This window comes from Anopheles coustani, chromosome 2, assembly GCF_943734705.1.
Source record: "Anopheles coustani chromosome 2, idAnoCousDA_361_x.2, whole genome shotgun sequence".
Taxonomy (NCBI): Eukaryota; Metazoa; Arthropoda; class Insecta; order Diptera; family Culicidae; genus Anopheles; species Anopheles coustani.
Window position 1 is genome coordinate 5,562,179 of NC_071289.1, and position 108,796 is coordinate 5,670,974.

Sequence of the window (108,796 nt, forward strand, 5' to 3'; positions counted from 1 at the left end):
TTGTTCACCGTGCGTTTGCAACTGATGTGTTCGATAAGCAATAGCGTGTGCCATTTGTCAAAAGCAATGTCTGGACGCAGAAGAAGGAGTGTTTTGTACGCCACACCGTAAATAAAATAGACCAATACTAGAGCACTCTGGTTTCCATGAAACAACTTCTGAAATGCAACTCTGAACATAAAGGAAAACTAATTCCCTACTTGAGGTGGATTTCTCCAAACTCGCCGAGTTTTTGATAACTATGCAGTAGTAAGACTACTTTGATGTACACAGCATCTTTATGCTTAATGAATAGACGCGATAAGGGCTGCACACTTTACTTGACTACTTGGGTCGCCGAAGGGGCAAGCGGGCTGATCCACCCGACAGCCTTACCCCTTGGCGTGCCCCTAGTGATAGTCCATCCGGGGGGCATCGAGCCCGGTGTGCAGCGTCAAGGTAACACCCCGATTGACACTGACGGCCGGATAAAAGACGCCGTACAGATCGCGGAACGCCACCGAACCCTGCGGCATCTCGTTGACGATGAAGTGCAGCGTGTGGCGCTCCAGGTCCAGCAGCACGCCGACGGTGCTGCCCGTCGAAATACCACCCTCGACGCGCCGCTCGTGGACACTGTTGTGCTGGAACCAGGACCGCTGCCGATCGATGTACATCGCGAACCCTTTGTCGTCTTTGCCTGGAGCGAAGGGAGCGAGAAGTTGAAATTGCAGGCTCAAGGAAAGGTTGGAAAGAAAAGAAAGCAAAGGCCTGGGGGGAAAACGAGACTTACCGAGCATCTTATCGCGGGCCACATCTAGACGCGCGACCCCGAACGCCGGGTCCGTGTCGGCGGTGTACTTATCGATGGTGAACTCCCAGTAGTGGACGCCACGCGAAAACCCGACCGAACCGAGCGCCACCCGATGCTCCCAGCCGTCCGCCGATACGGTCTGGTTATCGTTGGAGAAGTTCAGCCCGGAGCACGGTCCGCCGCTGAGGACCGAGTCAAACATGAACCACGCCACTGGAAGGAAACGAAAGTGGAAGAGCATTAGCAATGTAGTTAGTTTATATAATTTGTTTCACGCAGAAGTTTATAGATCCGTGTTGGAAGATACTTGCAAAAATGTATTCCACTGCGATTTAAATAAAATCTAATATTTTGCTTTCAACCAAGGATCCTTAAAACCTCCCACTAAATTACGAAAAGTTCCACACGCTTCCTGGATTCAACGCGAACAGTAAGCAAATTTCATCCTGCTGCCATTAACGAAATGAAATTTTCCCAGCCGCAGGGCTTTTCCCGACCCCCTGATTTACTGCGACGCGAATCCGCCTCTTCGCAGGTGTATTTGGCTCGACCACATTTCGCCAAACTTCAGGCGCAGCCAAACGTTTCGCAATTTAATTTAAATCCACTCGAATCCTTAAGCCAACGAATGCCCTTCTGAAGGGGGGGCTGCTATCTGCTATCGACAGCACAAGCAAAGACTTCGCGTCGCGGTTGGCGTACGCGACTCACCATGGAAAGGGTTACCCGTTTGAAAATAGCGCCATCATAGCCACACGGTCAGCGAGACGGAAAGAAGTTACATTAACCGAAACGGTGAGACACGTATGTTCCGACGGTTCAACACCTAGCGCGCAACGTCCGAATAAAAGTTCGTTCCTGTGTCCGTCCCTTCGCCGGAAGCGCGTTTGCGGTGGTGGAAACGTTTTGCGCCAGCGAGCAGCCGTACCGGTGCGAGCAATTTTCCGGTTCGTTTTACGCATCGTCACATTCGGTAAATACATCATCGATTGCGGTGAGGAACGGGAATGGAGAGTGGAGTGCGCTCGGATGTGGACGTACCGCGAGCTTCTGATCTAAGCAACGAACTCATGAAGGACGGGGTTCTAGAACATCCGATCTTTATGTCCGGATGATTTTATGTAGGTTGTTACAATCTACCAAAGTCATACAATTCTTACGAACAGATACAGGATGTGAATGTTTTATTCGAGCACAATCCAATCAACCATAATTTCGCCAAACATTTTTTTTTTAAATCAACATCTAGTCTAAAAATAGTAAAACGTTAAACGACTATTTCAAACGGTATCTTCAATGACTATCGACTTGGTTTCTTCACATTATCCATCCATCTAATTGACCGGTGTCTGAAAGAAGTGCAACAAAGTAGAAACCGAACGTGACAATGTTTTCCCAACGGATGCAATCGATGTCGACCCACCGCCCTCCCTTTTTACCTTTGCCCAGCCGAACTTGGCGCCATCTGCCGATTATCATCGGGACATACCGAGCGGGTTCTGTGCAACGACACAGGAGGTTGCTTTAGATGGCCGATGTCATAGGAAAGGCGATTGTCATCTTCTTCGTCGAGATCGGCAATGATGCCGGCATGCTGGACCAGCTGCTGGCGGTGGTTGGAGCGATCCATCAGCTCCATGTTCATCATGACCCGAGCATCGGTAATGACCTGCCAGCACTTGGTCATGCTGTTGGCGAGCACGGTCACGTTACGGCCGAGGATAGCGTTCCGTCTCGTGATGGCGCCGCATATCTCCTGCAGCAACACGTACAACTCCGCCACGAGCAGTCCCTCGAGGCCCTCTTCTGCAATCTTGAGCGCTATCCGCTGGATGCACTCGCAGTCCCGAGAGGGACCCCGCATCCCTGGCGAGCATTTGCCACCCACAAGCGAGCTTCTCCTGGCCGAATTTTGCTCGAAGCTCGCTGCCTGCTTCATGTCGTATGCCAAGCCTTCCAGCTTCTCCATGGATTCGCTCATCCTGGCCTGTGGATTCGAATCGTTTTTCTCCGACTCGTCGTCCACCGGATCGTGCTTGATTTCGGCCGTTTCCTTTTCTTCCTCATTGTCCCCAAGCTGCTCTTTCGGTGACAGTGGTTCCAAGTGATCCGAACTGACGATGGTGGACCTAACCGACACTTCTCGAGAGCGCCTACCATCGCCGCCGGATTCAAACGCCTCCAAACGAGCACGCAGCTCGACGAGTTCCTCGCGACACGCACGTTCGTCTGGAGCTGATGTTGCGACAACGTCCTCCAACGCATCGAGCTTCTGGAGGAGCTGTTCAATCGTTTTGTCCTTCTTCGTCAACACCTCCCTCAGCGAGCTCAATTGGTCGTCTGGGACAGTTTTGCTGGCTTCTAGCTCCCGTTGCAGGGAAGCAATCGTCTGCTGCAACGATGCATTTTCCTCCCTTAATCCAACTAGCCCACCGAGGATAGACGATTTCCGGTCGGCTGCCGGGACATCCTGCAGCTCGGAAATAACCAGTTCCAGCTCGGTAATTTTGTTTTCCTTTTGTACACAACAATCTGCCGGTTCGACCGGAACCGATGTTGCTACATTTTGTAAGCTTTCCTCGAGCTGTTTGATTCGATTCTGTGCATTTGCTAATTCGGTTTGGAGATTTTCCTTTTCGCTCTGTAACGCTTGTACTTTTTCGTTTGATTCTATCAACTCCACTTGATCAACTGCTCCGACCACTTGGGCACCGTTAGTCATTTGCTCGAGTTGTAGCTTCAGTCGACCGAGCTCCTGACAATCTGCCAAAGAAGTTTCCCGAAGAGCGGTGTACTTTTCTGTTGCTTCCTCCAGTTGCCGTCTGCAATCGACAAGATCTCTTCGAAGGTCCTCAATTTGTTGATGAAGAACGGTTTCGTTCGAACCACTCCGATCCAAAGTAGCTTCCCTTGCCTCATAGTTGGTTAATTCCTGCTGCAAGAAATCTACCTGCTCCTTCAGTTCTTCCATGTGCCGGAGGTTATCCGAACAGTTTTGACAAGTTGTCGGTTCCATCGAGTCGCGGGCATGTTCATTAGCCTCTGTTTGCGAACTACTCTCACTGAGTGTAATTTTGGATTCATTACTAGCATCCGTGGACTCAAAACGACGTCCTTCAGGTCCTCGAGTGTAAACCCTCAGTTGATTCTTCAAGTGATGTAATTCTGCCGCTTGCTGGTCGTACATAGTCTAAAACCGGACTCCAAGAAAGATGTTACCTTCGTGTTCGACTATCCAATCGAATGACAAACCTACCACCAACATCTCGATCTGCTCCTCCAACAACTCCCGACGGCGTTCCTCCTCCTGAAGGCCCTTTTCCAACTCAACCGCGCGGGCCCGATATGGATGGGTTCGCTTTATCTCCAGCGCCAACTCACGCTTTTGTTGCGTGAGACTCTCGCACTCGGCCTTGAAAAGAATTAACTCATTCTCCAACCGATCGTAGTCTTGTGCTTTAAATTTGAGAAAGCTATTTTCCGCCTCCAAGTCCAACCGGCCGACATGATCTACTCCGGTTGAGAATTCGGTTGCCTCCGCTTCTAGCGCCTCGTTCCGCGCTCGTAGGTCGATTATCATCTGACTTATTTCGGCCAGCTCTTGTTCATCGAACTGGATAGCTTCCCTTTGACGTTCCTGTTGTTTGATGATGCCGTCGATTTCTTCCTCAAGCTGCCGGTTTGTTTCGTCTAGTGAGCGTAGGTTTTCGTTAAGCAGCTTCGTTTCATCCGCGAGTTTCTTCTTTTCCTCTTGTAGCTCATCGATGGTGACATTCTTTTGCCTTACCTCCTCCCGCAAACTGAGCGTATAGTCGGCCAAATTGCCCGCATCAAGGCGTACGAGCATATCTTTCGTTAGTTCAGCTCCGGAAAAAGACTTTAAAACCAGTAAGTGTCTATTGAATTAATGAAAAACTAACTTCATACATGAAGGGGAACTTTTCTCGCTTCAGTCCAGCGCCGAATCGCCACATCGCCGAGAAACTGTGATTGCTTCACCGCATCCAACGACCAGGCTCGCGTGTCGGTACATGATTCGTATGACTTAAGAACCGCGTCGCTGCGTTTTTTATCAGGAAGTTTTCTTGTCTCGTTTGCAAATGCAATGTTCAGGAACTGACGCTGAGTAGCGAACGCCATTGCTTACGTTTGAAGGACGTTGAGCACTACTTTTGATGCAGATGTTTTTTGCAAGGAGCAAACGTTGTGCGCTCGAGTAGCTCCGTTTCACAGACTACTGTGTTGTCCATAGCAAACTTTAAGAACCAAACTCAAGAATTGATCGAAAGAAAAATGTTTTCACCGCCTACTACTGTTAGATGCTTCGTGCCTACTTTACTCATTGAGGAATGGCCACTAGCTACAAAAAGTATGCATCTGTATTACACACTGTTTCTCGTGCAACCTCAGAAGAGCCAAACAGACAGCAAGATGACGAAAAGTGACGCTAATGCAGAACAACATCATTATGTCCTTGTGACAAAATCCTTCTTGTGCGGTTTGTACGTATTCCGTCATTATATCGTCCTCCTTCACCATTCACTTATTCATTGCACGGGGAAAAATAAAACCACCACTCCAACCTCCCATCCTTCGTCCGAGAGCCCAACATTGCTGACAAAACACACAGTGACACGTGTTGTTGAGGGTTTGCATGCTCCAATCCAGAAGAAGTGCTTAATCCTTGTTTGCAAAACACGCTCACCGATACACGACTGTTTGCGGGATATTGTGTTTTTTTACTACCCGTCGTCCCACTACCGGTAAAAGTACCCAAAGTATGTACTTCGCTAGTGGCATCCATTTTCTTCACCAAGTCCTGGGCGAAGGAGACAAAACAAAAAAAACGGGAAAGGAAAGGAACATCCCCGTACATCCTTTCTCGCGCAGTGGATTTTATCCTTCTAGTTCTCGGTCCCCCTTTCTGCGATTCACTTTATTTCAATCAACCACCGTCACGGGATGAAAACCAAATACATTTTGCCGGAGCCAGACTTACCTTCTGCCGTCTGTAATCCAATAAGCTCGGAGTATTCGCCCTCGCCGGTATTGTTGAAGGCTTTAACACGTGCGTTGTACATCGAGTTGAAGTGCAGTCCATCGACGGTGCAGATTGTCTCCTTGCCGCAGTACACCTCCTGAGGGAGCGAATAAAAACCAGAAGGAAATGAATAAGATGTACTAAGATTGTTTTATGTCCATCAACCGTTAAATAAAATGCAAACATACAACTCTGTTATATTTATGTACTTTGTAATGTCAATACATATAAATAAAGTTAAAGAATCAATTCATTAATAACAATCGAATTTATCCAACAAATCTCATGTTCAAAGCAGATAAAATTGTTAACTGAAATAAACCGCAGGCGGGTCGGTCAACACGTTTTCCATGGAATGAATATTTATGTACTTGTCGGTAACACTGAAGGACTTCAGCTCTGCGATACCAGAAGGTCCTGAATCGACCGGTAGCAGACGAAGATGCAGTCCCGGTAGGGCAAACACAACGCGCTGTGAATTTTTAATTTTCACCACTCTTTCACAGTCCGTAGTGAACCCGTCGGTAGTCACCTTTTTGGTCGACATTCTCTGATGTGTTCCTTGCAATTGACTTTCCGCGCGTTGGGACATATTTATTTATCCAACAGTATAAAAAAGGAAGCCGCTTTCATAAGGATACCTACAGACACATCTACAGGCTTTAGAAAGCGTGGGGCGTATAAAAATAACAACCCCAGACACAACGCCCATCCAATGCAATGACTCATGTAAATTTTATCGAATCGAAAAACTGCACGTCCTCCCGACGGGGGAATTACGAACGGTTTTTTGAGTGTACACCTTAAGCCCTCGCTGGAGGCAACGTCAGCGACAAGGATACTTTTGCTTTTTTGAGTTTTAATGATATGACATTCAATGGTGCATTCAATGGAATGTGGAATGAGTTTGAAGGAAAGTTTCGGTAGCTCTGAAGTACACAAGGGATACGAGAAAGTTAAACAACCCAGTACCATCCTCGAGATGTTGCAATAACGTTCATATTTCTCTGTGCGACAAGGGTTCTTATTTAGTAAAACCTTCATATGTGAAGCCTTCTTCAGTACTCGTGAACCAACATTTATGTAACATTTTTAATTGTATGGTATTGAGAAATTGTTTTAGATGGAAACCAATAACTTTTCTCTTCTTTGACTAGGTGAGATTAAATTCCAGAAATTCCCTGTATCTACATGAGTACAGTTTGCAAATTTATATGCGCATATAAGTTTAAGATTACATTAACAATGCTAGAACAATATCAACTCCGAATACAGCGAATAAGACTTCAGGCGAAAGGCATTCAGACCAGTACGGACATGCGTTGCAAAATTTCAATGAAGTGCTGGCGTCAAAAAACCCGTACATGAAACATGTATCAAACATGCACCAGAGCACCTGCAACCAGGGAAAAAGGATAAGTTCCTGAAAAAATACCCCGTCACATGATGTGATACGGTGCACAGCCCGAAGCAGTTCATGGGAAAGTTCTAGTTCCTATCGCACAAAATATTACACCGTGAGTCTAATGCTTCCATCACCGAGGATAAAAGGGGGTGAAGAGAAGGAACGGGGTGGGATACAATCATAGGGAAAGTGGCATGGCATTCCAGAAGATATGAATATCGCTTCTTTGCGGTCTGCCATGACGAGTTTTGTGTAGGAGGGGAAAGGCCGAACGGCTGCCGACTGAAGCCGAGGGTGTGACGTGTGATATGACACGATATCAGACAATGCTGCCGTTTTCTTTTTGCCTCTCCAACAGCTTCCACTGTGCCGGAGTGTATTAGAAGCACCCAACACGCCAGCGGTTATGTGCAACACTTTTTTGTCGACGTTCCTCTTCTGCTGGCCACAATTGTGAAGACGGAAGAGCAGACTAGCGCCAGAACAAAGCGAAAGCTGGCACCACCATCGGACCGGACACCATGAAAAAGCTACAGGATATTCCCACCCCCGAGACCAGGGCAAAGTCTCTTCATACGCCACGGAAGAATGTGATATTATTCACGCAAAATAAAGTCACTCTAGTTGGTGACAAAACGAGGACAGGAAGCGCCTTTTCCGGTGGAGGCACAATGGATGGTACACATGGAAAAAAACCTAGTTTATACTCCAATATCTACGGTGATAAGTTCATCGTTTGACCGGTGATATATAAACCTTAAGTTTTAAAGCTGCGTTTCAATCTTTTGCTCGAGGATATATTTAAATTAAGCTTTAAAAATATTCCACATTGTGTCCTGATATTTTTTTAGGGAAAAATAAAACTACCCAACGTACATATAACGTTAGACATCCTTCACAAAACTACAGCGCAAAACAAGAACATACTTTTCGTGGTGATATTACGTGGCCCTCTAGTATGATGGCGACAATTGACCGTAGAGTAGTAAATCCCTTTCCCTTACGGTGGCTAGAACACTCCCAAGGGAGCTCGACCATATCTAACACTATTGCAGCGCAGCACACACATTACCACCCAGCATAATAATCCACCGGAAGTGGCTACGGCTACTTACGAAATAGGGGGCTTTTTGTGACGTTGATGGAGCTGTAGCATGAGGAGCGTAGGAAAGGGGTGAGAGTAATTCAAATAGTGACCAACGCGGAGTAGAAAAACGAAAACAAGGAGTGCTGCTAATTTGCCACCGTACAAACCCGGGGGCATGCCATGGAAAGCCATTACCGAAAGCACAACTATGTAACGAAGAAGGGACCACATTTGCCTCGCTGTGCTCTGTAATCCCTTTGCACAGGAGTTGGGCCCTCGCAACACGGAAGCAGCTATCTTCCTAGACTATTTTACCTCCCACGGAATTGTTCGGTCCCAAAAAAAATAAAACACCACCCCGGGTGACATGCGACTAGACGATGATGGTGCACCATTAGTTTCCACCACCAAAGGCTTGTGGCTCGGTGGAATAAGGGGCGTTTTCCCGAGAGACCACTCCCGCAGCACTCACAGTTTCGACCCATTGCTGTGGGTTCCGGAGAAGTAAGCGGGACAATTTATGTACATTTTCCTCCGCTTAATGATACGCACACCACGGCGGAGCTGCGTCGACGGCCGGCAAAAGGTCAATCCTCCGACCGACGGTTGTGTCCTCCTTCGTGGGTGGACAGAGGAGCGCTCCCGGGAGAACGTCGATGATGTAGTTAACGGCGGGATGCCTTACATGCAGGAAGGCTTCGGCATGTTCCCTGGGCTGCAACGAAAACACGCCGGGAATGTCCACCGAGCGCCTCAACCGGATCCACCTGACGTCACTTTCAAGCTGGAACGGAGCGAAAGGATTCCAACGTATGCCCCCTCAGGCGCCCATCTATCGTCCTTGTCGTCGAGACAATCTCGGGAAGCCCACAACCCCCATTGGCTCCCGGATGACCGAATGGTTTCAAAGGGCATTTCAAACTTTACGACGCGCACCATAATGGAATTCATTCCGGGGGTCTTGGAAAATGTTGTGCGGGGGGGAATATTTCGCCCACCCAGTGTCAACGGTTTTATGGGTCACAGGGAGGGGGGAAGGAGAGAACGTCGCAACCGGACGGCGGAAGAACTTAAAGGTTTTAGGGCACACATTTTATTACGCAACGGGCAGCCATTGAGGCTTTCCAGTGATTTAAGGAATCCTCTATGCTGATGCTCCACATAATTGAGCGATTGCGGATGTTTGGATTTCTTGGACAAGAGAGAGAGAGAGAGAGAAGAAAGGCTCATCTCTCTCTGTTTCGTACGAGTTTTGATGGTTGCCCTTAAGGCAGTCCTAGGAAGCCCAAAGATTAGAGTGCATTATTTGAGATCTATCGTAATCTTATAATTTGCCGCTTGACTACAACGCAATAAATGTTGCCTAGAGCTTTGCTTTGGTATTTATTCCGATACGCTGCGGACTTTAACGAGTCATTTGGATTGTTCTAGTTTCTAGAATTCCATTTCAAGTCAATTTGAGGTTGTTCTCTTTTGAATGATACAACGAAAACGATTGAATTGAGCTTGCCATTGATTTGCTTTACAATTCTCAAATTTATGTTGAGCGAAATACTATTTAATTCCGTCGATCCTTCTTTTACTATAAATAGACATATTTTCGTTTTCTAAAGGATTCAAATTCAAAGAATTGTAATTTCATCCAAATTCCGCACAGGATTAGAAACTTCTTTGAAGTATTTTCTGTATAGGAGAATTCATGATTCTCGGTATTCAATAAAGTGTTTCGTGCTAGCAAGCAGCATTTCCCGGAAACGGAATAAAACATGCTAAATCCGGAAGACACCACACGTGTCTACCACATACTCAGATCCTGCTGCTTCCTCGACAGCCCAACCAAAAGCTCCCGCTGCTACATTGTGATGTGGTTTTGGCACTTTGTTTCACGCGCCCCCCACTGCTGTGGGAATGGTGGGAAAACTTACCCGAAACTCGCCACCGCTGCCGTCGTCCAGCTCGAGCACGTATCCCTGCACGAACGAATGGCTCGGCGCCTGCCACGCAACAGTTACGGAATTGTTCTCCGCCGAGCAGTCCTCCGGAATGATGACGGGCGCCAGGGGCACTGAAAGGAGGCCGGGGCCGGGGCCAGGGATGAGCAAAGAGGAAACAATGGAAGAACATTAGCATCACATGAGCGAGTGAGAAAATCGGGGTGCGTAGGAAAAGGAAAGAGAGAAAGAACGAAATGAATTATTTAAATTATTAATGGTATTGAGCATATTTCCACCGCTGCCGTCGGTGCAGCTGAGGAAGAGGAGATAATGGGAAATGGGTGCGCCTGGAACGAAAATGAAAATGCACTGTGGTATGTGCAAGCTCGGAAAATCCGATGGGAAAACGTCGGGGAACAACAAAACGAAAACGAGACAAGGCATGAAGGAAGTAAATGAGACAATTAAAATTTAACGTAATCATAAATACTTTGAAACTACGTCCAGGGTCAGAAAATACGACGACGGACTGCTTTCATCTCGGGAGCGAATCACGACGAAGATGATGCAGTTTCTATTTGCTGTTTTAGAAAAAGAAATGGGAAACTGAAGCAAAACACAAAAATCAAGTGAAATAATACCACGAACTAAACACAAGTTTATTTTTTTCTTTTAAAAAGACAAATTATTTGATCGTGATTTTAATGAACCATTTATAAGAAATATAAAATGGAACTATAGGCATGAACTTAAGGGTACTTTATTTAACTTCGTTTAGCAGAAAACATATTCTTATGCAAATCCTTTCAACATACGACCGGTATTACCGCATCAAAGTCCTACGTTGTGACTACATTTTAAACCTCCGCATTGCAACATAGTTCTCCATATTCAAACCCGACTCTAATTTTCCACCAACCTCCTCGGACCTTGGAGGAAAAACAAAAAATCAAATTCATTTTTCCTGTCCCAACAAACAAAAGAAAAAGGTCATAAACGAGCGTACGATACGATTCAATAATGACCGAGTCCCATAAATCACTGCAACTAGGCACCGAAACGTGCGAAACGGATAACACCCCACATACGGGAGGAAAAAAGATTGAAAGGAAGAAGTGAAAATACCGTCGTAATGTAGCACTGGCAAAAAAGTAACACTTTTACATGAAATACAGTTTCCGTCGATGGCGCTTGCTGTACAACATCATCCACTGCAGCCGAGTGCAGTTGATGGCTCATAATACGCACCCGTGTTACCGGACCAGTGTGTGTGTGTCGAGTGTGGAACGGAACGCAACAATGTCGTGTAGTTTCACACTTTATCACACCGGTGGTCAACAGCCCGCGTGGCAACGGGATAGGGGCTATCTAGGGGCTGAGGTCGAAGCATAAAGCATTGCTTCACCTTTCGGGCCATTTTGCGAACGGGACGATGTGCACGCTGTTATCGGTCGATGGGCGCTGCACCAACCACCCCGTTTAAGCCCGAACTTTAGCCCGAAGCTGCGCAGGATGCAATTTAGTTACGAAACGCCGCTGGGCAGCACTCGGTTTTGGTCGGTCACAAAAAAAAAAGGCGTGAGATTCGGTCACGGTACCCGGCTCGTATCCGGGTGTGGGCTCGTTAAAGCGATACAGATTAGAACCTACGACCACTGTGCGGCACACGCGTGAGTAGCGAGGAGACTGATCCTGCTTTTCCGATTTTCCGAAACACGCAACAAACTAACAACAAATCGCCCAAAAAGAGGCCACCCCGATGTTTCCACCCTTGATGGAAAAAAAGGCTATATGTTGAAGGATTTATGTGGTGGGACTCTTTTTTGTTACTAAGTTCCCAAAACTGCACCGGCCAGATAGGACGACCGGTTAATCGAACACCTCACGTTGTTCAGCTAACGAATCTTTCATTGCGTTGTGGGTTGGAAAAAGTTGCAAAAAAAAGCTGGCAGAATTTTCCGGCTTCCCAGAAATGGGTCTGGCCACAATCTCGGTGGTCGCTCAGGGTTACTTTGTGGGCTTTGTTTGGGGGGTAGTTTTGCTTGTTAGTTATACGACGGGGATCTGCCGATAGGCGCTACCGGAGAAAAACTGGTTGTTCAGTAACTAACGGAATACAAAACATTACACTGTGTGTGTGTTTTTTTTTTCAAAAGCACACTAGGAATGGATTCTGAGAATAAAACTGCTGTGCATCAAAGCTAATTGGAATATTGGAAACGAAAAACATTCTCCGTTCTTTTTCTCGATTAGACAAGCCCGTAAATGACGAACCCTGAAAAAGAAATACAATGCGCTTAAAATACCTCCGCGTACGAACCGGATTTTTGCAAACAAAATCCAATTTAAATCGATCTAATTTTCTTTTCCGGTCCACCCAACCGGGCAGCATCAACCGGGAGGCCCCCGAACCTCGTTGTGTTTGCACACTGGGTTGTGCTAATGTTGACACTGATCGAACGTTGACGAGACAAGTGGCACTGGATTGGATGGGCGGGCCACTCTCGACGCCGACGAGGTCCCCGGGTGTCAAGTGGGTGTTTATGTACACACGGTGACATTCTCGACAAGCCTGCGCCTCATCAGCGGCGTCTGCTGCGCTCGAGTGGTCCACCGTCCACCATCCAAGGGGGAGGGGAGGGTAGTCACGTACAAGTGGACGGGAGCTACGCGGGCGTTGTGTAAAAGAACACGTTTTCCAACCACCCAATCATATACACTGGCGCGGCACAAAAACAACGAGGCTGGGAAAACCGACTATGCACACAATGTACCGAAAAAACACTCACATGAAGGATGTTTTTGCGTACACCACTTCTTAAGTGGAGCGCCTATGGATGAGGATACCCCGGGGACTCACATCGGCGTCGTTGATTTAGTGCATCCGATAATACCGCTCTCCAAGGGGCCAGAAAGGGTTTTAGATGTTTTTGTCCCCACGAATAACTAATTTTAACGAAGTTTCAATGATGTTCGCTATGTGTTGCGGAACACATTCACGAAAGGAAACCTTAATTAAATGAACATAAACTTGAGAGCCTCTAGCGTACTTGTTTCGATTTAGTTCATCTATTAGATTCGTTCCCAATCACGTTCCATTGGAAAATGCGAAAGAAAGTATCAAAAATATACTCGTTATTATAAGAAATGTTTTCAAAAATGTATAAAAATTAACATGAATTAGAAAATGTCATCCCAAATAAAGTAACATCCAACACACATAACACCCAAACGTGTAACCATTCGTAGAAAATTAAAAAAAAAACGAACAGTATCATTAAAAACAAAATGAAAAGAATTATAATCAAGGCTAACTTTTTAAACTAACAAAGAACAAGTAACAATTTCAGTCTGCACTGAAAACAAATCCATCAAAAATGAAATAAAACACTGGTTCTTAAGAACACAACACCGGGAAAAAACCGGAGGGTAAAACCGAAAAGACGATTGCAAATGATGATGAGTTTCGTATTTGTTTCTCACCTGCCGGTAGCCGTTCCTCGCCCTCCTTGGCGGCTGCATTTGCGCGTGTGTGTGTGTGTTTGGAAAAGGGATGAGAAAAACGTTAACTTTCTTATTACCATATACACTTGGACGAAAGGGCGGCGTTTAGTGTTAGAGGCGCGAAAAAGCATTAAAACATCGTTTGGCTAGCGCCCGGAAGGCTCTTCACCCAAGGCTTTCGCTTCCAATCGGCATAAGCGGCACACGACGGTGTGCAATTAACGCATTGGGGTTTGGTTGTTGTTGTTTCAAGCCTTTTTTTCCCGCACCCTTTTCACCACAATGCGTGGGGCTTGTGGCAAAAGAGGGAGAGAGAATCGACAACATGTCGTCCGCTGTAGAAGTCGCGTTTCGCGGGTCACGAATGTTTCACGAGTTAATTAAAATTCAACTGCCGTTGGCATTACCACAAATTACCGGCTAGTGGCCACGTACCGGGGCCGGTCGACGAGTGCGAAACAAGTTACTTCGCTTTTGGATCCCGGGCGGTACACAGGCGGACAGTACATTATTAATAGTACATTTCACGAACGGGTCGGGAATAATTAATGCCACACATTTCTCACCTTCTCGCTACCGGGGTTTTCGTTGACGAAGGTTCCAATTGTTACAATTTACCAACGAGCCCTTTCGGTGAATTGCTAGTTCTTGGGGCCCGGGCCCTTTTGCATTCTCCAAACCAACCGCCGTGAGAACCTGCGCCATCTTTAATTGAGCACGAAGCAACCGCGCGCCGTCGTGCATCGATTCTGGCGCCGGTAGAGACTTGCATAAATTAATGCCACCCTTCGACGGTGAAAGTCATCCCCGGCGCATTAACATACACCCTCCGCAGCCACCCACAACCCCAGCACACCCCGGCGACACTTACGTTTCATCTGGATGAAGTTGAGATTATCGATGGCGCGAATCACTGACGAGTCGTCGAGCGTGAGATCGATAATTGGCGATACGCGAGGTGCCGCATTCGTGACCTCCTGGTGCCAGGTCATGTCCGTGTTGGCGACGCGGTTAATTAACATCGAACCAACCTGTGAAAGATAGGATAAAGAGAGAGAGAGAGAGAGAGTGAGTAAGTGGAAAGATAAACAGATGAAAATCATTAACATTTCGCACGAACTGCATCGGTAAAATGCATCGTAGACGCTCGACGCCCGAGATGCAGGTTGATTGGCGCGAGTCGGTTTTATTTTCTACGCGAGTCGGGTTTTTAATGAGCTCATAGAGGCCTCCAAACGAACCCAACTCCGGCCAGCATGTCTAACATCACGATTACGGGCGCGTGTTACGCAAACGAAGGCTTGACCTGTCGGGTCTGTCTCCCAGATACTGGAGGATTGAGGTTTGTTGCTGAAATGTACGAAAGTCAAAAGGTGCCGTTCTGTTTCACTTGAACATTTGACACGAATTTTAACGCTACAACACCGGGGCTTAAAGGGCTTTTGCTGGTTTGGTTCGGTTGTTTTCTATTTTGTTCCGTCTTTGTTTGATTTATTTCTTGACCTTTTCAACCAATAACCTTCCCCGCACTTAAGACGTTTGGATGACCGAATACCGTGGTTTTGCCCCCCGTCACCCTCGGTCTTGGATATGGATCTAGGTAATCTACTAACGGTCCGGCGAGGGAATGGCAGGGTAAATGAAGTGGACCATCGTGAAGTCGTCGTTGCGGCAAGTCCATATTTGGATGAGGCGTTGAAAAATACCTGTCAAACTTTGGACTGGGGCTTGGAAGGGGTGGCGTTGGAACGGTACACGTTTGTTCAGATATCACGAAGAAGGTTTTTCGTCGTCTTCTAACGAAACGCCACCTAACCGCACGTGCTTTGTGGGTCAGACCAACCTCAAAAATGTTACCCCCTTGGTACTCCCAAATGCCGCGCGGGAGAGACAACGACAATAGAATATTTAAACACGTTTAAAATATGCGAACGTTGCTTTGGGAGGTCAAAATAAATAATAATGAACTCTTGTTGAATGCACGAATTTAGGAGAAAAACATTCCACTTTATCGCTTTTTACATTCATGTTGACCTAAAACTATGACTTTCACATACAATGGCTCTGTGAAGGAAATTTATTTATAAATTTTCCCATTTTGTCTTTCTTTTCATGTTTGTTTTCCCAGAACCATGCTTTCCAACAGCACATTTTTAAATTAATTTTCCATCAATAGCCATTCAATTTCAGCGATGGTAAACACATAAATACGTGGGGGGACCCAAAAGTAACGGGAATCGGGTTATAGGGAGAAGAGGGGAAAAAGGGGATCGGGTACAATATTTTTTTTAAAAAGCTTAACATGTTCTTGATCAGTATGCAAAGTTTAGTTTCTGTAAGTGCATCCGCTAGTCTTTGAGAATTTTTTCAGTTTAATGGTTTTAGTGTTTTCGGCGATTTTGTGAGATGGGCAAGTGAAACTGAGGTCAACCTCGTTCTGGGCTCCCCACAGCTTCAAAAGCGGACGAAAATGTTTCAAAAATGAACAACCTTGTTCAGAATGTGTTCTTCCAGGATGGAAAAATCGGTATCATGCCATTTTCGGTCAAAAACTGCCTCACGGACAGCGCTTTGTGGGCAGGTGCGTTGTCGTGGGCTCAGTTCCGTGGAAGAACCAGTCTCGCCACGGATCCGTCGTTTTCTTCCAGCTGTTTCCCCTAAACATCTTCAAATCTGCCTGGTGGATTTTTTAGTTTATCCTCCATCCTGGATAAACAATTGCTAAACAGGATTGTTGATTTTTGAAACATTTTCGTCCGTTTTTTAAGCTGTGGGGAGCCCAGAACGAGGTTGACCTCAGTTTCACTTGCCCATCTCACAAAATCGCCGAAAACACTAAAACCGTTACACTGAAAAAATTCTCAAAGACTAGCGGATGCACTTACAGAAACTAAAGTTTGCATACTGATCAAGAACATGTTAAGCTTTTTAAAAAAAATATTGTATCCGATCCCCTTTTTCCCCTCTTCTCCCTACAACCCGATTCCCGTTACTTTTGGGTCCCCCCACGTAGCTTTCCACAGTTCGAGGAATTGGCGGCGTAATGAAAGCTTTGTTCAAAGTTGGCCTAACCTGGTTAGCGTTTGTGGGCGCTTTTCTAGGTTCCCCGGAAGGCATTGAACTCTACTTGTGGCTTGGCAAATAGAGCGCGTCCATGCGACTCTCGGGATCTCGATGTGCGAGTCAATTGTTGCTGATTGCATCATGCTTTCCCACAAATCAATGGCTTCGACGGGGACTGATCACGGGGGGGATTGAAGGGTCAACACCGCAATGCAAAGGATATTGAAAGCGGCATAATCAGTTGAACTAAATTCGCTGAATTGATCAATCGATCTGCCGGGAAGGGGATTGAAAGTGAATAAATTAATTTGATTTGCAATATCATGGCCGATGTTTGTTTGCTGATGTTTGTTATCGCTTATCAAAACATAGATAGTCAACATGGATGGCATTCATGTTAGAGTTCCTTTTTTAATTTTCATTTTGTTACACGCATGTGCAACGTAAGCCAATGTCTAAAATTCTTATGAAAACAAACCGCTCGGATAAAAGAAAATAAGTTCCATTTGACCAACACATGTATTGGAATCCTTTCACACCCGCAGACGCAACCAACATCAAATGCCCATAGGCAGGCGATTCATTTTTGTACAATGTTTGGTTCAGATGTTTATGGGCACGTTTATGGCCACCTGACCCCACTGCATCCCCCCCTCATCCACCGAAAACGACAGGTTTTTGGCCAATGCTCCAAGCGGAAAGCGAGGCCGCAGATGGAATGGAGGAAAGCTGCTTTGCGGTCGACCACGAAAATCGATTGGCAGTTCAAAGGGCGGCACTCCAAACACCCGATGCCCATTAGCCATTCGGGTGACTGATTAGGCGACCGTGACTTGCGGTGGCCGATGCCAAACGGGGCCAAACATAAACGCCTCCGGCACGAAAATGGTCACTTTGAGCGGGGTGGCAAAAAGGGGGGAGGAGGGTTTACTCCCGTGAATTAACTCTAATGGGAAAACTGCCCCGTTTTGTTGCCAGCTCCTGTGACAGCCCTTCGGAGCACCTTCATATGAAACGAACCAGCAATTTCCCTGACCATCCCAAAGGGAACATAAAATGGCATGTGCATTATTGGAGTCCCGTTTCGTACGAACGACTGTCTTCTCTTTCACTTTCATTTCCTGCCATCGTATTGATTCGTACGTTTTATTGAAACAGCTATAATAATTTAACATTTATGGACATTTATATGTTTCCTCTAATAAATCTAACATGCCTTGCATGTAAATATTTTAACTTGCACCAAAAATACGTTCACTATCATTGACAAAACAAAAACCACCAACACCCATTGTTTAGAAACCCACGGTTGTGGTTTTCACACCTCATAAATCTTCCTATCACATCATTATTGCACTCGTTTACGCTTCTTTTCACCCTTTCAGCCTTAGTGCAACGTGCATCGGGTTGTGCGTTCGTGTGAAATGATCCGTTCACAAATCGAAAGTGAACAGCAAAAACGGGTCCCCTACCGTATCCTCAATCTGTTTCCAGCTGAACGCATCGAGCGGTACGATAAGGGATTAAAAAACGCATTTTAATTAGTCGCGTTGAGCTCCGTACTTTACCGATCAATATTTTGGCTGGGGGTAGAGTGTGAAAAGAACGAGTAATGATGTGTGGTTGAGAACGTACATTCGAGACCGGGGGATCAAAATACAGCTGATGATGTAATTCATTACCAAATCCACCACAAACGCGGATTTATCATACCGTTAATTTGTAAACCGTAACTGGGTTGGGTTGCGGCAGTTTATGCTGATTGTTGTAATAAACTTTCTCCTCAATCGATTTCAATTGGTTAATGATCGATGGAAAAAATGTATTTGATACAAAGAAAAAATTGCCAATAGACAATGCACAACCAATACTGTAAATAAACTTACGCAATGTTTTGTAACAACCTCAGTGGTTCGTTACGAATCCGTTCAATTCAGGAAGCAATTATTAAACCCCGTTCCTCAGTTCAGTTATTGAAAGCATTCCTTTTTTTATCTACAAAGCCCACGCGTAATGGACACAACAGTCATAGTCCCCGGGGGCAGAGTGTTTTCCGAAACGAAAAGTACATCCCCTCGGTCGATTTTTCACCACCAATAAATGGCCATAGCGGATCGGAATGGAAACCGGGGCAGGTTAAAAACGAACATCGAGAGCTTGAAATGTGTTTCACTTGAATATCGTTCAATATCCACACGACGGTTTGTATGGAGATTTAGCAGTTCAAACTGACCATAACACTGGTTTACCATCTTCCTTCTCGTCCCCCAAAAGCCAACTTAATGGTCGCCAGCCACAGTGCTTCCACGGGAAGTATAACCGTATTTAACCGGATAAATTTCCCGAGCGAATTCACATTTCCGCCGAATGTTTTATCTGCTTGGACCGTTTTTCCACCATCCGAGGTATCGCGAGCCGGTGGAAATGGCCGCTAGTCGACGGGTTCGCTTTGATGTTTGCTAGATGGCATCGAATTCAGATTCAGTAGCGAACACAAAGAAACCCATGTGGGATCATATCCTTTTTTCCCGGGGTGCAACGGAACCGAAGCGAAACCGTGGCGTAGTTCTGCCTTCTGTGGTCAAGCGAAGGTCTTGTTTTTATTTCACGTAACCATATGGACCGGGGGCCAGTTTGGTTTGGCAAATGTTCCGCTACATATATACCGAATGAAACACTTGCGCAACGGGCGGATCTCGGTAGCATTCCGGGATGGGTTTCCGGGTGTTTTTCACGTTTCTTTTTCTGCTCCCGCCGTCACGGGAAACCTTTTTGTCCCGCATTCACACCACAGCATACGCGCTACGCAAAACTTTGGCTTTTTTTCCATCCCACTCCGGGAAACCCATCAGTTGTTTTAACTTATTTTCGCGCGGGTGGAAAAACAAAACTAAACTGCCCACGAGCGTATAGTACCTACGGAAAGTACCACTGGAAAGAGCGGTCCAACAATCCGATCGGAAACTTTTATTTTTTGGAACTGCTTTGCGGATACAAACGGACAAAAAAGGGAAAACAAACCATTCAATTGGGAGCAGCAAAAAATACATTTCCCCCAAACTTTACAAACTTTTCTTAATGCTTAGTTTCCTTTGAGTTCAGCCTAACACAAATTTTATAACGAAAAGACCTACCAGTGAAACAATAGTTACTCTTTTCGTAACATTATCAAACAAACATACAATTCTCTTTGATCTTTAACATACTTAATGTAAAAAATATAACAGAAGAAACAAATTAAAACCCAAGGATATACAAGATAATTACATACTTTTAACATTAAATAAAATGCGTTGATAATTGACAGCAAGTTGAGTATTTATCGTTTTAATTTGATCCTTTTTTCGTTTCTTAAAGTCTATAAACATACGCTGCTCTCTACCGAAACTCACCTGCAGGAAAGCTGCGCTGTCCGTCTCTTTGAGTGCTTCAATGCAGAACTGGATCAGGCCTGTGGTTTGCTGGAGTTTCCCCGTACAGCTGGCCTGCTGGTCCTGTCGGGAAGCAAAAGTCGTGTAGTAGTAGCAAGGAAATTCGCTCGAGAGATCGTTAGACGATAATTTTACGGCGGTATAATTTTATACCACTCCCGATAAGCTCGAAAACTTTGAGTACACATACGATATGGCACGGAGGCAACCTAACCTCAATGTTAATCGAACCGTGCTTGTCCCCGGATGGGTGACGCGAGAAGCACCCAAATCGAGCAATCGGGATCGCGATAGCACGCAGCCACAAATCAAGTACTTGCGGCTCCAACTCGTACCGGGCCCCGATCGATAACCAAATCAATCCTTACCTTTAGCGTGCGTATTTTGGCTTCCTTATCGCTTCGTATTACATCGAGCAGGACGTCCCTTCGGGCGTTAATGGCCGCTATCAGCGCTTCGCACTGAGCCGTAACGAGGCGCTCGAACTCGATACATGAATCCTGCGGGAGACGGGACGAGATAATGGCGTTGAGATTAGACGGGAGTACAAGCTAAACTCTGGGTCCATTGGAATAGCGAATCATTTTAAGTAAAAATCCATTAACGCATCAAAGAACAAAGGCCCGGATGGGTCGGACGGTGGGCCCTGGTATCAGCGTGTGCAATCGGATATCCTTTTGGAAGCTGCAGCAAATAAACGACCACCGAATAGTGTGCCCTTTTTCCCGTCGGACACAATAAAGCTAAATTACAATCGACGCCACAAGTTCGCTCGTTTTCCGACGGGAAGTCCTTGCCGCAAATCCAGTCTTTTTCGATGGCTGACTTCTGGCATTCGTATAAACAAACATATATAATGCTTACCGTCACTTTGTCGCTCATTCCCTTCAGTCTTTGGATGAATTCCGTTGTGGAACGCGCCTTTTCCGAGAGCTGCTGCAGGTTGTGGGAGAGTTCAGTCTGTGGAAAGGAAGCCAGAACAGAAAAGGTAAACACGAATTAGTGAACTGTTTGGAGAAATTATTCAAAATTTCATGGGTTGATTAGCATTTGGGATGTTTAAATTTAAGGTTAGAAAATCGAAGTCAAGCCGAATTGTCGGTTATTCGAGGAGAAACCCTTGCCGAGGCTCGTGTCATGCTCGCATATGCTTGTCATATGCACACTTTGGGGAGACAGATTTCCCGCTCCAGAAAACATTTCCCTTTTTGAGACGCTGTTGATGGAACGACAAGAGAGTCGAGTAATTAAGGTGCCAGACAGCATCAATAAAATAAAGCCGGGCACAACAACGACCCCACAGAACTCCCCACGGGCTTTGATGGGAGGGAAAAGTGAGCTCCTTGCGCTCCACATTTCCCCCAGCGAACGGAACTCAACCGGGCCGCCGTTACAGTCTGCATACATTTGCAGACATTAATTTGAAATTACACATGCAACACCGGTCCCTGTTGAGGGGCAGTTTTCCGGGACCCAAGAGAAACTTCAATACACGACTACAGCGGTGCCATCAACATCAGAACAAGCTGTTGCAAGTGGGAGACACACCGCTCGAGTCAAACTGTTGGCAACAAACAGTTCCCGCTCTTGTTCAAACCGATGCTACGACAATGCGTTCATGTTGGTTTTCACTGATTTTGGAAAATTTGCATCCCTTAACGATTCACGGCGAAACACATACGGATTCACCTTCGACCGCAGACGTCTGATGGAAAACACTGGCACATTCCTCGAACGGCTCGGCGGTTCGTAAACAACACATCCCAAAGCAGACGATTGTGGACTAAACAGAGTGAAAAAAAAATGCTCAAGGAAAAACCAACACAGGATCCATCGAACCATGATGAAGTAGACGGATATAGTACGCAGTACGCAGAAATAAGTACGCGCCACCGGTTTAAAAAAAAAAGTCAAATGACATTTTAACGGTCTAGATTTGTTCCACTGGTTACGCCACTCACCTCTCGCCCTCGTCAACCCTGCATCGACGTAGTACACAGCTTCCAAAACGGCTGTCTATATATGCGGAGATTTATTTTTCGCTCTCCTTGACACTGTTCTTTGCCTCAAACGCCCGCCGTAAACATATCGCGGGCGAAGGAAGGAAAAAACATTTGGTCACGGTCGCTGGCTGGCGCTGGCGGAAAAGTCACAAACAAAAATGTCGCTTTAGGACCATGTGGACCTATAGTATATACGTATTATTTGGGATCATCTATTAGAAGTTAGATGGTTACTATGGTTACTAACCAGCATACTACAAGCAGCAAACATCATTATGCCAATACAACCGTTCACTACCTTTATCAAAATGCAACGCTTATGACCAACTGTCAACAGGTCTTTGTTTTAAACGAGCCCGAATATTTCCACGCAAAATCAAGGGGGTAGCCATTTTTGAGGTACCGTTGTTCACCAAACGTTGGGAATTGGAGCAAAATTTGAAACGAATAGGCTCCCTTATCTCGTGGGAAACCATAAACACACCAACGGCTTAAGCTAGTAAATGTTCCAGATGGAATCTAGTTTTAAACGGGCCATTAAATAATGTTGTGTTAAGAAGGAAGAGAAATTAGCAACTTTAAAAATGTAGCACAAAGAAAACTAGCGCATTAATTATCCCATCGTAGACGAACTAGGTGAAATAGTCAACTGCACTGGAATTGATAAAGCAAGCATGAAACAATGGTACCATAAATACGTGTCAGTGTTTAGCTTCATTAGCAATGTTTGCAAGGTTGACCCAAACTGTTAACATCGTTTCGCGTTTTGCATGGTAATTTTGGATGCTGCGAAAGTGGAACATTATGTAGATTTACGAGTCTTCAAAGATGTTTTTCATCCCATGTATCAGCAAGCAAGTATGTCCGGGAACATCTGTGTCGATGCTGTAGTTTACCCAACTGGTGCCATTTTTGTACATTTGATCACATGTCTGAAACTTTTAGCATAGCACGGGGAGGCAGGAAAACAACCCGAAAACACCGGTTGAGAGTGTCATCGAGAGATTGTTAACCAATTTTACTCGTTTGACTAATACAATAGTGGAGAATGATGAATTCTACATGACGAGTTTTGAATCCCGACCAATTCGTTAACATTGTGGAATTCAGAGTAGTAAATGTGTGTTATGCAAAACAAAAACAAGAACAAATTCCCACCAATCTCGGCACCAACCATTTTGGTGTACACCGCACCGTCGACGCCACCACGCACGCGAGCCATATTTTAGCTAAGTTCTGTTTGCGCAGATGTTAAGCCGTCTGATAGCTACCCTGAGACTTATAAAATTCTACCCCACGCGTTTGTGGGGCACGAAGCGTATTCGCTCAGTTACGTTTCAGCCTTCATCATGGCAAGGATATCGCTGTCCCTACTTCTACTTGGCTGCACGCTGCTGCAGGTAAGTCAACGTGGCACTCACTAGTAGCTGATCCGAGATGTAGAAGTTAACGACGGCCTGCCTATTGTTTTAGTATACACTGGCCGAGTTCGGTTCGACCGGCACCGTCCAATCAAGCCAAACGATTAGAGATGCGGCCATCTCTGCCACGGGCAAGTTCGATTTACTGGACGCTAAGAACGGGTACGTGGTAGTTACCATGTACACCCTGTTCACCACGGTGCTACCGAAAATGGAGTCACTCGGTACGCACTTCAAGACTAGGGGCAAGGCGCTTACCGAGAGCATCAGCAACGCGGTGCCAAACACTAGCCGCGACTACAACGCCGTCTTCGACCCAATTCTGAACGCAGCGACGGCGTTGATTGCGTTGATCGACGGTGAGCAAGCCACGACACGGAGCGAGCTTACCACCCTCCTAGGCACGGACGACATCGACCACCTTTTTGGGGATGTGTTTGGCAACATGCGTCTCGCCACCGAACGCGTCCATACTGCCTTCACGCAGCTTAAGAACGGTGTTAGAACGGCCCCTGTTGTAGGTGGCCGGTCGCGCGTATCATTCAGTGTCGTCACGTCAGCTGTGCTCTCGGTAAATCTGCTGATGGCGACGATTCCTGCGGTGGAGTATACCATTCAGGTTACGATTGAGCATATCGAATATGGCGACCAGTTCCTGAACAGCTTGGAACTGATGAACACAGATATGATCAATAATCTGCAGACTTATTTGAGTGACTTCCGAGAAGCTCTGCTAGAGGTAGGTGGGGCAATAGCGGACGCAAAAGACTTTGACGAAAGCGATTGGTCGGCGATAGTAGCTGGAGTTGATCCGGTCACCTCCAACCTAGCAACGCTTCCCGGGTATGCCACATTCAGCGGTGCTCTGACATCGTTAAGCACGAGCTACGATTCGCTGCTCGGCATCGATGACAACGTGGTGTCAGTGTTTACCACGTACCTCAGCGCTGCAAGCGAATATCTGGACCAGTTCCAGGAGATTCTAGTTCCGCGCGACTACCTTGCTATTACCTACTTACTGGAAGTGGTTGTTGCCGGCGGAGCACATGGCGAATTTTGCTTCTTCAAGTTTGGTCCCCGTCTAGTCAACTATTACCTGAGGTTGACAAGCGATGTTGAGAACTGCTTTGGTAGCGAAATACAAAAACTAACTAATCTGTACGACATAGCTTTAGCAATTCTCGACATGATAATGTTCGATCTAGAGGACCTCCTTGATAATCTGGAAGTCTGCGACTCAAGTGCAACTCCCGGAGCCTGCATTGATGCGGTAAAGTGCCACAACTTAGTAGCATTAAATTATTTCTCAACTAACATTTCTCTCTCCGTTCCACAGATTGGACCGCTCTATGTGGCGCTGTTTGCCGAAACGGACTTCAAGGTTAACTATTTCCTGGATTTGACCACCGCTGAGGCGTCGGCTAGCATCAGCCGATTGGGCGCCTGCATGTACGCAAAGAAGATTGCCAACATGCAGAAACTGTTATCCGCCAAAACTGACATTGAACATTGCCGTGCCGATGGTCCTGATGCTCCGGATCTGGGAGAGTAAAAAAATACCATACGCTCGCCTTGCTGCAGAAGTGAAGTGATGTTCAGTATGGCTAACGGATAAGAAACCACGACTAAACTTTGGTGGAAAAAACAACGTTTGTTTCATACGTTACAAAAGCAAAAGACAAAGATGTTTTGTTGCAAATAAAAAGCAAATCAACCATGTCCATTCGTCAGTATGAATGCATAAGAAAAGTGAACCCACAGGATGTACTATGACTTCGTTCATGTTTTAAATATATTTCTGAGGCTTCACTCTTTTTTTTTAATTGGATGAAGCGAAAATGATCCAAAATAGGTATTCGCCCTTGAAATTGCTCTAAATCTGACAAACCCGTCAAGACCAGCTGTGTCATTATTTGGCAATTGTTGTACTCTGTCGTATACTGGAGCGTTTAACATGACACATCCCTACATAATCTAAGATAGTCTTTGTTTCTACTCTAGTTGTATCATGCAAAAGAAGGGAACATATTCAAACAGTTACTTCATCTATACATTCAAATACAGAAGAATAAAATGAACAATTGTGATGTTCTCGTAGGCAGTTCCATCAGTAACTAGGTCACATCCTCGACGGGCAGAAGCGTTTCGAGCATGCGCTTTGCAAAACACCCAAGGCCCAGAAAGGACGGATACTTTCCCATCGACCCCTTGCAGGACTAATAAATACTTGCGAATGGAGTGGGAAATATATGGCCGTAATGGGATAAATGGCTCATTCTCGTTACGAAAATGTGTGCCCTAGGAGTATCATTAGCGTAAGAGCATATGGTTTATGGAACCGATATTCATCGAACCCAAAGTGATCATTGGTATCGAATTCTAAGCATAATCTTTACTCTCTTTGTAGGTCACCCCGAAGACAACCCGACACTGATTATTTTGGAACTTTGTCCTTAGGCATATCGAAGGTTTCTTATTCACGCTGTAAAGTTACCAAAGATTCATGTCACATGATATTTATTATTAGACCAGTGGAGGTTACCTACATGTGCTAAATCAAGGTTCAAGGCATCGTTCAACTTCGTAAATGACAGTCTTTAAATTACAACAAAAAAAGGATGAGCACAATATTCCGGATCACGGTTAGCTTCAACTACGCGAAAGCATAAGTATTTACGTAAGAAAAGGTTTTCGTTCGCGTCGCTCATTCATCGCATGAATGAATCCCGTCATGCTTCGCCTAACCTTGCTTTATGATGCGCTTACGGAATGTATGCGTTGACGTATTATGAGGCGTATAATTCACGGGTTGTCTGTCGAGAAAAGATGAGTGAGCAAAGATCATTGACCTTTACTAGGTTTTTAAACATGGTTCTATGGTTTTGTGCTGAGAAAATAATATTCACCATGTATACAGAGTTATCATAACTAGAGGTTGAATATTGGTAAAGAAAAGTTTGCACACATAAAACAGTGCTAAAAAGTATCATAAAGCATCATTATATATTCTGAAGACCCTTTTTCCACGATCGATGTCAGCTGTCCGAACACGGGAGCGGCTCATGTTAACTGCTCGAACTTTACCCATTTGGCAAATTTGACCCGCAAAAGCGTTACGCTAAATCTCGACATCGAATATAAAGGTTAAACATTACGGTCAACCCGCCGGAAGGGCAGCGAGAAAAGAGAGTTTGACCATTAAAAACTTTGCCTACCACGACGTCAACGGGTGGGATGGATGTTGTTCCGATGGTCCATTTGGGGGAAAGTTTGGAGTGATCGTTAGGATATGTTTTACACGAAAAAGGGTGAAAATGCTGAACGACGACAACAGGTTGTTGGAATCAGAAATAAGGGAAATTAATTGTGAATGCGTTGCGCTTCACACAAATACAAAGTACACTTACGAATTGTGCTATAAAATTTATCGTAACTATTTTTCCCAAGTTATCAGCAGTGAAAATCGCACAAATGGTAACATATGTCTGTGAAGGTAGAATTTGTTTGAACGACCGTCTCGACATTTCCTTTCTGGCACAGGTTCTGCATTTTGGTCAGCATTATAGGCGAAATGAATTGAAATAGCCGTTTCCGTTTCCCCCCCAGAGCAAATGGCCATAAAAAACAGGACCAGTGGACCAATAAAACGTCCTCCAAAACATACAAAACATTCTCCAGTGGCCACCCAGCGGTACGGACTCATATTTTTGACATCTCTTTCACTCTTTCTCTAACTCCTTCTCCAACGCCTCAAAGGTAAACATTCAAAGGTCATAAAATCGACGCGTCACTTTACGGCTGACTAGCAGCTTTTTTTTTCCTCCGTTTATGTGTCTTGAGTGTTTAGGTTTGCGTATTATTTCTTTGTTTTTATCCAATCCCACCAGCCAAAAAAGGGAAGAGGGAAAAATAAACTTACCCACCATAAAGAATAATTCTGCACACATTTTTTTTTCTTTTATGTGAAACACCTTCCGATCACCACCCTCGCGGGGAGTGGGGCTTGTCGGGAGCTGAGCGCGGGAGGATTCCCATGTTTTATGCTCACTTCGCCGAACCGAACCGAACCGAATCTCTTGTGGATCGTCTCTTTGTTTCACCTCAACCAGGCAAAGGAAGGGACAAGGGCGTGTTATGCAGTTCGTATTGGAATCGTAAATTAAATTTTCATATTTTATTTCTCAATTTCCCCCGAGGAAAAGTACCACACACCCTCGAGAGCCGGCTCGAAAGCTTAGAGGCTCGAACATGCGACGCCTTTCTCAAACGCTGTCGTTTCGGAAGTTTCTGAAAGCACACACCCACAAAATACAAATCGCAAGATCTTGTGGAACGCATTCCGATTTTATCATAAAAGGCCGAAGCCACAAACGGGCACCAAAAAACAGGTAAGAACGCCGAAGGCCAACGGAGCTTTTCCTGGCGCTGCGAGCAAGTTTTCCCTCCAGCGAAGCTACAAAACCAAAAACCACAAACAACACACACAGTTGATGCGATAAGCTAGAATGTTGGAAAATTTCCATTTCCATGCTCCATGATATTTACAAAGCCATGGTGCTGCGACTGCTTTTCAGAATCGCAAATATTACGAACATCGTTGCGCGCGAGGGAAAAACTTTCCACCGGGAACGCACTTTCCGGACGTGACGCGGGGCTCAAGTGCGACCAACAAAAACGTTATGTCGTTCACATTTTGCCTGTTTTTGTTTCTTTAGGGAGTTTTTTTTATGTCCATGATAAAATTATGCTACCGATGACGGCGCTGTAACGTGCTGCCGCGCGCTTCGTGACAGCCAGTCATAAACGTTAAAAGGTGTATAATTTTTCTTTCGGAACATTATTTCTGTTCAACTCCCCCCCAGCAGCAGAACTTATCAAATGGACTTGCGTAGATGACTGATAATTTTTTGTCTTGTGCTTCCATTCAGTTAATGTATCCCAGGGTTTTGTTTTTCGTTGCACTTTTTGGATTAAAAGATGTATTTAAACTAATGGAAGGCAATTTCTTCGTAAAGGAAAAAAACAACAGCCTTCTCCTGGTCATCATCATTTACAATCGACAAACATCAACGGCGACGATTCAAATCAACGAGACACAACGATCGAGACCCAATTGAAATCGTGAGCATCAATCAGCATAATTAAAATTACATAAATCGAGCAGCAATAATAAAACCGGGACCAATCGGAATCGGAAGGGACTCGCTGCATCGAACCCCGCGCTCCAAAAGAAGGCAACCACCCGAAGCAATCATAATTCATATCACGGTTTTTGCCCATGCCTTGGGAACGAGAAGGGAGGGCGTAGAGGAAATACAAGGGCGGCTCGAATGAAAACGAATTGACGCTGCATGTAGATTACACACGGACGGGCCCTTCGATCGAGCCTTCCGTTGACCGGTGGTGGTGGTGGTGGTGGTGAAAAACCCTGCCAGAAGCTCGGGAGAGAAGGAAAAAACCAATCGATTCCGTTCCCGGAGGGAGCCGGGAAGACCGTTTGTCTTGGGAGTGGCATGGTTTCTCGATTGTGGTCGTATTCATTTTATTACCTTACCCTCCGCCCCCCTTCCAGTCAGCCTACCAAGAACGTTGATCGGACAGCTTTTTTCCCTTTTTTTGTTTTCTCAGTCGTTCACCCGAAAAGTAAATCACGCGACAAACGCCAATCGGAACGGTATGGAGAATAATATCGCCTCCTTTTTTTCCTTCGCTTCTTTATCGTAAGAAACAAGCGAAGGGCCTCCTCCATCCTCGCGCTCGTTTCGTGACGGGAAGCACGAACTGTGCGGCGGGGCTTTACGGCCGAAACCACGATCGAACGCGATTACTCGCCCCGTCCCGAAAAAAGAGCAGAAGAAAAGGCACAAGGCGCCATCAGCGTTCCAAGCGACGAAAACAAATTCCACGGCAAGGAATGGGCCTTCGTTTTTCCCTGTGAGGACTCAGCGTGCAGGACCACGTGCGACCAGGGACCCCGAATGTAATAATGTAAATCAAATAAAGCATAATCGATCCCGTGTGATATTGTTACGGAAAAGTAGCGTGGCGCTTATCGGCGCTCGTTTCCGTCTTCCTCCTTCTCCGTTCTGCTGTTCGTTCTGCCCTTTGGCGGGATTCCGAAAACGTCACCATCGGCATTGGGGAACCCCCCTCCCCCCCTCCCACCCTTTCCACTTCCAGGCCGAAACATATATAGCTCGCCCGTGTTTCGTGGGACGATGGAATAAATTGGAATCGTGAGCAAATTTATGCCCTTAACCGTCACCCGCGCCGAATGCATTCCGCTTGGCGTCCATCACGCCGCTTTCCCGCTTCTTATCCATTCCCTCGCGCTTCTACCCTTAATAAAAACTCGACATATTTTCTTCCACCGCTCCCAGCATAATATATCTTCTAGTTCGCCGGACCTCGCGCGATAGCGTGCGCTGGTGTGATTTGAAGGCATTTTTCGATAAGTTCTGTTTTTCCATTCGTTTCTATACGTGTTTTATTGTGGTTAGGCCTTTTGCCTCGCCATTCGATGGAATTGTTAGAATTAAAGAAAACTTTCCTTCGGTGTGCTAATCTTTTTACCACTTTGTCGAATAGGTTTCGGTATCAAAACGCGTTCGCCCTCGTGTGTTCGTTTGTTGTAGGGAGAAATGTTACAGTTCAGAAGGTTTTTTTTTTCTGATAGTACAAGTGACTAAAAGATTCTATTAAGGAAATAATGTTGATAACTGATGATGGTTAGAGAATTGTTGTATAAATGATTGTTGGTAACTAAATTGTTTTCCTTTTGTGTTCTCATGAACGCTTCATAGCTAAATTTAGTATTTTTATAAGCCAAGATTAACGTTCTATTCGTACAATTTACAGACTTGTCACCTTCAATTTCGTCAAAATAAATCGCTACATTTTCTTATCATCTCCACCTTGTTCTTCGTCATGCAAGTGCCAACGTTTTATGTGCGATGAATATTCAATCCATTTTTGTTAGTTATTTTTATGAAGGATTGGCTCCACACCATTCCGGTGTTATGACACTCTGGGGCGACAAATCAAACGTACCCGGGCATACAGCACCGAATTTAAATAAATTTAACTCCCGACAAACTCAAATTGCTCGAATACCGCGCCAAACGGAACGAAACACTGTAGGCTACAATAATAAAAAGGTCCACCGATCATAAAAGAAGTTTATGGCGTTCGGTCGTAAAAACCTTCGGGCTCAGTAGCAGCAGCACCTTCGGCTCACTTTGCAATTTGCCCGTGGACGAAAGTGACCGAGAACGGGACAAGTAATGCTGGTTTTGGTGATACCTTCCAAACCTGGGAGGACATTAGACACAGTTCGTTTCAAGCCGTCCTTCGCGCTGAATCGGCTCAAAATGATGTGTAAATACGTCGTGATGCTTTTATGAGCGATGGAAATTATGCCTCGCGGGGAATTGCCATAAAAAAACCCTATAACCATATTTACGTCATTAACTTCCTTTCGGTTAGGCATTGTACACACAGCGTCGAACTTGTCGCTTATTGAATCAAATATTAAATTGACCTGCCCATTTCTAGGCTCGGACGGGCCCGTGGGAAAACCGATGGATTATTTCCAACGGATAAAAGGGCTCCACTCAACACTCACTACAATTGCACTAACGTCCGATTAGGCGCGGTTCGTTTGCGGTTCTGAAGCGTTGGCCTCGCCGGATCGGTCATCGTTCGTTAGGGATCGTTACGATCGAACAAAAATCATCCTCGACTCACCAAAAGAAGTCCATGTGTTTCGTTTGAGTAGAGAAAACGTTAAACTCCCCCTTCAGAATCCGGATTCCATCACTTCCCGGCTTGTCGCTTAAGATTTAGAATATTATTCATTTAAACCCAGCCGCTCGTAAACCTTCAACCTGTGACAGTTATGAAAAACTCCAGCGACTCTTGAGGATTTTTTCGGCTTGGGGTTGTATGGAAGGAGAAGAGCGCAACCGAAATTCTCTCCCAGCGTTATTAATCCCTTCGTCGCGTCGTGGTTTTTCAAAGTGGAACGCAACGTTAATGACTCGACCGAAAGTAAAACACAAACCAGACCAACCAGAGCCGGTGGCGAAGGAGGCGCACACGGTTGGAGAAAATGATGGCCTACCGTTCCCTCACCCCCATTCCCCACTTCACCCTACCACCGCGACATGCCCGACGAGTCGCGTGCCGTTCCTTCGGGCGCACGAGCGTTATTATTATTCATGGTTCGCCTGACATCTTCATCGACTTCAGCCAACTGACAGACCGACTGCGTGCCGGAGATCTCTACTCCTTTCGGAACCAACCGTGTTTTTTCTTCTTTTTGTTTGCGACCCGCGACGGCCGTGGAACAAATGTACGACAACGCTCCTGATAAATCTTCCCGCGCGGTATTAACACGCCACGACCTGTCGGTTTGGGAAATGCGCGCTGGGAAAAACAGCTCCGTTAAGCTGTTAAAAGCCCTCCCCCGTGGCATGGTCGCGGAGGTCGCGTAGGTTACCTTTTTTTTGTCGGTATCGTTCAGTTCCGGTCGTTTAGATATGTATTTTCTGCTCTTTAAATATTTTCCACCGAGAAGAGCCGTGAGTAGTCCTTACCACAAGAAGAAAAAAAAACCCTCCGACACTAATCTTTACGTCTGTTTTCCTTTGCCCTAAAACCACCATGTGATAGCAATTAGGCACCGAATGTACTTTACGGCCCTACCAGAAAACACACACCCCATCGAAGCGCCATCGATCGCGCCGTGAAAATGTGGTTCGTTCTTGGGTTGGAAATTGGGTTTACGGAGAATTACTTTAACCCGGATGGAGTCGCAGATCATTTACTTGGGAGAGTTGTGATGGAAAAACATTCCCCCCGGACTTTGGGGTCCGAATTTCAATCGTTATCAAGCAAATTGGCGTGCTGATGCGACGACCTGCTTGATATATCCAGCTTAATCACGCGAAGGTAATAAAAAAGGTGGAAAGGGAAAACCACGCAAAAGGTCATTCACACGTGTTTTATGAAACTATTTTATCCGCCTTGGTTATTTTTGTGACTGTTTTAACGCATTTAAAATCATTTAGTGCAGATATACTTTTAACAAAAGTTCGTCAAAGACAACAACACACACACACACACACACAAATACAAACTCGAAAGTATTTCGTTTCGTTTGAAGCTCATTAAATCGGGGGAAACAAATCTCTCGGTATCGCGTCGACTTTATTAAGAAATTACGCCTGGCTCAATGGCTCTATTTTCCACTCGTGTTTTACGAGCACCGAAACGACACACGGAGCCTGAAGTATCACATTTCCCATCTGAATGCCCCGACCCCGTTCCGCTCTCTGCCCCATACCAATACCGACCGGCTTTTCATTTCATAACCTGTCCGGTTGGTGCTTCGGTGAAAGAGTTACACAACAAGGTCCCACGGGGAAATCGATCCCCTTCGGTTTTGCTCGCCACCGCCGAACGGCGGCGGGATGGACGGGCAGCTTAAAAAGAGCTAAAATCCGGCAACGGCCAGCCTGAAGAGATGCCGCACAAGCGGTGGAAAGGGGGGAACGGGCCAAAACATAAGGGGTGCAGTGGACGCGTCGCAAGAAACAAACGACCGAGGGTTTTAGCCGTGCCGTCATCGCGCTCCAGAAAGTGGGAACGCGTTCGGTGCATGGTGGTGGCCATAAATATGAAAAATATGTAATAAGATGTAAACAGTCGGCGCGGACACAAGAGGCCGATGGGTGGATGGAGGCGTTCTCCGGCGACCATGTTCTTTCTCCTCCCGACACCATCTTCTTTCCAGCCGTAACCTCTGATACCGACCGGTGCTGGAGTGAAAGGCGTTCGGATAGCTTCCACGTGCGACCACGGCACGTGCTGTCGAAGATGCTCTGAGGCGGCCAGCATCGAGTAGCATAATAATTGGCGGCGGTGGCGATGGTGGCGACGCAAGCGGTTTCCTCAGGCGACGTCGGGTCACCCCGAGCCAAGCGGGAAGGTATTTCTAGATGAAACTTCACATTGCTTTCCTTTTTTCTTCACATCTTTCTCTTGTTTCGCTCGTGGATATGATTTTTCATATCCCTCCCATCAGGCTACGCCGTGGAGTGGGTGGAAGTATCCCACACACGTCATAAGGCACTTGATCGCGACGCTTCTGCTTGATTGAAGCAAACTCCACGCGAGATAGGCTGGGACGTTTGTGCCGGCCAGTATTTACATTGAGGGTGAAATGATGCTTACTTGTTTCAATCCACGATTCCGGCCTATAAATAGGAGAATTCATAACGTGCGTTGACAGCAATATGTAAATAGAATGGGAAAAAAACTCCCTAGACACTTTGCACAGTTCTAGAAACAAGCGGTGACTGGCAGACAAAGACTGTTTGCAAAAGTGCCACTCAACGACATTGCAAATATTAAACGAAACATGTAAGTCTCATGTTTAAACAATTTGTAAAAATAGCGACAACGTGCATTAATCGATCGAATCGCCATTACTGCAGATAAACAAACAACAGCAAAAAGGGAAAAGCAAACCACCGCAAACCAAAGCCGCACTTAATTTGTGTTGACGGTTGAGTGACCTTATCGGAACGAACTATCAGACAAGCGTTTGTCATTAAAGCTATAAAATCATTTGCACCGCGTTGGAACAGGTTTGAGGCAAAATCAACACTTGGCAAATCGTCACTTTGGACAACACTGCGGGAGGCCGGTCCATCGACACACGGCCTTGAGATCCCGTGTTTAAGCGTTGTTTACCGTAAGATGATGGCTTCCGATCAGATCGACACCGATAACGTCAGTCGCAACATTTAAGTGCTTCAGTTGACAGTTCGAGTTGCCATTAATGGTTGATTAAGTTGATATCGTTCACCACTTTTCGTTGATTCATGCAGAGATTACGATTCAAATGGATGTGGTCTGTTCGTTTATGAAAAGTCCTAGTTTGTACTAATAAATCAATTAGATGAGAATTACTTGAACAACCATGAAAGGGTTTTGTGTGATGTTTGGATACATTAACTACTGCTGCCTTCGGTACCGTACCTGAGGAAAAAAAGAGAACAACAAATATCTGATTAGTAATTCTGTTTAATTTGCGTACTTGCTACATCGTCTACAAGCACACTGGAAATACAATTATCCAAATGGTTACAAGCGAGTTCCATCTTAGATCCCCGAGACTGTGGCGCACCAAGAAAATCCCTCCACAGCAGCGAAATGTGTATCAATAAATGTAATTAACAAACAGGATTGGCGTAACTCGTGCAACAGCTACGCTACACGTCGCTGAAGTGCATAATTGACTGCTTGACTCCTGGGAAAAAGTAAACCAATCGGGTCGTCCTTTGATGCAGAATTGGGTGGCAAGAAAAAGGAAGCAACGTTCACACGAATAAGAAATCTTGAGAAAAGCAGAAACTCTCCATCGGGCGGCAACAAAAGAAAAGTCCATTAGGGTAATTAAATTCCATGCAAATATTACAACCATTGGCAATGTTTTTCCCAACCCTCAGCCCCCTCGCTGTATCCACCCCCCATGAGTGCTCTCCGATGTTGATTGCCATGTTTGGGAGTAGGACTTCGGAGAAGGGTTTTTCCATTCGCTTATGCTTGAGTGTTGTAAGTGCTGCCGCCATTCCGATAGTTCATGCTGATGATGATGATGATGATGATGATGATGTTGGTGATCATTGCTGCTGCTGCTGCTGCGGCACAATCAGGCCATAACTCACTTTATTCGCCCGGACTTAGTGCTGCTCACTACGCCGAAGCGGGCAGACAGAAGCACTCTTCTTGGGACTCTCCGGCACTGGCCATTCAAATATGAACCCTTCTGCTTCCACACCACTTTTGCTGCGGGCTGACTGAGTTTTCGGTCGCCAAGTGCGCTTAGCGAGCCATTTGCTAACTAGCTACCAAGCATCGGGCGGCCACAGCGGACGATCGGCCATCCTCTCTAGTAGGTCGATAGTTAGCCAGCAAGCTCGGTTTGATTTATGGAGCTCTCTCAGGAGGCCAGGCGGCCATGAACTGAATTTCAACACACACTTTCAATACACATCGCGCAGAGATCGTGCCATCGCGCGGTGGGTCCCTCTGTTATTGTCATTAAGCTTGCCCCCTTTGCCGACTTATGCCGTGAACCTTTGCGGTAAGAAGTCATGAAAAATATGTTTCTTAGAGCGCAACATTGCTTTGCGGCTTCTATATGCCTAGCATAGGGTTCTTGGGAGGCACTCGGTCGACACAAGAGTGTCTTAACTTTCCACCGAAACCAAACAAAACGATTCCCCGCCAGCTAATTGCTTCCTCAAAAATGAGTTTCTTTAGATTGCGAAACATTTTCGCAAAAGAAAAACCAACCCCAAGGGAACCATAATATGCACCCTCCCCCCACCTCCCACCTCCCAGAGAAATGCACGCCTAGAAAACCAACAGAGCAGATCTAATCATACAGTATGAAAAATAAAACTTTGCCAAGAAGCAGCATCTTTCAGGCGAAACTTTGCCACTTTTGATTTTTCGACGGTTGGCCATAAAACCTTCGCCCTCGGCGGAACTTGCGGTGCCGAAAAATGTTGGTTGCCCTTTTATGGAACACCGTGTATGTGTGTATTCTTGTCTATATGCTTTGCAATTCACAGCACGAAAAGCACTTTCCACACTTCTATTAGAAGAATGAATCATTAAAGCTAATGTCGTTTTGTCCGGGGGGGGAGGGTCAAAAGTAGACACTAAATGTTATGAACCGGGCCCCGGGACGATGATGATACTAAAGTAAAGTGCAGAACGTGGTAACGATTCATTTGCATCACGACTAAGACGCCGAGGCGCGCGATTGCATTACTGACCGTTTGGCGAACAAACACTTATCGTTTGGAGAAGCTTAGGTTTGCCCATTTCATAGCGAGAAATTTGCGTAAAAGTGGCATAAAAAGGGTAATGGAAAAGCAGGCAACAATTTTCTAATTACTTAACAATCGTATGTCGACAGCTAAGCATATTGTTCCGGCTCGAGTAATAACTTTATTAATGCAATGCTGTTTTGATTTCTGCTCAAAAACAAATAGCAAAACGCTCAGTGTCAGTGAACACAGATCGCCAGATAGTGCGTCGAATCGGCCGACATCCGTCGTGGAACGGAAAACCCACATGGAAAACGCAACGGAGAGACGCTTCTAGGTTTTCGACTTCGGCTACCGCAGCTTCCTGGCCACACTCGGGCCCGCACAAAGACGGAACGGTAATAATAATTTTATCTCCTCTCCAGGAAATGTAAATAAAATTATGCATTTGAAATCAGTGTAAATATTATGATTTCCGAGCAGCAGCAGCAGCACAATCCGACGAAGGTTGCTTTCCGTCTGCCTTTTCGGTCTTCCTGCGTCTCGAGACCGACGCGAGCGGGTGGCCTAATGGCAGCATAAATCCCACCAGCCTGCCGACTCCTTATTACTCTCCCACTTCTCTTCATCCCACATCAAACCACCAGCAACTCTATCATCGTCTTGTGTGTTGATCGATCTCCGGGAGTGTGCGTTTAAACAAGCGAAAATTTGCCTGGCCCTCGGAAGGCAAAACACCGCAGGGAGAAGATTCAAATGCAAATTCAACATCGCTGCATCGTTGCACACCGAAACGTAGCTCCCATCGGCAATATTCAATCCGGAAAGCGGAAAGCGGAAACGGACAAAGTGAGCCGCGAAAACACTGCACAGTAAGATTGGCCAATCGCACAAATATTGATTTTCAATTCGACTGCGATTGATTCAAACGCGGCTTGCGGACAAATACCGGGGATGAAACGCACCATGCATTTTTGCACCACTGTGGCTTAACTGTTCCTTTTCTTCCTTCCCTTCCCGGATCACAGCGAACGTTTTTATTGCGTTTGCATCGTTTTATGATTTATTTCTGTTTCGCGAAAGCCACAGTTCGCAATGCATCTGTTGCAAAAAAAAGTCCACCTGGTGAGTGGTCACTAAAATGGATCAATTTAACTGACTGCCGACAGCAACAGATTTGAATTTGTGAGAGATTAATACTCTACGGTGGAATATACCCAGCACAATAAAAAAGCATCGTGTCATAAAACATAAATAGCATTTTAATTTGGAAAGTCTGCTTCCATTAAAACAACAAAACAGTGAATAAAGAATGTGAAAAGTCGATGGAGTCGAAGCGGAAAAAAGAAAGGAAACAAATGATCACTGTATCGGAAGGATACCCTCATTGGATTGGAGAAAATCTCATTTCAAACATAAATAGAATCCAACCGGCATCACCCGGCCCTGACACTTTCGTCCATCCCCCCTCCCCCACCATCCAAGTCGGGAGCCGCCGACGCAAATCGAATAAACATCATTATCCAGCGAGGTCTAAACAAACCATCAAAATATGTCAATTCGCTTCATCCACTCTTCGGGTGGAAGGCGCAGCAAAGTTCGAGCGAATCGGCAACGAATCTGATGACATTCCCCGTGGGGGATGGATTTGATCGTTGAACTTTTGCGTCCGCGTCAATCGTATTATGTAATTCCAGTCATCCGTGCAGTGTTGCCCCGGAGATCCGAGCAGGCGTTGTCCCCGGGTTGGTTGCAATTTCTCAATTTCCGCCCAGCCAAAGTTCGCCAACCGTCAAGCAGGCGTGGAGTTTTTCGAGGACGAACAACCGGGACGTCGACCAAAATTGACATGGAGAGATGTCAAATAAAAATTGGCAGAAGCATTACCGAAAAGGACACCCGCTTCTCTTCTCCCTTGGAGCAACAGCAGAAACGAAAAGGGTTAGAAAGATGGAAGAACCCAGGAATCTGTGGCGAATCTTATTTCGCTGTATAAACCAGGATATAATAATATCAACCCGTCATCAATGCCGGTGACCGAAACATCAGAAAACCTTCCTACCCCTTCCGGCTTCGACCGAACGGTTCGGAACCCTTTTGTGCAATTCTTTCCGTGACAAAGATGCTGACAAAACGTGACGGGATAATAAGAAAGCTGTTCGAATGCTTGCAGCAGCACGTTCGTGCAGCATCTCGAAGATCATCCCCGTTGGCGGTTATATCCCTTTTCCTTCGAGGACATGCTGTTCTATTTTGTGATCCTTTTTTCGTGATTTGTTGGGAACCTTTTTATAGAACGCATCAATGGAATGAATCAATACCTTGCGCCCTGAGCGCTTCGAGGGATGAAACATGGAGCAAAATATTTACTTTATAAATTCTATCTTCCACAAACCGGGAGTTGCCAAAGGTGAGGAGTGGCGTTTTAAGGAACTGCTTGGCCCGGGAATGCGATGAACCACCGAGAATGGAACCATGAATCTCAATCATGAGGTTGAGTGCAGTTGGATAAAATATGAGTGTCATTTGTTAGATCCATCTCCTTCATATAACAAAATAATAACATCTTTATTCTAAAATATATGCCCTCGATTGTCTGGTGGGGGGAATGCAAATGCACAGTTTATGACCAGCTTCATTCACCAAAGATAATCTCGGCCCAGACGGCAACACTCCATCGGAACCTGCCCGACATTCCCGACGAAGACGTCAGGTCGTCTTGACAACACACACAATACTCTTGTCTTCCCTTTGATGCAGTTTTCAAGTGCCTCGCTGGCCATCCATCCCGTCGGTTGACCGGGTCGTCGTGCACATGCATAAAGATTATCATTTAATCTATCCCGGCCCCGGTATTGTCCGCCTCCATAATTCTCTTCCGAGATTTCATTATTATGCGCACCGTTGACTCTTCGGCGAATGGGGGAGGAGGGAGCTGGCAAAGGCCATACGGTTCTCGTTGTGTTGCTTGTCCATGTCTGACATCGATGCAATGCATCCGCGTGTGTGCGATGATGGTGTGAGCGATATCTGCACTTTATGTCCTTCGATGACGCCATCCAAATCAACGATGGTTCCTCCCCCGAGGGAACGGAGATTCTAGGAATGGATTAATTTCTCCTTGTGCCGATGGGCTTACGGGCCGGAACGAAATCATTGGCGCCTTTCGGGTCACAGAAGATGTATGGCATGACTCCGGTAAGGTGTTTTATCAGATCCCAGCTAAACTTATGACAAATCGCTCTTATCCAGCTAATGGAAGACACAGAACGGGGGATTTTACCAAGAAGGCGGATAAATCCAAAGACTAAACTACTGATCGAGGGCATGAATTCATATGGGATATGTCCGTTCAAGCAAAACATTGTCCAATTTGAATTTTATCACACTATTAAAGTCATATTATTCAAGTATTGGTAATGTACAATCACGATGAAACTTAAAACACGTCAAGCAAAGCAATCATTGCAATATTTTACAATAATTCCTCGGGCGAATAAAATGTCCGATTTATCTCAACCCTTGCCAACCGAGTACGCCCTAGTCTGAAGGACGTCCGAACAAAGAGAAGCTCGCACCGCCTGCTTGCGTAAGAAAAGTAACCCACCTGCGTATCCAATGTCTGCGCTGAGGTATCGTATGACAGAGACAAGTTTTTCTACGGAGAAAGATTGATCGGTCCCATGAGTCAATCAATTACGGAATATAATTGTGCCTGAGAGGAGTGACACAAAGGGACCACCAAGTAGCTTGGACTGTGACATTCAGACCGTTCCACAAACGCTTTAGATGAGAGCTTGATGAAATCCAATTCCAAATGGTTTTTAAAGCCAGATGTTTAAATTGCATACCAAAACTGTGGGGTATTTAAAAATATGAACGTACCGACGAAAGCGACCAATTAGATGTTAAGCTGTAAGTTATCTCTTCGGCAACAGCAACACAAATCTAAAGTCCTTCTTCAACTTCTCGAACTTCCACTCATCACCGTTCCATTTGTTTTTCTTTTGTCGTTCACCCGATTGACGGTCGTTAACGTCAATTCATCGAAAGACATCTTAATTCTCTCATCATCTTACGTCCTTTCCCCCCAGTGATACCTTCCTGGTGCCCATTTGTTATCCCAACAACAGCCGGGGCGAAACGTTGAAGGCAAGCATTAGGTTTCTTGTTTTTTTTATTTATTTTCATTCATCCGAAATTTTGGCGAACGACCTTACCGTTCGTCCGGCTCTTGCCCATTTTGGGGCCGGCTTAGAAGCGATTACGCCACCTCGCACGGCACACATTAGCGTCCCGCCTGGTGCCACGCTAACTGACATTGTTTTAAAGCAGTCAGTCTTCGTAGACACGTTCGACCAACTCACTTGAAGTCCGACATTCCAGCGCGAATAATACTGCCAAGGTGCTACGAAGATTGAGGTGTGATTTTTCCTCCTCGTTATCGCCAATGGAGAGGAGAATCGAACCAAAAAAAAAAACTGGATTACAGTTCCAAGTGACCACTTCTCCTGAAGCACGTCGAGTGCCGGAGGCGGACTGGTAAAGACTTTCGGACGCTTCTCGGACCCGAAATTGGCTAGCGTTCCACGAAACCGAGCACTTCACAACCGCTGCGGTGCAATATGTTCACATTTTTGGGGGGGGCCCGGTTGTGGTCCTATTGCCAATTTCGGCACACTCCGGGTCACTCACGGTTGGATTCCCTTTTAACAACGCCTCATATTTGGAGAGTTTTGCCAATGGTTCGTTCAACCAAAACCGAAAGAAGTTAACCTTCGACGTGGTTTCTGAATGATTATATTCGATCGGACTCAAACGCCAACATCAAACATCGAGTGTGCGTGTGTGGTTTGTGTGTTTGCGAAAGTAGGCTCCCTAAAGCTGGCTAATCTAATTGCTAATTACTTTAAAATATAAAAACGACATCTGTTTTTCGAAGAGCGCCCTTTTATCGTCATGGCAAACGGCACAAATGGTACGCCCGGGGAACATTTTAATCGCCCATTTCCTGCCTCATAAAGATAGTAAATTTAGATAGCCATTAAAAATGACATTGCCCCTCCATCGTGTGAGTGTAATTTGCATACGTGTCCCTTGTTTTTGTTGGCAGATGCTCCGGGCACAGAGTTCCTTTTGGGAATCCTTACAAAGAACAAATTTGAGAAAATTCTTCTGAAAATCTTCTCTCCAAAACCCACCCTTCATAAAGATGAGTGAGGTTAGCAGACAATCCCCTGGTTCAGAATACGATTCTCACCCTTTTTGCGGAACCGGCTTCGAGACGTCGGTGGCGCGTGTCAATTTCTTCAGCTCATTAAAATGCCGTTTAAACGACACTAATTAACTTTAGCTTCAGTGCGAGCAAAAGCGTTCGGGTGAAAAACCTCCGAAGCGATCGCTATTTTCCAAGCGGACCACCAGCCGCCCACGCAGAACCGTTGGACGGGGTGGGTATCACTAGCAAGCAAAAACCGATGGCAGGGCAAAGTGTTTAGCATCGCGACGCAGCCGTTGACGACTTAATTCAATTAGCCGCCATCACATTTTGATGACGAAATTAATTGCAAATTGCGCGCTTTCCATCAGGTGGCCCGAGAACGTGGCCATTGTCGGAATGGCGGAAAACCAATCTCCCGAGCTGGAATCCGGTTTGGAGGGTTCCGGAAACCTAACCAGCAGGACAGGAGCGTTCATGATTGAATGCTTCGAAATGTTGTCGGAAAGGATCTCCCCGGGTTCCATTGTAGGTTTCTAAAGGCCGGTCGCTAGAGGAGAGGTTCCAAAATTTCCCCAAAATGGGGAAGCGCGGGAGGGGCAAAAATTGACTGTGAAGTGAAACTTCAATTTCCGCCCATAATTACGTTTTTCGCCAGGTGCCTTGGGTGGCCTCGGTTCACTCGCACTTCACACGCCGGGACCGATGTGGGAAAATGTGTTGGGGAAAAAAATGGAAAATTGTGAAATAAAATAAATCTAACCGGGCGGAAGCAGCCCAAGTGTCGGGCCGTAATTGGAAAGCGATTGGCTCCGGGCACCGAAGGACTTTTACCGCAGCTTCCGTTCGCCTCCGGTGGTTGCTTCTGGTGTTGACCAATTTTCGGCACAACCTTTGGCCGATCGCTCCAAACATCGGTAAGCTCGTTACGGGTTATGTAAATATAACTTAATTTCATACCGTGAGCTGGTTTACGTAGTTTTTTTTTTCTTTTACTGGGTGTAAGTGGTTTTCCAAAATCAATTCATTGATCCTACCGTTGATTAAATATTGGGAAAAGACGACGTGAATAATAATTAAATTATTACTCTGGGGCACGTTAGTTGTTTTCAATCTTATCATCTTTCGAAAAGCGATTCTCTTCTCTATTGGTATACAACATAAATTAATTTCATTACGTTTTAAAGAACACGAATTCCAACGAATTAAAGAAGTTCTCACTGTTTGAAAACGGTGCATAACAGTACAGCTTAAACACGACCCGACTCTGCAAAGAGTCCACTCAGTTAGTCGACCGCAAAACGTCCACCTATTTCCCTCACCGCCACCCCCTTGGTTGCATTGGTCAATATTTGCAGTGATGCATCAAATGCACCGACCGGTTTGCGCCAACGGTGGCCGGTAATAACACCGTCCCGATGGCCACAATTCACGTGTCCTGCGAGCCCTCGCAAACGCATCCTTCTCTGCTGCACCACAAATCCCGCGAGTGCCAGGAGTCAATGCAAGTGTCCCACCATCCGTGAAACCCCATCCACCCACCCCAACCCCAACATCGGAGGCGGATGTTGTCGTCGTCTAATTACGGTCGAGCTCAAACGGCTTGTAAAGCGGCACTCAACTCTCGGATGACGACGCGGCCTGACGACGGCGATGTGTTTTCCGATGGATTTTCCGGATCGGCGTGTGCACTGACGCATAATGGCGCGTCGGGGTCACACACATTCGCATGTTGCAGCAACAGCAGCGGCAGCATCATCATCATCGAGCATCGTCCGGTCGTTCCGTAATGAGGTGAAATTGCATTTATATCAACCCCTTTTCCCCCAAATGACAATTGCACCACGGTGAAAACGTTTTCCCGGGCGAGGTATGAGAGATGGGGAGACTAAATGTCCTAGCAAACCAGGTTCTTTCCGACCGCGCTGGGGCCCTTTTCGCTGCCCAACTGCAACATAATCAATAGCTAAGTGATGTCAATCGGTCCTCGGAGCGGTTCTGGCCGGCGGTGCTGGAACAAATGTGTAATTAATGAGCCGGATTATGGGTTTTGATGGGCGTTATTTAATTACTGGATTTAATGTTTGCTCCGTGCTCCGATGCCAGCAAGTGAGATATTTTGGGGTAGAGAGAGAGGAAACAGTCTCGGTAAATTAGATTAAGTGATCACTTTATCGGAATAAAAAGGACCAACAACATAAACAAATGCAAAAACAAGAGCTTATTGAATAAAAACACATAAAAAGTACGATATACACTTGCAATTTCTCGAGATACACTTTGCGAGATTTAAAAGAGACAAGGTCAATGGCAGACGTCAAACCGGAATGCAGTATGCGCTCGATGAAGAAAGCATTCACTTCGTAAAGAGTGCCATAATACTCCACACGCCGCACTGGAAAGGCAAAACGCCATCAACGGCTTATCCATGTTATCCAATGGTTTATCATGAAAAAAAACCTTTACACTCCGTTTTGCCAGCCACACACACACGTACCGTCGTCGTTCACTTCATCCATTTTCTTTCGATCTCCTTTCGATAAATCCCATGTGGAGCAAAGCCACCACACCCTCCCCACACCGAAATGGTTATCGCATTAGTTTTGCTGCGCTTTTCTTCTCTTTTTCCATCTTCGTTTATCGTCCGCTCGGTTTCGACGTTGGCGCGCACGCGAGTCCTGTAGCAACTCGTCGATGGCGCGGCTAATCCCTTGTTGAAACGATAATAATCAATATTCACCATGGCATTGGAGCTGTCAAGAAGATATCAAGTTTCGACACGCGGCCACACCGGTTTTCCAAACTCCCGGGAGAGTAAAGCCACCACTGTATCGTACCTTCACTTCATGTTGCTACAGTTCATGCGCTCCTTTCGCCTTCTAGATCACCTTTTTTCCAGCAGATATATACTGGAATGGAATCTGTCACTTTGTTCACAGATTTACTAGCGCAGTTTGACAGGTTGCAGTTTTTTGTTGTATGTTTACTGCTCCTTTTCCATTCGTTTTTCCCACAGTCGAAGAAGAGGTTTACTCTCGTAAACTTTAATCGGATTAATGTAATTGCATCCAAAAAGTTTACAAGAAAATGAAGAGAATTCTTCATCATGCCATTGGATAGGAGTGGTATTAAGTTTAGTGAATTGAAAATAATGCGTTTGTAAAGTTTTCTTAAAACAACAGCTCAGGGATGACTTTTGACCCTTGCGTGGGCACATTTCATCTCACATTGAGTGTTTTGGACGCTGTAGTTTGAATTCTGAATGATGTTGAATATATTTTGGCAAAAAAGCCCCAACACCAGATGGTGTCCAACCCACACGCAACTATTACACCACACGTTCACGAGTACATTACATTGCCAAATGCTTCCCCGCTGGGGTTTTCCCCCGAACATTACATCTGAACAGAACATTCGAAACGCCCACCCAATCCGGGGGCGGAACGAGCTTTCATGTTTTAACGGTAGGCGCAAAAACCCCCCGAACCATTTCAAACGCCATTTCCCGTCCCCAAACGGACGATGGAGGTGGACTTCACCGCCCGCATCTTGATGACCAATTTTCCGAACTCCGAAAAGCTCCAACGGTCGGTGGGAGTTTGTGGCTGGTGGACCGCACCGAGAAGTGATATTTTAAAGTGTCCTAAAATATTCATGATGTGAATACTGTTGAGAGGGAACAGAGAAAAAAAAACCGGCGGCGGCAGAGAGAAATGGGTAAAAAAAACGGACCATATTCTGCACCATCAATTTCCGGTTCCGTTTTCCGGAAGCCCAATTCGTTTTCCATTCCATTTACCCGCGTGAAAACCATCAAGTGGAAGAGAAATTGGGGTCAAACAAGGGTTTACAACAGCGTCGGTTTGGTAGGTGTGCCTTTTTTACCCCCGGGACCGCTGCTTGTCTTTGCAGATAGAATTCTCCGGTGGATGCAGAGCGAAAGTAATATTGTCGCTATATCCCACCACCACCACCACCGAGGCATCCCTGCGGCAACCGGTGATGAAATGGAACAAATAGTTATCACCTCCACGGAACGCAAAACCCTTTAAGTGATACGGACGACCGAAGTCAGCATCCCCGTCCGTTCCCGGGACGAAGGAAGCGCGAAGTTAAAATATCAACAGTTTTAAGCCCGACCCAGAAAACAAAAAGAAAAACCAGAAGAAACGAAAAAGGATATGAAAACACTCCGCCCAAAAAGGATAAACGACTCTCTTGCGTCCAGAAGACAGAACACACGCCAATGGTCTCGAAGGAAACCGAAAAAGAGAGAGAGGAAAACAGGATGCGCTCTTGTGGAGTGTGAGTCCTGTGCAAGCAACAGTGACGTGTACGGTGGTGATGCGAACCACACGAACATATCTTGAGCGCGCTGGCAGCTACATCCGTTGTTTCTACACTTTCACCAAAGTGCCGGGGAATTTTAAATAGCCCAATCGAGGAGAGGACGAGCGCCGGTGCTGGAACGTACCGGGTGGAAAGTAAGATAAATGAGATCATAAAAGAAAGTACGGCTCCTGTCCCGGAAGCTGTTAACATACTGTCCTGGCGTGAGTTTGACTTGCGACGTGCTTGCGTAAGACAAGACAGGATCGCTTTGTCTTCCCGGAAGCCGGAAGCCACGACTGAAGCCAAAACATGTTTGAAGCAGTGTGCAAGCGGATGCATTTGGGAAGCTACAGCGTTGCTTAATGTTATAAACACTCATTTTGAAAGTTATAATGGACTTTATGCAGCTACAAGTACGTCTCATTTAAAATAATTTAGTAGTAATTCTTAAGACACACAATACACTTTTCGAGATATTCAAATGTTGTACTTTTCTCACATATTTTCTTTGAAAGAAGAAGCAATTTGATTGCAGAGGATGTTCTTGCAACATCTTTTAACTTCCTTGCTTCAATAAACATTCATTGGAGTCCAAATGAAATCGTTTGTGCAAACTTTTGACTCTCCATCCTTGTTGTAATAAAATAGATGATGGCTTTTTTCCTTCCTCCCGGCGCTACCATATAAAACCAGATGCTGTTTCGCGCACAGGATCCGGTGTCTTCTTGTAATTAGATTCGTTTCAAGACCGTCAAACTAGCGAACAGCGAAACAACAAGGCAGCCGGTATATGATGAAATAGCGAATGAAGAAAGCGTAACAAGCAAAAATTACAAACTTCCGTCGTCCGGCGTCCGCTCGAAGGATCGCTCATTTTTGCAATCCTTGCTGCCATCCTTGCCGAACGGCTCCCTCCCCAGGAGGATAAACGGATTTGTCTGCCCCTTCGTCTGTTGGCGAATCCTAGTGCTTCCTAGTCGTCGTTGCCGGAAGAGATGCAGATGGAATTTCAAATGGTACAACTTCAATGCACAGGACCATGACCAAACTCGGCTGCTCGTTCCGTACCCGGCGAGAGGCAATCCGGTGGATGTAATTTATCATTTCGCTGTGGAATTAATAAAACGTTGCTTCTTCGCCTGCCCTCCATTCCATCGTGGGTGGTGGTGGGTGGGCGAGCTTTTCCTGGTGGAAACTACTGTGTTGCTTTAATTTCTTTTTCCCAGGAGGGATTCCCGGGCGCCCGTGAAACGATGCTGCTTTCTGCCCCCGGATGGTTGGCGCATACTCTTCGCCTCATTCGTGTAATCTTCTTCTTTTTCGAGGAATTTTCGCGCGAAAAGCCGGAGCTCACAAGCGCGCCACTGAGAGAGCAGCGTACCACGCGTTTTACTACATTGATGGAATTTTAATAAACATAAGAAACGAAACATCACGTCCCGCATTTCCACCGGGCAGAACGATGTGAGAATTTCATTTTCCACGTCAACGGCAACGGGGATGCAGTGCAACCGGCGAGCGCAAATGCAATGAAATTATCTGCATATTAGCATAAGTAAATGGTTTCACTATTTGCACTTTCCAGTTGAATACACCGTGATACTTTTGAACCTTTTATCCGCGCTTGGGTAATGAAATCAATGATGAGCATTTCATGGAAAATTTTTCAAGACGAGGAAAAACGTTTGCTTATCCGATTAGTGCATGATAATCAGTTTAATTATTACAATTTACAATATTAGTTATTTGAATATACTTGTTAGCAATATATTTCTCTCCTCAAACTGCAACGTATGATATTACCTGAAACGAAACAAAAAAACAAATCGAAGGTTAATACAACTATTTTTATCCAAAAGAATGCAATTTTTGGTCATGAAAATAATTTCAAACCGAATCCAGCTATGGTCATGCCCTATGATAAAGGAAAGCAAGTTACGTGTCGAGTACCAACTAATCTGGATTTGATTCGCTTTCGTTGATCAATCTTAAGATAAAAGAAACCGGGAAAAAACTAGATCACAGAATGCAACCGAGTTGATGGAAGATTTAGAAATGCAACACTGGTGTGGCGCTCTTTTATTTCCAGTAGATTGAAATGGGAACCAATCGTGAGCAGAAACATCAATTTTCAGCCATTGAAAAAGGATAAACTAGGGACAGCAGAAGTAGAGAAAAAAAGCAGCGAGAACTGACAAAACCGTCGAACTTGGTTACTTGGATAATCTGCAACTGAATGCAGCAAACAACGAACAAAAAAGTCAACACATCCTAACGGGATAACGAAAAGAACTGAAAGTTTCCTGTTTCGCACTTTCGCTTCGGGAAGTGTCCTTTTGCCGTGGCAAGAGCGCGTGTTGGACAAAAGGATGGCGTTTACGATCGACGTTAGGTAAGGCGTGGAGGCATCGAAGAAAAAGCATTTGCTTGTGCAAATGCAAATGACAGTTTTCGATTTGAGAATCCTTTCTGATTGAAATAAAAAGATTTTTTTGCTCTAACAGATTGGCTTCTTCGGGGGAAAAAATCAATAATACCTCCTTAAATTAATGAAACCTTGAAAAAGCTGTATGAATTGGATATTGCTCTCTAATATTAATGGTGTATCTAAATTAATTTTTAATATCTATTGATATACTTTTTCAGATTTCTTTACAGTATTTTACTTTCTACAAAAAAGAAGCGCCAAATAGCATAATTTAACAATTTTCTCATAAAAACTGATCACTCTTTTATATCCCTCTAAATAGTATAGGTGACTCAGAAATAAATAACATCGTTAATTTAGTGTCCACCGAGGGAAAAGTGACAAATAGAGTTACGAAAAAAGTAGTGTACATTTCGGGTGCGCCTTCGTCGTCGTCGGTGGCATTAAATCACGCTAAACTATCCCGAAACCATAAATCTATTAAGATCAATCACTCGGCAATAAATCTTTCAAACTACCTCATTCGAGTACGGCGGTTCGGGGAAAAACCGACGGCTTCCGAAAACCCCAGACCAGGGGGATATTTTTCGGGAAAAATAAATATCGCTCGCCGTTCAATTACGCGTCGAAGTGCCAAGAAATGCAATCTCGCCTCCCCCGCCACCTCAAAACAAGCCCGATCTTGGCCGACCGGAAAACTCAAACACACACATACACAGGGCCCGCCCCAGCAGTCGGTCTCCATTTGCAGCATAGTTTGAATTCTTTCTCCCTAAGCCAACCCCACGGCGGAGACGGTGCTCGAACGACATTGGCATAACCAACACTCGATACGTCAAGCGGTATCTGTTTTTTTACGTCTTTCCTTTCCCAGTTTCCCAACATGCCGGCAAGATTTGCGTACACGCTCGGTCGGTCGGTCTTCCGGTAAACACGGTATCCGGATCCGGGCGGCAAAACGAACGAAATTGGATACGTTCCCAAACGGTTTTTCACGCGCGTTTCGAGTCGAAAGGATCGTCGATGGGGTGTTTTCATGATCTCTCGAACGATGTATGCGTCGATTTGGGAAACCTTTTTTTCGTTTCGTAGACGATCTCGAACTCGCCCCGACCGGGTACCTTTTTTGGTGGAATTTGGTGAGAGCTTCACATTCCAAAACATTCAATTTAGAAAATAAATTCAATTCGCAATTTCATCGTTGTCTAAATCATATTATGTTGTTTTCCTTTTTTTCCTAGTATAGCAATGCATTTTCACAATATCTAGTTGTTTATGAAAGCCAAGAGAGCGTTTAATCCTTTATTTATGCATTCAACACGCACCTTTTTCTCGAACCTCCTAAGCACCCCTAACCGTCGGCAAAATGCCAAGAACTTTCTCCGTGCAACTACCGACAAGTGATTTCCCCCCCCAAAACAACAAGCAGGAAAAACGGCACGATCATGTTCGAAATGTCACGCAGAGACACACGTGGTGTGGTGTTTCCTTGCCGGTCGGTTTGGTATAATGATTTTTCATGTCGTTTTGTCTTTCGCTATGCCATCGATTATGTTGTAAAGCCCCGAATACTGCCGCAACAGAAAAAAAAATCCCACCTTGGCGAGGAAAAGCAAAAGAATCGCATCCCCAAAAGCGGAAGCAAATGGGAAAACGTTGTTGGGGTTAGGAAAACAATAAATAAGCCGATCCACCAAACACATCGCCTCTTCCCCCCGCGCGGCCACATACGGACTCTCGTCGAAAGGTTTCGTTGTAAGAAAATTGGAAATTCGATCAAACAACGACTACACGCTGGGAGAAACAGAACCAAATACCAAAAAAAAACCCGCGCGCCTCCCATCATGATGTATCGGAAAAGTCATAGGTTTGGTGTTATTTGCTTTTGGCCAACAAAAACTACTGTGTGGTGTGGTGTAGAACATGCGCGCCTTAATGGACAGGAACTGGCGTGCGGGTTGGAAGCTAAATGGTTGTGTACCATGGAAAAACATTTTCTTCTATGAACCATCACTCAAACCATGCGCATTTTTTTGTTGGTGGATTGCAATGGATTCACGTTTAACGATCGGCATAAATAACGGACGTACAACACACGGACGATTAATATCCTTCACTAAACAATGAGGCTACTAAATCAATCCAATATTATACCAGCCGAAGAAATTGTACTGTTTATAAAGCAATTGAAGGAAATTACGATGAGAAATGACGTCGGAACACTGTGTTACTAAATGGAAATTATTCAATTGGGCTTGACATTTCGATGGAATCAACAATATATTTACATCTTCCATCAAATCGAAAGAACTAAAACACTTTCTATTTATAAATGGCATAAATGATTGAAAGAGCAAACAATTCATTGCTTCATTTATTGAACCTTATAAATTATGATTTATGTCCTGCCATATTTTTCGCACGATGACCAGATTTCCATTCATGACCGCGTCGGATCTCGCAGAACCATATCAAAAACTACTTTCATTTGGGATGCCCAAGAGCTCACTCCCTCGCCTTCCATACCCTCCCACACCTTCCTTCCTGCAGCGACAAAAGTCACTTGCTCAGCAGAAGGGCCTTTTCTTTTGCTCCCATTCTCATCCATAATGGAGGATGATCGAAAAAAATGATCCACCATTAGAGTGCATCAACGGACGAGCAACAGCATCCGTCCATCGGGACCATTGTTTACCTTTTCTTGTAGGTTGTGTGTGGATGCGTGTAATACGCGACGACGAGGGCGCGCATCAATCATCGTTACTAGAGTCGAGCATCGGTCAGAAGACGGTGGTTGGCTCCAAAGGTGGCCGGCTGATGAGTTGGTACAGCTGGACGAATGGACATTGAGTATCTCGCGACTCCAAAAAGGTATCCACAAAGCCAATGTGGAGTGAACTGGTTACAATCCATCCATCGTACAATACTGCTTCCATGTGGTGATTACGATTTGTCGAACACTTTCGCTAAACTTCAGGGCAATATTGTGCTGGTTTTAAGTACTTTCCAGGGGAGGGAAAGAAGATCCCGATCCGATCAGTGGAGCGATGGGTCGCTTCCGCTATCTCGAACCAAAGTACGAAGCATTGATGCTGCATGATATCGTCGCTTGATTTAACTTCAGCCCCAAGGCTGAACGAGAGCACACCGTGTAGTTATTTATTTTTCCTAAGATTTATAAATAATACACCCGGAGCCCGGAGCAGTCGGGTACCGATCGAACATCGGTTCCCGCACATCTGCTTCCGCAAGCAGACTTACTTCTTCCTTCCGATCCGGTGCGGGAAATCAGGATAAAATGGAAAGTCCCGTGTCCGTGACAAATCGCCGGTAACCATAACCCGCAGTTTCATCATATTTCACCAATCCATCCTTTACTTCATCGTGGAGCACGCAAGAAATTCCCCTAGCCGGGATTTATATCTAGAAGCGCCGGTACCTGACGTGAGTAAGCAAACAGTGCAGGAAACAACTTCCCTCAGGGTTAACGTGGAAATATTGCAAACAAAAAACGAAAGATTTATATCAAATCCAAAATGGGGGAGTTATCTCCCAGCGAAAGGTTGCGTATGCCCACGATGGGATGCTGAAGTAAAACAATCGAAATAGATAATGTAAAACCATCTTCGGGGAACACGATAATGATGCCGATGATGATTATGATGAAGCCGAAGATGATGATGATGATGATGATGATGAATAAGGATGTTGATAGGCAATCGGTTGCTATGCTCGAGAAAATACACGAGCCGCCTTTTATCAAACCTTCGCCGTTTTTGTTAAACTTTCCGCCGAAGTGGAAAACACTAGCCCCGTGGAGAATTCCACGAACTCGGCGGCCCACCCCCCCACCCAAAAAATATGCCGGTGCTCTATCGGAGGGCCGCTCGAGGGGCCGTTATGATGATGTATATGCTATCACGTTGGAGAATTATGTATCCGGCTATCACACGTTCACCGTCAAATAAATCCCCACCCACTTCTGAGCGCCCACGCTCGCATCCCGGATCATCTTGAGTACCACGTGTGCGTCTCGTCGTGCGCTAGCTTCCGAACGCTGACAAATGGCCACATCCGGCCGGCCCTTTTATCCAGCACTTGCCTACACTTGGAACGGCGAGAAGAGAAAGTGAAAGTAGCCCGAGAGTCACACACAACCGGGCGTTATTAAGTTCAAATATTGGATAAGTCCCACTGGGGGATCTCGCTGAAGGACATCGTCTATAGCAAGAGGATTTTCTCAATGAGATTCTGCCGTCCCGGCCGCCAATCGATCGATAACTCACACGTCTGTGTGTGTTTCATAAGCAAGCAATTTTTGGCAACATTCCAGCCTCGGCACAAGCAAACACTTCTGTGGGCGATGCCCTTGACATCGACATACGAGTATAATAATTTCCTAGAACCTCGCTCACTTGCCATTAGAGATATTAGATCGAACTGCCCAATCGTTCCGGTGCCAACGCGGGTGAGACGCATCAGTTATGCAACCTTCAGTACGCCTTCCTTTTTCGGCCAAGTTTGCCAAGAACGGAAAACTGGAAATCTCTCATAAAAAGGCCCATCCTCCTCGTTGGTTGTTTATCGAACGCAAAAATATCGATTACCGTATCACCGTTCACAGAACATTGCCGGATGAATATTCCAACCAAAGGTCTCCACTCGATTTCTTTGGAAATGCTTCGGTACCAAGTGGACCGTGGATCGACCGGGGTATTAATAATTCACTACCATTTAGACCCCAAAGGAGCTAACCTTTCTTTAGGATACATTTTAAACGATTCGGAAGAATCAGAAAGGCAAACCGAATGCCGTATCATAAATTTTGGGTGGAAATACTACTGAATATGTATGCAGAGTTACGCTTCGGAAGACATAAGTCATCAAATGTTCGGTGCAATTGACACAGAATTTGAGAATTATAATGGAAGCATAATTTAACAGGAATGTTTAATCAAAACATATGACAATCACACCTTGCAGAGAGTCCCGGGTTGTTTGAGTAATTGAATCGCTCCGATATCAATCCACGCTTGCACTTCTGATGTGTTTTTTCTCACCTCTGTAGGCCTCTGTTCCAACACAAATACAACACCATCAACGTCAGCCAATCTCCAACCAATCAATCTTCATACTCCCGCGGTCCCGGTACCTTCCGGGAAGGGAGCTCAAGAAGCCACTCAACCGTCGACCCGGCACGCTTCTACCGCATAAATCTTTGACCACGGCCCAGCAGCCATATTGCCCTCCGAGCGCGCCGATCGCATGGTTGATTTTAATCAATCAATCCCGGCCCGCGAACGAACCGACACTTTCCATGTTGTTGATATCAAACACCAAACACTCAGCACTTCAACTCCCATTACCACGACCGCCCCTCCCCATGTCATCTGACCCTGCGAAAGTGAGACCCACTAGGATCCAATACGCGGGTATAAATATCACACAGCTCTCTCGTGAACCGCATGTAAACCGACTCCCGGAGCTCCAAATCGCGACCCGCAGCAATATTCCCCGCGAGCGACAATGGACGTCGCCGTAATAAATCATCGCCGATCAATCACTGCTGATTGGCCTCGAACGGTACTTCGCTCCGCGCTGGCGAAGTGGAATCGCAAGCCGGTCACTTAGAGCTACACAAGCTCTCACTTCCACACGGCCCCCCGGTCATTTACAGGCCGATGTGGTCATACGATCCATTGCGTGCCCAGAAGTGTTACATCGAGGCCGGGAAAATCAATAACCGATGATCTTTCACTCCGCGCTACAAGAGCACTTTAATGATGGTTGAAAGGGACTTGTAATGGATAAAAATCGACGTCTCTACGATTGTTAATGCCTGCAAATTGCTTGTTTAGAGGCGAGTATTTATGATCAATGTGAATTCGGTTTAATGAATACGAAGGCATCGCGTAATTATATGGAATTTGTTGTGCAGAACTCCTAAAACAGGACTTCTCATGGCTTGCGAATGTCAAGAATTGTATTCTAGATATCCAATTCACACCAGGGAATAGTTGGAGAACGTTCAACATTGTCGTTCTGGTTTCAATTCTTCCCAGTTCTGACAAGTTTACCCCATGCTCGGACAGGTTCGGACCAAAAGAACGGAATTCTTTCCAGCTGGGATGTCTGAATATTCCAAAGTCTGATACCTAGGGATCACTTTCCCGTTTTGAGCCCACCAACCAAGGTTTTCCTACATGGAACGGTAAATTGGTTCAATTTTCGTGCAAACCCCCCTCCTCCCCGGCGAGTCTTCCCCGAGCCCCCGATATCGAGCCGTTGGGAACAAGAGCTCGGAACCGAACCGGAGGACCTGCGCGGACCATAAAAGGCATCCTTAGCCGGTCAACGCTACCGACTCACGATATGGTCGGGCACGATCGAGAGAGAGCTCCATCAGGATGGGATGATAAATATCACCGTCCGTGGGACAGGCACTAGAAGGACAGCCAGCGCCGATCCGATCCGAGGCTCTCCAGGACGACAAAATCGGTGCTTAATGAGTGCATTGTGGTCGAGAGTGCTGCCGATGTCGTGTGCAGTGATTGGGTTGCCTCTTATTTTTTTCCCCGTCCGAACATGTCCTTCTTTTTCCGCCTTCTGCTCCGAAACTTGAATCCTTTCCAATTCTCCCCCCGGCATTCTATGGGCCCACAGGGGGAGACCTCGCGGTTGTGATGCATAAAACACACTCACCGGGACTCGGGGCCGACGACGACGACGTTCACAATCGCTGGCTTTCCCGCGGCTCGATAATGATGCGCCAAAGAACGCGCGCCCCATCCGCCCTCTATCCTATGTTCCGTCTATCGGACGGACGGGGAACGGCGCTCTATATGGGCAAGAAGCACGGTGCAATGAAAAACGGGCAGCAAATTATCGATCACATGTCCGCCGGCCGACGCCGCGCGGAACGCCACGGGAGCCTTTTTCCTCGAGCTCGTTCGTTCGTTCGCTCGCGCGGCACGCAACCAACGGTGTGCGCGACCCTTTTACCTCCGAGGCCGTGTGTTCTGGACAGGAATGTCCAAAGCCGGCGGCCGGTGAACGTGAGCCGTTCTTTCCCGTTGGCTGACTAAAGGCAAACTAATCATTGTCCGGTAGCTGAGTCATGCTCTAATTTGTAGTCCCGAACAATGGGTTCTAAACGACCGAACCGGACGGAAACTCGGTTATGAAATAAGGAAGCTCCATCCAATCGTAGACATGCAATATTCAACTTTTATTGGTAGACAAATTAATTGCAAACGGGTGGATAGGGATCTTATGAACACGTCCGAACACTTGAGGATAGTTTTCATACAATGATTTTATAAACAGTCTGTTCAGTAACATGAAACGATCTCAAAAACAAATATGATGTTCATAAAACTATAATATTTAAAATCTTCCAATACAGACTTTCCCTGAAAAATATGACCCGGCTTCTGATGCGTCACTCTCAACTGTGCATTATGTTTCAAAAGGAAATCCTTTTTGTAAATCGAAAGCACAATGCTTGCTTCGATCACGTCGTACACGTCAAACTTAATTGCAGAGCAGGATGCACATTTCAGTCTAACTAAGGCCGCTACAAAAAGTCCACTCCTATTGCACACCAGAAGGATCGTTACATGTTTTTCACTCTACAGTTAGACGATTCCGACAATGACGACATTCTTTGCAGCGAAATAACACATCACCTCCGTTTAAGGACGTTCCCATCACGTTCCTTGTGAAATTCCAACGACAAAAACTGTCACTAATTGTAGTTTGGAGCTGACAATCTAACGAGAAATTCAAGTCTTCAATGCTTGCGCTTGATGAAGGACGATTTTCTTTTGGGACGTGCGACGCTTGTACACATCCGGTCACAGAATGCTTTTGACGGATAAAAACCCCAATGGAGAATAAGGCTCTTAGAATGCAATCTGTCTGCCCCATCGGTCCTTTAATTCTGGGACAACAATTTGTACGTTGATATATTATCCAAACTGAACCGCCAAAGGTAGAGAGCTTTAGACATAAGTACCGAGAAAAAAAGTGTATTTGAGGATTTAAAAATTGAGGCTCTTAAAGATAAACAACACTTCCAGCTGTAGTTCCCTTTTTCTTACGAACCGACATTACTCTAAGCTCATTGTTCTTAGCCAAACGGCCGGAAAGCGAAATTCGGCCGTCGGATTTAGAGCACGCCGTCTTTTGTGTTCATCTCTTTATCGGAACTAAGATCCGCGGCCCCATGTCGAGCAACGTCGATGGGCCGAAAGATCCTATCCGGATGAGGCGGGCCGGAGATGTTTTTGTCAACCGCCATAAGTTTCGGTTCCCACGGTGTACCGGCCGCGGGGACAACTCCTAATCCTTGGATGCCAAAGGCACTCGAAGCCGCATTGTGGTACAGCGAAGCGTTAAGAGAAAGGATGATGTCGGGTATCCATCGATCTCGCACATACACACCTTGCAGCCATTGGTCTCATTTCACTCCCAGTGCCATGGATGATAGTTCCACATTCGTGTGTGTGATGTGGAGGAAGTAAAAACAGTTTAACTCCTGCCCACTTGCTGGCAACAGCTTGCGGTCAGGTATAGAACTGCTCCTAAAGTCTCCCATCCTACTGCTGCTGTGAGTGGAAGCTCAATCCGCCCACATGCAGTTCATCAGAAATGTACATATCAAATGAGAGACTATCGTCAACCGGTGATCGGACCCGGGTCCCGGACTGAAGCCTCGGTAAGTCCTCAGGCTATCCACAGATGGCGCACCGGGCACCAGGCAGTAGCTCACGTGCGCCTTTTTCCAACTCCGGGAGGCTGTCGGAGGGAGGCATGTTGCGATGTTTTACCTCCGCCCCAACTTTCACCAAACGGTTTTTCGACATCACGCCGTCCCGCAGGCCTTAGTTCTCCGCACGGCACGTTGCGTTCCACCAACTAACTCTCCCCATGGAGGCTCCATAAAGGCTGGTCATCCTATGCTGGGTGGGGAGATAGATATCGATTTACTTTCCGCTGATTAAAATGTTAACATGCGAAAATTCTCCAATAAACTCAATTCCACCTCCCTTACCCCTCGATTCTTCGCTCGCTGCTGGATCGCTATCTCCTGGTGGTTAATTAACGTCGTTCGCTCATGCGGTGCTGATCTATCACTAAAACCATCCCCCGCCGTGTGCGAATTGGTTTGCGTTAAACCGAACCATTTGCTTCTCACGACCGAGAAAAACGATCGGATAAAGGGACAGGTTGATGGGCGTTTGGTTTTAATTATTCTGCGGTTAGAAAACGCCCGCGATGTGAAGCGATGATGCATTATGGAGTAAAGAATGCGAACGCCGAATTTGTTTGGCCCAGCACGTGATTGGATTCGGGTACCGGCACTCGAAAAGGACCGTTTTTGAAGAGGGACACCACTATTTTGCTTATTCCCAACTGGCCATTTTGCTAATTAATTGGGAAATGTTGCTGTTCGCATACACAATCTAATTCACATTCACCAAATACCATAACACTTAGCGTACGTTGTCCAGGTCTTTCGAAAAACATGTTTCAATTAATTGGGCTACATAAAAATAACTGTTAAATATACTGCCGTTTCCCTTGAAACATGCTTGTTAATTTAATGAAAACAGAAAAAAAGAATATTTTATTAAAATATTCAACCCCCGAACAGACGTTCCCTCAACCAACGGCTGGTTTCGCAATAATTAACGCATTTTTGCATCGAACCCACACGTTCCTGCACGGTGGGCGTTAATGCAACGCGTAGGATGCAACCGTTGCGAATGCAGAAAAGTGTTTTTGTGTTCACTTTCGAGGGTACGACGGGTTCGATTGTAAAAATATAGCCCGAAAAATAATGAAATTGTTTATGGTTTTTGTTTCATCTCATTAAATGCATGTTTTGTAGGAAATAAATTTCCATACACCAACGGCCACCACCACCCACGGAAGGGATAGTAGACAAATAAAAGTTAAAGTGAAAAATAATAAATTGAAGCTAAACTACCCGGAATTAATTTTTCCCAATATCCAATAATTGAAAAAGGAATATCTATGTTGCGAAAAACACATTGATCATCCTGATGAAACCTTAATTAAAAACCTTATCCCAATTTGTATCCTTGTGTGTAGGATAAAATGATTCAAATGTGTTTCCGTATTCAATAGTTATTCAAAACCTGTCACTATAATCCAATGGTTTCAACAAATCGACCGATTTACATAAAATAACATATCATAGAAACATGGTTAGGCAGAAGATATTATGGAAACCCTAATGATGATTGCGTACCCTGTAGCGCTAAACGTGTTAATGAATATTCGATTCATTTAATTTATTACCTGTTTATGGCACAGAAACAATGCTGCGCGATAGCTTATTCAACAGGTGAATCCCTAATTTACAATCTGATCTGCATAAAACAATATACACACTTGATTACCATTCATTCATAATGCGGAAAGAGGAAAACAATATTGAAAAATCATTATCCCATTCGAAACAGAGGTAAATTTGGTTTGAAACAATACCAAATGTTTTCACTCGAATGTAGACAGCTGCCAAAAACTGCAATTGAAAGGTATTATGACAAATGGAAAAAAGCCATCACTGGAAGAAATTAAAGCAAAGGCGATGCAATAAAGCTGCACCGAGGGTGGTAGGCGCCTCGGAAAAGCAGCTCCCGAGTCCGAACCTTGTACGTTATGCTGGCGAATGTTTGCAATTATACAAGCGAACGAGAACGAAAGAAAATCCATGGACCCTTCTAATGCAGTCAGCTGTCCGTTTACGGTTCGTTTAATTTTGGTGCCCCGGTGCAATGATTGTGCGATGGAAGTGCATCTCCGAGTGTGTGTGTGTGTGAGTGTATGGTGTGCACACTACGGGTGGATAATAATCTCCCGAAATGCATATGGCTCGTGTCGTGCTGGGAAAAGCCAAAAAGGGAAATGAAGAATCCGTGCATCCGATTCGAAACAAGGTACAACAGCGGGGGCATAATTGAAAACAGGAATAAAGATCCCTTTCTTTTCGTGCCATTCTATCCCTACTCTCGACCGTAGTAGAGGTATGCACCATATGCGCCGTATGCTTCAGTTTCAGCATCCTCTGGCTTTATTTTCCTTCGGATTTGGCTTCTCTTTCCCTTTCCCTTCGTTCGCCACGAACCAATATATATCGGCGCGTGCCCGTCTGAGTCGAGGGCAAGGGCTGCATCCGGGTTGTACCGCGGCCAGCTGCAACTGTGTAGGCCTCACTCGGTTGTGACTTTTAGCGCGTTCATCGGCGCGTAGGAGCCGAATGGTGGCCACCGAGAACCAGTTGCATTTTTTCGGTAGTCCTCTCTTTTCGTTCCATTTCACGACTTGGGCCCCCAAAAATCGGTGTCCACAAAACCCATAACGTTAGATGACATGCGCTTTAACATCAAAGCCAAACCTTTCCACTGCCCGAAACCGCGTCGGTTTAAAACATTTGTGTCGTAAAAATATTGATTGGATTATATTTGGTCGAATTGATTTCATCTCTACGTCGTCACTGGCGGCCCTCGGCCGGTGCCATTTCCACTCGGAACCAATAAAATGTCTCACTACGAACCAATTTTTGAGATTTCAGTTTTACGACACTCCCCCTCCCCTCCATCCACACGTTTTTGGTCGAACACATCCGATCGATTCGAACAAAGTGCAATAAATCTTCGAATTAAGAGGTTGAAAAGCTCAATGCCCACAGTTTTAGCGAGAGTTTTGGAGGAGAAAAAAAACTACCAGAACCAAAACAAAACCGAAAACCCTCTACCTTCACTCCGGCTGGTTTTAAGGTTTTCACATTCGATGCGATTAAAACCGTTAATATGACATCATTTATAGCCCTGGCGTCCGAGCGGCCATGTGGCTGCCAGTGTCCGAAAAAACACAACACATGGGATATTAAATCACGATCTCCGGGCAGCAATGTGTCCCAAACATGAATTATTGCCACGGGTCCGATTGCTGTAGTTAACAAAAAAAAACACTAGAGAACAATAAATCATCCAAAAACTGGTAAAGATAACTTGTATAAGCATGATGATGGTCACGATATGAACCGATAAGAGTACTAATTGAATTTTTGTTTTATAGTTATCAAATTTGAGAGTGGAATGCAGTAAAAGTATTACAGGCGATTTGAATTGGTTAAAGAAGTGAAAATATATGAAGACAAACCATTTAAGAATTGACGCATTAAATGTCATCTCTATACAAGCGTTCATGAAATTGGTTTTCGGTTTTCATTGGTACTAGGAAACAAGAGATAATAAAACCTGTTTGCTATCCAACGAAAAGTCAATAGAGTATTAAATCGAAAACATCAATATTGTTCGAAGAGTAATAAGTAGGTTGACCGAAATCTTCTTATAAGATATTATTCTTCCTACTTGTACAAAGTACTACAAAAACAACTCGGGAGGAAAACAAAATAATCATTCCATAAATCACATAATTCATAAATCGGAACCGGGAAACACGATGTTGGAGAGTCCTGGCGCTAGGAGGATGTTTCGATCCATCGAAGAAGAAGAGAAACTTTCGCAACAACAAAATAACAATAAATACACGTCGTGTTGGAATGACTTCCACCGAGCGGGAGAGAAAAAGGCGAAACACAAAAATGTCCTTGCCAACGCAATCATCTTACACCATCCACATCTTATCACTGTCACCGAAGGAACGGGACGCCGGGGATGAACAACTTTAGAGCAAAACACAAGACACGTTCGTCGGACGATGTTTTCAGTTTCGAGGAAGAAAACAAATAAATTACATCCACTCGATGAGGTGGACGGGGGAGGGGGAAAGCCGTCGGGCAGATTCCCACCGCTTAGTGAAAATATTGCCGAACGCTGCTCGGAAGATGCTGAAGGTGTCGCAAATCAGCAAACGGTACGTGACATCTTAGCCAACGAACGAAACTTTTGAAATGACTTACCACGTGGATGGGTATGATTTGATAACAATAAATGGTGAAAAGAAGAACGTAGAAGATGTTGTTATTTATTCGTCCACCATCGATCAACATCTTTTTCACCGCGTCGAGGACCACCAAAGATGGGACGAAAATTTAGCCAAACCAAACAAACAAACCTCGCAGATCATTAGTTTTATTTCCGGGAAGAGCAATCGATCCAGTGGAACCTACTGATTCCAATTCCAGCCGGCTTGTTGGGCCATTTTCTTTGGCAGCTAACCAAATTACGTACTCGATGCTCCTGTTCTGGAGCTTCCGGTCGCATCTTTTCCGCTTCACTTATCTCTCAGCACACCACACGGCCGTAAGCCGTCCTCTTGCCATCATCATTAGGACCTTTCATCAGGATCATTACCGGATCTGGCCCAGTAAGACCACCTACGACCGACGCTTCTAGATGATTACGCCTATGGGGTTGTTTTTTTTGTCTTCTGCCCTCCTACTACACCAAGAAGGAAGAAAAAACAGCATCCAGCAAAGCGGGAGAGCTTTCAGCAGATGACCTAGATTCCATCATCAGCTCAATATCGGCCGGATGTGGGAAGGTCGACGAAACGCTACCAGGAGAAGTGGAAGACACAAGTTGCTCACGCTCGAGCAAACAATAGTCTTCTTCGGCAAAGCGGATTGTTCCGGCGGGCCGTGAGTAATTGATTAGTGAGCACTGCCACAAGGCAAGAGCGCCAGGATCATTATTAAGCAATTATCGTTGATTAATGCTTGCAGATTATTCTGTCTATTTTGATTTTTCACCCGGGCCCGTTTTTCTTTTTTCTTTCGCGCGATGGAGAGTAAATCAATAGCGAACCGACGCAGCCAAAGGATAATGAATCAATTTGAGGATTTTTTTTTGCTGTATCCCTGGCGATAGGAATATATTAGTGTTGTGCTTATTGAATCTTTTGGCGAGATTCATTCATATGAATCTTTCAACTAAGATTCATTCAGATGGATTCATGAACTCGGATTCAGGTTCGGATCTTCAAAGCTTAATAAATCTTTCGAAACCCTAATGAATCTTCATGAATCTTTCATGGATCTGTCACGATTCTCCCCGACTCTTTCATAGGCGTGGACAATGCGACCAAAAAACAGAAGGAGTCCCTCAACCCATTTTTGGCGGGTGACTTTTCATCAGTTGGTGTGTCTGTAGGATTCATGAATCTCTCAACAAAAGATTCATGAATCTCTCATAAGGCAGAGATTCATTCCGATTCATGAATCACAACTCTAGAATATATTCTATTTGAGGTATTCAGCGATGATTTTGAGAAAAAGTTTTGAATTAAATACAGAGAATTTAATTGTGGAATTTCTACAGTAGTCAACATTATTCGTATGGAATATCGGAATTGAAAGCAACTCACATAGTTTGATTACAGACATGAAAGAAAACGGTGGAGTTCATTAAAAAATATTCACCCATCGCTCAACGACGTCATAGTGGAACTTTCCTCAAATCAAACACCTCCATGGACTTCTGTCCCCTTCGGAAAAACTGCCTTCATACATTCATGTAAGAGACTACGAACGAAAAATTCCTTCCATCGGCCTGGAATCGAAAAACAGCATGTCCATCTCCTCCTCCCAAACACAGCGTGGCATCCCTTTGAAGAAGGATAAAGCAATCATTCGTCCTATCGAACACAAACAATTTATGTTCCACGAATAATCACCCTCAAGTGTTTCGGCAAACGCTCCCGCGCTTCGAATGTCGACAACGCTTTTTGCTTCTTTCGCTAGCATTTGTTGTGTGCGTTTTTTTTTTTTTGTCGTCGTTGTTTCCTCCTTCCAACACAGGATTGGCTCAAATTCCTGGCCCGCAGCAACCGTATCGAAGCATCCGTCGTGCGCCTTCGTCCTTTTGTTGCTCACGTTACATCAGCGCGCAAGTGTGGTCGTGGCAAACGCTGCTGCTGCAGCAGTAAAAGACACCTTTTCCAAAACCACTTACGACCTAAATTTTCCCTCCGTGCACAGGGATGACGCACACTTGCCGGGCGTGCGGTGCCTTTTTCCGGTCGGTCGCCGGGGGTCGGGAAAAATCAGACGCCATCCCCGCGACCCGTCACACACCGGGGTTTTCCCGAGCTAGCTGGATTCCTCCCACCGTTCGGGTGGAAATATATCGTACCGAAACGCGGCAGCAGATGTTGTCGGTGAGTTACGAATTTTCATCGTGTTCCGGGAACGTTGGTAAAATTTCACGATTCTTCGGTTCACAAAACGGAACGACGATATGGTCCATGCAAAATACGGATGGGATGATGCTGTTTCAAACCAATACCTTCGATATCGATTTTCCACAGAAAGAAACATCCAGTATTCATAGATCATCAACATGTTTAATTTTAGAAAAAAAATCCCTCTAAAACATAACCTCAAAATCAAAACAAACAAAATAACCTTCATTTAAAGAAACTTTCTTCGTTACCAAATCGTTTCTGACCATTTTCCACCAGCATTTCCACCGGCAAGCGATGGGAAAAGCCTCCATAATTCCACCGCGACATTCGGGCACATCCAAATAGCGCTCGCAGATTCGAGAACAAATTCGAGATCATTGACCCCATTACCGGTCGCTCGCTCCCGGCCAACCCAGCTGTGTAATTCCAGCTGGGTAATAAAATCGTCCCGCGGCACACTTTTCCGGCCCGAAAAAGGCTACCATCCATCTTACACGTACGGCCCTGTAACGGGAAAATGGCTCTCGTTGCGATCGATCCTACCTCGAATCGAACCGAATTTTCCACCCTTGTGCACCGTACACGCTGCTGGCGGGGTTTTTAAGGCCCATCACCTCCCTTTCCTCGCCTCAAACCTCCCGCGTGCGAGGACAACGCGAAGCCTCAGGACGAAACGAACGGTAGAGAACAGATTTTCCTATCGCTTCCCTGCACATTCGACTCTAACTTTCCTTTTTCCCACTTCCCAAAACACATGCCACACACAAAAACCGGGACCGGATCCTGGCCCTCTTCCACTGCTCACGCCGAATAAAGGACCCTTTTCAAAACCGACCCTTTCCGCAATTCCCCACGGAACGCTACCTCTTCGACGGCAAGTAGCTGTAGGGAACCGCCTCCCTAACCATCCCCGGACATCTCCGTGGAACACACGTTTGCAGTTCCTTGTTGCCGCATGTAATACGTGTTGCCCACAGACGGTGATGTTGCTGCAAATAGTTGCTGAAAGCAAAACATTCATCGCCTTTTTTCCCCCGGAACCTTCGGGATGTAGTATGGCCTTTTTCCCATTTCCTCGTAGAGCTGTTGCTTTGCCAAGGACAAGGATTGATTTTAGTTTTATCACTACACACAGCACTCTTTAGAATTGTTGTTTTTCTTTTCGTAAAAGGTCTTCGGGGACTCGTTGTCCATTGTTTCGATTCTCCTCTGGTTCTTGATCATATGCTCGACCTGTTTTTCGTTTTCTTTCGGCAGGATTTAGGATTTCACCTGTCACTTTGGGGGATCCATTTTAAAGCCCTTTACGGATGGGATTGGATGGATTATCTTTCTAGAACAGTTGTTGCCGTTTTTTTGGGAGAGTTTTCACTTTGCTTCACTTCCTTAATTATTCAACAGCAAAACATGAAGAAGACTAATAAATATCTTTGATAAAAGCAAATCCCTTTTTAAAAGGTCAAGTTACTAAATTTTCCATTCGGGTGAATCACGGACTCGAAACTCTTCTGCAAGTGCAAAGGCCGCACAGATGAACTCATTAACACTTTCGATCAATAAAACCGTAAAACCAACCTTCCTGATTGCCTCCTCATCCGCCCACCCCGTTTGGACGGTTCCAAAGCGAGTAAACGAAATCATTAGGTACTTCAGTGAAGTTGTTTTCTCGACGTTAACCCAAGAAAAACGCACCACCCCACCTCACCACCCACCCACTCCCCGAGCCTCTACGACTTTTGGCAACGTCGGTTTGCTTCGTCCAATTTCCTCCATCGTCCGTCGAAATGGAAAACTCAATCAGACACTCTAATCCAATTATTGGGAAAAAGCCTCCCTTCCCGAAGGTGACGACTCCTGCACCCCCCGAGGGAAGGTCCCTCTAACTAACACTCTATTTCCGGTCAGGCTGCTGCTGCCGAATCAGCACAATTCCCCCTGACTGGCGCACAAAACTATCAATCCGACAGCGAGTGATTCGATGAGTTGGGCTCGGAAAAATTACAGCCTCAACTGAAAGGACTTGGATAAGACGATGGTTCTGAAATGAAACGGAAAAGAGATGACTGGTACTCGTCGTCCGGCAAAAGATACCGATTTTATGGACCTGTTTACGGTGGGATGGAAACCCCCCTCCCCCCTCCCCTGTTTTCTTACAATTTCCCAATACGAACTCTTTCTCAACGGAAGAACAATCAAAACTGTTGTCACATTTCGTACAATGTGCATTAGTTGCCCGGGAAAAGTGAAAAGCGTCGGAATCGAAGCCCTCCGGTTCCACATTGTTGAAAATTAAGACGACACTCTTTGTGTGGCCGGAAGACGCTCACCTCGTTTAAGCCGGAAGTCGAAAGGAAATCCGCAGTCTGGCAAATGAAATGTCATTCCACTTCATTTTCTGTTTGGCTACAGAGTCGAGCCAAAAACATGTATTTGCAACGGTGCAGAGACATAACGAACTGCAGTCTCAGTCCAAATCAACGTCTTCCATCGTTGGTTCAGCGTCTTGGAAGGATGGAAAATGTACAATTTCCTTATGCCTTCATTCCCGTGCCGTTGCAGACATTGGCTTTCCCCGGTCGTGACATTGTAACCCGAGGGCACCCGAATGGAGGACAATGAGATGTAAAAAAGGGATGATGGAAAATCAGCATGTAACGGAGCAGCACCAGGACCAATGTGTGCCAAAAAAGGAAATCCTTTTCCGCCACCGTTCTCCGGAAGCGCTACAAAACGTAATTTCTTTTATTGATTCGGTTTAATTTCCGTCTACTCATCGCGAAGAAGCGACGAGAGTTTGCTTTCGTTTAAAACGCATACACAAGAGGATTCGAATATAAAGAGACCCTTGTTTTGTCTCTGTTTCACGTTAGCGAACGGGTAAATTGGGAACCTTGTAAGTGGAAAACATTAAACATGGGAGTGGTGTTTTATGGCGCCAAGGGTAAGGGAAGGAAGGACCTGCTCCTGAAGCAGTCTGCTAATTTTTGGAAGAACTCAATTTTCCCTACCATACGCTCAAGCGGTTCGAGCGTTCGAGACCACTTACGTGGGGTGCATTCATTATGAATTTTTGCATTTTCCTTTTTGGGAACACTTACACACACACACACACACGAGTAAAGGGCCAATTTATTTCGCATTTTGAATTTGCGCAAACGGAAGTTATGCTGTTGGAGGTAGGAAAACATCCATCTTTGGTGAGTGAGGTGAGTAAAACATTGAAGTCCTCTTGAAAGCACTTCAATGGTGCACCTCATGCCCAAATGCCCAACGGAGGTTTAGCTAAACTTAACCTTAGGAATATTCATTCATTGGGCACTTAAACTTAATTGCTACATTTAGTAGAAACAACGAACCGAACACTTCAGAGTTTTTTCCACAATAAACCTAGTGAAGTGTGTAAGTAATTTGTAAAGTAGTTTTCCGCCGTACAGTTCATGAAGGAACTAGAAAATGTACCCAAATGTTTCTACCGTAAATTACTTTATGGCGGTCAAATTGCGTTTTATTACCCGAGTTAAAAATCAATCCTTTCAATTACATTCAATTATGAAACAATTAACACAAAGATGCTTAAATCGCTACAAGCGTTCAACACTTGCTGGTGACAATTGGCCCTGGTTGACGATGGTACCTACTTATAAAACGCCTCACACAACATCGTCATCATCCTCTCAATCAACATCAACTGTTTCCGTAACTTAGAACATAGTCTTCCCTTATTAAATCTTCCCTAGACAATGTGGGTTACGACCGGAGTTTAAACGCTCAAAAATAGCCTCTTATTATCCGCTCCATGAAGCCAATATTTTATGAACCTCAAAAGACCCTGCCACAAAGGAAGCCACTTTTCTTCGTCCTCGTCCACTCCGGTCGTTCTGGTTTGAAAAATGAGTAAAAAAAAAGAAGGAAAACCCCGCCATCCCACTTTCGTGCTACAGCTCTTTTCTACATTAACTTTATTAACTCATATCCGCGTGCAGTGTCGTTTCTGGTGAGGCTTTTCGCCGGAAAGAAAATGGCTCTCCATCGACCACATGCTACCACTGCTCTGTGCCGGGCTTTTCCCGGGCATTTGTTTTACTTACTCTCAGAACTTGCAATCGTAACAACTTGACTTCTGTACACATACACACATACAGACCAGCGAAAACCCGGCGCGACTTAATCAAACAGCTTGCATCCGTCTCACTGCGGAAGGGTAAATAAAAAGGCTATTCTGGAGGCGGAAGCGGCGAGCGAGAGCGCCAGAGCCGGAAGTGTGACCTGCCAAACGCCCGAACGGTGGTTTTTCCCCGCAGCGGGTACGAAAAAAGGGGGGTTTTCCGTAAGGCGCAAGGAAGCAAGTGAACTCGGGCTTTTCCGAAAACGCAGACGAAAACCATACGCCCCGGTGGTGGTGGTGGTCCCATGTGTCACAGTGGTGGGGGTGATGGGGCTGGATAGGCAGGAAAAACAACGACTAAAAGTCTCGAAACAGGATTCCACTTGAGCTGCGGGTTGAAGGAAGAACGGGAGGAAAACCCGGGGTGGGGAAGAAAAATTTATATTCAAAAGAAAACTTTAGGCGTATTATTCTACCCTGCCTCCGCGTTCATTGCCAGCTTCGTCAAGGTTTATCCTGGTTCTGAAAGGCTTTAGTAGAGGCAGGGAAAATGAAGCAGAAACCGTTAGGGACGTACGGAAAAACAGCGAGAGCGAGAGAGAGAGAAAGAGAGGATATAAAACACCCCGAAGTGGCTTTGAAACCAACGACGTGAATGGAACGGAATGTAACTTCCGCTTGAGGTTGGAAAATTGCCAACAGTTTTCCAAGCGATCACAAGAAACAGACACCGAGACACCCGGGAACGCAGACGAAAAGCCAACGGAACATCCGCCCCGATGCGGATACGCGATAAAGCGCGTGGAGCAGCCGAAAGTCCGCAGCGAAAGACAGGAATGCCGCCAACGGGGGGTGACGGGAAACTCGGCAAGGATGGCCCACAGCCGGAATAAGGCAGCATTCCCCATGCGGTCGGCCCCGAAATTCGTCTTCGAATCGTCTTCCAGGACCGCAAGGAGTTATCCGAACCAGGAAGGAAAACCGCGCCGGAAGGACCATCAACCTCCCGACGAACGCGCACGTCACGAATTTTATCTACATCCAAACAGTCGGTCGAGGGGGGGTTGAAAAATCGAATCCATCTTGAAAAAGCGGCAAACGAGTCGAAGAGAGGAAAATTCGGTCTGGCCCTGGGCCTTTGCGTGCTGCGACGTGAAAAGCCTATATTTTATTTTTACACCATTAGATCACATCCGGCAGGGCCGAAATTGTCCACCGGCAAGTGGCCGAAGAAAACGCGACCGGAGTGCAAAAGCGAAACAACACAGCAACTTTTTCCTCCCAGACCGAGAAACCCCAACGTCGGATGAAGATTCGCTTCTTTGGCCAGCCAGGGGTTTTCCTTGCCACCTCGGAGAAACAAAACCGAAGCCGCTTCCAGCAAACGGACGGGATTTGCGTCTTACGCGGACATCGAAACCATGCCCGGCTCCGGAACCTTTATCTTTTAGCGGCTCGTTGTTATCCGTGATTCATAATTTACATAATTTCGGTTCACTTTTCTCTGCCTTCCTTTCGTTCCTTTTCCCTCGTTCTCTTTCTCCGTTTCGCGAGCCCAATTTGATATTCTACTCGCTTAATCCGTACTCCCTGCCCAAAAGCCGTTCCAACGCATCAACGTCGGGTTGTGTGCTTTTAAATAACAACGAAAAAAAACTCCCCAACGTTCCCATTGCGCTTCCGGCAGTTTCGGGGAAGGAAGGATAAAATTAAGAATATCGTACACGGTTCCGAAGCGAAACCAAATGCAAATCAGCAGGTACCAGCCATCGCGACGGGTGGAATGTAATGGCGACCCAATTTCTCCAAGCAAAAATGTAACATTGGCAAACACACACACACACGCACATAAAGCCCCCCACAAAAACAACATGGTTTCCGATTGTGTTTGGTTATGGTTCCTTTTTTATTGTGTTTAATTTTTTACGCGGGAGAGGGGGGTCCGTCCGATTATGCAAATATTTATGCTGGCAAAAGACAAATTGAATCCGCACGGTTTTGGCCGACCAGTGCGCCCCGAAGCCAGTGTCCGGGCGCGACGACGACGCACTCGCCAACATGGCCAACCGATGTTACATATCAATTTGCTGCAAAAGGCTATCATTTTCTGTTCGGAAAGCGGAACGGGGGAAAGAAAAGCTGGCATGGAAAATTATGTTTTATAAAATTGGACCATTTATCGTTGACTTTGTTGTAAAAACATATGGAAAGTAAAAGTGGAATTAAATTTATATTAAATTATATCTCTCAGGAAAGGTATGATGTGTGGAAAATTATTAAATTTATTTAATAAAACCACGTATCCTCAACAACTCCTTTACTAACTCCATCGGATTGTTGTCCATTACCTCAATGCATAATTTCTCCGTTTCGAGCATTTTCCCATTTCCCATGAAAGTCAGCACATCATCAACGGCAACAATGGATGTCAGAGGATTGACTTCCGTTTCAGTGGAATGGAACCACCAACCGAAGTCCGTGCATCCTAACCAAACACCCTTTGCAAGTTCCACCCTGTTTTGACACACTCCACCTTCGAGACGCAATATTTCAGCTAAAACCCCAACTGACAAAAATCAATGTCCATGAATTTTATGACACCCTGCTATGAAATTTATAGAACGTCAACGGCACACCAGCAGAAGAAAAGCGGAGTGCAAAAGCATCGTCGTGAGCATCTTGCGTGAGCTGTGAATAAATACATAAATTATAGACCCAAACACGATTCACGCGAACCGGAGAAAGATTTGAACAAAAAACGAACGGTCATAGATTTTCCGCGCGAAGAAACATAAATCAAGCTCTCGTCTCGTGGTGGTTGGTTCGCCAAAAAAAAAAAAAAGGAGTGAAAAAGGAAAGGCCCCCGATTTACTACGAGGGGGGCATAAAATTCGAAACCAATCACTTCGGTGGAAAGTGTTTTGCAAAATGTGTGGGAAAGTGGGGACTGTTCTAACGTTTACATTTTCACACACGCAATTTACGATGAAACAGAAGTGACAGTTGTTGTTGTTGCTCACATGAGAACCATAAAAATTTTCCTCATTTCGATTTTTCATGATCTCACTTACACTTGAAGCTTATGAAAGTGAAATTCGTTCGATTTTATTGCTGCACCTACCGAGTTGTTCAACCTAGTCCAATTTTTTTACATTCTTTACATAAAACCATCACTTCAAGCAGCTTTCCCAAGTGTCTCCCTTTTACTCACCATCACGTGTCACCCGGTTACTCAGCGCCATAATTACATCGCCTCAATAATTGCTTAATTCAATGCGAACCCGTTTTTACACAACTCCCTCCCCCCCCAAAGCGGGGCCGGAAAATGTGTTAAACAATCGACCATAAATAAATTCTACCATACCCACTTTCATTACCTCCCCCGCACTAACCCCCGTTGTTTGATGCGGAAACAATTGTCTCCCTGCACCGTTCAAGACGTTTCTCAACGTGAAAGGAAAACTTCTCCCATCCCTTCGGAAGGCCGTAACCGAAACGGGGGGAGAAGTTCGCACTCGTTAGGGGAACCACCACTGGGACTGACCACACCCCCGAGCGGGTTCCAACAACGGCATTTCGGCTTGAATGATTGCTGCATATCGCCGGAAGAAAAAAGGGATAGGGCCATTGTGGTGGTTGCTTGGATCGAAATGGAATCGCGATCGTGCACTTTCCCACGGAATTACGCTCCCCGAAAAACCGACGAAAGTTCGGTTCCGCCGTTGGCCGAGATGAAGATAAAACGATAGTGCCTCGAGCTAACCCACACCCTCCCCCCCCCCTACTCCGTCGCCGTTCGATGCCCTAAGGGCCGAGCCGTAATTAAACTGTCATGAGCGATCAGCTCGGACGGGATGCTCAACCAGTTGTGACAGCCGGAAAGGTGTTAAGATGTCAGCTATATTGGCTGGCGTGCGGACACAAACATACCGGCGTGGCGTCTAGCCGGTCTTGGGAGGTTTGAATGGAGCTAATCGCAGGGCGGACAAGGGTCGGAGGAGGAGGAGTCTGGCTTTCTTAGCGGGCGACAGTAATTGTGACAAATGTATTCCATAATAATACGAACAGACAGCAAACGCCGGTGGAGAAAGCTGCGTTTACATAAGTAAGTTATCGGATTTCTTCGAAACGAAATCTGCTCCTACATCTTCCTTTTATTTTTCGGTATTTTTCATTCAAGCAACGAAGCTAAGTGAATTGTTAAATGAACCATTGCGGATAGCGTCTTATCGTTTTTCACGTTTCTGATAACGCAATAAGTTTTTCGAAATATTTTTGTAAACATCTTTGACCATAGCTAATATTTCAGTTAAGTTGCAAGTCATGCCTGAATGGGAAAACTCAACGACCGTGTTTTGGCGACTGACGAAATCATATCCATAGAAACGCCGGCAGTGTTTACTGATAACAAACAAGTTCAAAAGCAACTGTGTAAATTCAAATACTTCTGCCTTTGCTGCACTTTGCGTCACACTGGCCCCCTTTACTGGATGCAATATTTTATTTTTTCTTGTGCCTTACCCCTTGTCACATGTGTTTTTAACTGACGCTTTTGTACGTTACTTCGACTGGCTGACGTAACCTGTCAAGATAAACAACGAATTTACCTTCACGGAAAGAAACGTAATTTTCTTACAACTCGTTCTTTAGGCTTTCCTTTTTTTGATTGTACACGACAGGAGTTCGTTATTATTTTTTTTACTTAAGTAAAAGTGCCATCTAACAAACAGTCCGTATGCCAAACATTTTATGCACCACACACTTGACAAGGGTGGAAGAGCGTCGAACTTGTGGAAAAACGGGGCATCGAAATGGCGCTCTGTGCAGCGATAATTACTCGAATTCCGAATTCGAGACCCTTGGCTGGGGATGGGGAAGAAAAACCGGTTCCTGACGGTTTACCGCACACATTTTACGATGTTTTTATGCAGGACTTTTTTTCCTCTCTTGCTGAAATCCATTTGCTCCCTTTTGTCGGGATGGATAAGATTTTTACTTCACCTTCCCGTGCCCGTTTCCCGTGGCTCTTCCATCCCGATGTGGATTTATCCTTTCCTTTGCTTTCTTCCGTTCGCGTTCTTTCGCGTATAATATCTGTGCCATTACGATCCGGTGCATCTTCTCACGGATCTCACGTGGCCGTACCACGGGAATGTGAAGGAAAAAAAACCGGCTCTTACTATCATCATCGCGACGATGACGGATCAGGTAGAAAAAAGGGTTGTTTTTTACGACGGAGTTAGAGGAACAGGAAGCAGTTAGGAGCAAACCGAAATACTCCCAATGACTCATCAGGAAACTTGGGGCAGTTAGGTATGTTTTTTCTCCCTTCTTTACAACGGTTGCACAAATATTTACTTCAAACAGGTTAATTTGATGATAACCTTTTCTTCTCCGGTGGAGGCAGTCTCATTAGCTGAGTTAGCACCAATCATGATACCCTTAAATGGAAGAATCATGTTGTTTTTTTTTTTGTATCAACCCTCAAACCGAATGGCTTTCGGTGAAGATCATTAAGTTATCTTTTGTTTCGCAAAGGTTTGTTAAATTGATCGTCAGTATTAGTTAACTGCTGATGCGTTGATGCGTTTTTCAAGATTTGTTTCGTTCTCTTTGTTTATTAATTTTTAACTGGGATTTTCAGGAACAACACAATAAGGCATTTCAAAACGTTCTGCATTAAAATAAAAAAAGGAGCAAACAATTTAAAACAACCTGCTTGAAGTAAAACAACCGTTCATTTAATTCCCAGACAAATCTTGACAAATCGTCATGATAATTCCATTGTGGAATGTTTGTCCCTGAAGGAATGTTTCGTACGGTGACGAGCGAGTAGGTCTGGTTCGAAAGCGGGTGAAAAGAATTTGGAAGACAAGCATCTGACGAACCCCATCGGATTGGCTTGGAATGCGATAGAGAGCATGATGTATGTGTGTTTTCCCCGAACTCCGAACGTACCTTCTGCGCCTTGCACATGCCCGTGATGGACTGCAGGTCGTGCGACTGATGGCGATTGTCGCCGATGCACTGGTTGCAGATCGGCAGCTTGCAGCTGATGCAGTACATGGTGAGCGGTTCCGTGTGCTCGCCGCAGATCGACTCCCGCAGCTGGCAGGCGCCCCGAGGCTTCGTGAGACTATGCTTGGCCAGCGGGCCGCGCGCCGGATGACACAGTTCGCGGCAGGCGTCACAGTACCGGATTTCGCACTGCTCGCAGATGACGGTCGCCACCTTGGGCGGCTCGGTTTCGCACATCTGACAGCGGAGGGCCTCGCGCTCGCAGAACCGGTCCACGATCGACTCCATCGCCCGGTAGAGCGGCAGATTGCGGGCGCCAAGCTCGTCGAAGAACACCAGCTTCCGGCAGACGGGGCAGGCGAGCGAGTAGACGGAACCGCCGGCGCCGGACGGCGGAAATAGCAGCCCCTGGAGGTTGGGTGTGCCGGCGTACGAGCCGGGCCGCGACGTGCAGCAGATGACGCCCGAGTCCGCCTCGCTGAGGATGCTGACCTTGTCCGCCTGGTCCTGGTCGGAGGAGACGCTCTCGGTGGCGCTCGAGCTGCCGGTGCTGACGGACGACGACGACGACTGGGAGTGTTGCTGGTGCAGGTGGGCGGCGACGGAGACCGAGCCGGCAGCCGCCGGATGACCGCCGACTCCGATGTGCTGGCCGCCCGTGCTGGCCGGACCGTGCCCGCCCGAGGCCGAACCGGAAGCGGTCTGAATGTCCAGGGCGCAGGCCAGACAGAGGGCGTGGTAGCAGGGCAGCAGAACCGGACTCGAGTAGAGCTGCTTGCACACCGGGCAGCGAAGTTCCTCCTCCATGCCTACGGTTCCTGCTGCGGACAGCTCGCCGAACTCAACCTTGACAATTCGCACCGTCTACAACCGGAGGACGCGAACGGTTACAACCATTCACCGACTTCCACCAGTACTTCCTCGACCGGGAATGCAAATTTTCCACCCCTGGCCCGACCTTCCACACACAATTTCTAACAACACACTTTCACACCAAACACACCGGAGCAGGTTCGAAAAAAAAACAACCAAACGAAACACAACGTAACAGAGGCACTTTTCCTCCGGACAAGGACCTTAAACTCCTTGGCGCACACCTCGCTGGTGCTGCGATGTTGTACGATCAATTTATATGCAAATCTTCTTCCACCGCCCTTTTTACCTTGTTATCACACGCGAGCACACAATCAAGCACACACACACACACTGACAAACAAAAGAACACAATCAAGAACACCTCACGTTGTCGCCGGTAGTAGGCGTAAGGATTCACAGGTTCACCTCCTTTTTTCAAGCACAAGCACTCGAGACGAAGCTTTTCCACGCACGGTTGGTTTTTTCTGCAAACCTTATCAAAGTATGCTTTTCCGTTACAAGCCCTTCCGTTTGTATGCCTTTTTTATCATCTCACACCAAGCCAAGAAGGGCCAATTTTTTCGGTTTCTAGGTCAGGATGCCGAATTTATCCTTGTTTGCACAATTCGGTTCTGTGATGTTTGTTTAACTTGGCACGGTTATCCACCGAATCGAATTTATTTGGAGCTTTTCAAATTGATGTTGTTGTTTTACTTCTTTTCCTCTTCCTTTCTTTCATCAAATCATTCGAATGTGTGTCAGGTATGCATCAATCAATCTCTTAGTCGTGGTCTTTCCTGGATACCTTCTTATCGCATTGTGGTTCCATATGATGTACACCGATGACCGTTGGAAAATCAAAAGGACGACTTATTTGAATGCACCTTTCGCCCAGAAACCATCTGACAACAATCAACCTTCCATGAGACCGGAGAATGCTGTTTCGCAGGTGCAATTTGTGAATGCACTCCTTCTGCTCCTGCCGCAATCGGTCGGCAACACACACAAACTTGCGCCTACCCGGGTACACACATCACCATGGCAAGGATATAATATGGGCTCATTTTTTATATATTTTTTTCTCCTCACTCCTGCTTCCTTTTGCACAATAGAACCAAGCGCACGCGCGCACCACCCGTTGCTCGAAGCTGCCACACACCGGAACGAATCGATTCGACGCTCACTCACTCTGTCCGCGATTGACCGTTTGACAAGCGTTATGGCGCAGCGGTAATATCCATCCGTCCGACGGCGTGTCTCTCGTAGCACTGCGCGTCATCGGCCGTTTGCAGCGCGGTTCAACCTCGGCCCGCTGAGATGCATCTTGGCGAACGTGGTGGCCAGAACGGGTCGGTAGTATCTGCCCTTCTTTTGCCGCCCTGCAGCGGCCTTTGGCACGACCGTACGTTCGGGTTTTACAACATTTCACGCACACCTCCGTACGACAACCGTGAACCCCTAGCGGTGCTAGTCGAGGTTTCCTTAATTTTGAATGGCAAGTTACCGAAACTTGACTTTCCACGGTTTCGTTTTCAGCATATTTCATGAAAAATAAACATTTCCCAAATTATTACAACCACTTGGTGCTTAATCTAAATCGCTTTTACGAAATCATAGCAAGCATGGTAATACTTTTTCCACGCAACCTTTGCCAACAGTAACAAAAACATCCTTGCAGTAGCAAGAGCAAGACTTCCGAAAAGCCGCGCAAATACCTTCTATCGAAGGATGCATCTGGCAAAGAAAGTTGGCTCGCCGGTTTTCACAAGTTAGAAAAGTTGTCTAGAAGTAATATTAAAAATAAGAAAATGTTAGTTTGTTAAATTGTTTCACAAATGATTGAAGAAATTTAGAAAAAGAGTTGAAAGAATGTATCACATTAGTGAAAATAAAGTTATTTTCTGTTACTGTTGTCTCATATTATGTATTGGTTGCTTGTGCTACTTTGTTATTTTTTCTATACTATTTTATATGCTTAGTTGTTCGGGTTTGTTTAGCCTTATTGCCGTTTTTATAATGAACTGATTCGCGTGCATTATGCTTCGCTTCAATCCAGCTCGCTTCTGAACAAGTTCATCGACCCATGCTCTACTATAAATGATTATGCTTTACCGTCATGAAACAATAGCGCCCTCGGATTGCTTCGTACAAAAAAAAAGATAAAAAATTGTGTTTTTCATTTGGTACACCTTTTCCAACGCCAAGTCCACCATAAGACGAAAGAGTCATTTAAAATTATGCTCTCTACCGCACACCTTCACCTGGCTGGGGCGCCCTCACCTAAAGTACAACATAAACCTTAGGAGCGGTTTCGTTTCATACCACTTCACCGTTTGCATAAAAAGCCAATAACCGATAAAAATCTGCCCCGTCTAATGAACATATTGTTCACCACGGAGCGGCGGCTGCTGCACAACGAGATCACGAGCGGCCACGGCCACGTTTGGTGTTTGTTGCATTCGGAAGCCAAGGGTGCGTTCAACAGTCTCCGGTTTCTCGCGGGACGACAATCTGATTCGAGATTTTGCGGCACCAGATAAGGCGGGCAGGCGCAGAGGGTGCCCGCGTCTCTTACAAGAAATGCGACATTCGGCCTGCGCATAAACCGTAGATCACCCAGGTTTCGTTCGGGTAGATGCGTCACATTATTAATGGCTCCGGAGCACCATTTAAGGTGAAATGTCATCATCAGCAGGCACGGGAACGGGATCGGTGCGCGTGGTCAACGTGTTGTACGCGCGCCGGGACGGGATATAAGTCATTTATAATGGCTATATCGTTTGACAGAAACTTGCATCTTGAATGATCTTCCCAAAACACACCCAATGCCAGACACTAGCCCGACAGGTACGCAAAAATTGGCCATTAAAACCAACCCGTTCTCTTCTCAATACTGTTTGACTTGGCTGCAGTATGTTAATTTGTGTGGAAAATATATTATTTTAAGTTGAGAGCTCCATCGAATGGAGAGATCATCACGAACAACATAATCTCTAACATTGAACTTCATTGTATTTAAATAAGATCAACCAATCAATGACTCAATTGGTCAGCAAATACCCTTATCACACGCATTTGTACTTGCACTTGCACTCGATGCACACTCTTTGACTCACCCTATCTCTCAACTTTCCCCTAGAAGTTAGTTACCGATAAGATGCGTCGATTACATGCATCAACAACGCGTAGGTTTCGTCCTTCGGCTGCGGCAACAATGTATTTTATTTATTTACTTCGCTCATCAATGATCTTCAGCTAATATTTACTATACACATCGGCTAATCATCACGCGATCTATTCCTATCTCCCTAGAAGATGTGTTGCATTGATTGGTTTGATCTGCAAAAAATACTTTACAACAACGATCGTCTTTATTTAATTGTTGTATGATCCCCAAATAAATCGAATTTGTAGGTCATAAACAAACTCGATTGCCAAAACATGCAAGACGATTTTTATTTTACATTAATTAGTTAAAGAAAACTCGCCAAATGTTTGAATGCCAATATCTTACTTGTTTGTATAATTTTATCGTTAAGGAAGTTCACAAATATAAGTTAAATCGAAAAAAAAACATATTTGCCTAAAATAGAACAAAATTGAAAGATAACTCTTCAAAACGAGTTAACAAAATTAAATTTATCAAAAATTCAATAAAATAGTTTGCGAATCTACGAACACATGACGAATCTTGCAAATAACAATTAAAGTTATACTTACAATGTTGCGAATCCAACGCCGTTGTTTGATGACTGGAACAATTATTATAATCTCTCTGTCGAGCTGGCGATCGCATCAGTCGTCCGGTGGTCCTCGGAGTTACAGGACAATTGTATTTCTGCTGCTGAACAGCTTGATGGTGTTTCCTGCGGACAATCCTAGTGAATTTTGGGTGACAAAAAATGGGACCGCTGCTTGGATCTAGTCCCTTTTCCCGGTGGTTGATCATAGGAAGCCTCCTACTGGCCACTGTTGGCCTCCTCTGCTCGGTGGACGCATCTCCAGAGTCTTCGAAAGGGAACGTAAGGAAAAGAGTCCTCCTCGATCGGACGCCAGTCCTCCCGGATAAGGTGCGGCTGTTAGCAGAGTGTGGAAGCGGACAGAACTGCACCCGTACCTGCCCGGAGAACTACGCCCTAGACAGTCGGCAACAATACTGTCGTTCAAAGCGACAAGGAAGTTGCCCACCGGGTTATGTACAACGTGCGGTTGGTGGCGGATGTATATTGGAGGACATCCAGTGTCCACCGGGAAGTACCCGCGAAGGTTCCCGATGCGTTATTCGTAGCTACAGCTGCCCGCCCGGCTATGTTTCGAAGGGAACCAGCTGTGTCCGGGAATCGATCTGCCAGCCCGGGTATCGTTGGGAGAATGGACTTTGCTTTCCGGCTGGGGCGCGTATCTTCTGCCCACCGGGTTACACCGAGCAACGTAGCGGGAACTGTGCACCGGCTGCCTGTGCCGATTGTTGTGATTGTCAGGACGAAACGGTGGCCACCATTTGTCCACCAGGGTACAGCAACCATTGGGGCCGTTGCGTGCGGCTGCTGCAAGCCTCACCGGACCTACGGATCAGTTCGGTGATGTACCGGTTACCAGTGGAGTGTCGTGCCACGGGAGAAACGTTCAACGAAGGCCGGTGTGAAGCGTGGAGTGTGGTCGGAAGACCGGCCTGTCGCTCGGGGCATTTCTACAATGGATCCTGCGTGGAAGTCGCCCGGTGTCAGCGAGGTACTCTCAACAACGTGTGCTCGTGTGAGTTTGAACAACACTTGGCGGCCACTTGCCCGGTTGGAAAACTCCAGGAACAAGTGCCAGGAAGTTGCATCGTCTCCAAAGCACACTGTAGGCCACCGGGCCGCTTGCGCAACGGGGTTTGTGTGCGGGAAAGCAAAGCACGATCGACCTGTCCCGAGGGTGTCCCTTTCCAGCGAGAGTACTGCGCGATTGATGTGCCACGGTGCCCTCGAGGCTTCACGCTGGACGATCATGGCCTCTGCAAGAAGACGACCCCTTGCCGGATGGATTGTGGACCGTATCAGAAGCACGGAAGTTGGTGTGGACTGACCGCCTCCTGTCCGGAAGGGTACATCCTCAACGACCACGGATACTGCGTGCGGGAAACGGTCCATCCGGCCTACAGTTGCCCGCCGGGGACGAACGAGCACGGACCGGAATGCATCAGCGAGACACCACTGTGTCGCTCCAACTATCACTACAATCCGAACGTTAATCTGTGTGTCCGATGTGACGAACAAGCGATCCAGTGTCCTCGCGGGAACCTCACGGGTGGTAGATGTGAGTGGAATGAGCCGGCATGCCCGTCCGGTTACCAGTGGTCGGAGGGAATGTGCATAAAGAGTGGTGACGATTACCGTAAGTATCGCTGCCGGAAGGGTTACGAGTACGAGAACCTGTGCGTCCACGGAGAGCTAGCCTGTCCGAGTGGACACGAGCTACTGGGTGAGAGTTGCACCGTTAAGGAGGACGTTCACTGTCCAGATGGGTCCTATCCACTCGACGGTCGGTGTTCGGTGGCCAAGGAGTGTCCGGAACATTTCCAGGCTGGGTCGGACGCCTGTATACGTGAGGTACGTCGACTCATCAATGCCACACGACTCGTTTGCCCTGGCGGGTTCGAGTACGACGGGGAAGTGTGCATAAGTCGGACGACAGTGGAGGCGTCGATCACCCACCGGGATGTCATATGTCCGGAGGGTTACGAACGAAGGTCGGGCGATTGCGTGAGGACAATCCAAACGTTTGCCGTGTGCCCACCGCGCACAATCTACACGGACCGCAACGATCGATGCTACTGTGAGGTGGACCTTATGTGTCCTCAAGGTTACGAACGCACCGGGGCGGACTGTACCTTCCGATCCGCGGGGTACACTCCATTCGTGAACTTCCTTAATCCATGCTACGGTGCCTTTTGCGCCAACCTGTACTGTCTCAGTCAATGTCTTGCTCCACCGTGTCCTTTTGAACCGTGTGCTGATCACCTGGGACCTTCGCCTGTTTCCTCTCTGCCACGTCCTCCTGCATATGGTCCGGCGAGCTGTCTAACGGGCGGTCAACAGGATTGTCCCCCGCAGGAGGTGATAGGGCTTGTGTGTCCTCCCGGTTACGAGCGGGTCAATAGTTCCTGCTTCGCTTACTACGATAAGCGCTGTCCGGAAGGGTACGAGGCGATCGGTGGAAGCTCAGGAGTGGGCTGTTCCAGAGACGTCATCCTCCATCCCATCTGTCCACCCGGATACACCCGTGATGGAGAAAGCTGCTTCCAGGCGTCCTGCCCTAACGGGTTCAAACTGCAGGGAACGACATGTGAGAAGCGGGAGCTCCGATCGCCGAAACCTTGCCCACCAGGTTCGGATCTGTTCAAGGGTGCCTGTTACCGGAGATCTCTCTGCCGAAACGGAACCATCGATGGGTCGTATTGTGTGGAGCGTGAGTTCACCCGTCCCACCTGCCCGGAAGGATTCGTTCAGCGTTCGGAGGACTGCGCGATCGAGGGTTCTTGTAGCGCCGATTCGATCTACATCGATGGCGCATGTGTCCGCTTTACCGAACCAGCGACCTGCCCTGGTGGGACGTACCGGTTGGGCCGGCTTTGTGTCTATCCCGATCCTCCCGAGTGCGACGACACACCGTTTGTTGCCACCGACTGTACCTCGGAGGTTGACGCTCGTGGACGCTGTTGGCGCAGCACGATCCCAGTGTGTTCCAAGGGCTATCAACTGTTGGACGATCGTTGCGTTAGCTGCCAGACGGAGCAACCGAATTGCCCGCCTCACATGACCATCCAGAGAAGAGAAGTCTGCGTGGCGGATCGAGTGGTTTGCGGTGAGGGTTACTTCCTGCGTGCCGGCCAATGCGTGAAGCTGCACGTCGCAAGACCTCGTTGTCCCTCGGAAGAATACGGTCTATGTGGAGGCTTCTGTATCGTATCGCACACGCACGAGTGCAAGGAGTCGGAGTACGCGGCACCGGTGTGCGCGAAAGGTTTTCAGCTTCAGGGTAAGTGTGTCCAGCTTGGCCGATGCGATGCAGAATACACGCTTGTACATGGGGAATGTTATCTGCGAACCTTTGCTGATCCATCGTGCCATGGAAAGGGCACCCGGGTGGGTTCTTTGTGCGTCGGTGGAACACCCCAGTGTCCGTCAAACTACGCCCTCATGGGTGGACAATGTTACAGCGGTCTGATAGAGAACGCACACTGCGCCAGTGGTGCCACGTGCTCGGAGAGCTTCTGCCAGCTAGAAGCACCACGGTGTACCACTTCCGGAGCGATCTTCGATGGGCAAGTATGCCGACAGCTGACCTCCAATAAGCCTTCATGCCCCGCTGGTACCAGCCCGGATCGGTACGACACAAACTTCTGTCAACTGAAGACCGAGAAAGCCATCTACAACTGCCCCGAGGAATACCACTACCACAACGGCGTCTGTCTGAAGAAACTCTACAAAACCCCGGCATGTCCAGAAGGCTATAAACTACGGCACGGAGTTTGCTACAAACGTGTCTGCACACGGATGTCCTCGGGTTCCAGCTGTACCGATGGTTTGCCGATGCATCCCGCTATCACCTGCACGCAATGTCTCAATGGAACCACAAGCTCCATGCCAAGTAATGATGACACGGCAGCTACGCAAGGTACGGTCGATCTGTGCTGTTCGGTGTTCTCGCCAAGAATTTGCCAGGCATCGGGTGTTTGCCACCACGAGCGTGAAACCATCTGCGGGTCGTTCTGTTTCACGGAGGATGACAATATCTATCTCACCGTGGCGCACTCAATACAGATCGGATCAAGATGGTACTTGGCCCCACGGCGGGTCATTGATGATGAGGACGACGAAGGATCAGGTGATACTGGCAATAATATTGATATTCATGTGATCTACAATACACCTTCTAACAGAAATAGTTTGGAATGCTCACGTTGCATTGTTCAGCCAGATAATTGTCCGAAGCATTGCAACACTTACGATTGCCAAGCGGCGGAAGAGGAATGCAATTTTACCGATGCATCCACGTTCTGTGCACAGTATCGAGGAGGAAAAATATGCGAAAATATGCGTCTAGGGTAGTTCGATGGCCTCGCTATTTGTCTTTGTGTTTTGAAGAACGTGTTGTATGACAAAATAAATAAATTGTACACATATCCTTTCGATTTTTGGAAAAATAAATTAAACCTTTTCGACAATTCATCAAACGTGTCCAACGTGTAATTCGAACAACAATTCAAACATGATGTGGCCGTTTCGAAAATGGTCATGCTGTTTCATCTTTGTGCTAGAACAGGACAACTAGCTGTACGTTAATCGAAAAAGGAAATTTAAAATTTAACTGACAATAATGTCAGCTGCATTCAAAGTGACTGCCATTGGCTAAAGGTTGCTTCATACGCAATACAAATCTATCAAATTTAGGATGGAGAACTGTTTTACATATTGTGCTATTATTAATCTTTGTTCAATAAAACTTCCTCATTGAAAATTCATGCACTATTTAGCGTAGTCATTCCATGGGTAGACATCGTTGTTTCGTTTACCCCGCGTCCACACGGCATAGTAGCGTAGGGATTTTGACACTCCGTCGTAGTGTAAATGTTGGTCGAGAGCCCTTAGCCACGGCCATAAAAAATAGTTGACACTACGACGGAGTGTCAAAATCGCTACGCTACGATGCCGTGTGGACGCGGCCTTACATGTGGACAGAAATTTAATTCTAGACCTTCTACCTAGATTGACTTTGACTAGAAGCCGTTGGCAACTGTCATAAGTTGAATATCTGTCATTTGTGTTTCTCAAAAAGCATCATCACCTTGCATCGCATCGAAAGCGGGGAAACGCAAATTGTGTAGAAGTTAAGCAAACAAATATCCAAAACACTGGTCATCTAGATTTTCTACTTCAATTCATATTCGTTTGATTTGTAAGTACTCTTTAAGCAACAGAAACAGTGTGTATCAAGGATGCATCATGACTCACAACCGCGCTCTTGTTACAGCTGACCACCGAAAGACCAGCACGATGTCGAGTACTTCGCAGAAACATAGAAATTTTGTCGCCGAGCCGATGGGAGAAAAGCCCGTCACAGATCTCGCCGGTGTTGGGGATGTGTTGGGAAAGCGTTTGGAAGCCGCAGGATTCGACAGAGCATACACGGTCCTCGGTCAGTACCTCATCCTCAAGAAGGACGCGGAACTGTTTAAGGAATGGATGAAGGACACATGCGGAGCAAACTCGAAACAGGCGGCCGATTGTTACCAGTGTTTGAGTGATTGGTGTGACGAATTCCTGTAAATAGTTGTAGAGCAATTTTACCACCCTCTCAAACTTCCGCTACCATGTACAACTAAATGGCTTTTAAGAGATAAATATTTGATCGACGGTAAGGTTACAATTGGCCGCACAAACCGAACCTCTCGTCATGGATTGAGGTTTGGGGCGTTCAAATAACATTTAAAATACGGACGAATGCATTATTTTGTATCATTATTAAAGTTAAAGTTTCCACAAACTAAGATCAAGCGATTGGTTGTCTTCATATTTGTATCCGAAATAGAAGATTTCGTCATTTCTGGTTGGAGCACGAATATGACGCTTGAGTGCGCATTTGGGAAGGGGAAGTTAGGAATGATATGTGGTCAGTTCTTGTATTATCGCCCGGATGACACTTTTATACATAAGTTTCGCAAAATATTTGCTCCGAAAAGCCGGTTAATATTTTACTACCAAGTTTCCGTATGCTTTGAGCATAATAATTTATTGTGAAAGGGAATATTATCAGGAAATATAGAAATTAATTTCACGAATCTATTTCAGTATTCGCTCGAACTTTTCGCAGCCTTTCAAACTTCAAAAAACGGGCGAAAACTTCGTGTTTAGCCATCTCGGTCTATCAAATGCCTTCAACAACTGCCATCCTACTCTTTCGTGGCTCCGCAGCTGATGACCTTCAATTACCGATTCATTGACCGTCAAAATTCATTTTGTTCCAAAATAATCGTCATTTACCGATTCCAGAACGGTAATTACCGCTTATTACAGCCAATCACAGCGCTCCGTTTCATCTGTCACGATTGAGCTCACATGCACGTCGGGAAATTATTGTTGTGAGTCGTAAACTGGTCTTTTGTGAGTGCCAAAAACCAGTTCGACTTGACTAGGCGATTCATTTTCGCCCGTTTCGCCCGTCGGCCATTTTCGCCACACAATGTTCCCAACAAAAGCAAAAAAGAAGTACGACGAGGTGCACAGTCGAATGGAACAGGGAAATTTGTACGGAAAAGAAGTGTCTCTCGATCGTGCAGTGTCGTGCAAAGCAATCGAACAAGAAGTCTGATAAAACAGGTCGGTCGAATGTCGAAGAGTGCGAATAATAATCCCCAGTGCACGGATTATGGGGTAGCTTCTAAAGGGAGAGGCTTTGTGAAAACGATGTGGCGTTTTTTTCCTACTTCATTCAAGTTTCTCCACTCCCTTTTCCCCGTGGCGCTGATGCTGACGGGTTTAGTAAGGGTCGTGAAATCGAAACGGTGGGCGCTGTGGAGAAAGGAAAATTATGAAAGGACGGAAATGTCGGCGACAAAATCGTCGTTCGGAGCTTCAACGGAGTCAAGTAGGGAGAAGCGCGGAGCGATGGATAAGCGCTGGCACAAGATTCTCCACAAGAACAAGTTCTTCTTCCGTGTGCCGCAGCAGCAGTAGCAGCGACGATGAAAAGTCGACCGTGTGCCATCGTCGTGGTGGTGTGTCGTGTTGGATTTAATCGATCACAAAACGGCGAAAATGGTGTGTGGTGTGAACGCAGCAAAATCCCCTGCGAGATGAAATGCTAGGCGACGGTTCTATTCGGAAGCATTCTAGCTGCACATAACCCGGGGAGACGGCAGCATACTTACACCATTCCCGAGGAACCGGGCGCAGAAGTGGTTCTGCACCAACACCATCGTCAGCGGGCTAGCTGGTTTTTCATCCCTCTTTACATTCCTCCGCGCTTGCATAGTTCATGGGGGGTGTCTCCGTGGCGCTGCTTAAATGGCCCCACCGATATTATGCTCCGTTGCGAATTAAGTTTGTGGAAAAACGACCCCAAAAAAGCGGCCGTGTGTGGTTGTATATGCGCCGATGCGTGAATCGAGTGTGCTTTTCACTCCGGGGGAAGGCACACCGCTGTTTTTTTTGTTTGCTGCCTTGTGTGAGATTTCGGAAAATTCATTGAAAGAAAAACCTGGCAATTTCCCTTACGCCAGTGTTAGTAGCACCATGATAGGCCATGATCTATGATGTTTATGGTGGCACCACCGTTCATTGACGACGGTCCATTTTGCGCTGGTTTTTCGTGCGAGGATGGAAAATGTTTCCACTCGTCTCTGTTATGGTCGTACCGATCATTAAATTAAATTGCACTTTTCTTTATGGAATTTATCAACAATATCATTTCCCAATCGGAGATACACCACCGCCTCTTGAACCGTGACCGCGACGGGGCATTGTGTAATCAAAGGAAACAGCAAACAGCGGTCCAGAGGGGGAGTGCGTTTTTTCCTATCGCAGTTTGCTTACGTGTGTGCGTGTGTGTGTGTGTAGAAGATGTGCTGCGCGCTTGAAGTATTCGCAAAATTCACAACTCACGGGATGGTCGCCGCCCTTGAAGTAGTAAAATGTTCGAACTTATAAAATATGTCTTATGGTACTAGAAATGGCTTAGAAAATTATCCACTGTACGCCAACGGGTTGCTGTCCCATCCTTCCCCATTGAAGCAGCAAGCCATGGACTACCCTTTTTAGGATTTTTCTGGGGAGAAGAAAGTTGTCGTGTACCGGATTTGTAAAACCTGATCAAACATCGTAGGATGCTTATGATGTGGCGAGCACCACTCGTACGAACATCGAAAGCGACATCGACAATTTTTGAACTCTTTTCACGCTCGGAAACCCTCGGCTGAACTGCACCTTTGTCATTTGTGGTATAATCAATATTGATCGGTGCACTTGTTATGAGTTTTCCCACTGTCGTTCGTCCCATTCGCTGCTTGAAGGGAATCTTCATTCCGTTCATGTTTTCATGTTCTGTGGCATCGTCAGTGCATTTACTATATTTTTTCCGGGTATTTTTGCCATAGAAACCGTGACGAGAGAAAGAGCACGCGGTCCGATGCGCGTGAGAGCGAGCGAGAAAAAAAGGTTGTGGCGATTGTATTTGGACGTCAAAATGGGACAGGATTATGAATGGTTGTCAAAATATGCGTAACCACCGCAGGCGCGGATCGGAAATCGATTCGCTACGATAATTGTTCCTCAGAACATGTCGGGTAATCCTTTTAAATGGGTAATTTAATAAAACAGAAAACTCCATCTCATCTATCATTGCAGTGTGCGTTTGTGCGTGTGTGCGAGTGAAGCAATAATCGTGGACCATATTGGGTGGGCGGAAGAACCGTGTACAAAGTGCGGGTGTACGATGACGGAAGCTGTTGCTGTTTGAAGTTGGAAAGATTATAAAAATCAATCAATCCTTCGTCTAATGCAAGTGGCGAGCAGTTCATCCCAATCAGCTCTCGCTAGCAAAGCGCATCAGGAGGGAGTCCCAGTTTACTACGTGTGAGAAATCGAAGACCTGCTACGACTGCTACGAATTATCTCCTGCTGTTCCGCTCCTCCTGGACGATGGTGGTGCTGTAAAAGTGTGTGCACGACCGCCTGTACGTGTACCCCAGCAGTGTACGGTCGTCGTCGTCGTCACCGTCGTGTGATCCGCGACGATTGCCGGCTTGGAGCAACATTAAAAACTGCCAGTGTGTGCCGTAGTGAGCATAGAAGGTGCGAGCGTGAGCATAGTATGCTCTGAGAAGTTTACACCGTGCTGCTGCTGCTGCTGCTGGGTGGTTCCTTCCCCCAAAACGAACGGGGCAAAATTCGCCGAGAATACACTACCAGCTCCCGTGCACTGTGCAAAAATTTAAAAGTAGTTTGGTTCGCCCCATAAACCCCAGGGAAGGTGTGTGACGGGAAGAAAGCAAGCGCGTGTGTGTGTGCAAAAAAAAGGGATAGTCAAAAAGCGGGCAAGAAAGCTCTCCATCTTAAAAGGTGGTTTGTATTGCTTCCTCCTCCCGTTCCGGCTGCTGCTTGTGTGTTTCGACGATTTTCTTTCTTCGCCTTTTTCATGAAATGTCATGAGAATAAACCGAATCGAAGATAGAATGGATGACAACAGTTCGCTCGGTCACCAGAACGGTGGCGGTAGTGGCGTTGGCCAGCTGAGCGGAATCGGCGGAGCGGGGAGCGGCCAGGGCGGCGGCGGTATCGGCGACATGGCCAACAGTGGCGGTGCCGGCAGTGGGCTGGGTGGCAAGGGTGGTGCCGGCGGAGGCGGCGGCAACTGCGACGATCAGAACAACAAAGCGCCGTCCCAGTACTCGATTCCCGGCATACTGCACTTCATCCAGCACGAGTGGGCCCGTTTCGAGCTCGAACGATCGCAGTGGGACGTGGACCGGGCAGAGCTGCAGGTGAGCATAACTAATGGACCATAATCTTTCCTTCTTTTGTCTCCGATGCTTAAAACCATGAACGTACTAGATATCGTCTGATGTGGGCATGCAAACGCAAGACACAGCACGTTGATGTTTCGAATGCATTTTCTCGATTTCTCAACCTATTATCCTAAGCATACGATTAATATATTTGGAAGTCACCAGTAAAGGTGCAGTTGACTCACGAACAAATGCCATAACTGATGGGAATATTATAAGCACAAAAGTAGGCCATGAAAATATGTTATATTCAGATAGTGAAATCTGTGAAAAGTAACACGATTTGCGCATAACAAATGGTAGCAAGCATAAAAAACTAATATTCGATTATATTTCTCAACAGCTGCTGCTTTGGCAAAGCCTTTAAATCAAGCCCCTCGAATGCTGCACGGTACCCAAAATGCAAAAAAGTAGCTTACGCCTCCGAGGAGCAACGCACAGCAATCCACTTGCCAGTTGCAAAACCATAGGATTGCTAGCAAATGGAGCGAAACCGAAGAAAGCCAGACGCTGCAACGGTCAGGCATGGGGAGCAAAACACAAAACGCTAGACAGACGATTCCACTGCATCAGCACTGATTGGGTGGAGATGGGGGCGGTTACGCGGTGCATTACTAGACGCATCCGTCTTGCACGCACACACACACTCACAACCAAACGCACTCTTCGAAGCTGCGTTTTTGAACCTTGTTTAAGTGAGGGATCGCACGAACCAGACCAGAGCCCGATGGTGATGTGGACCTTTGTTTCTGTCCTGTGGTGGAACAAAACTAAAAGTAAAGCAACGGAGATGAGGCCTGGAAGTTCATGGCACGACCGTGGCATTAATGTCGGCCCGCTGGGCGTTTGCTCCTTTGCGCGAGATCCACGGGGCACCATCGGTTGGAAATTAAACTTTTATTCCGGAAGTTTTTTCCACGCGGACGAGGGCCACGAGAGGATGCTCCAGGGAGTGCGGGATCAAACGAACGGAAGGGACCGGCCGTACTTCCGCTATTGTACTACCGGTGCCCTTGGGCGTAACCAACCCTTTGTGTATATGGTCCTCCTTGGAAGAGATTCTTGTGGCCGTTTGGTTGAACGGCATAACGAATGACATTTTTCCTTTCGTGACGTTATTGACAGCCGAAGTTGTTTGAACCGTCCTTTAATCGATCACATCGACCGGCCACACTTTGCAGTGTGATGGTAACCGTCCCCCCGGATAAGACTTTTATGCAAACGCGCTCCCGGAGCCGCCGGGCCAAACGCGTCACAAAGTTCGGTACGTGATGTAATTAAATGTCCATTCTCACCAAGAAGTTACGCAACAAGTTCGATAAGCGGCGAGCCAACCTCGGAAACGGTAGGAGAGACTTTCCACTCTACATTCTATTTGCTTTTAGCTTGGAGAGGCACTTTCCCCACGTCCCTCTGGTACGTCCTTTTTCGTCCAATCATCCAACCGGCAACCTGTTTCACAACGAACGAACGAATTCGCTCGGAACAACAAAACGGCCGAGTGTTGCAGGTGGATTTCTTCCTACTCCGGTGTTCGGTCGCCATAACTTTGAGACGTTTTAAGTATGCTCACCAGGAGGATGGGGCGGCAAGTGTATGGTTTTATATGCTCCCCCCGGCGGGTTGGTGGCGAAAAGCGGAGCTGGAAAGCGTCAAGAAATCAGGCACCATATCGCGTAACCGGTTTTATGACTTCTCGCTGAATTTCGGTGCGCTCCATCCGTGACCCATTCATGAGTTTGGAGCTTGCTGTGGAGAAGGAACCGTCAAAGGTCGCAAAGGCCGCACGGTGGTTCGGTATTTTTAACACCCACCCAGCCCAAAGTCTCCGGTGCGCGTTTGTTGCCATTTTTAATTAGCTTTACGCTGCTACGATCCAACGGACCGAGAGAGATTATCCTGGTATGATGCCCGACTGTTCCCCGTGAGCCATCATAATCGTATATTCCCGAAGGGGCAACATTTTCATATCCGTTTGTGGCAAATTGATTAAACATTGTAGATTGATGCAAATTGGGGATGAAAGTGACATTTGCCTACGCCTGGGTTTTTAGCACTCAAACCGATTGCTTTGATTGCCATTTTTTTCTATGGATCTCACCAGTACCGACTAAAAACGTGGTAGTATGATGCAAATTTATGCTGCGTTGGCGAAAGGTTTTAGAGCAGAGTGTCCCGTTGTTTCAACGATCGGATGACCTCAAAGGAGATAAGATTGAAAGCATATTTGGCGAACAACCGGTAACATCGGCTTTGGAGTGTGTGTATGTGTCTGTTTGCAGACGAGTTTATTGAGGATTCCCACCAACGGGTGTGCAAAAAGTACATCATTCCTATGGAAAAGGCACATTTTTCCTTCCACCCCCGGGAGTATCATATGTCGAGGGTAATTTGTTTACTGCCTGCAGAGGGGGCCACCTTCTATCCTTGGCCCCAAACGAAACGTGTGTCCGATCGATAATCCTCGATAAGCTGTCAGCTTTTCTTCCGCCTCTCCACCCTCCCCCCCAATCGCAGGGAAGATACCAGTTCGGAATCCCCGTTTCGTGCCCATGCAGCCACACACACCCTTATCGTCCCGAACAGCAGGAATAGGTGTATTTCCCATTAGCTAACAGTTTACTCACTGTTGCCTCGCGTGTTTTCTTTTTGCCTACGCACCCCTCTTGTTTCTCTAGCTGCGTGTACACCTCCCAGAAGGGGTGTAGGGTGATTTTTTTCCACACAGGGTGACCCGTTACCACCCGATAGCAGCCCCACCACTCCCAGAGAGGGAGTGCGGCGATACGCCAAAGCTCGCAAGGTCATTCAAGGCTGTGAAGTGGCTGGTGGCCTGTGAATGTGTCGATGCTGCGTTGCGGTGTGTGGGGTTGCTTGGGAAATTAAAGGGCTTTAGCGTAGTTCGCCGTAGTGTGTAGGTACTCGCACAGACACACGTCTTGCGAGGGCAGGGGCGGAAGTCCGATGCGCTGGACTATCATCGCCTTATCAGCGAATGGCCCGCGACTGCCTGTCACGTAATGGGCAACATGTTGTTCAAACATTACCTCGCCAAACCGATCCTCAAGGGAAGGCATGACTTCATTCGTTTAACTGTTTGACTCTGAACGCGGGCGTATTTGCTGACGGGCCGGGCTTTAGGTAGAATGAGTTGCGTGTGTCTATTTCATTCGGTTTCGAGCAAAGTATTATTTTACTTTTCTGTTCTGTTTTGAACGTAAAAATTAAAGAAGTAGTTGACAAACATACGTAACAAATTGTTCTTACAGAATACACACAATTTTATTCGAATTAGTAAGAATTGCTTTCCTTTAATTACTAATTAGATAAGTTAGTAACTAAACTATATCAAATTCGTGGAACACGTCATATGCAGCATCGTTAATCTCGTTATGCAGAATTAATTTCATGCTCAAAGCAAACATTCCCTTTACCACACATCAGTCGATCCATAAACCAACGGCAACGTAACTAAATAGCTAACCGAACCGCACAGAATTATTTCAAAACAAACCGTCATAAAATAACGATTAGTACAAACCCTCACAAACGCACACATTCCTCCCCTTGTCTCTCTTGATCGCTGTGATGCAAATATTTACATCACATCTCCACCCAACCTTGGTGGAAGTGGGAAGAAGGTACCTCGGAAGAAGGGGCGGGGTGGGAGGGATGCGGTAATAACGCGCGCGCCTGGGTCTATAATAGCCAACCCGCCCCGGACGGGACCAACACAGACCGACACACACAGTCACACACACGGGGAGGGAGGATGTTGACAGGATTGGATTAAATTTATTAATTTAAACAATCATCCCCCGACGCGACGAAGTTCGCGATGCAACGCAGCTCAGGAAGAGACTTTTGCGAGAGATGATGGCCAACTCAACTGCACCAAACCAATCGTCCCTGTCAACGTGACATGGGCAGCGAAGGACATCGGTAGAGTGGAGAGATAGTTTGTTTATCGTTTTTTATTTGCGGTTGCCAATGTCTACGAACAATTTCTCCATTACTGGGTTTCGATTCATGCAATGGAATGTTTCAAAAGGTAGAGAGAACATTTTAAAAGCATAGTGGATATTTTCAACCGGTTGAGAGAACTTTGCAATCATATAGGGGAATGTTTCACTTCAGCTAGGGGAATTTTGAAGATTTGAAATGTTCCCTCTATCTATTGTAACATTCCATTATATGGATCAAAACCCTGTAAGGTCTTATGAGAAGCAATAATTCTTTTATTTAGGTCTGGACAAAATTAACACAAGCTCCTTGCTTCGAATATACTAATTAGTTGCTTTGGTAAGAGGTTCGTTCCCTTTCCAATAGAATATGCATCAGGTGAAAATAAATACCATCACTCGTCGATGCAAATTATTAATTGGCACGTATCCTGCCTGTGACCTAGTTACTGGATGCTATTGCTAGCACCCAATTAAAATGTGCCGTTCGATTTAGATCCTGCCGTGTTTCAAAGGAAGGTGTCAGGTGATATGTATCCTCTCCACGAAGGGAAAAACCAGGTGTCCCCTTTTGCCTGTATGATGTCGTGTACTGTTGTTGTTTGTTGTAGATATAAATCTAGTTAAGTTTCTTGCCACCGGATGGAGGGCCTTTTTGTCGACGGCTTCCGGTTTCGGGCGACCGCTTGGGAGAGCCCTTCTTGGGTTTGGATTTTCCCCCCACCCTTTTCCTTCGCCGATCGGCCAACCGAAGAAAGTAACACATCTCTCGAGAACTCCTTAAAATAGCTCTCGCTACTAACCACCCTGCCTTCCTTCCCCTTGTCCGAAAGGCGGTTCTCGATACCCATTCCGTCGTTCTCTTTCTCGTCGTTATTGGTTGGGAACGAAAATCTCATTAGCGTGTTTGTGCTAATAACACCTCGTCCACCGTCCACCGAGCTAAACCGGCTCCTTACGTGTGCCGTGTTCCCATTTATGGCCGCCGGGGAACCCTTTTCGAGAGCACTGTTCCTTTCAACTTGGCGTTGGCAGAGACTGCGGTTCAAATGACCTACTCTGAGTATAGCAGCCGGAACCCAGTTTCCATTTGGTGGCCATTCTGTGGGGGGAAAATGGTTGTTGGAACACAGTCACAGCAGGGAAAGTGTGCCCGGAAAAAAGTAGTGGCCAGCCAGCCATTCTAAACATTCACCACGTCGTTTTTTGTCGTGTTCGTTTTGGGGTGCAACAAACATGTTTCTGTTTTCCCCGGAGCAAACTGCATCCGATGTTCTCTTCTCCTCCTTCGAGGAAGAATCATTGATCGGTGGAGTTTTGTATCAATGGGAATGGTGAATACCGAAACGCAAGGGAAAAAATCGATTCTCCGAAACACACACCACGGACCTTGAAAGTAAAACAACAAGCAGCTAACTCCCGGAGGACTGGTGGCTTCTTGTGTGTGTGGGTCGCTCTGGAATGGATGACGGAATTGTGCACGATTTCCGGCCGATAAAATCTCAACGGGTGAAAAGAGGTGGGTTGTTTTTCTCTTCGGTTTGCACATCGGAATTTTCCCAAGTGTAGAAACACCACCATGTGTTGGCTTCCATCCTTCCATCCGGTGGGAAAATCGTAGAATTAGTGCTCCGGCACCTGATGATGACGGTGGTTGTTTTGCGGCAAACATTAATCGATTGGCACGTTAATGTAGTATTTCTGACGAATCATCGACCTGTAACGAAAAACCCCCTCGGTGAGGCTATTTCCATGCGCGCGGTTCGTGATATAAATAGTACACGAGGTGGTGATACGCGGTGGACGCTGGAGAATAACATCATGAGTTTTCCTTTCTTTCCACCACTTGGGCGAGTGTAATAGCATGTACTTATTTGGGATGTTTGTTCCAAGCAATCCTTAGTTATTTTGCTTACACGAGTGAATCACATAACTTGGCCAATACATTTCTAGTAGAAGGAGTAGTAGGCAACATTTCGATTTTGGAATTTTAGGGGTTCAGAAATCCGATTCCATAAACTTAGCAGTGAATCGAATCTCTTAGTAGCTCCTTTGTGATTTGACATGAGCGAAAAGATTCATCAATCACGAAAGAAATATCAGTCTTAAAAAGCGATTAAAGTTACTATAGTTAGCGGTTGAATGTTTGTAGTATAGACGACCAGTTGAAAGGTACAGGATAAGGTAGGCTATGATCGCTTTTTCGCATCAGAAAACGAGCGCGAATCACAACAGTCCTCGCAAAAGTATTTTTTCGACCGGAAAGCGATTTTCCCCTACTTTTACCACTTGGTAATTCTGGTCTCTGGTAGATCCTAGTAAGTGATGAATTGTCTACTTACCCGTTTGTGTTGCCATTTGGAGGTTTGACGATTCAACATCAAATACTTTACAGTAGGCTGGCATTCTTGATGTTTTGCGTACACTGCCGGGGTTGCTAGGTGAGGTGTAAAACGCTGTAAGGAATGAGTAATTAAAAGAGGTCCACAATGACCTAAATACTAATGAGGGATCTGAATCCCAACGAGGGATCTTTTAAATCTATGTCGAAACCCTCCATTTGGAGATCAAATTTCTGGTGGAGATTTAAGTCGCAAAAGTGTTACGAAAACTGTCCGTAATGATTTGAATCTTTCAATTCATTAGTAAGATTCTATCCACTCATGCATTCTTACTCATGCCCACAACATTTATGTTCTCCTTTAACAACAACAGAGTGCAAAGAAGAAAGCGACCTTTCCAACGGAATCCTTGCAATGTTCTATAAAAACTTTACCACCCTGTGCACGTTGTGTTGCTTGATCTCTCATCTGGCATTTATGTTAGTCCTTTAGGCTTATCCGACCACTGTTTTCTCGTTCGTTTGGAAGACGCACAGCTGGAGATAATACTAACAAGCCTTTTTACCTTCGCGCACAGACAGGTGCTTGGATTTGGATGAACATTTTGTACCGGAGCGAAAAAATCCACCTCGTGCGTAACAACAAACTTTTCCCTTCTGTGGACCCACCCCTCACCCACACATTTCGTTGTCCTCAGCCGGACGCTCGCCTGCATACCAAAGAGAGTCCTATGTGTCGTGCACGAGGAAAAGTTACAAGCACGTTTTCCGTCGAGAAGTGGAAAAGTTTAGCTTTCATTCGCCTAAGCGTATGGCCCGGCAACGCGGTCTACAACGTCCTCTCCACACTCGGGAACCCGGTACAGATGACAGACGGAAGCCTTAGTCCTCGGGTTCTTGGGGGATGGTGCTCCGGAGTAGGGGGAGCACATAAATCTGTGGACGTGGCAAGTGAAACGAAACAGGTGCACAGCCCTGTTTACAGGAGGATGGAAATTTGTGTTTGTACTACATTAACAAGATTCGTGTGCGCTCCACGTGATGATGCCGGAAACCGGGTGGAAAGCGGTCGCGAGGGGGGGGTTTTCAAGTCTTCGCCCGGAGTGTTTACAATACGCCCTGCACTACTCCGGGATTGTTTTTGAAGCTTATTCGTTAAGGCTTCCTCGGTCGCTCACAAAAGATAGTGCAGCTAGCGGAGGAAACTTCTTGAACCAATGTCCAGAATGAAGAAATCTGCAAATGACTTAATAACTTTTACCCGGTTTTTGGCAGCAGTATAGAGAACTTACCTTACCTCTCCCTCCAAGATGGATGAGCCGCGTTTATTTAGTTCATTAAAATGAAAGATGATCGAGAATCGGTGGTGCGAAGAGAAAAGAGCAAAGGGTCCTCATGGTGGCGGCAATCTTACGGCGTTCGGGCGGTCGTAAATTTAGATCAGCTCCACCAGAACACGGTCTAGGGGCGGTCTCGTGTGTGTGAAAGTAGACCCGGGGGTCGTATGTCATTTTTGCGCTTCCACCACCACAAGGAGGAGGAGGACCACCTGTGCGCGTACTTATAATTATGACACGGGCCTTGGATGTGACCGGCATGTGCCGGATTGAAACGGGTTAGCATATGGTTTCAGGTGTCCATGTTTAGCTTTTTGTTTGTTTTGCGGTCTTGGCTACTTCTTTTGATTCTGAACCAAAGTACTGGAAATTCTTCTCGTAGGTTTCTCCAAACATTCCGATGAATTGTTTATTCGTCTGCCTTTTTTGCATAAACAACATTCCGTTGAACTTTTCGAAGAATGTTTCCAGTGAATGTGTACAAAAATTCGCCCTTTGCGTGTTGTGTTCTTTGATTCTGGCTCTCGAATACCGATTCGCCCCAAGGTGGGGGGAGACAAGGACTATGTAAACCATTACGTTTATCATGGTTTGCTCGAAGTCACTCTTCGGGGTTCTTGTGACCTTTAACACTGGTTCGATGATAGATGGTCGTATATTTCTAAGCCCATCTGTGGCCGCCACCGTGTTTCCGTTCTGTCAAGATCAAACGGCCGGATTTCAATTGAATTGAATTTGTTCGTCGTGAATGTTATTGGACGGGGTGTAGTTGTTTCTCAAGCATGACAAACAGTTTAATGTTTATTCTAGTATTTCCGATGCCCGAAAGGTCGAGAGTGTCGATTGGGATGGAATCATGGGTATGTTTTACTGAGTATGTTCATGAACCAGATCAAATAATGCAAATGGGAAGAAGCATACTCTCGTCCGTTGAAGCATGGAAATGTCTTTTACAACGTGCCGTAACGGTTTAACAATTGTTACTGCCTCATACATTAGCCTCCTCCAGTGAACAACTACCGCCGCCTGGTTGTTCGATTAAAGAGCTCGTCTTTCTCCCCACTTTCGCCAAAGTGTTCCACAGATGTTCGCGGCTGCCAACGTGTGCGCCACCAAATAGTAAACAAAGTTTGCTCAAAACCTACACTCGTACACGATCAGTGCATACCACCACCGCGCATATCATCAGCATCGAAACTCGCGTTCAAAGGAAAGGAAAACTCCCCAGAGCTGATGTAGCATTAGAAACGCACCCCTGTCTCTCTGTCCGTGTATGTGTATGTGAGGGGGGGGGGGGGGGTAAAATAAATCGGCATTGGGGGGGATGTGGATCGCAAAGATCGTCCCTTCCTTTCGTGTGGCACGTCGTGGAGAAACGGATTGATTTGTTTATTCTCCCTCTATTTCTGGCCTAATGAACACACAACTTTCCGGAATGGACCTAATTTACCCTGGGGGGCGGTCGGGATGGGGTGGAAGGAGAAAGGGGGCAGTGTGTGGCGCATGCATTCCTTGTCGATGGTCGTTAAATGGTCGATGCAAAAATTGTCAAACAAATAAACGGATATTATTTATGATCGTAATTTATACCACAAATAATCATCACCCGTAATTTGATGTTGGATGGAAGGATGAAGTATTCACAGATAAATTGGTTGTTTATTTACGATAATTATATTGATACTTATTTTATAGTCCATAATATTGCTGGAGTTCTAGTTGTGTGTGAGTCTCAATTTTGCTTTCTCTCGCTCTGATTAGAATTTCCAGGACATAAGCTTTTACCTTCCATGCTAGGGAGCAATCCTGCCGCCCCCTCGTAAACCTCCCGGTTTCGCCCACACAGGAGAAATGTGTCATTTCCGCATTTTCGATACGCCCACCACCGCGACACACAACTCGCAAGGAAACGAGACTCGAGTCGAGTTTCCATTTGTTTTTGTCGGGTGGAAGTTAATTTTGAACCGCAGTTGTGGAAGAAGCGCACAAAAACCCTCCGTGTGCTGCATCTTCGCAAATGGGCAGCGCCAACATGAGTTGGGGAAGCAGTGTAGATTATTTATTTTTATCTCGCCAACACCCCCCGAATGGTGGTGGTGTGGGATGGCGTCCTCTTCCGGCGCCTTTGCGCGCGATTGTGTCTAAAATTATAGACTACACTCTCACCATCGACGAGCCCGCCGTGTTCTTGTGTGCGCGGCAAAGACGGGAACTTGCGCGAGGAACCGTCGGTGACTTCGGAGTGGAAGAAGGTGTTAAGGGTGTCTATGTTCGATGGGTCTCTGTTTCGTTTTTGTTTCATGCTTGCCTCCCCCACCACCGTGCGGATCAAATCTGCATCCACGCCTGGTGCGAGAAAAGAGAAAGGAAGGGCAACATAAAACCCCCCCCACCGGCAAGGAAGAAGGGATGTGGCTGTAGGACAAGTTCGTACACTTTTCAATATCACGGTCATGACGCTCGCCTTCTCCTCCGATGTTGGGGATGCTAATTCACCCCCTCCCCCTTAGTGAGGTGGAGGCAACCAGTCAAATGTCATCCCATCGACCTGGTGATGCTGCTGGACGGTGGAGATGCTTTTTGAGCGAATTGTGTCCTCGTCGACTCGATGAAAGCAGCATACATGGAGCTGTCGAGAATGAAAGGGAGGATGTAGGACAGGTTTTGATCGAGTCCAACAAAAAGGCAGTGATTGTCGTGAGACTGGAAATGATTTACGGCAGAAGGAATTAGCTGTACATCATGTACGGCAAAAATGTTGGCCAAAGGGCCTCACATAACCAGTATTTACTATTTGGTGTCTCTTAACCGATAACTCTCAAATGAAAAGGATTTTTTTATAATACAGAAACATAATCAAATATGGTTAGGAATTGGAATTGGAATAATTACAAATACTGTCCGTGATGGTCAATTCATTATTCTGATTCTAATCACTTATTCATTTGTACAAAGATCAGTTTACAAAATATAATATATAACTATGGGTATAAAACCTTTCTAACAGAATAAGTTTGCATTTTTAAAATATTTTTATCTCTATTAAAAAATAGCTCATCTTCTATTTCTTTTGCTCGCAATATTATTTTAAAAAAGATCTTGACGATTTACTAATACCAAAAAGGTTTTTTTTCAAAGGGAGGAATTTTTTAAACTATTCGAAACCAACGAACGTAATCGTTTTACAATTCCGCCAATCAATTTCACAATGATATCTCGTTGATCTTTTCACCTTCACCTTGCGGCTTGTGTGAGATTTCGCGTTTTCACATCGCAACGAAAGTGAACCCAGTGAAAAAAAGGTAACGGGAAAGCCAGCCGCCGTTCGGTGAAAAGTTTTCACCAAAAATCACCTCCCACGCTCACCGAGCCACCCTTCAATATTGGGGTTGGGGTGTTGGAATACCTTATCATCATTCGTTTAATCATCCCACAATCAACGCATCATTAGATAGCGATATGAGCGGGTGAAATGGGGGAGTGGAGAAAAACGGGTGGGGTGGTGTTTAAGAAACACCGAACCAAACCACTACCGTGCATTTTGATTCGAACGCAGCTGATGAAAAACTGAAAGTGAACCTCGGAAAAGAGGGGAGTCTTGATCGGCTGGACATTGGCGTCCCCGCGCGGGAAATTGATCGAGGAAGATTATCGCTTACGCAAATTTCCTTTCTCACCACCTATAGACGCTTTTCTTTGCCTTCACCATGCACCATCGGCGTAATCATCATCATCATCATCATCATCATCATCATCACCAATATCGATTGGCTTTGGAGGTTTTTACGGTGTACCGATAAGGATCGATCCGTCATTAAATCCGCTGCCGACGCTGGCCGTAATCTGACCGGATTTACTCTACCCCCTCTCCCACACACTACCCCCTGCTCCATGTCCCTCGCACGCACCATCGAACGCATAGTGTTTTACGGATTAAGTAAGTTACGCATGCAACACGAATGAGGCAAATTGTCGGTTCGTTTGCGAACGGCTTTAGCGTCGTGTGGTGTGTTATCTCTAATGAAGTCGTGCGCATTATTTTATGGACGACGAAAGGAAACGAAAGAAATCCCATTTGTGTTTGCTTATTCGAATCCGTTGGAAGAGAGAAGGAAACAGTTTCGCGAAAGAGATTAGTCCACAATGGAACTATTAATTTGCGTAATTTCGTTTAGTGTTTCGCACATTCTCAAAAAGTGGCAATAAAAACGACCTTAATCGTTCGCCTGAATGTATTTCTATATCTGGACTGCTCTTATCAACGAACAAAAAAAAATTAAAATAAGCGCTCAACTGACCGAGATCCGGTTTTATTTAAGCTTATTACTCATTTCATCAAAGAGAAACAATTAAGGTTCCAGAAATGGTTTTAGTAGCTATGGAACATTTGGTGGTTGGACAATTAAAATCTAACCTATTTTCATTGGAAAAACCTACCGGTGTAGCTCCTGGCCGTGACCCGTTGTTGACTGACAAGTCCTGCGATAAGGAACATCCTTGACCGTCCAGAGAGAAGAGAATCCTATCCCACGCGATAAAAGTTTCACATACAAGTTGACAACGCCATGCTGTCAGGTACAGTTCCGACCGCATGTTGACACTCTGCTACAAGCATACAAGAGAACTAGGAAAATGCTTCCCTGCGATTGTTGTTGTGAGAAAAAAAAGGAAACAGAAAACAATACTCTCAACCACAAGGAAGCGACTTGGCGTGAGGAGATGATGCGAGGGAAAGGCAAGGAAGACGCTGGACAACGCAATAGGCGAAAGTGGTTCCGCGGACACATCATACCACCCCCTGCTCTCCCACTCGTATATTCGCGAATGATCATGATGGTGATGATGATGATGATGAGTGGCTTATGTTTATTCAATGTTCCACTGCCAAAAGCTTTCTGTTTCTGTAGTGGTGGTGGTGGTGGTGGTGGGCGGTGGCCTCCTCCCTGTTGTGTGTTTGTTGCCGTTGTTCCCTGCCCCCCCTTTCCCACCCACACGGGCGTTGTGTTTGTGTTGTGTGTGTGGAAAACTGGGCCTAGTCTTTTGTTAGTGCCTCGGTGCAACAATCCGGGCAGGCGTTGTTGTTTTCCGTTGTGTGCTTTTCACGTCGTCGAACACAACACTGTGTTTCTTCTGCACGGTGGCCCCAGAGTGAACACGCGTCACGGGGTAAGAGAGAAGCGATTTTCCGGCGTGTTAGGTTTCCCACCGTGACAACAACTCTACTCCACGTGAACAGAAGGAACCACATTTCACGTGTAAGATACAAATTTTCCTTTCATTTCTGTTTGTGCGTGTGTGTCCTTTTTTTTTCGCGTGTCCTTCCGGACGATGTCGAATGTCGTTCTTGTGAATGTATATTCGGACTTGTGCCCCTCTGCCTGCGGTTGATGAATGACGTGTTTAGTTGAGTGTGTAACACCAACATCACAACTGTGTGTCTTGGTAGTTAGTTGACTTCCTGTGTCATGGACACACTCGCCGGACGCCCCCACATCGAGCGATAACGGAAGGTAATGTGAACCGTCAGCGTCGTAACCGTATCCTAAACCATTAACCATTTGTGGCCCAAATCGTAAATACGCAAATATGATCGATCGCGAAAGCTTAGAACAAGAAAGCACAGAAGCGTGGAATGGTGTGAAAATTGAACGCCACCACCCCCTCTTTTGGTGGACTTTGTCGTAACATATAGAATATCGTAGAAGATCGATAGAGTCGCCAGTTTTGTGTTTGGCTTATTCGTTTGAAACCCGGTATTTTCAATCTTCATCAATCATGTTCGCTCAATCTATGAAAGTATCTTAATTTAGGTGCAAAATAACATGTAACTGGGAAATTGAAATTTCCCTCGTAGGCAGCAAAAAAAAAAAACAAAACGGAAACATACAAAACATGTGTCAACGTCACTCTCCACCAGGCAGTCCTTTTTTTCAAAAGCTTCGTTCCTTCTCGCTACCGGGAACTGAAATTTAATTATCGTAATAAAAAGATACATTGCCCGTTCCACCGTGATAGGAAAATAAAGAAGAAAGAACAAAAAAAACACACAGACCGCAACCAAAATAACTCCTACGCCACGAGAGAGTGCCCATAGCCTTGGGACAACAAGCGGAAAAGCTTTCTTTGGCGGCGCGCGTTTTCTTGAGCGTGTCCGGTTCGTTGTCGTGTTGGGTGTTTGGAATGAGGTTGAGGTTTTATTTTCTTCTACCCAAACATTCTGAACAACCACCCTGTTTAGTAACGCCTTTTTTCCCGAGAGAACGTTGTAGTGCTAAAGATAAAACGAAGAAAAACAACACGAGGCGAGGTTGTTCAAATCGATGGAAAACGTTACCCCGTGACACAAACCCCGGCAAAAAGGCAATAATCGCGCCAGAACGGGATCGATCGGACTCCTCTTGAGGCGAGAGGTTCGACCATGTGTGCTGGTGGGGGCAGGTGGGGTAAGGATCAAGTGTCACGCAGGAGCGTTTTTCGCAGTGGTTATTAAATTTGAGTTGATGGAAAGATGAACCGATAGCACGCTCGTCCTTTTATCGGAAGCAAAGAGGACGGGGATTATTATATTTTGTTTGTTTTCATGCTTGCACTTCGTAGCACTTGTGGTAAATTAATATCCCATTCGAGAGGGTTTTATCCTTTTCCATTAAAACGAAATAAACTTGTGACTGAGGCGAAAGATTAAAGGAAAATATTATCTGTCCGAAACTATTTTCGGTATGAGTGGTTTTAAAAATTGTGTGACAGATCGCTTTGCACAGCAAGCGATTCAATCTAGTTGCCATAGATGAAGTAAAAAGTTCAGTTTTCAGTCATCTAAGTAAACCTTTGGAAAGAAGACGTTGTATTTCAAATTCACTCTTGAAACAATGGGGTGGTTTTATTTTCTAAACTTTAAAAAAGGGTACGAAGATGAAGATGTGCACGTTCCACCACCCAGCAATGTGTGGCCCTAATTGCAACAAAACACGCTCGTGACAGTTTCACCATCGCGTTTCGCGTGAGATGGGGCTTTCCAATTAAAATCAGCGCGCCCCAACTCCCCAAGATGGGAAGAGGGAAAAATTTCACATTCTTTCTTGTTTCGATTGTTGCTTATCTTTTCCGTTTTTTTTCTCTCGTCTCTCTTTGTAGGCTAAAATCGCTGTACTGGTGGGCGAACGTAAGGGTCAGGAATCCCTCAAGTCCGACCTGATCCGGCGCATTAAGATGCTAGAGTATGCTCTCAAACAGGAACGAGCCAAATTCCATCGGTTAAAGTACGGCGTCGATCCGCCGATGAACGACATTAAACCGCCGACCGACGAGCCAGGAATTGGAACAGAAGTAGCTCCCGGTGAGTAGAGAGCCTGGAGATGTGATTCACGGCCATCGTGCGTTTGCTAAATGTTTCCCTCTTTATTATACCCCCCTTCATCGACCAGATCCGGAGGTACCGTACAGTTCCGTGTCGAACATAACTTGGCGGCAGGGCCGGCTGCTGCTGCGTCAGTATTTGCAAGAGATCGGCTACACCGACACAATCATCGACATCCGCTCGAACCGGGTGCGCTCGCTGCTCGGGCTGAACAACAACAGCGAGCAGGAGGAGAACCTCAGCCCGAACGTCAACGGTGGCACGGAGTCGAACAAGCGTGCCAGCGAGTCTCAAGGTGAGCCTTCGGGGGGGGGGAAACAAATCAATTGGTAATTGGGTTGGCCTAATGCCTACTCTCAAACTCTCCAATCCTATCGCCTCCTTCCAGGACGCCGAACGCCGGCCAAAAAACCATCGTCCGTAACCGAAGCAATGATACTGGACTCGGAGGCGGCGGTCATCGCCAACTTTGAGTTTCTGGCCCGGGAGGACGTGGAGATGTCTGACGATGACGATGTCTCGGACGAGATCGACGTGGTCGGCGACAGCGAGGATACGGACATGAAGACGACAAAACGGAAAGCCAAAGGAAGCACTTTGAACGACGGTAAGCAACACCACCCCCAAAGAAACATCGATTTAAATGTATACGTTGGGGCGGACAATGTTATCCTTCAAATTGTTAACATGGGGTTTTCTGTTCGTTCTCGTTTCCCGCTCACCTTCCGGAACACACACACCCCTCGTTGCTTTCTGGACACCAGATATCGACGCCGAAACTGATGAAGTAATCAATGAGTTAAATCCACTAACAGAAGGTGAGGATGTTATTATGGAAGACAGTAACAAAATCGGCTCTGGAGATGATCTGTATGTTGGTGAGTGATGGACAATTTCCTTCCCGCGATGCGTCGGTTCTGGAATCGTTCAAACCGATGCGGATTTCGCTTAGAACGGAAGCGTGTAATCCTTCCATTTCCATCCGCTTACGGTGCACCTGCATTTCGCTTTGCAAGAAGCGGCTTTGTTAGTTCGAAAGTCGTCTTTGTTTCAGTATTTCACCATTAAATTATTCTTAGTGTCCAATGGTTGGCAACGGGACATCATAGTTACGTTTAGCGCACTTCTGAATGAAACATTTTCTCGAGTCAACATCTGAACCGGAACAACAGAAGCAAATGTTTACTAGATAGGTTAATAAAATTTGTTTTCCGGTTAGAAATTTTACCATTATTATATTATTACAAACGTTTCGATTGTTCTACGATGAAAATTTAAGCCATGTTTATACTCGAATTGTGCCATCGTCTTTGATTGGCTTGATCATCCGTTCTCGTGCATGAATATTTTATTTTTTGGAACAAAAAATACACTTGAACAGGACGTGAACTAACCAAAGTACATACATAAAAACGATTCCCGACGACAGTGTATTCGTTTCTCCTTCACCGCAGCATCCGATCATCTTCCATCCGTCGTGGCACTTTGTGTTTATACAATCGGGTTTTTGTTGATACATCACACCACGCAGGGTGGGGCGGGTGGTTGCTTTCGCATTTTTCGGGATGACCGGGGAGGGGATGAAAAGTGCCTTGTTGAATATTACGCTGTGTGCTAATTTTTTCTTTCCTATTTGTTTTTCGTTTCATGGGTTTGTTTCTTCGTGTGGTTTCGGTACCGTTTTTTTCTCTTTGTAGGATACAACAAAACTGGAATGCCGCGTCATCCAACGATACCTGGCATCGGAAATGACGAGGAGGTGGATTCGTCCCTCGGCGAGCTGGCCCAGCTGACGGTGAACAATGAGACCGAGTCGCCGTACGACGTGTCCAACTCGAAGGAGCCATACCGCAAAACGTGGAACGCCAAGTACACGCTCCGCTCGCACTTCGACGGCGTGCGGGCGCTGGCGTTCCACCCGCAGGAACCGGTCCTGATCACTGCCTCCGAGGACCACACGCTCAAGCTGTGGAATCTGCAGAAAACTGTGCCAGCGAAGAAGTCTGCTAGTCTCGACGTGGAACCTCTGTACACGTTCCGCTCGCATAACGGCCCGGTGCTGTGTCTCGCCATGTCGGCCACCGGCGAGCAGTGCTACTCGGGCGGGCTGGACGGTGCAATCAACTGCTGGAACCTGCCGAGCTCCAACATTGACCCGTACGACAGCTACGACCCGGAGGTGATGCGCTGCACGATCGACGGCCATACCGATGCCGTCTGGGGCCTGTCGGTGAACCACGCCAAGAACACGCTCGTCTCGTGCTCGGCGGACGGCACGGTGAAGCTGTGGTCGCCATCCGGCAAGATACCGACCAACAGCACCACCTTCACGTCCGAGACGGAGGGCATCCCGACGTCGGTCGACTTCGTGAAGGACCAGATCGACCGCATCGTGGTCGCGTACAGCAGCACCCACTGCATCATCTACGACACCGAGACCGGCAAGCAGGTGGTGAAGCTCGAGGCAAGCAACGAGATGTCCGGCAACCTCGGGAAGCACATCAACAAGGTGATCAGCCATCCGACGCTGCCGCTCACGATCACGGCGCACGAGGATCGCCACATCCGCTTCTGGGACAACGCCAGCGGTTCGCTGGTGCACTCGATGGTCGCCCATCTGGACGCGGTCACCAGCCTGGCGATCGATGCGCACGGACTCTACCTGCTGTCCGGTTCGCACGACTGCTCGATCCGCCTCTGGCATATGGACAACAAGACGTGCGTCCAGGAGATTACCGCGCATCGGAAAAAGTTCGACGAAAGCATACTGGACGTCGCCTTTCATCCCTCGAAACCGTTCATCGCCAGTGCTGGCGCTGACGCAATCGCAAAGGTGTTCGTTTAAAGGGGCAAATGGAATGGGAAAAAAGCAAACACACGCGAGAAAGCCGAGCGCAACGGCGGTGAGTGTAAACGCCCCCGATAGGAAAAAGGACACTTGGTGGTGGTCGCTTAAACGGGAAACGGAGCGCCCCCGGACATCGTTGTTTCAATGTCGCGCACCTGCTCTGGCTTCATTTGAGGGCTTCACTATACCTTTTTTTTTAATTTCACTCTGATCCTATCCATACCAACCATCCGGTGCCACACGGATCACTGCTGGAACTGCTATGCTTGCTTGTTTCCACCTGCATAGGTACACTTTAAATGGTTTCCCAACCTCCCCCATTTCACACACACACACACCTAAGGCCGATGATGATGGTATGACGGAAGTGTTGTTATTCCTAGGGAAAAAGTGCGCGCTGACGATGAGATTTTTACCGTGTCATTACCGCAAGTCAAAGCAGATCATCATAGAAAGGGTCGTCGCGTAGGTTACAACTTCCGTTGCGAGAAAGAGAGAGAAAGAGAGATACATACCCGTGCGGGAAAGTATGCGGATTAAATTAGACACGCGGTAAACACAAATGAAGATAAGCGAATCGAGTAAGTTTAGTAAAATATATTATTAATAATTCACACCTAAACTCACTGACACACACAAGAAAAACAAACACAATGTGCGGACAACACACCAAATGCGAAAAGAGATGGCCGTCCCAGCGGCTATACTTGGTAACGAGTTTGCGGGGGCACTTCTTTGTAATTTGTCCCTGTTTTCCCATTCAGCGTACTGTTATTAGTATGGCGGAGAATTGGGTGAAAAATGGAGCGAGTTGAAAAATTTAGTTTTTCCACACCATCACTTTTTTGGCCACCGATAAGCTAGAAAAACGGCGTCACTTGGATCACATGGGTGGGTTGGGTTAGAAATTGTTCAGTTCCACGGAGTTGGGTTTTTAACGTGTGTTTCCTCGTTGATTATTATGATGTGCAAATGTGCGTATATTCAAATGTATGTCAATGTAAAAAACAAAACTATATTTAAATCATAATTAGGTCCGGTAGCGCACGTTGGGAGTGAGTGATTTCGTTTAAAATAGTTACATTGATTTTGCTTCCCATCAAATTGAATAAACTTGACGACTTGAGATCTTTAAATTAGCGAAGAGATGCATTCGACAACTACGTATAATAGATCATTTTTCGAATGGTTAAATGTGTTTACTAACCAACGTCGTGATTCGAGAGCACGGAATATTTCTGTCAAATCCTTGAAATGGTTTGGCATCACATTTTACTTTAATCTGGGCCATCCTTGGAACCGATCGGCATTCAGTCGGAATGACAGGAAAGCAAGTGAACAAATACAATGCAAGAGCAAGATGATAAATCAACAACAGGAAATGGTTCGATTTGTAACTGAAATGGGGAGAGTGGCTAGTAAAAGTCAACAGCGTTTTGTGAGTTTTACATCCCTGAGATACGATGGCCCTACCTCTCGTGCTGCCACGGAAAATCCACAAACACACCACCCGCACCTGTTGCTAATGAAGAGATTGAAAATAAATTTTAAGATTCACTTTCAAGCAGCGCTGCTCGTTCTGTGTGTCGGAAAGAGTTTTCTGTGCAAATGAACGGTGGCGATTCGAGTCACCCCGATAACTCCGCGTTATGTGTGTTCGAACATTATGGTGAGCTTTCATTTTCAGCCCCCTTTTTTTCTCCGTTGGCTGATACACTCTGTCTGCTCTGTCTGTACCAGCTAAATAAACAAAAAAAGGAAACATTCGTCCTTACTCTGGCCCTCACCGTTCACAAGTACGAAGATAGGGAAACGACAAATGGTGCCGATAGGTGTAGGTAGGGGGCAGGAAAGGCAGGAAAACTGGGCACAAGAAGAAAATCACCATCACCGCGAGCATTATTTGCTTCGGTACCAGGGGGGAAGCAAATTAAATTATGGAAGGAAGCAGCATATGACGAAGGCGAACAATAGATACGCAAGTCCTAAGAGATGTAATCTTATATTTAGGCAAAGTATGAAATGAATCAAACGGACGAGGGATGATAAGGAAGGGGGAAGTGACCATAGGAAACAGGTAAATCATACTAAGATATTGACGCGTAATGCCACCGGAAGAAGTGCATACTAGAATTATTGAGCCCCCGATGCCTGCAAATCCCAGCCTGCTCTACTATTATTGACTACACAACACTACTTCTACTACTTACACACGCCTTGGCTGGCCCCGTCCATCCCGCTGGATGTCCAACCTGTTCGGTGGACCTCGCAAAACGGGAGGGAAAATCAGGGTGTGGAGAATGTAATCGTCTGACCCTGTAAAATTGCCTCGAACGTTTACCCGGAGCAAGCGAAGGTGTTGATGACGCAAGGAAGATTAAAAACTCCGTTCGGACGTGCTCCATGCGCAATGCGTGGCGGTCAAAGGTAGGCATAACGTAAAACAAACGATTCATAACAAGAGGAAGAAGGAAAAAGGGATTGACGGAACAGAATTTCCCTAAATAGTGAAGTAGTAGAACAACAGTGTAGTGTTGCGGAACAAAACAAAAAAAAAATGATATATGAAAATTGTATTTATTTTACTCAACTCTCATCAAAGAAAAACGAAAAATATGTTGTTAAAGATTTTGATTTATTAATAAAGTGTAGAGTAATTATGATTTCAACTGATTTGTTGTCATTTTCTGCTTGGAGTTTTTGGTTCGTTTCGTTTCGTTTCGTCTTCTTTTGTGC

General features: G+C 46.1%; 4 protein-coding genes across 4 annotated transcripts; 3 read left to right on the forward strand and 1 right to left on the reverse strand.

Moving 5' to 3' along the window:
• Nucleotides 1-389: 389 nt before the first annotated feature.
• On the reverse strand, nucleotides 390-74,621 carry LOC131263931 (E3 ubiquitin-protein ligase TRIM9). The gene is made up of 10 exons (XM_058266217.1): nucleotides 73,755-74,621; nucleotides 21,123-21,218; nucleotides 20,627-20,758; nucleotides 20,220-20,321; nucleotides 14,636-14,795; nucleotides 13,744-13,776; nucleotides 10,252-10,391; nucleotides 5,793-5,931; nucleotides 773-1,006; nucleotides 390-679 (listed from the first exon to the last, which is right to left on the reverse strand). Exons 1-10 carry the CDS (start codon nucleotides 74,619-74,621, stop codon nucleotides 390-392), a joined length of 2,193 nt encoding a protein of 730 aa, XP_058122200.1.
• Nucleotides 74,622-78,571: 3,950 nt separating this feature from the next.
• Nucleotides 78,572-82,762, forward strand: LOC131267676 (neurogenic locus notch homolog protein 1-like). Its single transcript, XM_058270606.1, has one exon. The coding sequence runs from the start codon at nucleotides 78,572-78,574 to the stop codon at nucleotides 82,760-82,762; it is 4,191 nt and encodes a 1,396-aa protein (XP_058126589.1).
• A 709-nt stretch (nucleotides 82,763-83,471) lies between these two features.
• Nucleotides 83,472-84,196, forward strand: LOC131263427 (barrier-to-autointegration factor). The gene is made up of 2 exons (XM_058265627.1): nucleotides 83,472-83,609; nucleotides 83,685-84,196. The coding sequence occupies exon 2, from the start codon at nucleotides 83,708-83,710 to the stop codon at nucleotides 83,978-83,980; it is 273 nt and encodes a 90-aa protein (XP_058121610.1). The 5' UTR covers nucleotides 83,472-83,609; nucleotides 83,685-83,707; the 3' UTR covers nucleotides 83,981-84,196.
• Nucleotides 84,197-84,901: 705 nt separating this feature from the next.
• LOC131261969 (striatin-4) lies at nucleotides 84,902-106,696 on the forward strand. Its single transcript, XM_058263851.1, has 7 exons — nucleotides 84,902-85,030; nucleotides 87,056-88,191; nucleotides 102,990-103,191; nucleotides 103,280-103,507; nucleotides 103,601-103,819; nucleotides 103,977-104,030; nucleotides 104,910-106,696. The coding sequence occupies exons 2-7, from the start codon at nucleotides 87,856-87,858 to the stop codon at nucleotides 106,055-106,057; spliced, it is 2,187 nt and encodes a 728-aa protein (XP_058119834.1). The 5' UTR covers nucleotides 84,902-85,030; nucleotides 87,056-87,855; the 3' UTR covers nucleotides 106,058-106,696.
• Nucleotides 106,697-108,796: the final 2,100 nt, after the last annotated feature.

Excerpts from the sequence above, each read along its gene's own strand:
- LOC131263931 (XM_058266217.1), bottom strand. The coding sequence starts at position 74,621 with ATGGAGGAGGAACTTCGCTGCCCGGTGTGCAAGCAGCTCTACTCGAGT. Across the intron at positions 21,219-73,754 it reads GCATGTGCAAGGCGCAGAAG|ACTGAACTCTCCCACAACCT; the intron begins GTACGTTCGGAG and ends TCCTTTCCACAG. Across the intron at positions 13,777-14,635 it reads CAACTTCATCCAGATGAAAC|CCGCCAAGGAGGGCGAGGAA; the intron begins GTAAGTGTCGCC and ends GCGCAAATGCAG.
- LOC131267676 (XM_058270606.1), top strand. The coding sequence starts at position 78,572 with ATGGGACCGCTGCTTGGATCTAGTCCCTTTTCCCGGTGGTTGATCATA.
- LOC131263427 (XM_058265627.1), top strand. The coding sequence starts at position 83,708 with ATGTCGAGTACTTCGCAGAAACATAGAAATTTTGTCGCCGAGCCGATG.
- LOC131261969 (XM_058263851.1), top strand. The coding sequence starts at position 87,856 with ATGAGAATAAACCGAATCGAAGATAGAATGGATGACAACAGTTCGCTC. Across the intron at positions 103,508-103,600 it reads GCGTGCCAGCGAGTCTCAAG|GACGCCGAACGCCGGCCAAA; the intron begins GTGAGCCTTCGG and ends GCCTCCTTCCAG. Across the intron at positions 103,820-103,976 it reads AGGAAGCACTTTGAACGACG|ATATCGACGCCGAAACTGAT; the intron begins GTAAGCAACACC and ends TCTGGACACCAG.